Source organism: Vanellus vanellus, assembly GCF_965231255.1.
Source record: "Vanellus vanellus genome assembly, chromosome: 1".
Lineage (NCBI taxonomy): Eukaryota > Metazoa > Chordata > Aves > Charadriiformes > Charadriidae > Vanellus > Vanellus vanellus.
Window position 1 is genome coordinate 46,936,663 of NC_138905.1, and position 144,179 is coordinate 47,080,841.

General features: G+C 38.9%; 1 protein-coding gene across 1 annotated transcript; it reads right to left on the bottom strand.

Annotated features, from left to right (window-relative positions):
• Positions 1-55,011: 55,011 nt before the first annotated feature.
• SLC6A15 (solute carrier family 6 member 15) lies at positions 55,012-79,996 on the bottom strand (the record flags this gene model as incomplete). Its single annotated transcript, XM_082479794.1, has 11 exons — positions 55,012-55,383; positions 56,832-56,994; positions 59,619-59,778; positions 62,564-62,756; positions 63,741-63,933; positions 64,038-64,279; positions 67,792-67,902; positions 69,210-69,391; positions 70,058-70,184; positions 70,665-70,822; positions 79,708-79,996. The coding sequence occupies 11 exons, from the start codon at positions 79,994-79,996 to the stop codon at positions 55,012-55,014; spliced, it is 2,190 nt and encodes a 729-aa protein (XP_082335920.1).
• Positions 79,997-144,179: the final 64,183 nt, after the last annotated feature.

A 144,179-nucleotide genomic window follows, 5' to 3' on the forward strand; every position in this document is an offset into this window, starting at 1 on the left:
TTATGAGAAGCAAAAGCCTCCAGAAGCAGACCCCATGAGTAACAAGCCACCAAAAGTTACCAGAAGCTGATCACTGAACAAACTTCCAGAAGTTTCCACAATTTCCCTAAAGGAAAAGAAGTCAGGAAACTTCTGCAAAAATCACTGCATCTCTGTACACTCACTTGGATCTTTTTCCATTTGCTATCTGGTACCTCAGAACAGGACTGCAACAGGACTGCAACCTTAAGGAGTCTATTCTGCTTCTAAAAAAGATATTGTATTCAATCACAACTCCTTGCCTGAGGCCTTTGTTGCCTAGACCATTCTTCAGGGTCTCTCATTTGATCACTGGACAGATTTAGGACAGCTTTGTCCCTCTGATCAGACAAATACATCTATTGCAGCTGAGACATTTGAAAGAAGTGATGGAAAACAACAGGTAGAGATGAAAAGTTAAGGGTAAAAATGATAAATGAAGAATAATATGCTTAATATTGCAAGAACATTCACATGATGACACTGTCCCACACGATATCTTGGTCTCTAAATTGAAGAGACATGGATTCGACAAATGGACCACTTGGTGGATAAAGGACTGGCTGGACAGTCGCACTCAAAGAGTTGTGGTCAATGACTCGATGTCTTGGGAGAGCAGTGATGAGTCGCGTTCCTCAGGGGTTGGTACTGGGGCCTGTACTGTTCAACATCTTTGTCGGCAACATGGACAGTGGATTCAAGTACACTCTCAGCAAGTTTGCCGCTGAAACCAAGCTGTTTGGTGAGGTAGACACGCTGGAGGGGAGGGATGCCATCCAGAGGGACCTGGACAGGCTGGAGAGGTGGGCCCAAGCTAACCTCATACAGTTCAACAAGGCCAAGTGCAAGGTCTTACATCTGGGTCGGGGCAATCCCAGGCACAAATACAAGCTCGGCGGGGAATGGCTGGGGAGCAGCCCTGAGAAGAAGGACCTGGGGGTGTTGATTGACGAAAAGCTAAACATGAGCCAGCAGTGTGCGATCGCAGCCCAGAAGGCCAGCCATATCCTGGGCTGCATCAGAAGTGTGGCAAGCAGGTCAAAGGAGGTGATTCTGCCCCTCTACTCCACTCTCGTGAGACCCCACCTGGAGTACTGCATCCAGCTCTGGAGTCCCCAACATAAGAAGGACAAGGACCCGCTGGAGCATGTCCAGAGGAGAGCCACGAGGATGATCTGAGGGCTAGAGCACCTCTCCTATGAGGAGAAGCTGAAAGAGTTGGGGCTGTTCAGCCTGGAGAAGAGAAGGCTCCGAGGAGATCTTATTGCGGCCTTCCAGTACCTAAAGGGGGCCTACAGGAGAGCTGGGGAAGGACTTTTTACTAGGGCATGTAGCAATAGGACAAGGGGGAATGGGTTTAAAATGGAAGAGGGAAGGTTCATATTGAACATTAGGAAGAAGTTTTTCACTTTGAGGGTGGCAAGGCACTGGAACAGGTTGCCCAGAGAGGTTGTTGAGGCCCCATCCCTGGAGGTGTTCAAGGCCAGGCTGGATGTGGCCTTGGGCAACCTGGTCTAGTGAGAGGTGTCCCTGCCTATGGCAGGGGGGTTGGAACTCGATGATCTTCAAGGTCCTTTCCAACCTAAACCATTCTATGATTCTATGATTCTATGATGTCACATAACTAATCATCAAGTTTTTTTAATAGACATCACTGCTGACCTCATGTTTAAGAAGAGAGAGATGATGATTGTGAAACTCAATTTTTCACCACCTATGCCTCATGAACAATGGGATTAGACATGAAAGATTTGGGGAAAATTTGGGAACACTGGTTTTACTGATGGAGCTGCTCCTTGGTAGGATGCCCTGCTGTGCTGGGTATTAAAAATCAGGAAAAATAATTTCTGTTTCCTGAAGTGGAGAAAGAGGAGCCAAATGAAAAAGCAAAACCAGCACTTTCCAGCGATCTAGTAACAAACCAGCAGGGTGAGTCATTCACTCTCCGTGATGGTTCTCTAGCACGTATTAATCTTGCAAATAATAAAATGGATTTTCCAAAAGTGAATTTAAAGTTATTACAGTTAAAAAAAAGTAATATTTTCAGAGTGTTTTCTTCTTGTACTTTTCTTCTTGTATTGTACATTTCTTAAGACAATAAAATAGAGGTAAAACCTATCCCGGAGATAAAATTATAATTTCTTAATACTACTCAATGTATTTCTGAGTTAGCAGAGAACAGTGCAAGACAGGTTCAAAAAATACACATTGTAAGCAATTATAAAGGTGGGGGTTTTTCTCTGTTGTATTTCCTTAATCTTGCTGATGTGAGCAGCATTATTTTTTTTTTAATGTCCTACATTTTCATAATGTCTTTTATGGTCTATACCTACTATTCTTTCTTTTTTTAAGACCCTTAAATGATCATGGATAATGGATAAAATTGTCCACAGTACTATCATTTGCATTTCATTTGGGTCATAGAATCATAGAGTAATTCAGGCTGGAAAGGACCTCAGGAGGTCGTTAGTCCAACCACCTGTTCAAAGCAGGATCAGCTCTGAAGTTAAATTAAGCTGCTCAGGGGTTTATCCAATTGGATTTTGAAAATTTTCCACTAAGTTTTCAAAACTGCACAGGCTTTCTCGTACCTTGTTCCCATGGCTAACTGTTCTCATCATGGAAAAGTTTTTTCATGTATCTGGTCAAAACCTGCTCTGAGTTGCATTTTGTCATTCTGCTATGCAATATAAGATGTCTGAGGCCATGCAGGTCAGATAAGTTCCTGGGGTAGAACCTATGTGTAAGATATCATACTTTTTTAACAGAGACAAAACCAAGCCTGCCTCCACTCAGAAGAACATGCAGGACTTCTCTCCTTTTAGTAACATCAGCAGCATAAGAGCGATGTCATGAAATGTTATGTCTTTGCCTCCAGTCAGTGCACAATCTGAGCCACGAAGCTCCCCAGAGAATTGCACAACTACTTCAGAAATGCCTCTGTTTACAAAAAATTTGTATGGCCAACTAGTATTGGCACACGTCTATCTAGCAATCAAAACTTGCTTCTAGGCTTAAGCAAAAAAAGCCTTTCAAAGCAGTGATTGCTGGAAATGCACTACAGCAATGTCATTCTTCAGGATGAGATCAAGTAGTGTCATTACTTTCCTGTTTAACAAGGAATCACATTAGTAATGGGACTTTTACTTAAGAAATCATTTATCTCATATTCTTCCACCAAGAAGTTGTTGTCTTGCTAGTAAAGACCAAGGCAAAGAAGGCATTCAATACCGCAGCTTTTTTCATATCCTGTGTAGCCAGGTCCCCCATCTTGTTGAGCAATGGGTCCATATTTTCCCTAGCCTTCCTTTTGTCTCCTATGCACTTATAGAAGCCCTTTTTGCTGTCTTTGATACCCCTGTCTCAATAAAATTCCATTTCAGCTTTACCTGTCCTAGTTTGATCCCTGGATGCTTGGGAAATGCCTATTCCTCCGAGGTTACCCGTCATTGCTTCCACCCTCTGTACGCTTCCTTTTTGTGTCTGAGTTTGGCCAGGAGCTCCTTGTTCTTCCATGCAGACCTCCTAACCCTTTTGCCTGACTCCCTGTTTGTTGGAATGGAACTCTCTTGAGCTTGGAGGAGGTGATCCTTGAATGTTAACCAGCTTTGTTAGGACTGTCTTCCCTCCAAAGTTTTATCCCAGGCAACTTTTCTGAGCAGATCTTTGAAGAGGTCAAAGTCTGCTGTCCTGAAGTCCAGGGTTGTAAGTTTGCTTTTTTCCCTCTTCCGTGCCCTCAGGATCTTGAACTCCACCATCTCATGGCCACTGCAGCCAAGGCTGCCTTTGAACTTCACATCCCAACAAGCCCCTTATTGCTGGGGAGTATGAGGTCCAGCAGAACACTTGTCTTCGGTGGCTCCTCTATCACTTGGAGGAGGAAGCTATCACCAATACACTCCAGGAACCTTCTGGACTGCTTATGCCCTGCTGTGTTGCCCTTCCAGTAAATATCAGGCTGGATGAATTTCCCCATGAGGACCAGGGCCTGTGAGCATGAGGTTGCTCCTATCTGTCTGTAGAGTGCCTCATCCACTTGTTCCTCCTGGTCAGGCAATGTGTAGTAGACACCCATTATAATGGCACACCTATCTGTTCTCTCTTTAGTCCTAACCCATAAACTCTCAGTTGGCTGAGAGTGATTCAAATGCAAAAATGAGTGTATTCATATTGTTGACAGTAGGATGCAAGAGGACATTTCTATGAAAAAACAAACAAACAAACAAAACATTTAAAAGACATATCCCAAGACTTTTCCACATGATGAATGAAGGAAAAAAAATCACAACTTTACTCACTAAATTTTGGACTCTTAATTACTTAATTCCATGTTTCAATGGAAATAAAATAATTTAAGGAGAAAACCTTGAAATGCGCTTCATGAGTTTAGTGTTGCTCATAATCCAAATACTGAAGTGTTATGTCTAGCTTCATTCAAATTAAATTTTTATCTGCGTCATAAATTCTGAAACCATCAAAACAGCAAATATGCTTCAAGTTTAGTATGTACACTGGAATTTAGTGAAGGTTATATACCTGGAACTGATAGAGGAGAACCAGTTGCTGTGGCATTTAATATTTCCAATATCGTGTATTTATACAATGTACATATATTTAGTCTGTATTATTTTAGGTACAGTGAAGAAACATAAGAGTTCTATTTAAGCAGTAGGTGTTGGAGGAAGTTCATAATTTTAGATGTACACTCGTTTCAAAAATCTACTAATGACACATATCCAACATAAGATTTTTGGGGGGAACATTTAAACGTGGTGCATCTGAAACAAGTTAAAGTATTTTTGAAAGAAACCAGTCACATCCAATACAATTTCTGTACAAGGGAAAAGATGTAACTGCAAAAGAGTTGGTGTCCATGTATTTTACACATTAATACTTGTGTTTTATAGATGAGTGCATCAATTGGGTGTCTGAAATTCCCATCTCCTATTATAGTTAGCATTGAGGAGAAAATGACTTGAAAATTGACTTATCTCTTGTTAATGCCAGTAAAAGGAAGTTGTTTAGGATAACTTGCAGAAAGTAAAACTGTTAACTGTTTCATGCTTCAAATACATATCTGTCATCTTCCTGAGAGAAGATAAATGTGGAATGATATACAAAGCTAAAACATAAAAAGGCCGTGTGTCATCTCTAATATAGTATTTCCAGTAACTAGAGATATTATCCTTAACTCTCAGCCACAGTTAACCTCCTCCAAGTTCTGGGCATTTTAGGAAATAGTTGGTTCCAAAGTGACAACTGCAGCTCTAAAGGCAAGTTCTTGCAAAGTTCAAGAATAAAGATTTGAAGACCTACACTGTAGACCCACACTAAAACCATGGACTTAACCATACTTAACAAAGACCTACTAACTTTACCCTTTGTCTCTATTCATAGGACATAGTAACATAGGACGTAGTAATTTTGTCTGCAATAGTACACATTAGTAAGCATTGCTCTCAGAGTGGCAAAACAGTAGCCACTAGATGGGAATCGCTTTGCTTCTGAGTCACCCTTGAGAGGATCCTACTAGCTAGATAGTAAGAAAAGTTCAGAAATGGCTGGGATTTGTTTCCTGTGTTGTCTTTTGAATTTAGTATACAATGTTTTATTCCTATTGGAAAAGAGAAGAATAAAGTATTAGCAGTAGCATCAAGAATTGTTTTGGTTTGGATTTCTTTGTTGAAGCATTGACCTAGTTAAAAAACATTTGATATATAAATATAACAGGTTTGTCACTGTATGCACCAGTTTACATTTCCTGCTTTCTGTAAAATCAGAAGAAAATAAAAGGAAGAAAAAGAATTAGAAGTAATTTCAGAAAGGAAAAATAAGTACAATAAATTTGGCTGCAGATAAAACATTGGAAAATTCCAGCAAATAGCAACAAACGATGTATTTTCTCATAAAACTAGCTCTAATTGTGTTTAACACAAAGAAACTTACTTTATTAGCCTGTTAAACATAATGCATATTTCTTAATATTTGTGTCTGATTGTTATTACTGTTCACTTTGAGACTCATAGAATACATTGCTATGATTTCTGTGTGCCTCTGATAACGTAAAAAGGGGAAGATCATATCAAGCAAATTCTCAAGCTTAGTAGTGCGCTGGGCCTACACTTCCAGTAGGTTCAGCTAAAATGTACAGGCTCTTGGAAATTTCTGAACTGGAAATGAGCAACTGCAGACTAGCTCCTTCGAGTAATGATGCTAGTAACGGTATTCTAGTAACGATACTCTGCCTGAAAGCAAACAATCGGAACTTATTACAAGACTGAATGACTGGATTTATTCCATTCATATGTAAATAATAGTGTCTTAAACTGTAGTGTAAAACAAATAAGATAGTATGTTTCAGTAAAAGTATCAGAAAACATACATTTTAGAACTTGAAAAGCTTTCTCTAATGTTTTCTTATAAAATCTAAATACAAGTAATTAGCTCTAGGAACAAAGGCTTCTGCATCTTTACCCCATCTAGGATTAAAATAAATTAGTCAAAATATGCAAATATGTGATCATATGCACAGAAAATAATATAAAAATTCACTGTATTTCTATTTTTCACCTTGAAATTACTTGAGCAAAGTTCTTATATTTCATCCTTTTACATTTCGTACTCGTTGGTTGTGGCTTCCTTTTCTAGCAGACCTCTCCATGTGACCCTTTTGGCATCTTAAAATTTTTCTGACTTCATGCTATGGCCCTAGGGCTGCTCAGTAGGGGAAATATCTGGGGTCTCCTTACTCTCCCTGACTCATCCATGACACAACAGGCTCATCCATGAGACTGAAGAAACTGGAGCACAGAAAAAAAGTCATCTAGCTTTGGTTGCCTGGTAGCATTTTTCAGGCTGTCTTTCATCACCTCCTGTTTGTGACACGATTCAGGAAAATATTATGACTAATTATACAAGCAGTTCCTGGGCCAGTCCTCTCTCATCCCTGATTAGCCAGCTGCTGTCCTTTCTTAGTTACTGATCATGCTCCCAGCCAACTTTCTTAAATTTTCACGCTGTATTTATATTTGTTGATAGTCTATAATCCTCCTCTTAGCAGCCCCCCTAACATCTTCCTAATGCTATGCTGCTGTTTTCTAGCTTATCACCTTCCAATCACACTGTCCTTGCAAACCACCCTGTCTGTTGCCTTTCTGTTTACAAAATCTAGGATGTGAGAAGGTACGAAGGGGCCTGAAGCTCCTGCGTTATTCGGCAAATCTCCCTCCAACTTCAGAAATATTGGCTCAGGTTTCTGGCCTACATCCAGATCCTCTCAGAGGGTTTGGGCAGTGTTCGTATGTGTGAGAGAGGTGTTTTGAAATGAGACTTGTGGGGGGAAAAAAAAAAAAAAGAAAAAAAAGAGATGAAGAAGAAAGACCTGATTCCAGACCCTTCTTAAAAGTCCCTGCTTAAACATATCAAATATTTACTGGAACAGACACTGGGTTTTTGGAGAAGGTTTTGCACATAATTCCAGATATGAAATTGTGCTATACTCTGGTGCTTGTGTGCATTCCAACAGTGACACTTTTACTTTATTGAAAATTGAGCTTTGTGGGATACAACACAGTACAGAAGGTGAGCAGATGGCACAGCCAATGTACAACACACACAAACCTCAAGTGAGCCTCCTTGCTCTTGCACTATAGTACATCGTTCTGAAAAGAGCTGCATGCATCATTAAGAACACACTTCAGTGTTTCACTAGAATTTTGCTACTTCAGAATGTACTGTCTTCCTAATATTAGGGCAAGTTGCTTTGGTAAAATATTTTGCTAACCTGTTGCCTACTCATATCACTCTTCTCACTGGATACAATTACTGTCCTCACCCTCTTTATGGCCTCCAGTATATTCTGCTGGCCTCTGTAATTAAAATGAGACACAGCTTATTACTCTTGCTGTTCTCTTTTTCAGTTTCAGTAAGTCAATATCTTCCTTCAGCTGGCCATTAAACTTCACTTCCATCACTGTTGGTGGATTTTTTAAACACAGTTGTGCTGCTTGTTACACTTGGGAGTAATTTCCTGTAAACCTTCATAAAACTGTCCCAATTTCCCGTTCAAACTCCTCTTTAAAAACCCTTCTCTTTTAGGAATAGAAGATATCTGAAAATGATTAGCTTGGCATAAGTTCATGCTCCCCATACTTGGTCATTGGCCAGGCCAACCAGCACTTCCTTACTGTCTCCCTGCTTGTCTTTTGATACACTTAACATCTCTTGTCCCCTTCCAAGACCTTTCATACACACACACAAACACACATGCACTTCAATTACAATCACTAGTGCGCTAGACAACCTATTTGCTCTGTGTTTGCAGAACACCTAGTCTAGTCGTCAGCCATGGGCCATCATTCATCTCCTAGGAACTGCAATAGTCAGTTGAAAAGAATCTCAGCCCTTTTCTAGTAGAGCCTATTGTAAGAGGTATGAGAGGCAAGACTAGACTGTCCCTTAAAAGTCCCATTAAAAATGTGATTCCTTGTTAAACAGGAAAGTAATAACACTACATGATCTCATCCTGAAGAATGACATTGCTGTAGTGCATTTCCAGCAATCACTGCTTTGAAAGGCTTTTTTTGCTTAAGCCTAGAAGCAAGTTTTGATTGCTAGATAGACGTGTGCCAATACTAGTTGGCCATACAAATTTTTTGTAAACAGAGGCATTTCTGAAGTAGTTGTGCAATTCTCTGGGGAGCTTCGTGGCTCAGACTGTGCACTGACTGGAGGCAAAGACATAGCATTTCATGACATCGCTCTTATGCTGCTGATGTTACTAAAAGGAGAGAAGTCCTGCATGTTCTTCTGAGTGGAGGCAGGCTTGGTTTTGTCTCTGTTAAAAAAGTATGATATCTTACACATAGGTTCTACCCCAGGAACTTATCTGACCTGCATGGCCTCAGACATCTTATATTGCATAGCAGAATGACAAAATGCAACTCAGAGGTTCTGCGTGTGCTGTAAGTACATATGGACAGCTACATATAAAACTATATGTAAATATCTAAGGATTTTTCTTTCTGGAATACTGGAGAATTTAAAGAGGATCAATCCCTGAAAATCTAAAGCATAGCATGATAATGTGTATACATATTTCATGATAACAGGATAAGGAAGCAAGGAGTGCATAACATTTTATTAATTCCAAGATGATTCTGAACTGGCAATGACATGAGTTTCCAAGAAATTGTGGCGTGATCATTTGAGGAAGGTTTTCAGTTTAGTCACAAAAGTGACTATGATCATCTCCTTTGTGACAATAGGTCTTCCTAGACCAATGCTTTATAAACAGATATTTATCCTTATGCTTTATCTTAGATGACCTTTTGTCCCATTATATGAATTTGATGCTTTAGCACAAATTATCTAGAGAGAACTGATATGCCAACTAGCTTACAAGGGGAGAGGGTCTGTTTGTTTTTAAGACAGATAGGGCTGTCTAAGTGTATTCCTAGTGAACAGCACTCTTGATTTTTCTTTCCCAACAAAATTGAATTTCCTCATGAATGTGAGGGATTTTTGCACTCACACTAAATTGTAAAACAGGAGAATTCAAACAGCATCATTTGAATGTCTTCTTTCATCCAGATGCCACACATTAAAACTTGAAAGGATTTTCTATGCCACAATTAGAGGACACAGTGGGAATCATTTCTCAGTGTATTAAAACTATGAATTGAGTTCTAAGAGACAAACATGCAGTTTGAGCTGTTTTACTGTATTACTGAAAAGTAATGTGGTTCTTTGTAGTCATGAAGCTGTTTATAAGTAGGAATTTTGAAAATACAAAGTTGTTTCAAGTCAGTAGTATAACACATACAAATCAAACAGATATGACCTATAGTGATGGTTGAAAGAATAACAATGAAAGAATTTTGCCTTTTGTTTTTTTAATTTTGTGTTTCAGGGAAATCCCTTCTATAGTTTCTAACAAATACTTCTAGTTTTAATTATCCTCCTTTGGTGCCAAGATTGATACATTTGCCAACTTTTCAATAAAATCTTCTGAAAATTTAAAGAGACTAGGACTATCAGTTGTATCTTCTCCTTAGTACTGTGTCACTGAATATTCAAAAATTGACACAGACTTACCCAACTGGGCATAGAATGAGTCAAATACACTTATTTCAAATATTAGAGTGGTATTCTATAAACCATCTTTTACTTAGATTGAAATTAGGTGTCTAAACTTCTGCCTTAGAATGCCAGAATGCGTCTTAATGTCTCTATTTTCTAAGATGAAATATTCATCCTGGCAAGCATTTTTATTGGGCAAGATGCAGCAAAAGTATGTCTACCTTTAATATGACTCAGAACACACACTTCAGTTACAATTGGACCTCATCAATTTCAATAGGAGTCTTTGTATTGATTTTCCAGTTTTGGTTCAGAACCTGGGCATATGAAATCAGAGGATGGATTTACAAGTTTGAGTACATTTTTGGCTCAATTGTCTTCTACCAGTAGATGCCTCACAATTCAAAAAGCTATACTAGGGTTCTTGTGCTTTGATCATTAATAACTTTGCATAGCAGTGAAGCAAAAGTAGAATGTGATTCGAATCTGTTCCAAAAAGAGAAATATTTTTAAGGCTTGAATTTTGCAAGTGTAATTTTGACATAAGCTCTCATATGGAAAACCAATCAAAAGGATCTTGGAACATAGTGTGCTTTCAGGTTGGTCCCAAAGAAAAAGGATCAGATTATTCACAAAAATGTACTAGGCAACGGTACACCTGCACAGCATAGTGAAATGCTGCACATTGACAGCAAAGAGCCCTAAATGAGCCAATTTGAGTATCGGACATGTACTTTTCACCCAAGCAAATGCACAGGGCAGTGCGCGGTTGTAGCAGTGCTGCTCCCAGACACGAGCTGCCTCCAGAAGCTGAGACTTCCCAGGTGCAAGAGAAGCTGCTGCTGCATTTGGAAATGGCTGGAAACCCACTGAACCATTCTTCTGGCTGCAATGTGGTTTATCTACATTGAACATTTATAATGTGCAAGCATCTCTTTTTTGTAAAAAAAAAAAAATCTTTTATACCAGAAAAGCTAAAATTATTTTTTGTTGGTGTTGATTTACTCCTTTCCTGCATGTATTGGTCTGACTTTTTGCTGAATGAACAAAAAATATTTAATCATAAGTAGTTTATATTTTCTTGTTATATTATAGCATCTGGGGTTTGGGTTTTTATCTTTCTGATGGATTAGCTCACTTGATTGTGCAGTCCGCATAACGTAGTACAAAAGATACAGTCTGGGAAGACATTCAAGTTCACAGAAAACAGGGAATAAAACCCCAAAATTTAAATGTTATGAGTCCATAAGATTTAACATTCATTAACGTGTCTACATTTTTTTAGACAATTTCCATAAAAAGAAATGGAATATATTGACCTTTCAACATTGTTGGTTTTCATCGTATACAAAAACGTCTCTTGTCCCAATACAGGATAAGATCACATCATGAAATATTTGATATCTCCAGCAGAACAAAAATTTGAATTCCTTCTCTCTCATTTGGCATACAGGGCTAGAAACAGTTTAAATATTTCCCACTGCTTCTGTAATGCTAAATCCTATTTTCTTAAAAGTTCTAAAATGTCACAAGTTATGTCACCTTTGTATTATCTTTACTGAAAATTGCACACAAACATACCAAGGCACAGCAATTTAGCTTGCATTAAATGTTCTAATTCTGCTAGTCATGAAGGTGCATTTGTCACAGATGATGTATACAGCTCCCAGGACAATTAAATAAAGGGATTAAGAAGTATCTGGTCAACAGAGTAACTCCCTTGCTACAGTATGATGGATGTTGTTTACCCACAAAAAACAAGGATGTATGAAATCTCTGTCATAAAAAACAATCAACCTGGAATGGTTTAAACTAATAGTGTCTTTTCTGAGTATTTCCAAAATGGTCATAATCAGTTTCACAAAGCTTCTGATATTTAATTGCAAATGACATACCTTATTCTGTGGAAAATTACCCTACTTAAGGAAAACTTATTTTTAGATGTGAAGTGCACTACCGCAATTGTGGGAACTCTCTACTTCTTGAGGTACTAATATTTACTGATCCTTCCGTACTGATCATTCCGTACTGTCTTAGCTGTCTCTGTATACTTCCGTCCACACTGTAACTAACTGGCAAACAGATTGATACATATGTAGCCCTCGAATAATTGGATTTTTCCAACTGTATGCAGAGAAATACCGTTCACTTAGGACTGAGCTGCTGGGCTGCACTGGTTATGTGTTTGAGTATAATATTCTGGATTTTATATTTTCTCAACATATTTTTCTGTGTCAAGAAATCAACACTCACCACTCATTAGCTGTTTAACTTTCATGAAAACTATGTGAATGGGTAAATCAACTTAGTTCAATACTCTAAAAGTATCTGGGATTTATTAGATCTTGTAGAAATAACATTGGAATACTCATCACCAAGCAAAATTATATTATTTTACAGTAGACATTCATGAGTTTGATTTATCTTTCTCTTTAATCACTAGCAAACAGAATCACAGAATCACAGAATGGTCAGGGTTGGAAGGGACCTTCGGAGATCACCTAGTCCAACCCCCCTGCCAGAACAGGTTCACGTACAGCAGGTTGCACAGGAATGCATCCAGGCAGGTTTTTAATATCTCCAGAGGAGACTCCACAACCTCTCTGTGCAGCCTGTTCCAGCGCTCTGTCACCCTCAATATAAAAAAGTTTTTCCTTACGTTCAGATGGAATCTCCTGCATTACAGTTTGTGCCCGTTGCCCCTTGCTCTGTTACTGGACACCAGTGAAAAGAGTTTGGCCCCATCCTCTTGACACCCGTCCTTTAGATATTTATAAGAATTGATGAGATTCCCTCTCAGTCTTTTCTTCTCCAGGCTAAACAGACCCAGGTCTCTCAGCCTTTCCTCATAAGAGAGATGCTCTGTTCCCTTGATCATCTTTGTAGCCCTCCACTGGACTCTCTCCATCAGTTCCCTGTCTTTTTCGAAGTGGGGAGCCCAGAACCGGACACAGTACTCTGGATGCAGCCTCACCAGGGCAGAGTAGAGGGGAAGAATGACCTCCCTCTACCTGCTGGCCACACTCTTCTTGATGCACCCCAGGATACCATTGGCCTTCTGGGCCACAAGGGCACATTGCTGGCTCATAGTCAACTTTTTGTCCACCAGGACTCCAAAGTCTTTCTCTGCAGAGCTGCTTTCCAGCAGGTCAACCCCTAACTTGTATTGGTGCATGGGGCTATTCCTCCCTAGGTGGAGGATCCTACACTTGCCTTTGTTGAACCTCATTAGGTTCCTCTAAGCCCAACTCTCTAGCCTGTCCAGGACTTACTGAATGGCGGCACAGCCTTCTGTTGTGTCAGGCACTCCTCCCAGTTTTGTGTCATCAGCAAACTTACTGAGTGTACACTCTGTCCCCTCATCCAGGTCATTGATGAATACGTTGAATAAGACCAGACCCAGTACTGACCCCTGGGAAAAACTGCTGGTTACAGGCCTCCAAATAGACTGTGCGCTGCTGATCACAACTCTCTGAGCTCTGCCATTCAGCCAGTTCTCAACCCACCTCACTGTCCACTCATCTAACCCACACTTCCTAAACTTACCTATGAGGATGTTATGGGAGACAGTGTCAAAAGCCCTGATGAAGTTGAGGTAGGCAAAATCCACCCAACCAGCCATGCCATCACAGAAGCCTATCAGATTGGTCAAGCATGATTTCCCCTTGGTGAATCCATGTTGATCACTCCCAATAACCTTTTCCTCTGCACTTAAATCACTGCTTAAATTTTCATTTCTGAACAGTGCCACTAGTTTTATACACAATAGCTTTACAAAGGCAGTTTTTGAAACTTCACACAGTTTCTCAAATATGTGAGATTTACGTTTCTCATTGAAATAAAATGACAGACAACCAGAGAAATTATTACTATTATTTCTTCAAAGTCAATTTTCCACTTTTTATTGGTTATTTGATATAGCAGATTCCAGAGAAGACTGAAATAAATGTGGAGATTTACAACTGCTCCTCAGTGGCTCCTCAGTGATCTCCACAGAGGAAAATATGAAATAGCTTGCATTTCCAATCAATGCTCAGTACTTCTTTCCTTCTTGCCACTTCTTTTTAACTTTTCAATATCTTACAAAATTTCTGCTGCAATGATTTAATGTTTTAGGATATTTTTACTTCTCCTTAGAATCATTCAGTAATTCTGAATCTGGAATGCTTCTTTGGGAATGCGTGATAAATAGTTCATCCTCATTACGCTTAATTTTAGAACCCGTCCCCCATATGTTAAAAAACATGAAGTATAATCTGTCATGGCTTTTAGTATAGATTTAACTCTCCTATCTCTAGGGAATAATACCAATTCTTGTCCAATGAACTGTGCAAACCTGAAGAGTAGCTTTTCTAAAACAAAAGGAACAAGGACCAGTGATGGATACCATTCCAAACATCAGAAAGTTTGTAGATAAATCCCACTTAGGTCCAATTCCCAGCAGGACTGCAATCTTCAAAACTGATGCCACAGTTATTATTCATATGATTTTTCCAGTAGCTATGTTTCTTTAAGCACCTCATTTTTTTATGGCACTAAAAACTTCAGCTTCAGTGAATGCTGAGATCCCACTGTCTTGACGAAGCCGAGCAGTTGGTTATTTATCTCGCTCAAAATTCTGTCAGGTGTTTCTTCATGTTAACGACCTAATATGCGAGGTTTTCAGAATTTAAGTATGGGGTAGAAAAAAACAAAATGCAGTGGTGACTATGGCTTTTCTTCAAAACATGACTAAGGAGAAGGAACAAATTGACATACCATGTCTGAATATTGACTATTCAAACTATTGGTCAGACTATTGATCTGACTATTAAAGGAAAATACAAGAGTCAAAGAGGATTTGAAGATTGAGCTTTCACTGTCTTTGAGTACCTTAACCATGAATGTACAGCGGCCCTCTTTTTCTTGTGAAGCTGGTCTTAATCCCTTCTATTAAAGCTGTTCCACTTCAATTGGAAAAAAATCGTTATGGTTTTGTGATAGAGAAGGTGTGAGCAAAACATTAAAATAAAGATTATGACACTCCCACTGAACTAATTGGCTATTTGATATATACTACAAAGTCAGTCTTTACAGCAAGAATAGGAATTCTTTGTTTTACTTACATGACTTAGTCTTGGGAAGAGAGAGCTGTGTTTAATTTGATTTTTCCCTATGACTAATTATTTTATTATTTATTCAAAATGTAACATTTTATGCAGGAGGATTAAGAGCACCCATTCAAGACTAATCTTCAGATTAATGTGTAGAAAACTTTCTAATGATAAAAGACACTTTTCTCCCTCTATCCCATCCTGAATGATGAAGAATTTGAACCTTTTTCCAGCTCTTCATCTAACAGTTATAATAAGTAAAAAGTCTAGCAATGTTTTTTTTCACAGAATCACAGAATTTTCAGAGTTGGAAGGGACCTCTAGAGATCATCTAGTCCAACTCCCCTGCCAAAGCAGGATTGCCCAGAGCACATTACTCAGGACTGCATGCAGGCGGGTCTTGAAAATCTCCAGAGAAGGGGACTCCACCACCTCCCTGGGCAGCCTGTGCCTGTGCTCTGTCACCCTCACCGTAAAGAAGTCTTTCCGTGTATTTGAACGGAACTTCCTGTGTTCTTGTCCTGTCACTGGGAACCACAGAAAAGAGCCTGGCTCCATCCTCCTTCAACCCACCCTTTAGATACTTGTACGCCATAATAAGGTCTCCCCTCAGCCTTCTCTTCTCTTTTCATCTGTTTAAGAAGAGGTTGACCACTGCTTCACTTTTCAGAGTAGGACTCTCATTACATAACTACAGAAGACGGATGAGAATTGTAAATATGAACATCTTTTCCTTTAGTAGTACACAGCACTTTCAGACAACTGAGAGATTAGAATTAAAACACTCTCCATAGAGTTACCAGTCCTTGGCTTGGGGTTGCCTACTGGGGTTTGCAGACTTTTACATTGAATTCTTAGGTTTAACCCTCCTACAGATTGGATGGGATCTAAGTCTTTCAGAGTTAATGAATGAGTTGAAATGAAGAGTTAAATGAAGAGTTGAAATGCTCTGTGTAATGACACTAAAAACTCTTTATACACCCAATCCTGAGCTGTCAAACACAAATCTTTCTAGCATCCTTTACCAGTAGGAGATTGGCCTTTCCTTACACATGATGAAAAGTCACTCCAAGAGACAGGATATGATTCTAATATATAAGCAAAGTTTTGGATAATCAGTGACAATGTCCATATGTTTCCCTTCTTTTCTCCCTCTGTCATTAGGAAGAGAGAAATAAATGTCAGTTTACTCTTCTGCTTCCAAATGAAAGTTATCAAAGTATTCCACTGTTAGAAATTTAGTGTGGAAGTGATCCTTATGCCTTCTCGTGACTCATGAGAAATATTTATTTTATGTGAAATGTTGTGGAATTAGGAGACTTAAGCCTTAAAAAGGACAGAGAATTGATTAGCAGGAAAAAATGGCGCTTCCTTTCACACAGCTCAAGCAGCAGAGCAAGCAAAGGGGGAAACCTCATTTAAATAGCAAGTTGCATTTGAGACTTTTGAGCCTTTTTTAATGTATTTTCTCTGTAGTTAAGAAACTCCTGATCAGACATAATATTTGAAATGAGGAAGCATTAAATCCCAGTCTATCATTGTATTAAATGCTTCCTTTACAAAAACTGATTCGGATAATGCAGAGCCTTTAGCTTATATAAAGCACTAACCTATGTCTCTGTATAGTGTAATATATGCTTAAAGAAATACATATTATTTATTGGAACATTAAACGTAACAGTTCCAACCCACACAGACTGCAATTAAATTCCTTTCCAACTTGCTTTATCAGAATTCTAACTTTCTTCCCACAGATTATTTTTTTAAAGATTTGAAAAGAGTAAAAAAAGACTATGCGACTTCTGTTGGTCTTGGGAACTAAAGATTCTGTGTTGATCTGGCTCATCAAGTATTGTACTTGACTTGAAAGGCACAACACAAAGAGATCCAGATTGATATAAACAACATCTGTGTTTCATTCAACATCTTGCAATGGACAGAATGGAGTAAATTTTAAAAATGGAAGTAAGAGTTTATTTTACGATTAAGGTTTGAAAATTCTAATAGCTGATTCTAATAGTAACCATTAGTAGAGAAAAAACTAATACAGTTTTAACTGTCATACATCATATTTTCTGGGTTGTGTTTGTTTTTGAGGGCAATCTATTGGAGCAGATTGCTGATTTAGAACTGCAACGTAGAGGGCTTCGCAGAATACACTAGAAATTCTTCCTTTGCAGCTGTTCTCCCATTATGATCTAAAAAGAGCAGTTGCGAATGAAGAATTTCTAGTGTATTTCCTTTCCATCAGCCAAAGATCATTAGTTTATATTTATCTTTCTTCACCTATGTCTGCGTCATTTCTTGGTGCATTAAATAAGGTAGAGTTCCTAATAAAGACAGTTCAGTTTCTGAATAAAAGTGTTGAATTTTTAAGTTTATATGAAAGACCCTTCCAGCAAAAAGGGAGAAAAAAAGAAAAGTTATATTTTTCCTGCCAGCATCATCCAGTTCTGGAGCCAAAATTGCCCTTTTCTCCAAATGAACATACTGTGCAGTTTTTTACTGTTGCTTTCTGCTTGATATATTCTCTTCAACCCCTCAGCTGGACCTTTGTTGCACAATCCTGATTTACCTTACTAATTGAATCTACATGTTTCTATAACATCTCGAGTTCATAAGCAATTTTAAGTCCTTTATATCATCCAGAATTTGGGGATGAGGCTTTACTCCATATTTACTTCCACAATGTCTCAGAAAATTTCAGGAGCTGACATTTCTTTCCACACTGGAACAATAAAATGAGCTGTTTCCAGACATTTATAAAGAGATTTCTTCTTTGCTAACATGACTTACAGGTAGCAAATGTCATACATTCTGAAATCTACTCACAATTAATAGATTGTAACTTAATAGTGATTACCTGTGTCTCCTGTGACTTACTTTCTTTTTTATGTCATGTTAGTAGTCATAAGAATATAAAAACATCTGTAATGGCTCAGGCAATATACCTAGTGCCCTTCTGCAGAGGTCAGGCCCAAAGAAGGACAAAAAAAAGGATATACTGACACTTTCCTGATGATGTCCTAGCCTCTGGTGATTTCTAGATCATGGTTTCTTTTAGCAAGGTGTAGTAGTTTGGATTTAATAACCTTTCATGGGTTTGCCTTTCATAAATTTTGCCTCAATGGTTTTCGGACTCATATCAAGTCTTCAATTGTAGAATTGCATACAAAAGTAGTTGCCTTCAAGCTAGATGGCGACTTTTAAGGATATCCCAGCTTTTGTATTCATAATTGTTAATTTATGTATAAATCTGTACTTATGTTTATCCAGAATATTCTCTGCCCTCCACCATGGATTGCTTTCATTATCAGCCTGCCTATTAAAATACAGAATCATTTATAAGCCTGCCTGATCCCACATTTCTTTATCGCTTCCTCTCTATTGGCCCTTCTGTATGCACACAGAGAATAGAGTAATAGTACTCTGTGCCTACACAGAGCACCTTTAGTGCTTCCTCAGTCCTAGGGTGTAATTCCCTATACCACCCACAATCTCCACAGAAAATCTAATAACAACTTTAATGTCACCCATGCAAAGTCACTGTGGAGGACCATGTTACTATATTTTTTAGTCCATTCGTTCACACAGAATAGTTGTTTATTATCTGCAGAATGCTAATAAGTCCCATCTCGTTGTACAACCACCCAGTTTTGTTCTGGAAAATGTTTTTTACTACTCTTGAAGGCATTATCACCAGTTGTTTACAGAAACCAAGTGATGCATCAAGACATAGCTGGAAAAAATTGTAACGAAAACAGAACTTAACCTGCTTTCATTCCTTAGATCAGCAGCAACAGTAAAAAACAAACTAACAAATATGGACTCCTATGTTGCTAAAAACACCCTCTTCAGAAAATGTGGAAAGCAGGAACGTTAACTGCTGTAGTCTTCCCATAAAATAGTATGAAAAATACTTCAAAGATAATTTTCTTAAATCATCTCTCAGAGACACTGCAGCCTAGTTGCAGTACAGACCAGGCAAGGTTGCCTACATCTTAATTTTGAGAAAATTACAGGGTCCTAGTACAGACATGAAAAATAGAAAGCAGCATGGTTTGTCTTCATTCAGTCGTTCTTTGCTTTTTTATTGCAAGAGCAGAATTTACTGAGTCATTTAGTGAATTAACTGACTAAATTTCTACCGACAAACCTCCAGATCAACAAAGTGAAATTCAAGTTTAAAAGATACCCAAAAAGATAGTGAGATTAATAAAGGAAGCTCTTCAGGCTTTTACATCCAAACAGCTATTGCACAGCAGCAGTCAATGGGATTGGATAGATATATATGACTGGCAGTAGCTCCTAAATTGGATTTGTACCTAAGTATTACATTATGTCCCACATGCTTTTTGTAATGATTGGTTTGTCAGAAGGACTGGCTTAACTTTTGGGCATATGAGAAAAGAAAATGCACCTTTTGATAAACCTTTCTTTTCCTTCATGGTGAGCACATAGATTTTTGGTCCTCTCACGGTTGTAGTCTCTTTTCAAAAAGGTTGTATCCAAGGAAATATGATTTCTCCCTCAACTAGTAAAAGGTCAGTTGACCTGACAGGTCTCCTTGGGGTATGGGGTCTCTGAATTTGTCTGGACTTGTCTTGGCCTCAGCTAGTTTTGGCAACTGTCTAGTGATCAATTGTTATTGCTTATCTTGTTTTACCTTATCCCTGTGAATACCATGATAAAAGTCTAATAAACCTAGGCAGTAACTGAATAACAGACAATAGGTCTTTATGGTAATTGGGGTTGAGGGAGGCTATCATGCTACTTAAACTAATAACTAAAGGGTGAAGATAGTCAAACTTTACCTATGAATGAGTGCAGACAGAGCATGTAACCAGACTGTCAGGAAACATAAAAATATATCCAAGCAGATCCAAGACCAACAAAGAAGAAATCCCCACCAACATCATAGTCCTCCTAGCAAAGAACAAAAGATATGGACAACTCACTGTAACCTCCATGGTAGATACTGAGATGCTTATGGACCTCAGCCTTACCTGTATTACTAATTATAAGTGTAGCCCATTGCAAATGGACTGTAGTTACCACTGTTGTTGTTGTTGTTTTAATTTGGATTCGACTGCTACTATATTATTTTGGCAAGCAATAAATTCTTGGCTCCATATGTAAGCTGGTTTGTCTTTTGCCCATACAAGATTTCAAGTATAGCAAAGAAATATGTAGATTCTCATAAGTACAGTCCTCCTTAAAAAGTGAAAAATACAATCTAGATCAATACAGAAATAACACTACCTGAGTTATAACCAGACTTTTGGTTCATCAAAGGGGGGAAACAAAAAAGGAGTTATTGGGCTATAATTATATTCTTAAATACATAATACAGATACTTTTTCCAAAGTATTTTTCAGACTATCATAATAATTAGGTTTTATTTTTCATGAGGTGAGTAATAATTAAGGATGATTGTAATCACTAACTTCATGACACTGCTTTTGAATAAGACATTTTCCAAGAACTAACTTTTTGATGTGTTTTACCCTAATATTGCAAAGGATTACTTATACTTTTCACTACCAAGGAGACTGTGTATCTTCAGACAGTAGTTTGGCTGAATATAATTTAATTACTTTTACAACTACGTGTTTTCACTCTGAATTTACTTCGATAAACATCCTGTCCTGAGCTGGTTGTACAATCTTCTTTCTTCTTTTATTATTTCAGTACACCAGCTCACTGAAAAAAGATGTCTATGTTTTATCTTTGTTCTAAAAGAATTGAAACCAAGCAAAACAGACGTTATTCTCTACTGGGAGAATAAATGTTCAAGAACAGCAAAGTTAAGTTTCATTTAATTCAGTCTGGTGAAGAATGCGTTGTCTGTCTTTGTGGATAAGAAACACAAGGGGAGAGAAGTTTACAACACTGTAGATTCCCTGTTGTCACCCTCTGAGGCACCACACATGCTTGACAGCTCACACAACATAGCCTAGAGGCACCACTGATCACCTTTGCTATTCACATCTTCCAGACAAAGGTTAACCAAGTCAGTCATACGCATCTTCCAGACACCTGTTTTCTCTGTGAGAAACAGTGGGGGCTTTGGAAAGGAAGAGGTGCAAACTATCTAAAATGTCTTTAACTCCAACAAGCAACAAGGTATTTTATAAGCCACCCTAACCACAATCATTGTGAAAGAGTGAAGAAATAATCGATTTTTTTGATGCAATGTGCATTTAATGGTTGCCTTTAGACAAATGACTGACATATAGAAGAGGGTTTCTCTTAGTCATAACATGCAGTACTAAAAATTAGGAAAAAAGAACAGGCACGGTATTTGTAGAAAATGAGCAACAAGGCTAAAAGGGGATGGCGGTGTAGATGCATCCCAGTAAATATGATTTTGTACTTACTAATAAAAGGCCACGATTGTTTTCCAGCCTGACACTGCAGGGTCTCAGGACTTACCCAGGCTTGCCTTGGCCTGACCCGGTTTATCTTACTGTAACAACTGTCCAGCTGCCAGGTGACCACTGCCTAGCCTGTTTTAAGCATTAGGGTAAAGGTCTCTGTCCTGGTTTGAGGTAAAACAGAACTAATTTTGTTCAGTAACTTCACTTCTTAGCTGGGCCTCTCTAACTACTGAAATTAACTGCATATTGTGCAGACAGTGTTCACTCTCTCAGAGTGATAAGACCAATTGTTTATAGCTGATGCCCAGGCATGGTGTGCAGAGAGGCTCTTGCTTATACTTATTGCCATAATAAAGGCCAACCAACTTTGTTATTTGCCCCGTCGGAGGGTCGGAAGCGGAAAAGCATAGTGGGGTCCCACCTGCAGGGAGGAGCGGACAGGACAGGTGACCCAAAACTGACCAACGGGGTATTCCATCCCATCTGCCTCATGCTCAGTATAAAAGCTGAGGGATCAAAGGGTCAGCTCTCTTCCTTCAATGGCCGATGTCTGAGGAGGACTCTGTTCATCTGCCTGTGATCCCGATCTTGAATGCAGATCCAGAATCCAGTTCCCGTCCGTCACTGAGTCCAGCCTGGGACTGCCCAGTGCCAGCTGGTGACATGATTGTCATCTCAGGAGCTTGATATGGTTTTGTATATATTTTTCATTATTTCCTTTTATTTTATTATTAATATTTCATTAAAGTAGTTTAGTTCCTTCTAAACTCATAAGTCTCTTTTTCCTCCTCTGCCTCTCTCTTTGAAGAGGGGTAGAGGGGAGCATCTGTCGGTGCCATCTGTGGTCCCTCAGGTCCCCAGTAGTGGATTTTGGTCTAAACCACGACAGTCTCATAAACATTGACAGTCCCTGTGTAACACACAGTAGCCCTTTTTGTCAATGTGGCTGGGGAAGGTTATTGCGCACCTTTCAAACTTTATCTGTAAACCAATGAGAAAGCATCAAACTGTTTTTAAAAACATACATTAAAAAAAAACAAAACAAAACCAAAAAAAAAAAAAAAAAAAAAAAAACATATCCTACTCCTCCTAAGCAAAGGGCTCAGGATGCAGATACATCACCACTGCATTGTCCCCTCCATTTCTGTTACGGGAGGAGAGAATTCTGGCTTAGGATCCAGAGCAGCATTGGACAGGTAAGCAAAGCACCAGAGAAAAGGGGTAGAAAATAGAAAGGGCCTTTTTTTTGTACAATAGTTCTAACCCTGCTATTACTGCTATTACCCTCCCTCCATTTCTGTTACGGGAGGAGAGAATTCTGGCTTAGGATCCAGAGCAGCATTGGACAGGTAAGCAAAGCACCAGAGAAAAGGGGTAGAAAATAGAAAGGGCCTTTTTTTTGTACAATAGTTCTAACCCTGCTATTACTGCTATTACCCTCCCTCCATTTCTGTTACGGGAGGAGAGAATTCTGGCTTAGGATCCAGAGCAGCATTGGACAGGTAAGCAAAGCACCAGAGAAAAGGGGTAGAAAATAGAAAGGGCCTTTTTTTTTGTACAATAGTTCTAACCCTGCTATTACTGAAGACTGTTTGCATTTATTTATTCATTCTATTAAATTACTAAAATGTAAAAAAAAAGAAATCATTATCTCCAAATACCCGGCGCATTCCTTGTTCCTCATAACAAGATTGTTTAAACATAACAGGGAATTGGAATAAAAAACTTTAAATCCTGTAAAGTAAATAAATAAATAAATAAATGAAAACAGAAGTCTTTAAGGTAAGTAAGATGCTGACAGTTAGATTGCCAAGCAGACGGTATTAAGGAATAAATTTCTGCTTTTATAGGTCCAGAAACATTTCTTTTCAGGTATAGCAAATAGCCTGTTTTCTTGAAGCTCCTAGTCATCAGGTTTAAATGGCATTCAAAGTCGGATTCTCAAAGACAAGCAGGCAGCTAAATATGTGCCAAATCAGACCTCTTATAGGCTCCTTTTGTGCACATCTGCCAGACACAGTTTAAGCCTGAGAGCAGGTGGAGTGATACTCAATTTTTCATACTTATTTCCTGAAAACCAACATTACAGACCTTAGTCTGTCTCTGAATTAAGTCTACTGTCTCCGTGCTACTTTGCAGTCGTAGTGAACACGGACTTAACATCCATAAGCCACATCTGTCTGTTGCTGCTCTGTCCAGAGATCTCTTGCAGGCTGTCTTATTGGTACTTAGCACTGATCCTATCTTTCTTCTATCCCAGTCATTAACTGAGAAGTCAATGACAAAGGAAAGAAAAATGGGAACAAAGGCCCAAGCTGGAGTCCTTTTTGGTTGGGACTAGACTCTCATACTGTAAGGAAACCCAGTCTCTGGACAACTATAGACTGTCTTTTTTATGACTATGAGGCTCTCGCTCTGACAACGCTGCCTGGTGTCCATCCTTTCTTCACCCTTTCATCACCCTTTCCTCTGCATGGTCCAGCCCTTGAAGCCCCTATAATGACAGAAAGGGGCAAGGTTTTGCCAGAACCTAATCTTCACTCTGAAGTTGCTCTCTTCTGCCATAAAGCTATTTTGTAAATAATGTAAGTGGATATGACGGCAAAATATGAAGATGCTCCACAAAGAATTATGGATTTTCCCATGGCTCCATGTATAAGAAAGTCTAGAAGGCTCTAAGTTCCCATTGTCCTTCCAGTGTCCTAGGAGGTGGACAAACAGACTACGGTAAATAAACTGAAGATATTTATTTCCTTGCAGCCTGATTCATTAGAATCATAGCTTCAAGGGACATGTGGAAGCCTGGGTATTGACAAAACACAAGGCAAAAAACATACACATGATACCAGCAATGTCTGTACCTACTGCACAGTACTGGAACTCATCTTTCAGAAGGAAAAGGATTGCAGATATACTTATTCCTATCTTCTGTGATGTCTACAGAAAAAAATCTGTCCACGCGTATCTGAAGTCCCACACTGGACCTGTTTTAGACCATGTAGGCCAAAAGAGGACATTTTCATTCCGTTAATGGAAGTGCCTTAATCAGCATATCCCCTTTTAGGCAAGCCTATGTCTGTCTGTCCTGAAGCTTCTGAAATATCTAGACCCCTCCTACAACTCTATCAAGGGAGAAATAAGCAGTAGCAAATACAACACAACTGTGGCTGGAATACTGCATAACCCTTACAGCTCGGGCCAATAGCCTCTGAGTGTCTACCTGCTGATAAACAGACTATTTTATTAGGAGCCATGAGAATGGGGGACTGAAACAGTAGAGTAGAAACGAGACACACTTATTGTCACTAGTAAGCTGTGGTGATTTTGCCTTAGTGAGTCTGGCAAAGCACATCCTGTAGAAATTTGTAGAAAAACAAGCTGTGGTGAGTATTTGTAACTGACTGTCAGCTCCACTGATAGTGAGACTGCTACCAGTCCCTTATGGGATGGTGAAAATCTCCAAAAGACTCCTCCAGACTTTGTGCCTGCTCACTCCTGTTTTGGGAGCAAACTTTTCATGTGTTTGAAACAACCATGGAGGCAAATGTGGCAAATAGAATCACAGAACGATTTAGTTTGGAAGGGACCTTTAAAGGCCATCTAGTCCAACCCCTCTGCCATGAGCAGGGACATCTTTCCCTAGATCAGGTTGCTCAAAGACCCATCCCACCTGACCTTGAACACTTCTGGGGATGGGGCATCCACAACTTCTCTGGGAAACCTGTTCCAGGGTCTGTCCACCCTCATCATAAAGAATGTCTTCTTTATATCTAATTTAAATCTACCCTCTTTCAGTTTAAAAAAGTTATCTCTTGTCCTGTCACTACAGGCCTTGGTAAAAAGTCTTTCTCCATCTTTCTTATAAGCCCTCTATATATTGTAAGGCTACAATAAGGTTTCCCCAGAGTCTTCCCTTCTCCAGGCTGAACAACTTCAACCCTCTCACCCTTTCTTCATAGAAGAGGTGTTCCAGCCCTCTGACCACATTTGTGGCACTCCTCTGGACCCATTCTAACAGGTCCATGTCTTTCTTGTACGAAGGGCCTCAGAACTGCATGCGGTATTCCCGGTGGGGTGTCACAAGAGAGGAGTAGAGGGGCAGAATCATCTCCCTCAGTCTGCTGTCCACACTTTTTCTTATGCAATCCAGGATACAATTGGCTTCCTGGGCTGCAATCACACATTGCCAGCCCATGACCAATTTTTCATCCACCAGTATCCCCATGTCCTTCTCTGCAGGGCTTCTCTCAATCAGTTCATTCCCCAGACCCTAACGATACTGGGGATCGCCTCAAGCCATGCACAAAACCTTGCACTTGGCCTTGTTGAACATCATGAGGTTAAACAGAAAGAGAGTCCTGGAGATGTCAGTTCAGTAAGGTAGCCCGAACAAAGTGTTTGGTTACCACATCTGTTAATAACATTAAAAGCCTCTGTAGTAAAGATTTTACAGAAGAAAGTCAAAAAACAGATATCATAACTTTGGCTAAATGCTCGTGTATTTAAATGATTTACATAAAATATTTAATATATGTTAATAGCAGCTCTAACAGGGCTTAGAGGTATAATTAAACTACTCAGGCTTGGCAGGAAGTAGTCAGCCAGCAGTTCAAACAAAAAATGATAACCCTCTCTTGGGGAAAAAAAAAAATACCTGCAGTTATATAGAGACTACAGCTGATTAAAAAATATCCATTTTTCACCAGAGCCGAGTTATCAAAGGGATCTGAATTTCTATCCAAAACCTAAAATGTAGAAGGTAACCAAGAGATAAAGACGTAAATCTTCAAGCATGCAACTATTAGACATGCAACCAGGTTAAAGGTGGAAAAGGAGATTATGGAGAAGTCAGAAGAGGATGCCCAGTCATCAGTCCATAACACTGCAGCTCGTAGCAAGTTTTACCTTTAAAATTGATGGAGATCTTAAGGCAGGTGGGGTTTACTGAAGTGTCTCAGGGAGGTTAGCTCAAAAATATGGAAGAGGCATCTGGTTGTTACATTTAACCAAGACCTGCATTTCGTGTATTTTTTACTTGTCATCTTCTGCCTCTGATGTTGTACCTAAAGACTTCTCTTCCGAAATAAATCTTTTCTTTGTTTTACTGTTAAGCTTGACGTGATGAATCACTCAGAGTCAGCACCAGATGATTCAGAGACTGTACCTTGCACAGCTGCTGGAAACTGTAATCAAAGAAGCCAGCTTGATAGGTTCTTGCAGGGATGCTCCCATGTATCTATAAAGACAGATGACTATTAATTAGGTAGTGTAGCTCAATTAAATTTGTGGTTATTTTTAATTTTCCCTTTTCTGTCAAGGTTTTCAGCTTTGGCTCCTTGCTGAGGTGGGGGTTTTTATTAACTTGAGAGGGAGGGCAGCCCAGGATGAATCAGAATAATGCAAACTTCAGTGCTCTATATGAATGTGTTTGGCAGATCTATATGAAGTGACGTATGCAAGTATTTTCAATTATGACTAGGTAACCAAGTAGGAAGAGCAGGTAGGTGAAGCTGAGAGTAAGGAGTATGGGGATATAAAATGTCAACTGGGAATACAAATCTTCCTCTTGTAGGCCCAGAGCGAGGGCCCTTCTTGCAAGAAGCAGTTAACTACAAGGTACGTTAATACTCTGGTCTGCTTTTAACATTCATACGAGATATGGGGAATTATGCCAACACGTAGTATACTTAGAAAGTGGAAAAGAGAATCTATATTTGTTTTGATTTAAATTTCCCTCAGCTGAAGGCCCAAGCAGCTTAAACTCAAGGCTGGGCAAACTCCATTGATCTTCGAAGAAACAATGTGAGATTCTGATGGAGCTAACTTGAACGTAGCATTTGAAATAGGAGGTGTCCCTGCCTATGGCAGGGGGGTTGGAACGACAAGATCTTCAAGGTCCCTTCCAACCTAAATCATCCTATGACTCTATGAGGTTGCTCTGCATAAAGGCTAAGCACAAAGCTGTTTGTATGTGGCTGAAGAAACCGTTAATGGTAATGTTTACTTAAATCAAGGACTTAAATCAACTTGTTTCAAATGCTGGAAACTGGCTGAGAAGGGGCAAGACTAAGGGTCGAAGGCAGACACAGGGACTATTGTAGACCTGTTTGCTATGACTGGTACTGATGATACTGTCTGGCTCTGTCAGCTGAACTCCTACCAGGGCTGAAGTCCAGCTGTGACTCTCCTGTGTTCACTCTCCACTGAGCTTCCAACAGATTATTACTCATAAATAACAGTCTTCTAGGCTGATTTTGGAGGGATCCCAAGGTAGTCCCACAGATAGTTCCCACAGATGTTTTCCTGGATATGCTGTACCTAGGCCTCGGAGGGAAAAGGGTATAAGAATACCCTACAACTGATTGACTCAGCAGAACCAACACCTTTCTATTTTTATTTCTTTTTGTTGACACTACAAGAAAGTCATGGATAGATGCTGTGTAAGTTGTTTCATCTGCTTGGATTCAAGGAGTTCACTGTAAAAAGCCAGTCCACAAAGTGTTTATTATAGCACGCGCTTGCACCCTCAGCAACAGCATTCATGTCTCTCACTTTTGTAATCCATGCGTGGTATTATTCCTATGTGTAAATGTTTCTTATCAAATCCAGATGCTACATAATCTCCTTTCATAAAATTGCCAAGACATCTGATGCTAGAGCTGTGATGGCATCCCTCTGCTATCCACAAACACATTAATGCCTTGCTTTCCTAATCATATGCCTAACCACCTTTTCAACTTGCATTCATACTACACCAACTTCTATAAAGTCATATATTTCAGAGCCCCTTTTTCCTTTGTTGTTGATCTTCTTGTAGCATCAAGCATAGGTTACCTGATATTGGGGAATGGCTTGCCTAGCTAGAAATTAGGCTGGTAAGGGTGACCTGTTTTGTAATCTTGATGCAAGCTTACAACCACTGTAAAGACTGGGATGTCCTGTGTACCCTGGTAGCATGTCCTCCATACGCTGTGTGGGGCATGGTCATGTATGGTGATTTAAAGACATCTTTTAGACAGCTGATCAAAGACAATGTTCTCACAGCACTGGTGCTTTACCCCCTTGAAATCAGTGGAGTTAGAGCACTGCTGAATTCCTTCATGGTGACTTACTTGCATCTTGAAGTGTTTAAGAATCTGACTCTTTGAATTAGGAAATTCATTTAATAAATAACACAAACAAACCAGCTGTGCCTTCCTCAGAACAGAGCAGATATTTATGCCCTCTTTAATAAATGTTACACCACCAGTGAGCAGCAAAAAAGAAAAGTTCCTCTGAGAAACAAAAATACTATCTTTCCTTTTTTATACGAAATTGTAATATTGCATTTCTGGCACAATGGGATGCTGTTCAAAGAAGAAAATTAACAGTACTTCCTGTATCACTTTGTACCTCTGGAATCTGCCCTTGAGCAAAAACTGATTTTTTCCAAATTTATAGTGTAGATGAAATCCAGAGCACCGAGCAAAACGAACAAGCAATACTGTCCTGCAGAAATGTATTATAGTTTCCCATCTCTGCTGGAAATCTTTACTAAACTTCAAACTCAAGTTTTCATGTTATCCAGCTTATTTTTTTCTTCAATATTTTTATGCCTTTTTCCATTGAGCTCTCTCTTGCTGTGATGGCAGATTACTCCCTCACTGAATGTCTCTAGCTTACGTTTCTGTTTATCTTTCTGTCCATCTAGCTGTACATGTGTGGGTATGTAATATATAGGAACATAAACAAAGGAGTTTGCATCGACAGTTCTTGAGTAATATTTTGAATTTATACATTTTGTTATGGGGATTTTATTACCTTAAGCTAACATGAAGGCAATAAGTAGTTACAGGTAGACTTTTTAGTCTGATCAACTATAGACATTTCGTTTTCTAACTATTATTTTTTCTGCAGTGTCTTTTGTGCCTTCTTCATCTTGAAGAAATTTTTGGGTTGCCTTTATATTTGAAGGTGTTGACAGTGAGGACAGCTGTTTACATATATGTTATGATTTTTTTCTGTTTAGTACACAACTACTTCTGAAAAATACATGAATGAGAATTGAGCAGAGCCACAGAAAAGTGAGCTTAGTACTATTTCACACCCTAACGTCCCATAGATGCCCTCAGGAGTAAAAATATAATTTCTCTGTGTTATCCAAGTAATTGCACATGTTATGTCAGAAGAAATATGGGGGCAAATTGATTAACTGTTTGGGTTTTTTTATATTGCATGTTTTACAAGAAATGGAAATTAAATAACTTTCTGAACTATATTTCTTAGTCTGAAAGCAAATACTGATTTATTTATTTAGCATCTATGTTAGCATATGAGCTCAGACCTGTGCAAGTCCTCATTCTTGAAGTAGACTTGGCCTTCTGAAATTGCTCCGTTTGACAGTATTAAAGGAAAGGAGTTGCCTGAGTAATGATTTATTCTCATAATACAGAACTCACGTATATCAGCAGAATAATGTACATTTTTCATAATTTTTAATAACAGTATAGGAACCAAATTTAGGCAGGTCAATAAAATTTAAATGTTTATTAATCCTAATAATGTGAATTGACAATAAAAATGTGCAAGTTTTCAGTTAAACCAACTCAGAAAGTGAACAAGTTCAAACAACAAAGGCTACAGGGTATAATTTCATTACGTGCAGACTTTTATAAACTCAACCTCTTGCAAAGTACTCAAGTTAAATGGAAAGTAACAATGGTGAAGGTTCCCCATAAGCATATTTTCCCCTTTCCTCTACATTTTTTAATGGGAAATCTACATTTTTTGTCAAACCTAAAACCCTAAACACTGATGATTTTTCTACTTTAGGAAACTGAAACCTGGACATTTTTGTCCATAAACTTCAAAAATGTGTGTATGTATTGGCTAAAGAGTCAGCATTCTTGCCAAACTCGGGTGTTGGTCAAAAGAGTGTTTGAGGAAACCATGCACTCTTTTCATTTAATTGAAAACTAATTTTGTTATTGAAAAAGATGTTGATGATGATAGAAAATATTTCTTAGCATCAATAATTTAGGTGATTTAGTTTGTCCACCCAAAGGAACAACCACTTATTAATTTCTCTGCCATCAAACATATTTTTGAAAGTATTTAATGACAGTGGTGGCCAGGATAATAATTTTTCATGTTCTGCAATTCTATTCTGAATTATTAAAAAGCCTTGGAACCTTTCTCCTTATTTCCCTGCAGCTGAAACACTTCAGGGAAAATCTGGCTTCAAAAAGAAGGAAAAAAGAAAAAGCAAGCCATTATAATGAAATTTTTGATTGCACACAAACACCGCTTTGATGTTTCATTTTGTTTTAAAGTAAATACTATAACCTTAGAAAGCAAAGGGATTTCTGAATTTTTAGGTTACATAGTTATCTGAAGTCTGTGCAAGACCGTGACTTAAGCCTGCATTTTGCTGCTGTAAAAGAAGTCATAATTTAATTTAGCTTTTTCTTAAATAAACATTTAAAAAGCAAGTTTCTCAGTTTATAGAAATACAAATATTGGATCCCACAATACAAAAAAAAAAAAAAATCTTTCCAGTTTTGACCTTGAGAAACTTTTCACTGTGTGGTCTAGACCGGTTCTTCTGATCAAATTGTAATAATGTGAGTTAGGTTTCATCTCTGCGTTGTGGTATGAATAGGGAAGGCGATTAAAGTGAAATCAAATTGAGAGTCATCCTGTATAAAGCAATGCACTGTATTACAGGAGGCTGCAAAAGATATGAATTAATGTAATGAATTGTTAATGAGACATATTCACCCATTCTGCTTCATGGCACAAGAGATGGATAAACCATGTTGCATTACCCAACCAATATAACTCTAATTCATGCTGTATCTTTGGCAACACCTGTGCACCAACCTCGTCATGCCAATAGAGATTAAAGATCAAAATGCTAAATAATTCACTTGTTTTTCACCAGAGAGAGAAAAATTCTGACACTACAAAACCAGCTAAAATAAACAGAATACAGGGGACAACAGGAATTTCCTGTGAAAGTCACCGAATACTCCAGATGTCATTGTGTAATTATAACCTAACAAAAGCAGGGATCAGTTTAATGCTCTATAAAATAAATGGGAATCTTTCCTTTGAACATTTCCCTCTGTCCCATGCTGCACAATGTGTATACACCACTGCATTGCCAGGTTCAGTTTTAAAAGCCATTCCCTTTTGAAATGGTGTGAAACTGAAATCTAAAAGGAAATACAGTATTGTAGTATGTGTAGAAGAAAAGCTTATTAGACTTTAGAAATGGTTAATAAAATGCAGTCTTGAAACAGAAAATAGATTTAGAAAACAAAAATATGAGATAAGACTTTTGTCTCAGTCAAGAGGACTTTTCCAAAAAGTGTGAAATGTAACAGAGAACAAGGTTATTTCTTTGTCTCATTTTTAACAGCTTGAAAAAAAAAAAGTACTAGAGCCAAAATGTTGCCTTTAATGTTTTTTTCAATATTCCATCATGATTTTTATCAGTCCTCTCCCTTCGTAACAAGGCCTTTTTTCTCTTTCCATGTTGAGGCCAATCTTAATACAGAGCAAAACAGATCCTCATTTCCTCTTTCATTTTTAACACAGTCAAATGGTGAGAAGAAACATGCCAGACTGAGACTGATATGTTCCCACCCTCTCTTTTTTCTTTTTTAAAATGAGATTTCAATAAAATCCTAAACGATTTCAAAGTGTTACAGAAAAGCTAGCTATCTTAGATGCTAAACATAAGGGGAAAATCACAAGCCGTGTTTTAAAGACCATCAGTTTTCGACTGTTGTCAAAAGCAGTAGGCAAAGAAGCTGAAAATAAAATAAAGCATGTTCAAAAATAAGAAATATTATTTGAAGGAAGACTTCTTCCAGTATGGGGTGAGGAATAATACAATAAAAACAAGGTTTTTTTAATAGGTGGGGGGGAGGTAGTTCCAAGCGGTCGAAGAGAATTGGAAAATGAGAAATCACAGGGTGAAAAAAGTTTAAAAGGTGAAAATAATGAAATGTAAATAAATGAAACATAAATCAGAACCAGACTGGCTAGAATAAATTGAGCAGAATTTACAAGGGAAGGAGGAAATAAAAAGAGGCAGATTTGCTTCAGAACTAAAGCCTTCAAAGCAATCCGAAATGTAAAAGAAAGTTGACCTAAGTGAAATGATGTGTAGTTAAAACTGGAAACATAATTAAAAGTAAAGTGGTTGGAAATACTATTAGCAAAAAAAATCTGAAGACTTAAAATTGAAAAGAACTAAAGAATAAAAATTAATACCGGTGACTGAAATATAAAACCCAAGTAAATAAAATTAAAATTTGATTACGAGTGCAAAAATAATATTGCATAAAAAACTGCAAGAGACTTGATTTTGTTCATTTCTAAAACTTGCCCCAGTGGAAGAGTTCTGACCTTCATTATAACTATACAAATCAAAATGGGAAACCATTCTTTTTCCTCGGGAAAAAGTAAAGCTGTCATTTTTTCATTTGCAGTACAGTTAAGATATTTTTTTTCTTAAATTTCTCAACGTAGCTACAAACATAGGTTTCTTTTTTAATTGTTACTAGCATCACCTTAGCAGATACCTACCCTGAAACAGACCAAGATAACACTCTTTCAAAGCTAATTTAGGATAAAATAGTATCTTCTTCCTTAGTATCTTGTAATATCATGCCCTATGTCTTTAATTTTCCGCTTTTCAGGGCAGCCACCTGCACAGAGCCCTCTTGACTGTCAGGCGGCTACACCTGGGCACGGGAAGGGGTTCATATAGGAGCTGATGTTTCCCTTGCATGCATTTTTATACCAAAGGAGAAAATTATTATTCTGCTTATTAAGTGGAAGATTAAGTGAGAAAAATCAAAGTTTTAGCAACTTTCCTGAAGACCCATGAAAGCGGCTATTTAAATTAGACCGTTCCTTACCTGACCAAGTGGGCAGGATCAAGTTCATCTTTATTTTATGTACTGTTGTAGGCTACCTGATGTTGGAGCCTGTTCTTTTTCTGTACTCGGTAATTCACGGAGAGCTCTGAAGATCGTGTATCTTTCTAAAGGTTCCCGTGGAGGAAGATTAAACTTTAACTCATCATCAAAGACTTAGAGGTACGCATCTGGGCTGAAATGCACTTTCTTTTCATTTACACTGTCTGTTAACCTCAGTTTGAAATCAGTAAAAAGTAAGGAACTGCAGAGTGAGTCTGGTGAAATGAGGCTGCCAGAGTGTTTCAGATATTTTTACTTATTGTGTTTCTAAAGCTTTAAATTTACCAGTGACTTTTTTTTATTCATAGTATTGCCTTGAACCTACTGCCTATATTAAGTATGTCTACAATGAATAGCTTTGCTTCTTGTTCCAGTGTGATTTTCAGGTTATAATATACAGATCAGAACTAAGGAAAAGCAACACTTCCCAAATTAAAATACCATGCCGCATTCATTTTCTTAAAATACGTTTAAGAATACAGCATGAAGTTGTTCTGATCCACATTTACAGTAAGTATGCATGTGAGAAAAAGACTTTCAAGACATAAAATCTTATTAATAAGTATTGTATTTCCTACTATTGGAATAATAGTATACCATTCTCTTTTTAAATAGAGTATTTTATTTCAAAGAGTATTAACTTTGGTTATGATTATAGAAGCAACCCCAAAGGTTTTAAAGATCCTTTTAAAACTCATTTTGATGACAATAACAGTGAACATGTGTTTCCTTTGAAAACTCTGAAATGTATGGAACAAGCAGTTACTTGAGTAGATATCCTTAAATAGGAAAGATTACCTAATCCGACATGGAACAGTTGATAGCTACTCTCCATACTACGGAAACATTTTCAAACTTTTATATAAACAAAATGGAAAGGACACTGTTCTTTATGATTGTTTCCTTAGATGTACAGTGCCATATTCTAGGCTGCTACTAAGCAACAGAATTAGAGAAATGAATGTTGCCTGATGATTTGGCTAACGTTTTCATACTAAGAGACAACTTCTTTCCTATTCTCTGCAACTCAGCTGGCACAAAGACTCATGATGGAGAAAAATGGTACTCTCTCATTTTGCTGAAAAGCATAAACTTCAAGGAGACCCTCCACAGGGATTGCAAATCCTTCATGAATCGTAGGGCTGACGTACAGGGTCATAGGGTTGTCAGAGCAATAAAAGCATTGGCGTAGTAACAGGCTAAGTGAAGATTCTTACAGTGAGGGAAAGGAAGGACGGACATCTGTTAGTGCAAAGGCTGTATTGTTGCAGATTCCTGGACAAAATCCTATAGACTGTATTCCACAAGGTATCAGACTGAGTGTCAGGAACATTCTGCTTTTTCTTGGTATCCTTTTGCCATACACTTATTATTTTAACAGTGCCAATGCTGCTGGGCTTCGACCTGTTCAGACAAGGATTCTGTGTCCCTAACGTAGATCCTTCATTGTAGAATGGAGGGAATATTTGCTATGGACACTACACAGCCTTCACTGGCTCACAGTTTCTGAAAAGCCTTGGTGAAAATAAACTTTTCCTAAGCAGAAACGGGGCGGGGGGGGGGGGGGGGGGGGTGGGGGGGTGGGAGCAAACAGTCTTTGCTCTTCTGCCCGTACTTACTGGGCCAGAGAGGGTTTTTACATGCGGTTTCAAATTGTTAATAAGTCTGCCAGTTAAAATACTGCCCTATGCTTTAGAATAATTTTCTTGGTACTGTGTTTTCTTGTCCACAGTGAGTTGAATCATCTGTATCAAATGTTATTATATCAGACAAAAACTGTCTGAGCAAACACTATCAAAGGTTTATGAAAAAAGGTATTGAATTTCTGGAAAGATGATTAACTGCTGCTTGCCACAAAACTGGTGTATGATTTGGAAGCTTTAAATAAATGTATTAGTTATCTAGGGAAAATAAGCAGATATGAATGCAACGTATTAACTGTCATTAAGCTGAAAGGACAGTTAAAAATAAAGAATGAGAATAAAGGATACAAAGGAGTCACAGAATTTTCAGAGTTGGAAGGGACCTCTAGAGATCATCTAGTCCAGCTCCCCTGCCAAAGCAGGATTGCCCAGAGCACATTACTCAGGACTGCATCCAGGCGGGTCTTGAAAATCTCCAGGGAAGGGGACTCCACAACCTCCCTGGGCAGCCTGTGCCAGTGCTCTGTCACCCTCACCGTAAAGAAGTGTTTCCGTGTACTTGAACGGAACTTCCTATGTTCCAACTTGTGCCCATTGCCCCTCGTCCTGTCACTGGGAACCACAGAAAAGAGACTGGTTCCATCCTCCTCCAACCCACCCTTTAGACAAGGTCTCCCCTCAGCCTTCTCTTCTCCAGGCTAAAGAGTCCCAACTCTCTCAGCCATTCTTCATAAGGGCGATCCCTCAATCATCTTAGTTGCCTTACACTGGACTCTCTCCAGCATTCTATCTCTCTTGAACTGGGGAGCCCAAAACTGGACACAGTATTCCAGTTGTGGCCTCACTAGTGCAGAGTAGAGGGGGAGAATGACCTCCCTCGACCTACTGGCCACACTCTTCCCTATGCAGCCCAGGATTCCATCAGCCTTTTTGGCAACAAGAGCAGATTGCTGGCTCATGGATAATTTACTATCTACCAGGACCCCCAGATCCTTCTCCTCAGAACTACTTCCCATCAGGTCCGCCCCTAACCTATACTGGTGCTTTGCATTCTTCCTCCCCAGGTGCAGGACCTTGCACTTGCTCTTGTTGAACCTCATTAGGTTCTTCTCTGCCCAGCTCTCCAGCCTGTCCAGGTCATGCTGGATGGCAGCACGGCCCTCTGGTGTGTTAGCCACATCTCCCAGTTTGGTATCATCAGTGAACTTGCTGAGGATACACTCTGTCCTCTCATCCAGGTCATTGATGAATATATTAAACAAGATTGGACCAAGTATTGACCCCTGGGGGACACCACTGGTCACAGGCCTCCAACTTAACACTGCTCCATTAATCACAACCGTCTGAGTTCTGTCACACAGCCAGCTCTCAATTCACCTTGCTGTCACCTCATCTAGCCCATACTTCCTCAGCTTCCTAATGAGGATGTTATGGGAGACAGTGTAATGGGGCAAACCTTGGACTGGACATTGCCAGAAAGTGGAATATTTGTGGGGAATTCTTTGTTGTTGTAATGTGGTGAAGGGACTGAGGGGCGGAGTGTGTGTATATTGTCCACCTTTGTTGGTGCAGTGATGACGTGTTTGACTTTGGTGTGAGGAACTTGTTTTACTGGTGTAAGTGAAGCTTGTGCAGATTGTGGGATGTATATTTTAACCATAGTTCTTGAATATGAGTTTCACAGAGGTGAGGGGTGGATGCACAGGGTGAAGGTGCCCCAGCGCTGGCAATGAGGGGCTGCAGGGGCCTCTGTGGGGAGCAGCCAGGGCTGCCCTGTGCCGGACATAGCTGGTTCCAGATGACTGCAACCCACCCACCCCAGGGCAGAACTGAACCCCTCGGCCACTGTGGTGGTGCCTCTGGGAAAGTGTGTTTGGGAAAGTGTATTTAAGAAATTGTAAAAGATGCTATGTGGCAGCTCAGAGAGAGGAGTGAGAAAAATGTGAAACAGCCGTGCAGGCACCAGGGTCAGAGAAGGAGGAGGAGGAGGTGCTCCAGGTGCTGGAGCAGAGATTCGCCTGCAGCTCATGGAGGAGACCATGGTGGGGCAGGCTGTCCCCCTGCAGCCCGTAAAAGACAACATCGGAGCAGATATCCATTCTGCAGCCTGTGGAAGACCCAGTGCTGCAGCAGGTGGATGTGATGTGAAGGAAGTTGCAGCCTGTGGACAGCCCATGCAGGAGCAGGCTCCTGGCAGGAGCTGCAGCCTGTGGAAGACCCACAACTGGAGCAGTTCTGGAAAAACTGCACCCAGTGGGAAGGACCCATGTTGAAGAAATTCATGAAGGACTCTATCCCATGGGAGGGACCTCACAATGGAGCAGGGAAAAAGCATGAGGAGGAAGGAGCAGCAGACCTGGAATGTTATGAACTGACCACAACCCCATTCCCCATCACCCTGCGCTGCTCAGCGGGGAGGAGGTAAAGGAATCGGAAGAGAAGTTGGAAAGGAGGGGTGGTGGTGGGAAGGTGTGTTTAGTTTTGGGTTTGTTTCTCACTATCTTATTCTATTTTTAATTGGCAATAAACTAAATTAATCTTCCTCAAGTTGAGTCCCCTTTGCCTGCAATGGTAATTGGTGAGAGATCTCCCTCACTCAACCCACGAGCCTTTTAATCTTGTATTGTCCCCTTGTCCTGCTGAGGAGCAGGAGGGAGAGAGTAGCTAGGTGGGCACCCGGCAGCCAGCCAAGGTCAACTCCCTGCAGTACTGAATAATGAAAGATTAGTTTTTATCAATATACACATTGATACATATCTATGCAAAGTCTGTACTGATAAAAACAAAGAGAATAAACTACACAATCTGGAGGGCGATTTTTTAAAAGCAGTGACTAAGAAAAAGATACTGAGATAAGCAGCTGAAGGATAGTTGGTTGACATTTCCTTCTCACAAATGCAATTTTTGGGAATGTCACAGTGAATCTCTTATGTGTAAGCAGAACATAAGGATTGGAAGGTGCAAGTGTAGATACTGTAATTTCCTACTGCCTTTCTCTCCATGGCATTTGCAAAATCATTATTTGACGATGATATCCACATTTGATGTTTATTCAAGAGAAAAGTGAAGATGATTTTATTACATTCTGTAGGTAAGTGTGGAATACATTTCTTAAAGTATGAGCATCTTTAATCTAACAGGCAGAAACTTCACAGTATACAATGGCTGGAGGTCAACGTAAGAAAAATTCAGAGAAATATTGAGGAATACATTTTTTAACACAGAGTAGCTAACCATTGAAATAGATTTCCTAGTGGGGCAATGAATTCTATATCATCTGCAATCTTTAAATAAAGGTTAGACCATTTTTTAAAAAATTCTCTAGATAAGAAGTTGTAGACTGGGTACATCACTTACCGGTTTGAAGTCTACAGCTTCTGCAAGCGGGTCAAGCTATGATGATTCCTTGTAGACTTGAAATCTGTGCTAATTCTTAAGAGGGATATTAAATGTGAGTGATAGCTTGGAAAAGCTAAAAGAAGACAGAGGAAAGTTAGGCACAAATTTACAGTGAGGGTCTTGCAGAGGTCAAAAAGGCAAAACCAGATTTGTTTTATAAACACATACATCTGCATCCAAACAAAATGTGTGGATTCTGTGCATGACTACTGATTTCCTTTTAATGCATCTTATTCTGGACATTATCTTGTAAGACAAACTGGAAAGATTTTGGAGAAAATCAACAATTCCATAGGATAAAGATTCTTTTTTATTGAGGTATTTGAATTTAATTATGTACATTGCATGTCTGAATGGTAATTATGAAGTAAAGGAACATTTTAGTAAATGGGTATAAATGGCAAGGAGAGTAACGATAAGATGGTTCAGGATACTCATCAACCCATTCTTTCTGTATAATTACCCACACACAAAACTGCTTTAAAAGTAGGATTACTGTCATTTAGACATGTCCAGATTTCTGGTATCTTCAATTTTCGAAATTCAAGTGAGATTTATTGGGGAAAACAGCTCTGGAGAAAGGTGAAGCCACATGCTTATCATCACCAACCATATTGCATATATAGTCCCAGATTTCTTGTTACGACTATGGACAGCCAGGTACTTTCATTCAGGCTGAAACTTTCACTGATTTTTGGAGATGTTTACAGAACACTTTGAGTAGCTACAGAAGAAATTGCTCATAAATGTGTCCAGCACGGTATTTCCCCCTGACCTTTCAGACAACAAGAAGCTGACTTTTATGCAGTTGCTGACAGCAGCAGCAGAAACCAGCAAAAATAAGGCGTCTACCAGTATAACTGCAGCAAATTTACAATTAAGCAAATAACCCTAATAGACTGTTATGGCTGGCACCATGCAAATGGTTTTTTTGCTTTCCAGTCTACATCTTCTGTCAGAGTAACCAAATGCTATTATAATAGCAATAAGGCTCTGCTCCAGAAAATAAGAGTGATTAATGATCGATTAGCCATTGTTCCATCTGCTACCATGCAGTTCTTGCTATGCTTCAATTTAAATGCAGGCTTTATTGCCAACAGCTTTGTTCCACTTCCCTCAAAGCTTACTTTTGCACAGTAGGAATAGCGAAGAAAGCTGCCAGAGGAAGGCCAAACTTTTCATATAGCACCTGTGCACACCAAAACTGCACACCGCTGGTCTGTCACAGGGCCGACCAAGTTGATCAGTACGGTTCCCTTTCTTTTAAGGACACCGTGTCTTGTGGAAATGTGCCTGAAGTTCTACCGAACCTTTCTTTCGACCTCGTGCTATGCAGTTCCTAGTCTGACAAATAGAAATGAGAGTTTTTCCCAGTTCGTATGAGAGTTGTTCAGATTTGTGAGTCACGTATAGTGCAAGTTAGTCGGTATCAAGTCCATTTTCAAATAGTTCTGGTTCAGTTCTTCCCCCAGGCGTCAGCAGCCTACCTGGTCTAGCCAACTGTGATCTCTCCTTTTCCGGATGGCATTTACAAGCAGCTCATTTTCCACCTCCACGCTGGAACAGAGGTTTCCTGGAACTGTTCTCCTTTCTCAGAATTAAGGATGGCAGCTCCTAGAGCCTTTGTTAAATGGATTTTGGATGTTCTCTTAAGAATAGGCAGAGCTGGATACTGATCAGGATGTCCTGCTCTACTAAACTAAGATGCATGGGTGCAGCAACCTTAACCCTTTTTTTCATTTTCTCTTTGGCTGCAGGGAAAAGCCATTGTGTTAAACCACATCAGTGTCGATTCAAATATAGGCAGAGTTCGGTGTAATTTTATGGTAAGTATCACTTGATTCTCCCTCTTCTTGTGGGGTCCGCTAGTTCTGTCTCTTAACTAACCTGGCACCAAACCCCAACCCCTCCATCCCTTAGAACACAGGGATTACTCTGGACAAGTGGAGCTGATGTTTTCCTTGTGCAATAGGTGGAGCAGCAGTTGCTGACATATTCCAATATTATATCCCACATCTAGACAATGTTTACCCTGTAAAGCACATCTGCTAAACCGAATCCTACATCATCATGAAATCTTTTAGCATTCATATTATATCTCAGCTGATTTCCAATATCTTTTCCCCATCCAAAAAAAATAAGATATCTCTTACATATGCATTTACCCTGATTGCTGGGTGTTGACTATGTGGGAGTCACTGGGGGAAAGTACATCACTACGTGTGAAATCTAAAAAGATGCACTAGGGTTCTCACTGGGTGGTTTTATGAAAATACGAAGCAGTGAATTGGTTTGGTTCAAATTATTTATTATTCGGTTCCTGTTGCATCGGAGGATAAAAAGTACTTTCCAAGTACAAAAGCAGAGCAGACCATTTTTATATCAAAACATTCATCTCCCTCCACAAAAGAAAAAAAAAGAAAAGCTATTTCCTTAGAAAAGTTGCAAAACAGACTGTACAGTTGATTTAGGAAAATTGAGTTTTGCTCATAGCAAAATGTGACTAGCTGGTAAGTATGCATTTCTTTGCAGCAGCAGAGTGAATGAAATCTCTTTCCGCTTTACGTTTGTGGATTGAAACAAATAGCTGCAAAGTTCTCAAGGTGAGGGTGTTGTTCACCTTTAGAATTTGTCTCCTTTCATATCTGAAAATTAAATTCATTTTCTGTATATGGAGAAAACTAATTAAAGATCTATTGATAACTGGCTTTTTCTGCATTTTGAGGGGTTTCTCTAGTCCCTTGGTACTAGACAGAATGACACACCACAGCGCTACGACTAATTTTTTTTCTGCTTAACTTATTTGGCTAGCGATACTGTACATTTTCAGCAGCTACATAACTATGCTGTGCTATGTCTTTTTGTGTCCATGAGTTGGATCTTTCCAAAGCTCAGAAGTCTGATTCAAAGAAACTATTAAAATGCACAGGCAGCAGAAATGGCAACCTGCAATATCTTCTGTGTTTCACGATGAATTTGAGCCACAACTTCTGACTCCCACTGCTCTTGTGTGGGTGGTCATTTGACAAGTTATCTGCAGGGATATTACTAATACACTGATACTTTTATTTGAAGTCCAAGCCTATCAGTTAGAATGAAATAATTCTGAAGAACAAATACATTTTACGAGGACAGGGAAAACTTACTTTCAAATGAAATTTAGCCTCATGAAATCCACAGCTCTGGCAAATGTCTCCGATTGGCTGACCTACCCATCACCGGCAGTTTCTGTAGCGGGTTGAGGAAAACTATCAACAAAACACCTCATTCCCACGAGAATCAAAACATCCCAGCTGCCAAAAATAGCCTCATTTTTATGGCTGTATAACCTGCCAGAGTCTAAATACGACGATTAGCCACAACACTGTGGAGAAAACAACTGCTTTGATTTTGTGAGGAGCTGAGTATTCACAGTTCCCCGTGATATAGCAGTCCTAATAAGAAAATCAGGCCTGATATGGCCTGTAGTTGTCTAAGAAGAGCTACTCCAACTGAGGTCTCAACATCTGCATGTACATTAACTGTAGGGGTAATATTTCACTGAATACAAAAGCCACGAAAACTGCTTGCATCAGTCTACAAATGGTAGAGTTTTTTCTAAAAAAAAGGAGAAATATATCCTCCCATTAAGAGTAAAATCAGGCCTTAGCACAAGGTTGCAAAATGTGATGTTCTCACCCTGTTTCTTGAATGGCTTTTACTAGAAATATCTGGGAAAAAAATGAGATATTTTCCAGCACATTTCAGTACCAAATGAGAATCTTTCTTCCACAAAGAATTTTCAAGTAACAACCAACTTCAGCTTGTCATCTTTGCAAAAGGATTACAAAATCCCGAACCCTCCTCTAAATCTGCACATGAACCTTTCTTTTTGTTCAGTAGTCATCTGAAGGAAAGCAGCCTTGCCTGCATTCCACTCGCTCTATGTGATGTTGACTGAATCAAACCTGGAGTAAGAGTGCCAAATTATGGTGCTAAACCGCTTGAGAAGAGCTCCAGCTAACGTCCCTGATGGATGCTTTTTCAAGTTCCCATTCTGTATGGGGCGGCATTATGCATCATTCTGTCTAACCCACTTTATACTTGATTACCTCAAACCTGTTTCCATAAAACTGAAATATTATGCACCACACTGTATTGAATGGGCTGGATGCCCACTTACGACCACACTTGAGAGAATGAAATGGGTAGACACTCTGCCCTGAATACAGTGCTCTGTACTACCATAATGGAGAAAACAGATCAGTGTCATAGACACCTCTGAGGCATTTCTGTCGTCGAGAGAAATGGTTTTCATGGGGGTTGACCGATCTATCTGTCTCTGTACCTATCCATATTTCTGTCTCCATTAATCTGTTTCCCAAGAGCTATGCAGTGTTTCGCCAGATGTGTTGCACAGATTGGAATCAGTGCTCTTATCAGCAAATCTTTGCACCAGAAGCACTTTAACAGTATACAATGAAGGACTCACAAGAAACGCAGACGTACTCCTATTAACAGATCTGTTAATCTCAGCTGTATTTTACTACTTTATTTTGAATGTATGAGCAAACTTTTAACTGCAATCCTAAGATTTACCTGAATTTCCTTCTGCCTATGAAAGGACATAATTTTATTATTCTGCAGATCAGGCCATTATTATCATTATTACAGTGATCGGATTCATGGCTGTACTATTCCACTCTGAGTGTAGTATTGGTAGAAAATTGGAACAGTACATAAATTACTCCTGCCCTTACAAAGAGGATTTCTGTCCTGACCAGCCACAGCCTAATTAAAAAGGAAAGTGAAATGCATGGTACACTTAATTACTAAAGTACAAAGCCAGTTTCCTTCAGAGAAACAATATTCTGGGCTGCATCAGAAGTGTGGCCAGCAGATTGAGGGATGTGATTCTGTCCCTCTACTCCTCTCTCGTGAGACCCCACCTGGAATATTGTGTCCAGCTCTGAAGGCCCCAGCATAAGAAGGACATGGACCTCTTTAAGTGGGTCCAGAGGAGGGCCACGAAGATGATCAGAGGGTTGGAGCACCTTTGCTCCCAAAGAGGTGCTATACATAAGTATACGCCATCAGCAAATGTCAACACGCGTTTGAATTTTCTACTTTTAAAGCAAAAAGCCCCGATTTCTTTTTTTCCACCTTAAAAGCAAAAGCAATGGGAAAAGGGTAGTTAAAATCCTCAATTAAACTAGATAACTGCCTGTTCTTGCTGTTAGTTCAAAAAAACTGTAAAACGAGCACAGAAGAAAACCTAAGGTAAACACATTGGCCAAGGGCCAGCTCTGCACTAGCCATGTGAAATTGCACCAGGATCCAGTGTCTCCTAATCCCAGCAAAATAAGTTTTAAAGTAAGTACACATTTCTTTCTTTGGCTTAGGAAGCCAAAGTGCTGGAAAGTGTTGGCTCCTTCCTCTCCTTTTCAATGAGTGTGATCCAATCTTTGTATCTATGTCTGTCACAAACTTTATTTGTGATCGTTCTAGTCTTTGTCTTTCCTGCAAAAAGGAGATCAGTCATCCTATTTCCATGGCAGCTTTGTGCAAGAACAGATTTAATGTAAATAATAAGGAGAAAAAAAAAAAAAAAACAAACAAAAACCACCAACAAAATAAGCCTGACAGGCCCCACAGTTCTGGGAAAGGGCTGAAATGATGTAAACTACTTTTGCAGTCTCCCAGGCTTAAAATGTTTGGAGATTCAGTGTTGTCATAACTCCAGCAAAGAGGGAAGTCCTATGTAGGTTGTGCAACCCCCTTTGCGCTGCACTGTTGTTTCCAGCAGCTCTCACAACCCTTATTCCTTCATTCCCAATTGCTGACAGTGCCCTGCCTCCTCTGGGCTGGTACCTGAGCCTTTCCAGGGCTAGCTGGGAAGGAGGTTTATCTCATGGAAATCGGACAACTCTATCTGCACCAGAAGAATCTTCGTCCATGCTGGTTTGGGGGTTTTTACAACATTACCAAGCATTACTCATAACAAAGATGACAATCTCACAGCTTTGGTAACAAATCTGGCCTCACTGAAATCAATTCCCAAACCTGTTTTTATTCCTATCTTTTTTTAAAAAAGATAGAGATGAAAAGTTAAAAGTGGAGAAATACCACACATAAAGCCACCTACAAGTCATGCTCTTCTTCCCTCCCACATAACACATAGTCTTGGCAAAAGTTTTTTGTTTTTTTTTTTTTTTCACAAGTGAAATAATATAGTCTTAATAGGACCTACCAATGAGTAGAATGGACTCCTTCATGCGGAAAGGCAGCACTTGCCAGCACAGATGAATTCTTTCTAATGCTGTTGATGATGCAGCTCTATTAGTTCAAGACTAGACTGTCAACCTAAATTAGGGGCCAGAGCATTGAAAATGAAAAAGATACTGGCACATACTGCACAGTTTGGCTCAACTATGTGACATGCGAGCCAGCATGTGTAGTACATGAAAGATTCAAAAATGAAAATCTTCATCTTAATGGTTGCACAGGGACACGTTTTCACAGGGTTAAGCTGCATGACACTCATTAAAGTAAACAGAAGTTTAAAGCTTAAATCTTCTGTCCCGCTTTCAAGACTTTCCTCATCGTAGCGTATACAGAGCATGAAATATGACATTTTCCCCTTAAGACCTGCAGTTAACAAAATGAGGGGTTAATTTGTTTGGTTTATTATGCACCACCTGACTCACCTTCTTAACTTCATACAAGCAATAAAAAAAACTGAATAAAGGACTTATTATTTTATCAATTTTGGAGGGGTTTACTCCTGTACTTTGTTAAAAAGAGAAAGGGGAGAGGAATATAATCGAGCATCCCATTTTGTTGCTGTTGCATTTCTCTCCCTTTTTCAACAATTGTCATAAATCGTCTGGGTTTAGGGAGATGCAGGCCGGGGCGACAGAGTGGTGCTGCCCCACAAGTTACTTCTGTCATAAAAAGCAATTGTAAGAGTGTTCAAAAATCTCTGAGACCGGGTGAGGTTGGCTTTTGTTCCATTCACATTAAAGAACTACATCCAAGCCTGAAAGTTGAGTATTCATTTCTCCTTGCTCTGTAAAACACTATCTTGAGGGAACAGTAGGTATCTCCCACTGAATCTTTTTACCTATACCACTGTCTGCTCGGCCGGATTGTGAACTGTAAGCTATGAGTAGGTTGTTTGAGAGAAGGGACTGATCTCTTTGGGCGTGTGTGTGGTGGGGGGGGTATTTCTGGCTTTACACTGCTTTCCACAGTGGAGTTTACACCCTCGCCAGGCTCCTGGGACATGCTAGCGGAATGTCTGGACCTCTCTGTCCCCTACGAGGCTGCATTTTGGTGAAGGGGGGTTCAGAAGCACGCACTGTGCATCATGCATGTAGTTTATGTAAGGATGTACAAAGGCAGAGCACAAAGACATTTTTTGCCCTCTCTGTTGCTAAACTATTTTCTTTTTCCAAGCAAGCAAAGCTTATGAAATACCCTTCATTCCTGACGCTCACAAAAGCTAGAAACATTGGAAATTTTTTGTCTTCATTAATCAAATTAAAGCAAATTATTTTCAGGTCAATGACATTGAGTGATTGATGTTTGCACACCATTTTTCCTCAGCATTTTCTTTTCCATAACTTTACTCCATAGCTCCTCTTTTATTAGTTGACATTGTCCAGTCACCTGAATGTTTACCTAAGTACTTTTTAACTTTTTAGCTTTTTAACTAGCGTAGGATGTCTTGTTGTCTAAAATGATCACCATATTGTGATCTCGGTGAGTTTCTGACTATTTGCATACTTTCTGCAGATAACATATTCCGGAGGAGCTGATTCATTCTCTGATGATTCTGCGCAATACCTGTTCCTGAAGCTGCTGAGACGGGGCGATACGCTTATGCCTCTGAGAACAATGTGATACTTGTTGCCGTTTTTCTTCAAATCTTCCATCTGAAGAAACTCAACTGTCTAACATAGCTGCAAACCCTTCTGTTTTTATTCCCGATGATGTATCTCCAAGTGATATCTTCTATATATTGTATAGCGTATAAGTAATTATGCTTAGAGCCAGAAAGGACACTGAAGTGTTAAGTTTTCTTTATGTATTTTTCTTCATTTCCAGACACACTGTTAAAGTCTGTTACACCACATGCTAAGTTTCTCAAGTACTTTGCCCGGGCAGCACTCAAAACTTCATATGTGCCTGTAATTGTGCTAGGACTCAAATCTAAGATCTAAATTAGACATATTTGCATTGTCTCTGAATATGATGGGTTCCCATAGCTAAATAATGATATTCTGTAAAATAAAATTAGCCATTCAGTACAATGACTGTGATGATGAGAGGTCAGCAGCACACCCAAGCATGTGTCAAGACAGGGAAAGCTTACTGAGTCAATGCAGCAGCAGCCAGCAAGCAGAGTTAAAAACTAAAGGAGTGCCAAATTACTATATTCACATGAAAGACATGATAAGGCACTAACATTTCCCTCGCAATTCTTCTAGAAGATTATTAACCTGTTTTAAAAAGAACGCACAATATGAATTCAACTAGTAATATATACTATGAAAGTTCCTGTACAGATAATATAAGTTTCTTAATGATATAATGGATCTGGGAATTGTTCCTAATAGGCCAAAATTCAGATTATCCAGTCATACATCTCCATGTAATGTTACATGATTAAGCAGATATAATCATTTCATTACTACCAAAAGAGAGAGGTCCACCCCCTATCCCATTCCTTTTCTGACTGTAGTCATCTCCTCCCTCCTGCATCTGCATGTCCACTCATTTCATCCCGTGACCACTCAGTTTAATTCCCCACCTAACAAAAAATGAACTGGAATAAAAATTGAAGTCTTTTGCTGGGCTAATGAATGGATCTGTTCTGTGCAGGTCTGATGAATGCCCAAGTGGGCAGGAGTGAGATTAGGAAGGTAAAAACATCGCCACCCTCCTCCTCACCAAATTGCTAGATTTGGTCAGTTGCTTTTTGATATCACAAAATCCCACCACAGGTGCTTCACCTAAGACTGGTTTGAAGGGTTTCAGAGAACGAGAATTAGATTCCCCTGTCCTTTACACAGTCAATACAGAAAGATGCCGCCTGTGTACACAGCCGGAGCGCGATCAGGACCAGACTCCTTCTGAGCGGTGCAGTATTGGCGTGTGTTTTCTGTCCAGCATAGCAATACAGACTCAGCTTCTCTGCATTCAAACTGCAAAGGCAATTAAGAAATCCAATGCAGACAGTTAGCATGTAATTCGTATGCGTGTGATAAACGCTGTTAGGCTGCTACTGCAAATTCCGGGTACTTTACCAAACTGTTAAGCGAGTCCTGAAGGTTCGTGATTGTGTAAAGGAGAAAAGACAGATCTGGAAGGCTAGAACAAGTTATCCCCAATAACAGAAGGAAAAGGCTGTGGAAAGAAGTTTAAGAATTGTATTCAGTCCGTTTGGTTGTTTTTTAATGACTGTGACAAACTCATGATTTAGTGTCACCAGCCCCTTTATACAGATATACGGCCCTATACGTGTACACCACGTGTTGGCTAATTTTCAGCTCCCTGCCAACAGTAAATTATGTAAAGCCCTTAAGAGACTGTGGACACTGTTTAGTTGTTCATACCGCAGTTTTCATAGAGAGAACTGAGCATTTGTAAGGCTGAAAGCGAAATTCCATGTTTCTTTCTTCAGTGGCGGTGCAGGTTTAAGCGATTTCCGCCCTCAGCCCTTCCTTCCTGTCTCCACACCACCACCTCCATCGTGCCAGCACAGCTGTTTGCGCAGCCCGTGGTGAAAATGGGAACCATCTGAGGAATCCTGGGGCGGCAGAGAGGAATCAAAATCAAAAGGAAGCTTATAACAACGTGTGAATTAAGATGTATGAGAGACTTATCTTGCACTGGGACATCTACGAGGTACACGGAGGCGTTGTTGAGCTCACCCTAGGGGATCCCAGGTCTGGGGAAGATTTTACAGTTTCTTATGAAATTTCAAAACGTGTCTCAAGAACTCTCTTACTTCTCTAATTCAAAAGTTCTTTCTTTATCTAGTGACCTTACTTTTAGCCATTTGCTACATTTGTAAGACTCTTTATGGAATAATCATAAACTTACTTGAAAATATAATTTCTTGAGGAGTAAAGACAGACCCTTAAGTGCCAACTGTTCCATACCTTTTCCTGCTCTTCTCTCAGGAAGCCACTTGAGTTGTAGCTAGATATATGCTTACATGTATGTACACTTACATGCATAGGTATAGGGAATGTGTAGTATATGGCTTACAACACTTTTGCAAACCACTCTACTTTTTAGGTCAGGCAAGCAGTTTGTATTTTATGTTTTTGCTGCCTAGGGAAGAGCAGAACATTCACGATACCTTCATTAAATACAATATCCACCTTATTTAACACTTTTTTATTCAAAATACTTTATACTTGAACAGAGCTGAACGCAATTTCTGTGAAGACCCACAGACATTACCATCTCACCTATCTGATTTGGCAGTTTCTCCAGAGTGCCTCAGTTTGTCCGCTTTTGAGAACAAGGGGTTCTGTCACACTTAAGTCCCACACCAAATGTTGCCCGTTTATAGATCTATAATTTTGGAACACTTCACTGTCCAGATGCATTGCATATGGGAGCCTGGGTATCTGGTTTCCATTCCAGGGACCAGGCGGTAAAACGCGTATCATTTAGGTGCTTTGAGTTTTTGGCTAATTTCAAGTCTGTGAGTAATGGCTGGGACTGTTCATATCCTTGACACTAGGCAAATGCTCAGGAGATTTACTACAATGTTAAATCACAGTAACACAATGGTCTTTGACTCAGAGCTTTTAGTCACAAACTCTCATTTTTCTTCACCTCATATCCTCATACATTGCATTTTCTGTGCTTTTAAGTAATTATTTTTCTCCGTAAACCTTAAATTCATGGCACAATTTACCTGTTATTTTACTCTGATAGTTTTGCCTTCAAACCAGACAGCTAAAATAAAATAGTTTTGGAAGGCTGAATTTCTTTAACATCTTTCCCAAGACCATCTCAAAATGTTTTATGAAAAATAACCAAGCTTTTCAGTATGTCAAAGGCACTTGAATACTTAAAGGGAAATTGATTCTGACACAGCCCAAGTCTTTTTTCCCAGCCCAGCATTCTCTTGTCCTGAGTCATTCCTCCTCTCTCCCTCTCCTCCTACGCTAACAGAACATCAACCACCTGATTCATACCTCTCTTTAACAGCTATATCTAACTCTAGACTATTTCTTCTAAAGGCTTGATTACACCATACTCCACATAGCCATCAAAACCTATTTTCTTTCTGAAGTCCTTTTTTTTTTTTTTCCCCCCGTACCTCTTTATCTTTCTGGTCACCTACTACCTATTCAATTTACACATTGTTTTTCATTGAGCGAGTCTCATTTCCGCAGTATCTTTTTCCTTCTTCCTTCTTTTAATGAGCTCTATTTCAGTTCCACCCCCTTTCACCACTCTTTTATCATTTCTCTTAGTTCCTTGTTCTTTAGATTGCAAACCTGACTCTTCCTTTGCACGTATTTCCTTTTTGCTTGAATCAAAAATCTGAAAATCAATGAGACTTGCTTTGAAGCAAATTTCTTTCTTTTTTCCATACCGTTTTTCTTTTCCCTAATCAGTTCTACTTCTTTTAGTTAAGACAATATCTCTTATCCTTCAACTTCTATTGGTGGAAAACACATTCTTTTTTTTGCTCCTGTTGAGTTTGGATTGGACATAAGACATCCAGAGGGCATCTCAAAAGCAGAAAAAGATATGGGACTGAATAAAAAGGAAGAATGTCTACATCTATCTGTTTTTTCACTGAACAAATTCTTTATCTTAACACCATAATTTAAAGACTATGGCATAGGAGCTCTCATTGCCATTCTGTGTACTTTGTTGGGAAAAAATCAACGACAAAGACATGTATGGATGCTGGTTTGAGACAAGAGTGGCTTGGTTAATATTTTCACTCATTTAGTGCTAAGCAATGTTGAATACAGTACAGATGAAAGACACGGTTGTTCTGTCAGACTGAGTGAGCAACATTTTACACTCTTTTTATCAAAAGGGTTAAACAGCTGCCCAAGGCATGTTTTAGTAGCCGTACTACTTTTAAAACACTACTAGAAATCACAGTAGTTGCTTTCTTCAGAAGCACAGTTGCAGTCGTGAGTCACTCCTCCAGCTGCTGTCCCTTCTCGATGCTCCTTGCTGTCCCCTCGGCTCTCATCTACTTCAGTGCAACTTTTGGCATTTAATGATGATGACAGTGAGAAGCATTGAAGCCATTAATATTATTACTAGTGTTAATAATAACATTATAGCCTGAGATTCTCTTATTCCACTTATTAATCTGCCAAGTAATTAATTTGCTAATTTCAGAAATAAAAATGGCGAGTAACAGGACATTTGAAAAGACGTGTTAGAAAATTACTGAATTCAAAATATTGAATCAAGAAGCTGCTGCCCAAAATTGTACTACTTGGCCCTGGGATACTGACAGGGTGGTGTTGCTTTTTCCAGCGTTAAAGATTTGTTGCATCTTTCTTTCTTGGATATAAAAACTCAAATATCTATGACAGCAGCTGAAGGTACCGAATATTATTGACGTTTCGAGTTTTAGCAAGACCATGATGGTTCTGAAGGGTTCTCTGTCTTGGTAGAGAAGAAAAATACACTGTTCTCCCGTTTTAAAAACTCCTGAACGCGCCGTTTAACCAACACAGACGAAATATGAGCACCATCCAGTGGCAACGATAGCAAATTACAACTTATAGTTCCGATTTGCTCCTCTCTTCCCTGAAACCGCAGAGTCTAACTAAGCATTTAAGTGTTTATATTAAATTTCCTGCATTTTTTTAAAACTGGCATAACTACATTTCTGCTAATTTCTCAAAGATGCTGTAGCGGTAGGAAGCACGCTGCATCTCAGCTGAACAGTGCGCATTAGTCTTCCATGGTGGGCAACAACAGTTAAGAGTATTTTTAGAGTATCTAAAGCCCTTTTGCAAACACATCCTTCTTTCCTCTGCTACTGCTGCCACAAACACAACTGATTCCTCCCTGGTGTGAAAAGATCACTGTTCCCCTTACAGCACCACCAGGATTCATCTGCTGCTCCCTTAGAATAGGATTACGATTTTTCAACTTTATTTTTGTTCTTGTTTCTTCTTGGTTTTTGTTTGTTTTTTTTTTTTCTTTTTTGTTCTTATCTCTTTTCCTCTCTGTTCTCTCTTTTTTCTTCTCTGCACGATACTCTGCCAGGTATCAATAAAATCTTGATGCATCAGAAAAGACTAAAAACAGGCAACAAGACTATAGTCTCTGTCCTGCACTTCACCGAATTTGAGAACCTTTACTGAAGAGTATGGAGATAACGACACGGCCTTTGTTTGTGCCATACCGATGCTGACTGATTCCGTTATCTTTCTTTGGGGTAATCAGATCTCACAAAGCATATTGCTTTCAGAAACCTCAGGCCTTCTGCAACAAATTATATTGGAAATGTATTTTCACTTTCCACATGGATGATTTTGTTCTTAGGGTATTTCTGATAGTGTAAGACACAAATAGGATTTTCTTTAATTTTAAGCATGACTGCCTTTTCCAATGATCTTTTCCCTTTTAAAAAAAAAGGCAAATTAATTGTGGTTATGACTGACACGACACACAGACATTCTGACTTTTAAGTAGATGAACATCTCTGTCCTGCCCTCTACTCTTCTTTTACTTCTTTTTATCTATAAGAACAGCAAGTAGCAACTTGCTCCCGAAGTTGAAGTGTGAAAGCGGTGTGAATTCCCTTGGTTTTAACAGCAACTGTACATACAATTTCAGGCTTTGCTTCAGCAGTTCTTTCATCGATATCCAAGGACTTGAATGTGACACTTTATAGCTACTATTTTTAACGTTTTTAAACCTCCACACCTAGTTATTTTTTTGGACCAGTCCTGCTTCTTTAGGCAGAACAGACAGTGCCTTCACTTTTAGCCCATCAGACTAACCCAGATTAAAGGAACTTCTGCACTTTAGAACGTTGTCATAGCTGAGATCAGACTACGCACCAAACATCCAGCAGTAGACAGGACATACATTCTGGGCTTTCTCAAGCCTGAAAAATCCATGAAGCTGAGGTGAGATGTGCTAATTGGAGCTATTCGTTAGCAACTGACTGAGCAGCAGTGGTTTAGTGAGTGGAAAAATCTAAATACTAGTTAAAGGAGACAGGCAAAAGGAAGACATATATTCCCCAGCAGAATAATCTTCAGCAGTCTGCTCGAGTGGCATTAGTCCCCTTCGTGATGCTTTAAACCGAAGTAGCTATTGCACTTCGATAGTAAGATCTTGCTCATGTTCCTTTTTAACAGGTCTGGGGTAGCAGCAGACCCTTGGCCACCACTTCACATTTAAAACTGGGCTCCATATAACTAAAAGCGCGCGTTACTACAGGCAAGAAGACGGTAACAGACTTCTGCACTCTGTGGACTGGGCGCAGAGGGGATGCATGACAACTACTCTGAGGAGCCACTGACTTCCGAAGCCTGATGCGACGCGACGGTGAAAATCTGCCGCTGCTCTGCCACGGCAGGAATATTTTGTTCGTGCTTCCTCTGTGCCTCTAACGCCAACCCATGATACACCTAGTAATATCGCCAATTGATCAATTCTGAATGCACAACCTGCTTAAATCACGCCAGCTCTCTCCCGTACGTTCCAATAGGCGCATTTGAAAGGACTACTTTAAAATCTGTTTTATGTGCGCAACTTCTAACACATGTAAGAAGGTAAGCCTGGTAATTAAACATAGCTTTTGCTCAACTAATGTCACTAGGTCAACTTTCTGATGATTGGAAATAATTTCAAAAGCTCCCAGGTTAGAAATGGAAAATTATCTGGGATTATCCTCCCAAAGACCAAAGGATTTTATCAGGTCGCCATGATATTTTAAGATTTTGCTCCTTTTCATTTGTTTGGTGTACCTTTTCCACATTGACATGCCGAAAGCCGTACTCTTGAAGCACGCAGCTACGGTATGTGTTAGAACACCGCTGTTCCCCATGTGGACAAGCAGAAGGCACTTACCTCTTGGGCCACAAGCAGCCCAAATCAGCCGTCACAATTTTTCTTCCCACATCAAAGGGCACAGGGTGGGCGATGAATGATAGTCAGAGCTATGCAAGAGATCAGTTTCAGTTTTTGGCCTCTGATACAGGGTTAAACTGGAGTGACGGAGAGTAGGATAGCAAGACGTCCGTATCTGGTTGAGATTCTGAGACTTGCACTTCCCTCTGATGAATTTGAGGTGGGACGGGGGAGAGAATTGGAAAAGTGAGAAAACTCAGTTTATAGTAAGTCGTAAGTGCACAGTTATAATAAGCGTATTAGGAAATCACACAAAACCACCTTGTCAATCTCTTTATTCATAGGTTAAAATGTAATGCCATACAGTTCTTAACAATTACTGACTGAAAAAAATTATCTGCATAAAACAGAAGCAAAACTGAAGAGAGACTAATTAAAAAAGCCATCTTGCTTCAACTTTTGATACGATTACATACAGAATAATATACATATTTACATTACAAGTATATTATATAAATATAATATATATGTAATCTTGTAACCACAATAAATATCAAGAAGGTCTTTTTTTAGGCACACAGCATAGAAAAAAATGCAGAATCTGCACAATCCTTAAGATTCTCGGAGTGACTCACTCTTACATTGTTTTCACACTGAAAAAGCAAATATTTTACACAAAATATACAGCCACAGTTTATGCAGTCCCCAATGAACAGGGAATCTTTCCTCACCTTCCTGTAAGTCTACTCCTTGATTTTCTAATACTATTGCTCTATACAGCTATTACATAAGAAAATAGTTTGCAGGTTCGTTTTTTACTCAGCTAATAGCCTAAGTAATTACCAGTGCTAATAAAATTAGGTACAGCATATCTACATAAGGTATATACAAGTGTTTGCACAAACACGGGTTTGGTGAGCTACTTCTGAGCTCACTTTTAATACTGGGGAGTTAACCTGAAAGCAGAGGAAAAAACAAAAAAAAAAAAAAAAAAAAAAGGATTTTCAGTGATATTACCTCAGAAATATTTTATCATTTGAGTGAGACCTGGGCTTCAGAGATAGAAAGCTTTAAATTTAGAAATTAATTCGAAAAAAATCAAATTCTTGGCTATGCTGGCAGATGCAGGCTGCCATCAATTTTGAATGTGCTCCCTTCAGTGCAAATGAAAACCCAGAGAATTAATCCAAAGGGAGTTTTCTCAACCTGTGTGTACAGTCATGACATTTTAAAGACTGTCACTATGGAGTACCTGAGATCGCACCCTAGGAAGTGAAGCTGACCACTTCTCGCAGGAGAGCCATGATCAGTAAGAAAGGAGAAACAAACAGCAATTTTTTTTTTCCTGCAGTTACAAATCAGACTCCGGCATATCGGGCATATCTGCCATCAGGTAACCAATACCATAACGTCCATTTGGAGCGGTGTCCAGAGTTGGTGATCCAGTCTGTTTTCGATATATGTTTTTGCCAAAATTTGGAGACGGCACTTCACTTGGGCTCTTCCCATGAATCAGACTTGTATTATCTCCCTCCAGGTTAACAGGTTCCTTTATTATCCGGCCTCTTTTGTAGGACACAGATGCCAAACTACCAGAGCTGTCGTCGATAAGGTTGCAACGACGTACCATGAAGACTATTGGGACTGGCAGTATGGCCAACACCATCAGAGATATACAGACTATCATTCCCCACGTCGGATAGCTGTGGAACTCTTCCGTAGCCTGAGCAATTCAAGAGAAAAACTATTAATACATCTTTACTCAAAACGAGCAAACCTGCAGTCCTCACCAAGGCCCGCAGTTTTCAAACACATGCTCATCTTTTCGTCACCTTGCACCCACCCTGTGGGCACCACTACACAGCTCAAATCTGAACAGTCATCAAGATGTAGGATTGCCATCTCGCTGCCGGTGGGTAGGACCGAAACAGCATCACACAGTTTCTGAGATGCTCTGAGCACTCTAGCAGAACCCAAACCAAGATTTTCACATTAGGCTTTCTGCTCCATTTGGCTGTAGTTGTTCCCTGATCCTTTAAAGGATGTTCAGAACATACAAGTGTGCAGTGGTACCTCTAACTGTGCCTGCAAAACGAGTCCTTGTTCTGTAAGCGAATAGCTGGTCTACACAGGGACTGTCTCAGATCACCCTGCGGAATTGTTCCTCTCTGCATAAACTTCATGTAAAGGATAACACACTTCCTGGGGCAGTGACTGCAACCCCACACCTCTACTGCATCCAGGAATCACTGGCCAACAGACTCAATTGGCCTGGTAGCTCAATTAACATTTAATTTTATACACGAAAAGGAATGGCACGTCTGGCATTCTAAGGTATTTCTCATTCTAATTTTTGAGGGCAAGAATCAAACGTAACAAGAGAGTTTTTCTGCGAATCCCAAGAAAGCAGTAATGGTTGCCTGTAGTAAAGCCAATCACTTTACCTGTCTTTGCTGTTAATTTTTTCCATTGGCTAATTTGGACAATCGTCCATTCAGAAATGTCCCCAAGATTAATTTCTCCGACATTTTACTCTCCCTATATTTCGTACGACAAGCCTGTAGAAACAGCTGAGGACTGACGAGCCTACAAGCTAGCAGAGCTCTCAGGAGTTACCTTGACTGGACCTCTTTTTGGAGCCAACGCACGGCACTGACTCTGCTGTTTACACAGACAAGTTTGTTTTTTTTACAAATCAAACATTCTTATTAGAGACAGGTTTTGATGCAACTGTTACCTACGATGTGATATGTGTTCCCAAAGGGGAAAATGTATGACATGGCTAATCTCAATATTAAATTCCACATAAAAATTGATGTGATATCTGAAATGATTTATTCAGTGTTATCACCCAACTATTTTCTGCAGTAAAATAAAATTTAATGAAAGTGGACTTCTCCCAGCCTTAAGAATTTCTTCAACATACATCAACAAACTAAAAGTCCCAAAAAGCACGAAAGTTCATGTCAAGCAGTTATATTTTAAAGCAGAACTACTCTAAAATTAAAAAAATGGTTGGGTTCACGTTAATGTTACTTGAGATAAAAACAACTATGTCATTATTTATACTGATTTTGAATTTCTAATTGCAATTTTTTTGTCTTTTCGTGTACTTCTGAAATACTTCAGATGGGATAATTATGATGGTGATGGCATCTGTCATATACATACCATATCTTCAATCCAGGCATTGTAGCCAGGAGGACTTAATCCCATTTGGACAATGCTAGCTACCAGCAAACACAACAATACTAAAGGCGAAACATACTTCCACATGTAGTAATAATACTGGCTTGGAGAGAACCCAAGCATATCCTTCAGATCCTCCATAAATCTGTGAAGGGAATAAAAGGTTATTCTTAGTGCGTACACTGAGATTTCAAGCACTATAATTAACAGGTAGCACCTAATTTGAGGGAACAGACACACTGCGTGCAGAGAAATGGCTGCAGTTTAGATTACCTGATGGGCTGGAAAATAGAGCTTGTATTACTACTTCAGAGCAGATGAACAGAAGGAATCGCTACACAGTGCGGTGACACAGTAAACTGCTTGCTGGGCTGTGCTGGAAAGATATTTAAGCTCACCTTTCTTTTATAAGATTCTTTTTTACATCTTCTTATATCGTCTACTGGGTATGTGTCATTACTGAGGCATGTGTCATTACTTTTGAGGACATAAAAACCAGCACATCTTAGAGATTCTGCAAAATTAATTTCAAACCCACATGTGTGCTGCAGTGTAAAAAAAATAATTTCATGCATAAGCTATGGTTTGCATCATATAAGTTGCTGAAATAAAACTTTGTGAAGTTTTAAATCTGCCTCCTTGCGCCTCAAAATTGCAAGTTATGATATGAACAAAACTCTTATTTTTGTATTCTTAACGGAGGAGCATGCAGTTCCAGAGCCAGTAGAAAAAGAGAATATTTTTAGAGTTAATTCTTTTGGAGTGCGCACAAGCACCAATTCTGTTTTAACTCCCTTGTGGTCCCACTTCCTTTTGAAATGAGTGTCTCAAAAAAGCTCTTATAGCAATAAATACGTTTTCAAAGCTGTTACACATGTGAAGCTACTGTCATATGAACTCTCAAAATTTTTTGGAACTCTACAGTTTGGGGTGTTCTATCCTTTGTTTACACTGCAATCAAACACATTGCTAAAAAGAAGCTGAATTTACAAACAGTTTGTGCCCTCTATAGATGGCCTTTTCTTTCTGGGATCTCCAATTCTTCATCCAGTTAAAAATAAATCTATTCTTTTCACTTTAAAGTCTTTTATCATCTCCATCCTGCTTATGCTCTTTTAAAAGCTACCAAGCTCCTTTAGCACAGATTCCAGCATAGCCGGTTTTCCTTCTTGACTCCAGGGATTCACTTGTTGTCTTTTTTCCTGCCCTCTGGCTGTAATCCCTTTGGATGCAATGGTTTGGGGTTTTTCCTGTCTGATCAAAGACAATGTGTCTACTAAGACGTACACATGGATCTTCATCTATGATTATGACCTCTTGGTGCTATCGCAGCCAATGACAACCTGTGGTTGTTGATTCTGGCCTGTTGCTGCTATGTTCCTGAAGAAGGATATTCTGGAGAAATATACATCAGAAGAAACATTAGGAATACTCCAGAGGGAGGTTCAGGGGGCCGTTATGAATGAGAAATTTGGCTGTTAACTTTTCACTACATCCTGTCAGAACCCTTTCTGAAAACATGAATCAACTGCACTCCGATTCAGAAGCAAAGTATTACCATATTTTAGCTATTCCTAAACACCAACTTCCTCACAGGCAACTTGCTGACTTTTGGCACGTCTACCTCCCTTCACAGTGGAACTCTACCTGACTGGACATTACAAACGTGGTACCCAGGTCATCTGCTTCATCTTTTATTTGCATGTGTAAAAACATCTACATGGTGTTTTCGTGTCTATGTGATCAATTATAGAATTATACGTGTGGCCCAAGTGGGAATTCTTCCTTGATGAGTAAGTATACCAGGCACTACTTGCGCAGACCAGAAACAATGTCTGGAAACCATAAAATTAAATTTTCTTATTATAGTTTTATTTCATTATGGCGAGGCCCTGGCTGATTACTCAGATTGAACAAGTGAAAACTCAAATGAAAAACCACCCATTCTGTGCCACCCTTTGTACATTCAAAGGAAACGCAGATGTTTAAATTACTTCAACGTGCTAGTATAGCATACGCTGTTTTATCTGTGGATGGCATGAGTTATTTTTATTACGAGCTCTTCTATTCCTTAAAACACATTCTGGTGATTTCTGTCGTAAGACATAAAAAAAACACAGAGGGAGTTGATGGTCTTTTCAACCATCACTGATAGAAGATCACTTAACTTCATTGTCAACTGTGCTGTTTTCAAGTAAGTTTTGACCCTGTTCTTTGCTATCGTTTCCTTTGTTTCCTCTCTCACAACTAATGCAAAGGACAATTAATTGCTACAATTCCCCAAACTAAAACTAGCTCATAAACTGAAACTATCTTATTGTTACTGTCATTAGAGTTTGCTTTGGTCCTCTCTCAGGCTGCCTGCAATACTGCAGATCTCTTCAGAATACTCATCCTCATCTGCTGCTTAGACAATGGTTATTATTTCTTGAAGCCTTTCTCTTTTTGTCTTATTTCTATATAATTTCATCATACTTGCATATCCAGGCTCCTTTCCATCTCTCTAATTCTACCTCTTTTACTGCATTCTCCTCTCTTTGTTTCTGTTGCAATTGCTTTTTGGGTTTCATCAGGACAGTGTAGTGCAGCATCCCTTGCTCCAAACCTGTTCTTAAAAACAAACTAGATTCATGTCCAGATTGACCCACTTTCTACTTACCTGTATTTATGTGTGCATCACAAACACTTTGTGCAATATAATTAAGACAGTAATAACTATTGTGATGAACACTGTTGATATGGACAGTGAAACGCATTTCCTTCACTTACTTGTCTATTCCATAAATTCGGGTGACTGCAATGTTCTCCAAAATGACCACAATAAGCAGGGGCAGAGTAGCTGAGTAGTCATCAAACATCGTCACAAAATAATTTCCAGAGCGCTGCACAAAGATCAGTCCAATAAAAAATGCTACCAAGCAGCAAATCACTGGAATAAAGGACAGAAACGTGAACTGTAATTATAACAAAGTTCCATAGACAAAAAAAAAAATGAAATAAAGAGTTTGAAATAGCAAAGATACACTTTAGCGCGGTATTTCACATAATCAAAGTTGATAACTTTTTTTTTGGGGGGGGGGGGGGGGGGAAAATATGTGTCTCAATTTCAAGAAGGTTAGGAGTCCTACCTGCTCACTACAGAAAAGTTATGAGATTAGAAGTAATTACTGTAATTGCCGTATTACAGCAGTCCTGATTAATCAAGTGACTATTTCTCATTAATCTTTTAATTTTTAATTCAAGGCTAAAATAAACGGAACTGCTAAGCTAAACATCATTCATCATGTTACTTGGTCACTAGATCACTTTTTGGAATTTGGAAGTGAAAAGGACCAAAGTTTCAGACCATGATTCTAAAAAATAAACAGGCCTTCCCTAGATAATTCACAGCATGAACTTCTATTAGGATCTATCTAAACATACCTATGCACTAAGCAACAACATTTCTGCCCTTTCTTCTGTTTAGGAACAACCCGAAATATATTTCTTGAATGCCTGATCCCGTGTAATGAATCTTGATGTGACTTTTTCCTACTAAATTCATCGAGAATAGGACTGAATGCTTAAGTAGTCATAAAATAAGTGAAATTTCAATAAACTGTGAAATCTATTGTCAGCTGAGCACCAGTAAGACCCATTCGCCCATTTGAAGTGCCCTTCCCACCCACCCCCCAACTGAGGACTTACACTGAGGATACACCTAAGCATTCTAAAATCAGGTAAAAATTAATCTGAGTCAAAGTCTAAAATATCCTTACAGAATATACCCATTGCATAAATCCCAGATAATAAATTAGTATTGATTAAATTAGCAAAAGGAAGACAATGACACTTTTTTTAAAATCTATGGTATAAGACCAATTACTTTTTCCAACTTCGTAGTAACCGTTGTGATAATGGCTTTCAGAGAATAGAAAATTAGAATTAAAGAGATCATTTCAAATTGATGTGAACTCCTAACGCAAGACAACAAAACCAAAAGAACACAGATTAAGTCTCCTCAACCCGAGTCTCGTTTTTCACATTGAGTTTTGTTACTGACCCTGAGAACAGTATTAGACCACCAGAACAGTGTGTATATGAATTAAGAAATCCTTGTTATTCGTATGTTCTCCCATTGTGTCTTACCATTACTCTCCAAAAATAGACATCTTTAGTTGTAAACTAAGGCTCTGGGAGGTATAGTCACCATAACTTGGCACAATACTTGAACACAAAATAACTTTAAGCATACGAGTTGGTTTCCCTGAACTCAAGAGGGACTGAATTGGAACCATAGTCCAAAAAGTTGCAAATGTGTTCACAGTTCTGTAAAAACTGAAGATTTGTGTTTTTTAAGCAGGCATAATGCTTGTTAAATCCCACGTATAACGCATGAAGTATAACCCAGGCATTTCAATTTTGTAAGTTAATTATAAAAACACCACATCAACATGTAATTCTTTGAGTACAACTGAGTTTAGCAAAAATCACGCATGTGTACCACTCAAAATTACCAGAGAAAGGCAGTTCTTGAATATTCCTTCATCGTAGTAGCTGGTTGTTGTTTTGTTTTCTTTTTTCAAATGCAATAACAAGGAGTTACTGTAAAATGCTCCATTACTTCAGAGTAATGACTATATATCACAGTATTTGCATATATACTAGGAAGAAAAGCTAATTTCCAAATGTCTCACTGGTTATTCAAGTAAGAATTTAAGAGCTGATTAAAATAAAAACAAAACAAAAAAAAAACATACAAGTGCTCAATAGGTTAGGACTTCTGAAAAATCAGTTGGATTTATCTTTATGAAGAATATTATTCTTAGGTCTAGCAAAGCAAAAAAAAAAAAAAAAGTTTTCTGTTAAATACTACTTATTACCAAAGTAAGGTAAGGTGAGCAGCCAGGAAAGAGCAGTGCTCTGCTATATCAGGGGTTAACTCTTACAAAATATATTATTATTTCCTTCCTAGAGTTAGATAATGTGAAAGCAGCACATATATTTTTCAATTTCTATCCCTTCTGTCACAGGTATTGAAACGAAATCCAAATTTGTGTGTAACACATCAAGTCCCTTGTAGCTGTCCTGAAGATTTTCAGAAACCAAACTTCCACATTTCATGCTGATGTTCTGTCTCAAAAAGAGAAATAGCTACAAGACCATCAGAGCTATATGAACAGGCTACACCTCAAATAGCTTCGGGCATTTAAATAAATAAATAAATAGAAGACTAGACATCTTTAAGGCCCTTTCCACATTCAACAGGGAAAAACATATTCCTCTAGAGAGTAACTGTACTGATTTTTAAAATAAAAAACATTTTGTCATAAATCAAGACTTCATTAGGCCCACTTAGGAATAATTTGACATAATTTGCCATGTATTTCCATTCTTTCCTTTTCCTTTGTTTTCCTGGCATGTGACCCAGGCTGGAATAGAAAGTATTCTGGAAGAGCTCAGAAGGACTGACCATACAGAAACTTGTAATAGAAATCCTCCATAAAAATTTAAGTTCTAGGATATTCCTGCTCTTGCAGCATTCAGGAAAAGATTTTAGTCGCAGATATTAATGCGCTTACGCGTGGAAGTACAGCCCATAATACAGTGATTTACTGCTCTGTAAAATGCCAGCACTGAAAACTTTCACATCAAAAAAAAAAAAAAAGACTTCGTACTCTCAAAAAAATTTTTAACTTAGTGATTTAGTGAGAAAGAAAGTTTGTGCAACTCACCAGTAAGAATTTCTTTCCTGACTTTGAAGGTATCGACGATGGGTGTGATGATGCCTTCAATGGTTCCAAACATACTTCCAAGTCCCAAATTTACCAACATGAGAAAGAACATGACTGACCAGAAGGGAGAAGCAGGGAAGTGGGTCATTGCTTCTGTAAAGGCAATAAAAGCTAAACCAGTTCCTTGAACTGCCTGTCAGCGAGAAAAAATCCACATGTTATTATTCGTGGACAGTTTTGGGTTTGTTTTTCCCCCCCCCTAGCATGACAGTCTGACTCCGTGTTCATGCAATGTCATTGATTAAATCTTGAAGTCTGAGTGGGAAGCTGCTATCTAATATGCGATTCTTCAAAACCTGCGAACTTAATGCTATTTACTGAAATACTGGATTTGGATGAGAATCTTTAAGTTGATGTGGTATTAACAACACAGTTCTTCCTTTCTTTCACCGATAAATTTTCAGGAGAGATATTATATAGGACTGCTACAAAATACACTCCATTAAGTACATAAAGGACTTAATTTCTGTATCTATTTGTTTCAAATTTACATGACAGGAATAGTACAGGAACTTTTAATGTCTAGGTCACTAATTTGACATTTTAGCTTCAGATACTGGTGCAACTACATAGAGGTCATTGTTTAAAACTGGAAGTCCCTCTGAAAAAGCTAGAAAAATATCTCTTCTTTTAAGAAGCTGGCTTACTGTAAAGGGTTCAAAACAGGATGGTATTCATTAAGCCATTATATAATAAGTAAAGGATAACTTTTTTACTTTCTAGTGAAGTGGTATTTATACTTAATAATTGTATCTTAACATCAGAAGACTTCAGTTTGAGATGTTGAATCGGTACACCTCTGTTTAGTCTTTGGAAAAATCCTCATGCTCAACTCTTCTAAAAAACAACTTCAAAACCTCCTGAGGAGAGCGATATAGCGATCAAAATATATTATAAATCATGAAGACTATATTGAGACATCAGACCCAAAAGTCCTCAGGTGAGCTGGAACGTGACCCTACACAGAACCATGTTTTCATATGGGTCTCTACAGGCGCACTGCGCACAGGTACACTGTGCTGATACCCTGTGTGAGTATACGTCACACTTTATTTCAGGCTTACAAATACTCATCCGTTCAAAGTCTCTGTATTTAAGACTTACTTATCACTCTCACCTTGTTAAGTTCATCTTCAATTTGACAAGATTTCAGACCAAGAGAATCAAACTCTTCTTCTTTAACTTTCTGAATAATGTCATAAACTAAATTGTAATCTTCTGCTGTAATGCTCGAGAAATTGATATGATGTGGGATCATATCCTGGCTCAGATTGCCTATTTTCAAAAGTTTTAAAATCTTCTCTGAATTTCTGTAAAACACAATGAAACAGAGAAATCAAACTCAATGATCTGTATTAATTCATAAATTAAATATACCATAAAAATAATAAAAAAAAGAAATGGATATTCATACTGGATAACACATTTTTCATTTATGATATTGGCCTTGAAGCCCAGAACTGCAAACACCACCAAAGTTGCCAGCACAGAAGTGAAAAAATTGATGAAGGACACCAGTACAGCATCAAAATGGCAGTTGTTGTCTCTCTTGTTGTAGCTTGAAAAGGCAATGACTCCACCAAATCCAAGCCCTAAGGCAAAGAACACCTGAGTAGCAGCTTCTCTCCAGACCTTGGGCTCCAGCATTATTTCAAGCTGTTTGAAATTAGATATAATATATGTCAGCTATAAAATGCATTTCTATTATATGAAAAGACAACAGAAAAAAAAAAAAAAAGGAAACAACCTACATCATAAAATTATAATACTCCACTACAAATCTATTTTCTTTATGATAAAATGAAAGCTGAATGTGACACCTGAAGTTGACTGAACTTATGGGCCAGAATTTCTATTTATTTTACATTATATAATCCATATGAGAAACATGCTATACAGTATGTTCTTAACAATGAGACACTACTGGAGCTATATGATAATTTAAATAGTAGCTAGTTAAACTGAGAAATAAGAGAGAACATCCATCTTTTACTCTTTTTTTTTAAACAGTATTTACTGGCTTTTTTTTTTTTTTTTTTTTTTTTTTTTTTTTACAGTGTATGTATTGACAGTTGTTAGAATTAAGATGTATTTTGGTACGATCAATTCTCTTATAAATGCAGTAAATATGCTGAAAATTGCTTTGTTGCTACTTTTGGGGGAAAAAAGTAACCGAGATACACATGCTTATATGGAATCCTATTACATGCAAACATGTAAAGCAAAATGCAACGTATGAAATAACGGCTGGCCGCTACAATCTGTATAGTCCATGAGTACAATCTCCCTTAAGCCAGATGCCTTGAATTTACCCTAAGTTAAATGGGTCATGTATGAGGGACAACTAAGCCTTTTATCAAAAAATTGAAATGTATTGCTCAGATGACCATACTTCAAGAAATATCTTTCTTACAAAGTTATGAGTCATCATCTCTATCTCAGATTCTTCTAGGTACTGAACCATGAAAAAGAAGTACATGTGAGATTTAAACATTAGACTTTCTCAGGTTGATTCAGGGCGTCCATTAATTTAACAGTGAAAGACCTTACATCTCTGCATGTGATTATTTTTTTAAACCCTAGGCTTATCAAAACCACTAAAACTAAAAAGCATCAGCATAGATGTCAGCATCATTAGAATGACTGCCTTACTCTGAGGAAAAAAAAAAAAATCTGCTACTGCTATGAAAACATTTTGAAACATTTTCCAGTTTCCCATAAAAGTATAATATTTATAATAAATAGGTAGGAGATATCTTCTTTATTCATTCATATACAGCTAAAATACAATATATTTGAAAATAAAAATGTTTATGACAATAAACTTGTCCCTGACTTACAATTTTTGTTACAAATACAATGCACAAGTAGCTACTGCACGTAGTTCAACCTGCCTGCGGCACGGAGTGATGCCAGAGCTCTTCCACTAGAGGGAGCTCGAGGAATAATCTGGATTTTACCAAATCTGTAAATGGTTTAAGTGTCAAACCACTTCTCTCTTTCTACAGTATACCATTCGGTTATCATCAAAGGTAGTACGTTCTCAGATACCCCACAGTTTAATTTCAGCTGACTTCAGTGGGCTTTTCCTATACCCTTCTTTAGGTTTTTCATTAAGGTTATTATTTAGAATTCCTGCTTTGTTCATCAACCACGCCAAACACAGCAATTCTCCCGTTCTTCATTAGCCCTGGGCTCTCACGCCTGCACCAACGTGTGCCAGTCCTCCGCTGTGCTGACACAACCCTTCAGTGGGAATGCGTTGTGATCGTCTGTGGTCAAAATCCGGTCGTTTGCTGAACTAATTGACACTAAAAAGATGTATCCCCCTCCCCTTTCGTGTCTGTCTACCCGGGTTATTTTCAACCTAGATTGGTTTAGCGGTTCTTTTTACAGCTTTCTTGTCCAAAAAAACTGTTGGCACAATGGAGCAAATGGAAACAACAGCTGTGGGGGGCTCTGAATTCCTTCAGGTAGTTTCATACAAACCTACAGTCCAAATTAGTGCTCAAATACAGAAACAATCAGAGATTGTGATGAAAATACTTTTGAAGGTTTATTTTCACATATGCTGTATGTGACATATGTCACATATGTGACACGAAGGCCTCCCAACCTCAAATTTAAACCGCAACTTAAATTTTGAGATGTAGAACTGGAAACCAGTAGAAGAAATTGAAAACAATTTTTCTTTCGAGATCGTTTATCTGAACACTTCAAACGACTGTATAATTAAGTTACAACGTAACTATAAAGTAAACATCAGCTGCAACTTGTTTTAGGTCTCAGTCATGAAAGATGAACTAGTGAAGAGCGAAGATGTGTTGGCATTCAAGGGGAGTTTCAGCGTTTATTTTCCCTCCGTCTCTAGTGGTACTTCTCTCTTTAAAGAAAGTATTAACACTGTGGCTGAGAAACCAAATTATGACTCCAAGAGGTCTGCATTCCATTTCTGCTATAGACCGCCTCTTCACCAACAAGCATTACGTTTCTCTGCTCCTCAGATTCCCCAAATTTGCCTGAGCAGCCTGCAAGTTCCCGCAGAACCACAACTCTCTAAAGCAGTGACAGGGCGCGAAGCAGAGCACAACTGCGTGTCACAGTGCCAGAAACAACAATGCCATAGCTAACAAAGGTCATTCCTATAGGATGACAGCTCTCCACAGACTCAAAACACCTGCAATCAAAACAACTGACAACACCCTGTCACCTGGCATTAGCCACTATGTGCATTGATTTTGATCATCGTCTTATTCGGCTTTCATTTTTGAAAGATGGGTCCTGTTCTGCTCAAGCGTATTGTGAAATGGACTTGTTGGAGAGTCCATCTCATAACACAACACGAAGCCCAGCACCACGCACTCCCGAGCACGGCTCTGACTACTCAAACATGCTGTTCCTGTAGTACAGATACCGTCACAAGCATTTGAGGTGGGTGGGGGTAGAATTTAGATCTTCAGGCTAAACAACGATTCGTAACACCCCTCCCCACCTCTGCAGTTATAAAATCTGAAGTTCTGTCAGGCACATTCCTGGTAAAAATGTTGACAGTAAAAAACGTATGCTTAGACGTGCTGCTATCTGGGCATGACAACCGTAAGAAACATGGGAAGGGAAGTTTGAGTGGTGACTACTTGCACTACTTTAATACTAAAGATAGGTCTCCTCTACTTTGGGTTACTATGCAAACAGCATTAATTTATTTCTAAAAAGGAACAAATTTGTCCTCTGTCAAAAGGGACAAGTTAATTATGCAAAGCCATGACAGCGTTCAAGGTAAGGCATTTCACTGTGACATCCCAGAACTAGGCATTTCAGTCCTAGAGAATGGCATGATTTAAGATTGACTTCTCTTCTCAGTATTTGTAGCTTTCTCAACATCCTGAATCCTGTAAATAGCACTTTTAGTTGCTTCACTTTGTAAAGGCATCAAACCCTGGGACCACTTCACCTAAGGGAGGTAACTCTACACAGACCCTTGGAACACTTAGAGACTTTGGACCTTAGGGCTTCACATTGTGCCTGAGGTCAACAACAATTTTGCAATTTAAACAAATGGAAATAGGGCCAAATGTTCTATGAAGGCAATAAGCTTAAATGAGAGCACTCATAAACGGTCAAACTGCTACTGAAAACTCATATCTTGCAAACAGAAATTAAGCACATACCTTAGGTGTGAACATGTGACGAATTCCATCCACTGACCCATTAAGGAGCAGTCCTCTGATCAGAAAGCATAAAAGTACCACATAAGGAAAAAGGGAACTGAAATACATGATCTGAAAAACATTAAGAAGAAATTTAACACGACATCTATGGACTTTACTTTCAATAGGTTCATTCACTACTCAGTATCTGTTGGGATATATGACCGAATAGATAATCATATGCTCTAAGAAATCTGCAGAACGCTTTCCCCACTGCCCATTCCCCCGGCTCTGAAGAAGAAAGCAAAATCACATGACTGTAAAATAAATTCTGTACTGTACTAAATCAATACAGTTGCTATTGTGTTGAGTAACAATCTGCTGGGCTTCCAGGGAAATTCAGTACGAATTCAGTGAGATGACGTCAAGAAGGAAAGAAGTAGGTTGTTTTAGAAATGCTTCACTTTACAAATGCACTTTGATTCAAGTACATAGTGTGGTAAAGATATGCAGCATGAATAGAAACTCATTCTGTCTTCAGAAAGAGAGAAGACAAGAGTCAATGGAAAGCAGACAACCAACTGATTCAAATCACTAAGAAATACCTACTGCCAAAACAAACAAAAAAAAATCTGTAATCAAATACAATCTTTTATTCTCCATCATTGAAAAGCAAACCTATTCTGTACTTTAAAGTTTAGTAAAATGATTCTCTTGCTAAACTTGCTAGTCATTTCTTTAACTGAAATACACTAAAAGATGTCACAGAAATTTCCACCTCAGTGCCAAACTTTTTAGGAAGACAGAATTTTGCTATTAGAACAGATTATTTTTCATCTGAAAATCCCCCTGAGATCAACAGAGCTCACATATCATTCACCAGCCAGTCCCGCTGGCTGCAGGGAAAGGGAAGAAGACGAGGTGGCACGCTCAGGTGCAAAGGGATGGTTGGTCATTAGTCAAAAGAAACAATCCAGAATCCTGACAAGCAGCTGTGTTAATGACAGAAGCACGGATACCAATCACAGTAACAATAAAAAGAAAAATGGCAAGGCATCTTGAGGACCTGGGTGCACTGCAATCATACTGTAAGCATACGCGGAAACCTAATTCCTTCGACACTCACAAACACACAGACTTATGCTGCACAATAAAGCTGTGTTAGTTACATGCAACAGTTATGTGGGTGAGAACAGAAATGATTCTTCTTCAGATCTCAAATCCCACTAAATTACTATAATTCCCACTAAAACTATACCAATTTTAACGCTTAACTGCTAACGCTCCTCTGCTCGAGGTTACACAAATACTGGGGTGAGTCACAGCTTCTAACCTGCTCTACAGATTTCAGGAGAGAGTAAACAGAGTGTGTGATGAAGAAAAATGTCGTGAAACGTTTCAAAGTCAAACACTGTCATTCAGGTGATCAGCATACTCACTTTGCCTGAAGACTGAATGCCTTTGATCATGGCTAGGCATACCATGACCCAGGCAGCCAGCAAGCAGATAGTCATCTTCCAATTTAAACCCCCGCTCTCTGACAGAGAGCTGGAAATGTTCAGCGCTTCTCTGTACCAGTAGTAAGTGGTTGCAGAACTTTTTTCACACTCGGGCTCCACAACTGTCAAGAGATGTTAGCAAGTTAAAGAACGGGTTCGGCACAGAAGTATTTTCCCAACATTTCATAACAATGTTCTACCAATTCTCAATATTCCTAATTGTGCCGTCATGATTTACTGAGAAAATAAACTCACAAAAAGTCGTAAGACATTCTCTAAAAGAAAAAGTGACCACTATAAGTCAAAGGTTCTAGGTCTATCTTTTCAAAACACCCTTTTGGGATAATATATTCCTCCGCACACAGTCAATCCAAGTCCTAGGCAGAATTTATTTTTCAGTGAAGTACTACATAGTAGGCAGGCCTACATGAAGGCATACATTCCATTTATCACACATAAGATTAGATTACCCACAGCTGATATTGTGACATATATTACGAAAAGTATCTCTCTGAAATTGAACGCAATTTTGAAAATATATGGAAAACAAATTATCGGTTGTGTCTGCTTTGATAAAAAACTCAAATCAGCAGGCACTTAAATACTACTATAAACAATAAAATAATAACATAATGATACCAAAGCGACGAGAAAAAGAAAGAAACAGCTCCTACACAGCTATGTTAAATGAAATCTGCTATACGTATTCAAGAAGTGATTTTTTGATTACGATGTAACTCTGCTTTATTCACATTACCAAACAGTTTAAGAAATTAATATAGACTTACAGGTATGAGATGCATTTTTAACTAAAGGACACTGGTCCCATGGTAATGGATGCTGAAAAGACTGGGAAAAGTAAAACAGACTCCATCCAATAATAACATTGTAGTACAGGGCCACAAAGAAACATACCTATTAAAAAAAAAAGAGACGTATCAAAAAAGTCATTTATTAATTACATTTTAAGAAGCAAAAAAAATCCCTACTGAACTTCTGCATATTTCTGCACATCAGCCACAGAACCTAGCGTAAACTGTAATAAGCCAGAATAAGAACCAAATGGCTGACCCTATAAAGTACCTGACAATTTCTAAATTTTCACTTTTCTCTGTATTGATCATGTAATGCCTATATTTTTACAGGCTTTTTTATTCCAGAAGACTACTCTGTTGCCTAGTTCCTAATTTCAAAGGAATTACAAAATACAAGTTGACTGGTTTTACAGACACATCTGTATTAATATTTTTTCATGTACTAAGTTAAGACCTTCCAAAACATTGTCAACTGACCTTAAAGCCCAGCTACAAATCAGTGGCCTTTTCCTGCAGCAAAACGGAAAGTCTAAATCATACAGACTGAAAGCAAACCACACCATTAACGTTAAGAACTTACTACGCAGCTTGCAAATCCAATTCCTCCAAGTTTGGGGCTGATGTAATTCCACACACCAATACTGCCTCGGCGGATCCTCTGCCCCACAGCAAGCTCCAAGAAAAAGAGTGGAATCCCTATTATCAGTAGCAAGATTAAGTATGGAACAAGATAGGCACCTACAAAAGGAACAAAGTATAAATCAGAGCGAGAGGGAGAAAAGTCGGAACTTGACACAACAAATGTGAAAGCTTCTAATAGCTTTGAGTTTGAATTAGTGTCATTCACTGCAAAGCTTTTTCGATCACGTGCAAGGACTAATTTTACCTGAATCTTGGCCATACATCTCGTAGGATACGAAAAGACCAGAGACATCGAATTTCTTAAGCACTGTAACGTTTTGAGGCAAATTTTACTGAAACTGATCATTATCTAAACTAATCGTTTGCTTGTGTGAAATTTTGGGCATTTGATCAAACTTTTTAGAGATACAGTGATGCAAGCAGGAGCTGAATCAACATTTCTTAAAAATCTCTACACCTTTACTTGTACCAAAACAGCAAGACTGAATTTATAAAGGAAACACAGAACATACTGTGCATACAACATTCCGAATTTCATCCAATCTTAGACAGTTTCAGAAGACCATCCTGTTGATTTCTCCATGTGCACCTCAGATGCTCACAAAGGGGATTTCTCAATGTACAGAATAATGATTCTATCCAGCTAAGCAAGAAAACTTTAGCAGCCCATTTCTACCAGGCTCCCGACAGAGACTAGAGACACGAGGTAGAAATGAAATGGAATATCGTAGATCCAGATCTTGCAGTACTCACGGCTCTCCTTAAAGACATATTTGAAAACGTAACTGTTACTTCACTTGGACACGTATACGTAAAACAATTCCTTTTTTCAAGGTCTTATTCCCAGGACATGGTCATACACAATTTTAACTTCAGGATGTATCTCCATTTATTTCAGTAAAACTAACTGCAAGCAAATATAGCCACACACTAAGTGCACTGACAAGTTCAGAGCCTAACTTCCTCCTTGCCGTTGCAGATTATTTAGGACTGGAGCTAACAAAACATTTAGGCACCAGCCATTAGCAGCGTGGCAGCTGATTTTCAAATGGGTGGCTCTTATGCTGCAATATAGAGTACTGTGCTGGTCACCTAACTCAAAGGGTTTACGGCCTTTGATTGCAACCACTGTAAGGCTAAAGAAAAGCACATGAGAGATGCAAACCGCGGCAGGTCGGAGCAAGCTACAAAGCAAAGATCTAAAGAGCTCAGAAGCTTAGACTCCGAGCTATTAAGTCGTATAATCAGGCTATTCATCTCCGTGATGAGAGAGAAGCTGTGCGAAGTTCAGAAACCAATTTTAGGATTTATCCTCAAGTCCAGCTAAGTCCTACTTTAAGTTTCTTCCTCCAGCGTCAACTTTCTAGGGCTTTTTTAGGAGTCTATCAAATACACTCTCATTTGCCTATCCTTGGTAGATAGCTTATCTCATATGGTTTATTCTAGAAAAGTTAAACTTTCCTAAGCTGTGCAGGAGGCCTCAGATTTTCTGGTACCATCCGCTCCTACTGAGGTCCCCTTGTTATTTTGCTCTTCGCGAAATACACACAAATTGGACATCACCTTCCACTATAAACATCTTATAAGGATGTTAAGCATGGAGTAACTACAGTCTTGAGTCTAAGAAAAGTAGGAAAAAAAGACAGAGGAAAATAAATCTAAGAAAAACTACCAGTGGACCAGACAAAGAATATTAATCTTATTTACCTCACAGTCTATAGGCTGTTGTTAGCAGTGAGATAGCTCCTTGTGTCTTATTTTCATGACATAGTAATATGATATGCAATGATATTGCTTGAGCAGCAGTTGGTCAAAACCTATGCCAGGCTCTGGGTTCGAGGTTACGATACTCCCTCATAGAGCCAAACATCGTGGTCCATCGGACAGGATAGACCGTCTACTTAAGTATTATTTCTACTGAGGTAGCAGCTACATTCCCATTCAGCAAAGAACTCAAAGGACTTACTTTCTACTATGAAAAGAGAGACAACGGAGACAGAAGGAAATAAACAAGGAGGAAAACCGAGGAAGAGTAACAACCACATTCCAAAATGAGGGGGACTACCTGCCTTAAGAATATGTAAGACAAACAGTATCATTAAATACTCTTGATTTATCATCAGCATTCTCTCAAAAACTCTGAGACAGAAGTATACCGTAAATTCACATTGCAAATGAGAAGCTTTGGCATCGCTGTCTTTAGAACTTTCGTCATACAATTAACTGAAACCCAACAGCACGTACTTTTTTAAATAGTATAAAACTACTGTAAACGATACCCGAGGCCTTAATTAGACAGGTGTTGCATAGCTGAGCAGAGACAAGCCTAAACAGCTCAAAAAAAATGGGGGCCTAAGTGACTTACCCTGTGTCCCACTGGATGACTGTACTAGAGCAGGAACTGAACCCAGCTCTTCAGTGTCCCAGTCCACAACCTTAACCACAAGGCTGCAAAGTTAAGCACATGTTTAAAGACTGGGCTGAGGTGGGTGTTTTATGGTGCATTATCAACGTAAGTTGCAAGATTTAGCAGTTAAGAGTCAACTAAATGAGTTAAATAAATGTGGCGTTAAAGCCACGTTACACCATACGTGACACAAGCCCAGAACTGAGCGTGGGTAGCCAGCAGAGTTCACCTCTGTACTGCAGGGCTTGTGTAGAGCACCACAAGCGCTGGTCTTCTGATCATTCCAACCCGCTGAGCTCTCTTCTGCTCTTGTGCCCCTCCCCAAAAGAAGGGCATAATGGAAAATTGTGCACACGTGAGCTTTCAGCGCAACGTAGTTTGGACATAGCTGGATTACACAACTGGGTATCACAGCTGCAAAGGGCTTCCGTGCCCTATAGTCAGCATGAAACCACAGCACCTCTGGAAAAGTATTTTGTTTCAGCCTTCCCTTGAGGCTAGAGATACTTCAACGAACTGTAAGACATCTTCACTTAATCACAGAACAGAATCGCTATGGAAACAGCACAGCATGTCCCTTATTTGCCAGTGCATGAAAACATGGGTCCTTGGAGTTACAATATTGAATAAGGATCATTCTTATTTGAGTAAGAACAATAAACTACACATGCTGGCCTTGAACGGCATCCTACAATTAGTTATATTGTCTGCTACATCTGCCAGCTAAGCAGCCTTATGAATATTACAATTCTGTGCAGTTCAGGATCCCCAGGTCTCCCTCCTACATTTTCAAAATTATTCTACTGTAAAGCCACTTTTTTTTTTTTTGCATATTTTGGCCTTAAACACTGGCTTTCATAAAAAAAAAAAATCATCTCAACTTCATAAGGAAAAAAAAAAACTTATCTAAAAAAAATACCTCGCCTTTCTTCACTAGAATGAATGACAAAGATTCACCAGTTCCTGAAATCTTTTGTACATTAATACTGTGCACAGCACTGCTTTGGATTCTTAATTTTTTTATTTAACCAAGGACCATAATGGGATAACTGGTAAATTGTCTCTCGATATTACAATATGTACTACACTTGGCAACATTATTGATAGAAATGGAATATTAACATTGGGTTTAAGTTCTTATAAATGCTCGGGGGGGAAGAAATAACATGAAATGGCATGACTCATAGCGATTAAAGAGTTGGAAAATAATTTCAGAAGCAATAATGCAAGACGACATAACTATTACCATCTTGATTCTACAGAAGAACTTTTCTTCTCCTAGACATTCTTGATGTAACCCAAAAAAATCTAATAACTTTCCTGATTTGCTTCAACTGCTGCTGTGATAGTTTTTAATTTAAGTGTCTAGTGTCTGATTTAACCCTTATTCAATGAAGGTGAGCTTTACCACTGTCTTGAGGAGACATCCCAGTCCTTATAGCTTACTGGACACTTACTAATAGAAAGCTAGCGAGCAGCTGATATTCAGATGAAGATCAACTTATTTTGAATGTTGAATGTTAAAATTTTCAAAGTTATGACAAGTGGGCAACAAAACACTATGGGTTTACAGTCTACTACACTCCTATAAGTGAAATTATTTTACAAACTGTTTTTATCAGGAAAACTCTGAGACAAGGTTTTATGTTTTATCAGTAGGTTTGCGGTGTATCCAACCAACGGGATAGTCTTCCTGCCGTTTGTCTTTCACAGTTTAAATATGTTCAGGTGTGCCTATTTACAAAACTGTGCTTAAAGGATGACAATCCCCTTAGCCAATAAGCTTTAATGAAGAATTACACTTGCAAAATAAAAATAAGACATTTTCAGCACACTGAAGTACAAGTAAATTTCAAGTCTGATAGTACAGTTTAAATCATAAATCACAGAATAATACTGAAGTCGTCACCAAATTCAAGGCACTGACTATAAATTATTGATCAAAAGCTAAACAATGAAGCCACTGAATCCATACTCAGTGTTGGAATACAAGGGAATACCTGCTTTGCTCCCATTCTGCTTCTATTAGACAATCAGCCTGTAGCTTCTAATGACTACTCAGTCTTTAACAGTTTACATATTATTTGCTCAGCAGTTCTCAGCAATAGCTGCTGTGCTTTATATAATACCACAGAACTTACTGTTCAATCTGCTGATACTTCAGAATAAAATCCACACTACTTAACTGTAAAAACTCACGATGTGACTCTACCCGTGTCAATCTTTTCAAAACAGAATGGCAAGATAATCTGCTAGAGATTTCCCTACGCTGCTCACAGCTTTTATCTGTTTATCGGTTTACTAGCTCTTTTGATTTTTTATGTCACAGAGTTATTAAAAAGACTGACCTTAAAAAAAGAGAAAAAAAATTATCACAAAAATGAAGGTAATGCTCATGAAAACGCAACACAAAATCTTTGGCTGTGGAGTACTTTGTAGACTCCCAGTAACACCTGCAACACTAGAAGCACCTCTTAGATAACTACGTTCGCTTGTCTTCATAATAACACTCACTCAAATATCACTTATTCTAGCAGAACAGCTAATTTAGTTTGCTTTTGTTACTTCTAATACGTGAAAGTACCATTTCACTTCTGCTAATCCTAAAGGAAAATGACAACCAAACAGAAAAAAAAACTTTCAATATTTCCTTTGTTTGAAAAAATTGAAAGGTGTGCAACTACTCACCAGATGATAGCAATGAGCAGCAGGAAAATATAGGTCTAGTTTGTCGCTATTTATTAGCCTCACGGCAAGACTGGGTAGACCCGAGTGGTTTATTATTAAGGCTCGCCATCAATCATCGGAAGCTGAGGCAGCTCCGAACCTACTACATGCTAACATAGGTTACGAAATAGTTATAAAGGAACCGTGCCTAGCTAAACAAACACACATATTTGTCTTTATATAGTAAAAGAGTAATATATAAACTGTGTAGTGTAAAAATGATAAATATAAAATAAATATAAAAACCACGAAAGCTAAGTTAGAGCATACCCAGCTCCAATGCAAACCGCCTTTGTGAGGCAGCAAGGAAGAAACAGCTATTTTTAGCTGTTAGGCTGCAAAGAGTGGAAGAGGTACTTTAAGTGCCAGACGGGGACTGGGCACTGCCCACCAGGGGTAAGGAGGACCTGTGGTGAGGACAGAGGTGAAGGAGGCAGAGATATCTACAGCCAGTTCCTCAAAACTCTACTGAACACCTTCAGCCCCCCATTTGCAGAGCCTAAAACTTCTTTGGGCCCTCCCTCATGTCCCAAGTCAAAGAAATGAGCACCTTTGAGTACTCTGAGTCTCCTCCCAGCCTCTTTTACTTCTCTCGATACTTCCTGCATTACAGCTACATCCCCAATGTGGATCAAAGTTTGTCTCAGTTTGTGTACTAGCCACTTCTTCCAACTCTCACAACACACTTTTTTCTGGGAAAGAGACAAGTGTGAAAGCCAGCAAAGAGCTACCCACTCTAGCTGTAACTTAGCTGAGCATAAAAAAAAAAATACCAGCTATTACTCTAAATATTTAGGCGTTTATATGAACTAAAGCAACAGGAAAAACTGTGAAAGGATCACAAGAAATAAAGTGAAGGAAGTTGTTTTGGTGTTACAGACCAGACCCAGAAACAGAGATTGGAAAGATACCTATGGATGTCCCAGTATCAGTGCAGCGCAGTGATACCCAAGTTACCTTTAAAGATGGTATCACAGATACCTCACTGCAGCAGTACAGAGCTCTGAAGTCAGGAGTGTTGGTGTACCACAGGCCATAGCCATAACCAAACCAAATCTCTCTAGAAAACAGGGCGGTAAACACCCAAGTTTTTCTCCACAAAATCCTCTAATAACATACATGTATTTGGGCTAACTTGTCTGTGTCTCTTCTACATTTATTTTGTTGGGTTTGTCGCTCTTGTCACAGAAGTTTAAAAAAAAAAGACAAAATTAAGATTACTACACAGTTAGGATTTGCCTTCTCTTTTACTGGTGGCTTTGGACCACTCAATGTTGGAAGAAACCTGTGAAGGAAACTAATGAGTAACTATGTTTTTTATTTCTTTTTGGTTTAAATTTGAAGTATATTTATTGGTTTACCACTTTTCAATATACTCCCCTCGCCTGATGGTATTTGCCAGACATAAGTTCTTTAAATATAGGGAAGAAAATGGAAAGCGTTTGGACAAAACTCAAGGTGGAGACCTAGCCATATGCTTCACTGAAACACTTCTAATGAAAACCCACAGGAAGGCTGTTTACCCTATACTCAGAGACTTCAACAGGTAGTTGTAGTAAAGCTTTCTCAGCAAAAGACTACAGAACAGTTCTGATACCGATATTTAGAATAGGTTGCATAAAACCACTCTAATTTTACCTAGAATGAAACATATATGAAATAACATATGTAGTAGAAAACTGGAACCCCATATAAAATATGTGCAGGTTTTTTTTACCGTGCGTTTTGAACTTTTCACTCCCTCCCCCTATTTTTTCACCCACTTGTGAGAATTATCTGTCCATCTGCACACACATATACAGGCACCAATGTACTTTACACATTTCAGTGTTTTGTTTCACCTTCTCCGTCTTGCATTATGGTTAACCCGAAAACCAAGAAAGCTTTAGCTCTAATGAGCACTTGTTTTTCTCTGTTGTTCTGAAGGTTGCACTTTGCTAAAATGGTGCAAAATTATTGTTAAAAGCCAAATACATTCTTGTCTCAGCCATGTGCAGAAAACATTATGTCTCCACAGACTATGTTACACATCCAAGTTCCTGCAATCACAGCACAGGGGAAAACATTTAATTTCAACCTGAAATTCCTCCATATATATTTTTTTTTCAAGTTTGATTAATGAAGTTTCATAATCCCTGAAGGCTGGTCTAAAATGTTAAATTATTCATTAATCTAATACATTTACATTTGAACTGAATTAAATTTACACTCACTCGCACAGTAACTTTAACAGCGCCTGATGGTATGAAACCAACAGCCTAAGGAGCATACCAACAGATCTTTTCTGTTGGTTCGAAGGAAAATCCAACGGGCTTGCAAAATTAGTAACTAACTACATTAAACACAGACTTTCAACAGGGGCACAACTACACATAACAAACCTCTGTCATGCATTATCCTTGAGACTACATATTGACACCATACTTTGTATGAAATGATACAGAATATAAACATTTTAATAGCTACGCCTTTAACTATGAATTAGTTTGTTTTAAAAATAGTTAATTAGCAAATGTATTCATTTTTTCAACTAGAAGTGATACGTGTCAATTCTATACTATGTCTGGTAGACTAGATGAGATTTCCATCCACTGAAAAGCTATGTTTTTTGAGAAACTGCAATCAACGTGTTTTCTACAGTTACAGATGAGGAAAATTTTAGATTCCACACAAATCACTAAATCAACCATTTAATGGCTTTCTCTCCATAATAAAGGAGAAAAAAAAAGGAAGTTAAATGAGAGTGAAAACAATCTTACAATAACTAGATGTAAAAAATTTAGACTTTATCCTGGAGATGAAGTATTTGAAAGCATTACCTCCTTTTTTACTGCTTGAAGTTACCGCGGGAAAACAAATAAAGTACAGAATTATACTCTGATTACATTCTAGGCTCATGTCTAAGCTCCTCAGTTATAACAGTTTTGTCTTTCAACTTTTAAAATCCAGCATGAATAAAAAGTTGTTCTTTATTTTCTATTCTGTAGTACAGATTCACTTTTTGTATCCTAAAAGGTGACGGGTTTGTTTTGAATTCAGCTAAGTAATTAGCTACAACAGGACGTGCATTAATGTAGTACAGTAGGGGACAGTATAGCATAGGATAAAACACTAATCCTGCATTCACAGAGGAAGGAAGGTGTCCAGCCTCATACTTCATACTACACTCAAGACCATAGACGGACAGCTAAACAGCTCAATGTTATCGTTTTAAGGGAAAGGTAACTCATATAGTTAACCATTTGCCTAAATAACAACAGCACAAAACAGGTGCATTCCCTTTATCAGTAAAAAAAAAAAAAAAAACCAACCAAAAAATCCTTTTCACTCCTACAGTGTTTTGTTGTTCTTGCAGAAAGTAAATCGTCATCAAATGGCCTAAGAGCTAAAAGCAATTAACAAGTGAAGGCGTGAGGCTTAGTACTGCCAAATACTAAAGATCGAATACCGCTTTGGTCTTTAAAGTGGATGCAGATTTAATGCCTTGATTTATTGTCTGAGAACTAAAAAGAACACTTTAGCACAACAACAGCCAGGTCCTAAATAATGCAAGCCCTCCATAAATAGGCGTTTTGCTTAGCCACTAGTTTGAGGACTAGTTGAGGTCATATCAAGAACTCTCTCCCCTAAAATGATAAAATGGAATCTTAGAAGAATCTGCTACTTACTTTAACATATGTGTGCCTCTAAATAAAGAGAATATGGAGCTTTCCTCATAGGCTCTGGCAGAAATTAAAAGGAAAATCTGACATGCTGGAGCAGGTTTTACTGTGGATATCTCTGCTAACGTTGAAATCTGAAAGGTTAGTTGCATCATTTAGCTACAACTAGCTATCACAAGACTTACCTCCACCATTTTTCTGACACAGATACGGGAATCGCCACACGTTCCCCAATCCCACAGAAAATCCAACTTGTGCCAGAATATATTGGAGTTTGCTGTTCCAAGCGGGTCTTTCGTCTTCTACATCTGAGCCTTCTTCAACATCCACATCTTTTTCTTCCTGATCATCAACCATAAGTTCACTCTTCTTAAAGGCATCATCTGAAGAGTCTTCGTTAGAGAGAAGGTCCTTAACTGACTCAATGACCTCATCATCTAGTTCTCTTTTCACTACCTTGCTGTTCTTAGGCATTTGTAATATCAGAAAAACCAGTAGAGAAGTCAAGTTCAGCTGAGACGGATGGACAAGTGCTGAAGAAAGCTCTCCCTCTGCTTGGCTAAAAATACTGAAGAAACAGACTGAAGATGGTGCCTGATGAGTCCTTGATACCAGGGAATCAAGAGTAAGGACTTCAGTTTCTGAACGTCTGTTCTACTGAAAGTATCTGTGGGGGAAAAAAAAAAAAAAAAAAAAAGGATATTATAGGATATTATACTACTATGCCGAAGAAACTTAATTACTTAATTTAGAAATCATATGCTTTGGTTTACCCATTTCTGCTTATCTCAGAGATTTGACAAGAGGAGAAAAAGAGACGAAAGGGATGTTAAACCACATCTAAATTGTAGGAATCAAGTCCACTGTTTGGTCTTAAACATTTATGTAGAATACATTTCATTCACTTGCTGAGGGTTGTGGTTTGGGTTTTTTTTTTTGTTGTTGTTGTTTTGGGTTTGGTTTTTTTTTTTATTTTATTTTATTTCCTAAAGACTAGCAGGCTAATTGCTCATATTTTGACAGCATAACAAGATTCTTCTTATCAGGCATAATGGGGTATGCACTTCACATAAAATTTAGGAGCCCAATTCCATTAATTCCTGACTTAAGAACTGTACTTGAATTCATTAAAAATATAATTTAAACAAAGTAGATTAAGTTTTTCAGACAATTTCAGAAAGTCATGCAGCAATTAAAATTTTTATATACACGATGCACATAGTGCTTCAAAAGCAAGGGTGACTTATTTTCCTGTATCCTTCATCAAGGAATATATAATCACAATCATGTTTTCCAAGGAGAGGCTCATCTCTTACAAGCTTTGAGGCTTTAGATAGTTTCTTAAAAATAGGAAATAATTAAGCGTATCTGAAACACCTGAAAAGCTCTAACCAAATCCATTTTAAAAGCCTGCTCTTTCAAACGTGTGTGTACAGACACAAAAACACCTGCATCTGAATATGTCTTTTCCTTTAACAGAATGAATCATTTAAAAAGACAGACAGGCTTGCTTGCAGCTGCCACGCTGAAGGTAGCCATAAGATTTTGGGGAGGAATGTTTTTCGAGAAATTCTTCACTAATCACATGGGATAAAACTAGTATGTGCAAAGCCATCTGCACAATTAAGAGTCTTAAAAGGGATTTAGATTATGTGTTAAGCTTCATGAAAACCCTAAAGAGCAAATACAGGAGTCTAATCAAGAACTGCTAACTGACGAGAATCAGAAATTACTCCGCGATACAAGAGAACTTTAAGCCTTTGCTTATGGACTTGCTGCAGCATCTGGTCCACAGGACGAAGGCTGCATCATCATGCTCCGATGAACTCGCAGGTAGCGGAGAACTGCAAGATATTACTGGACCATTAGCACAGTAATCGAGAGATCAACCACCTCATGTCTGCTTCAGCAACGGACCAGAAGGGAAGACGTTAAGCCACTGGAACCCAGCCCACAGCTCATCAAGATGAGACTTCACAACAGAACTAAAACCACTTGCACCACAAGTACTATCGCCAGCCTTGTGGCCGTCGGGACAATTACCTTTTCCGATAGTTTTCGGGGATTTGGGAGTTGAACTTCACTCCAGTTGCCTACTAAACTCTATTGTAACCTCTTCTCATTCATTCCCAGCACTCCTGTCGCTGCCTTCTCACTTTCCCTCTCCCTCCTGTTACTGCCTCTTCTCAGCAACTCCGGCTCTGGCAGTCAGCCCAAATTTTTTTAAGCACTAAGTAGATTTTAGTGATCTGCTTCGTGCTCACCACTGTCGCTGGAAGGGTTCAGGGACCTATAAACCTTCCTTCTGACATGCGGTAGAACTAGTATCAGGCTTTGTTTCGACTGATATCAGCTCTTACAAAAAAAAAAAAAAAAAAAGTGTATGAGCTAGAACAGTATAGTGGGGAAAGAGAGTCATTAAGACAACAGAGAAATCCTAATACTGTGTCCTGTATATCTGCGCTTAATGAACATCTGCTCAGGCGTCTTTTTATACGTTTTGTCTTTTAGGTTGTAAACTCTTCAAAGGACTACATCCTCTTTGCTCCACGTATGGTTCAGTAGCTCTCAGTTGTGACTAAGATATTTAGGTAGAAGCAGAATGCAAACACCAATAATAGATTAAGTTGAAGCATTTAAGCGGTGCTAATGGAGCTTTGGGACTATAAGCCACAGCATCCGGTACTTCAAACACTACTTTTAGTCATATCTCAAACTTTTCTTTTCCTTTTGTTCCACTGATGTAAATTAGAGCAGCTTCTCAGTTCCAGTAATTAGTAAGAACTTCAGGAAGTATGTTAAAATGAAACATTTTTCTCTCTATTTACTACAACAGCTGCACAAGTGAAACTACATAAGTATTTGTCTGTAGGTCTGAAATCCTTCTCTGACTGTAATAAGCAAAAGATATTTCTAGTTAAAAAGGCACAAGCCATCTATCGGTATTTATTAAAATGTTTAAAAAGGTCATATCTGCATTAATTATTTTAGATATAGTAACTTGCAGGGCAGCAACATGATTTATCCAGAGCTCTCACAGATGAGCCAATTCCAACAGAAATTGCATCATTCTGTCCTGTCATGCATTAAACATTGCATTACTACACTTCAGAATAAACCGGGCATGCTACTTTTATTCCCAGCACAGTATCATATTAATTTCTCTTTCATTAACCTTACATTAAGCAGGATGTTATCTATTCCGCTGTCACTGTATAGAACCTGCAATACTTGCAGGGCTTGGGAAAATGTGGGAGGCACGCTCAGCAGACTGGTGCTTGGTCTAACAGCACCGGTTTTCTAATTGCGTATCATTGGCCGGATTGCATCAAGGATGCAGGACAGTCCTTCAGGGTACATCACAAATCCACAGGTGGTCCCCAACCGTCAGATTTAACAACTTGCTCTCTGTACTAAAGGGGTCAGTACTAAATCAAGCGAGGAGTCCTGCCTCACCAGACGCTACCATCAGGTGCAAATGTTCAAAGCGCGGTCCTGGCTGGTTTGCGCAAGGAGCCTGACCTTCCGTGCTGTCAGCGCTCCCAGAACACACTCTGACACACACACAGAAGCCTCTCTCTTTGATCCAAATCACACCCGCACAGAAGGCGAACACCAAACTGCTCAGCCCAAGCTAGGTCTAGATACGAGTGCTCCCGAGTGAAGACTGAAAAGGGAGATATCTAGTGAAGTTGCTAAAAAGTACACTTTGGCTAAACACGAACCACTGAACAAGGTTTTTTTTTTTTATATCACAGTACTGAACTTCAGCACTTCTACCTATAAAACGGTATTTTAGGTTTCCACATCATTTGGACCTAGCCCAGTATTGAAGTTCTCTCCTATGAAGACAGGCTGAGAGAGTTGGGGTTGTTCAGCCTGGGGAAGAGAAGGCTCCAGGGAGACCTTACAGAGACCTTCCAGTACCTAAAGGGGGCCTACGAGAAAGATGGGGAGGGACTCTTTATCAGGAAGTGTAGTGATAGGACGAGGGGTAACGGTTTTAAACTGAAAGAGGGGAGAGTTAGATTAGATATTAGGAAGAAATTCTTTACTCTGAGGGTGGTGAGACACTGGAACAGGTTGCTCAGAGAAGCTGTGGATGCCCCATCCCTGGAGGTGTTCAAGGCCAGGTTGGATGGGGCCTTGAGCAACCTGGTCTAGTGGGAGGTTTGCCTGCCCATGGCAGGGGCATTGGAACTAGGTGATCTTTAAGGTCCCTTCCAACCCAAACCATTCTATGATTATATGATCAAATAATAATTAGGAAATATCATGCCAAATTCTGTTAAACTGCTCTTTCGGTTAGTTCCACTACCAGCTACCTTCTGCACAGCCTTGTGCACTAATACAGCATTTTGTGACAGGACTGTTTCTCCCAAGTATCATTAAGAAAATCTACATAACAAACTACTATATTTACTAATGAACTACAGCATTCAGTATTGTAGACTCAGCCGTTACTGGGATCGTTTTAAACTCCAAGTCCTAAATCTTGTCATATATTAAAATATTACTATACTACTTTATTACTGGCACACCTTGGATTAAAGTAAAATGTCTAAAATACAATTTAGCCTTATTAAAGCTCTTTATTTGAGGGTTGTGGGGGTTGGTGTTTTTTTTTTTTTTTTTCTGTCTCAGATTTAGATCATGGAATTTGATCAACTGATTTAATTCTGGTTTCCAGGCAGTTTCACTCATCCTTTTCATAAGTCAAATGATGTCACGTGTCAGCTGAAAACACTGAAGGGAAATTTTTATTATCACATTTACTGGAGAATATAATATTTCTCTGGACTTTTCCACAACTGAAATGAATAAAGATGGTATCCCTTTTCTTATGCAAAATCCCCTTTTAAAAAAGTCTGACATTAACCTTAAACTGACCTCTGTCAGTGTCTGTATTGTTTGAGGGAATTAAAAACAGTACACAGTTCAGTTAGATGAACATTTTGCAAATTATTCTGTCACTGAATTCACAGTAATCAGTAATCTGAGTTAGTGTAAACAAGTGTTTTGAAACAACTTTCTAAATCAAACAAATCAGCCAGATTTTTATGATCTCTTACTAGCATTGTCCTTGATGTGTTAAAATCTCTATTTCTTTCTCGTACTGAAAGATAAAACAGTGAGTCTTTTTTGACACATCAAGCAAACTGCAGACCAGGCTTTTCCCAGAACACAGTGGGCTATTTTCTTCTACGGAAGAAGAATCAAGCCCTAATGCATCAGCATACAGAAGTAAAGTAACCTGATTAGACTGCCACATTATTAGCAGATTAAGCAGTAGTAATCCCTCGCAACAGGGAATTCAGACCCAAATTAGCTCCCTGGGAGATCTGGGCTCGCTATAGAACTTTTACTTCAGCTTCAGGCCCGCATTCAGACACGCTGGCACTGGGAGATAAGACCTGTAAAGCCTCCACTGACCAAACCGCATGTGTTTGCGGGAAGGCTCAAAGGAACTTCATTAGTCAAAGCACCCAAAGACACATTGAAAAATTCTGCTGCATACCCTTTTCTCCCCGTCTCTCTTAGGCGTAATGCCTCGTAAGGGAGTTGTACTAATTCGGGCCAACGCTGCCTGCTCCTCTTCATCGTTACGCTGGTAATGAATCTTACGTCAGGCTCCTTTTCAACCCATCTTTATTAGACAGATCTGCATGCCAACATACAGACACTGCTAGACCATCACCGTACTTCTAGTTCTCTCGACTGTGTAGTATCAGTGAACAATTAAAAATTAGGAGGCTGGAGATTTTCACAACATGTACAGAAAAACGGGTACAAAAAAATCTCACTTGCTTACAAATTTGAAAGTATAATGAGTACAACTGCCCCATGTTCTTGCAATTACAGCACAAGCCTCTATAAAAAGCCATTTGTAAAGCAATTTCATGTTTAAAACATCCCACAATACTATTGCAACAACTGACGCAACTAAAGAACTTTTAGCAATGCTTTTCTGAACATAAATTAAAACATGAGTATTTTTACATTGTATTCCTTTTTAAAACCAGCACTCTTCACTGGAAAGGAAAGCCCAATAAACCCGCCACTCTTTTCTAACACTGTGTACTTCATTTCTTTCATTATCTTATTTTTACATCTGATGAAAACACAGCAACTCGGCAAAATAATCTACATTCAAATTTTAATGCATTACAAGTAATCCTCAAATCTTTGATCAACAATGGTTTCAATCTTCAATGTGAATTGGAAAGAAAGGAAAGAAGGGGAAAAAATTAAAACTGCGTTCATACCTTCATAAAAGACTATCGAGAAAGTCCAGACACAAAGTAACTTTCTAGAAGGCTACTGTGAATAGAAAAGGGAAAGAATGGATACCTTTTTAAGCTCAATGTTTGTCAGTAAAAGGAGAAAAAGATTAACGTTCTGTTCTTCAGAGCTCCGTGTTCTCCGATGAAGCAGCCAACATACCAACAAGCAAAATGCAATATAAAGCCGCGGCCAGTTCACACCACTACAATCTCTGCTTTCAAGGTAGATTGTGGTGGCACGATGTACCAGTCCAGTCCCACAAGCTCACGTCTTATGCTCCTGTTCACAAAATCTCCACCTCAACCCCCCGTGAAAAAAACAGTATGATTCAGCAGAGGACACAGAACCGAAAGCCAGGATTCTCACCATGGCAGATGTTCATAAAAGATCTTGACTGATATCCATGCCAAAGGTTTCAGTCTGTATGAAATCACCGGATGAGAATTATATGCAAAAGTGAAGAACGGGGACCTTTTGCACCTTGAAGGAAATCTATAAAACGCACCTCGAATACGGGTCTGCGAGCGAGGCAGAAGAACGCATGATGGGAACAATCAATATACAAAAAGGCAAATCAAAAAGTTTTAGGAGCAAATAACTAACGACCATCATATTTGAGTGAGAAAGACAGAAAGAGGACCTCAAGAGCAAACCGTGTTTCGTGGGAGTACCGTGACTGTGAAGAATGGCTATCGCAGGGGGAATCTGCGTACAGATAATTATTTCAGCAAGAGTTACACCGTGTTACAGTCCTCGTTGCACAGACTGAATTACTGCTGCAATGCAGCATTGTGTTTTTTGGCGGAAATAGGAATACGCACCATAGCCTTTTTGCCTAGTCAAGCCCATTTTTATCTCTCTACTGAAGCAGCCATTATGCTGCTCTTCAGCGTGAACTACATGATCTAGCATTTTGCCCCAGCCAGTTTAACACAGCCTGTCAGTAACACATATAGATTCAATAGGTACTTAAGCATAATGGAAGATAATTATATTCTATACAATGAAACTTATATTTCTCTGTATTCTTCAGCGATGTTATCTGAGACGCTGATGCATGTTACACACACTACATTGCATTGTAAAAAAAAAAAAAAAGAGCTCTTTGGGCTATGGGAGACTTGAAAGCACTAGAAAATGTGAATGTTTTTGATTCTGGAGTTTCTATACTAAATCATTTAGACTATAGCAAAACTATTTAAAGAAATAAAACTAAATTCACACCTGCTGCAAGTACGGGTAGTTATACAGACTTCAGTGAAACTGCATCCGTTTAATACTGCTGGGAAATTTGTTCTGTTTCTACAAAATGTTCTTCCTGACTTTATCTTAAATCAAGAAGCTGTGCAGTCTCAAACACAGGCAATTTCTCTCCCAGATTAAGTCTCCTTACATTTTAGTTACTGGAGAATACTTTCTACTATTATAAGACAAGCACAATGATTTGACAAGAATAGTAAGATTTCTGTCTTGGAGTTGTTCATTGTCAATGGATTTGATCTTAACAACTTGTATGACTTCTTCAAAATCACTGGCCAAACAGAAATATCCGAGACGGAATGCTACAATCTAGAGCTCTCGAATGTCAATTTTTTCTATCCACTGGATGTCATCTCTAAAGACTTTATTGGCCTTACTGTAGTTTCTCACTTGCTTTCACAGATTTCTCTGTATTTCTTCTCACAGATCAACTTCGCTGAAATACTTCACAGACTTACATGATGTGATAACTGTAATTTCCTATTCAGATGGAGAAAAGGTGTGACTTATTCTGCAGTCCTTTCCTATATGTACTCTATAAAAGCGTCAAATTCAGTAGTTACCACTCCTCCAGTTGAAGTGAAGTGAGGTGATCTCAGCAGTTCTGACAGTACTCAACCATTGAATGGTCAAGTTCAAAAGGCATAACTGCTGGCAACTTGAAACAAAAGCTCCATTTTCTAAGATCACCGCATAAGCTAAAACAGGACCACAACTTTATTATAAAATCTGATCACACTTCCAAGATGGGAGAGGATATAAAATATTTCATTCGAGCACTGAAGTTATTTACGTTGCAAAATCGAGTACCGAAAGTTAGACATTATCAGATATATAGTTGCCCTGAGACCTTAATTCTCTGCGCTTCTGGGTGGATCAATACGTAAATCAAGTAGTCTTTTGGAAGAATTTGTGTGATTACTTCTTTGTCTGTTTTTTATACGTAAGCAAAAAACCTGAACTGTTCATGGATAGGTTGGCAGAAATCTTGCGTCTCCTCAAATCCGATTATTTAATTTCATTATATAAATCATGCTTTCAAATTATGTTACAGTAAATCCCTATGTCTTTAAAAAGAAAATTATTACTACAATCCCACTATAGATGATCCAATACGGTAAACCTTCTATTCCAATTCGCCATCTCTTCTCCATTTTGGCTTAAGAAGAGCATGCTGAATCATTAGCACTGCAGTACACATTTCTGACACTTGAAATGCAAAAATACTATCATTTGCCAGCAGCAAAAAACTATATTTTCCCCAAAGCGGGAAACAGACCACTGGCACTAAGAGTTAGATTCAAGGCCTTGTTGTACACAGCATTAGGCAACCACTTTCTTTCTCCCACACAGAAAATGAGGAACCCCTAGTCTGAACACTGAAGAATAAGAATGAAGAGTTCTATGTCAGTGTAGGCTTCTGGGAGGCTCAGCCCAGTTACTGCCATTGCCTAAAGCAACCGTTCTGGCGGTTACCATTGCTCTTTCACGCTACTTTGTATGGGCTTGTCAGGTTTTGTGCCTGCAGTTATTCAGTAAAACAGTGTCCGGTTATCATTTGTTGGTGATACTTTTTTCCCTAAATTATTCAAGAGCATTTCCTGAGTAATGGCAAGGTTACTTGAATCAAATTTCAAGGAAGAGGGAAGTTGATTGTTTTGAGATGCCAGCTGCTGATAAGTCAAAGTTATTCTGCAATTCAGAGATCTTTATAGTCACATGGAAAAGTTGCTGCTGGTGTTAATATTTTTTAACAATCCATTGCCATGCCGGTCTATAAACTTTATGAGTGAAGGACCCAAAGCTGTTCTTCCAAAATCAACAGATATTTTGTCTTTTGGAGCAAGAACATTATTCCTCAACAGAAATAAAACAGTCAGTGCAGTGGAAAGCAGCTGGGGACATATGAGCACGTCCTCGGTGTCCAAGTGCTCATGCACTTTTGGTGTCCACGCTAGACACTAGAAAATGTCAGAAAAAAAAATTATCTTCCCCAAAAGAATCCTACAGCAAATACTTCCCAAGTGATGTAATTCCATACCACCTGTGCAGCAACCACACCAATATATCTTAACAATGCCATTTATACCAAAAGGAATAGCTGTAAATAGTAGATTGTGTTTCTGAATAAGCTGTGATTTTTTTTTTCTTTTCTGGTAAATTCAACATTTTAAAACTTTTGTGCATACAGACTTTTGCAATATACAGCAGAGAAAAGACACCTGACAGAGTTGTTCAATCTGTATGGTCCTCATCTGCTCTACTACTTTTTTGCTTGCTTGCCTGTAAGAAAAAAGAAAACCTTAATAAGAATGACAAGACACTAAAGGTCAAGAGGAATCAGCTCACACTGCAAAACTAGTTTCAAGACACCTTAGTTGTTTCACTTACTCAGTTTCACTACTGGTGGCACATCTGAACAGCTATGAAATGGCTTGGTTTTTCACGCACAGATCAAAACCAACGGGATTTTTTGATCTTGAATCTGAAGTGCAGAGCTGCGCTCAAAGGGAGTGTTTGATATGCACTGAATGCAGGCTGCAATTCTATCGCTACTGTAATATGGTCTATGTGTAACCTAAAATCTTATACATTAACCATAACAAAATTAAGCAATCATTCCCGAGCATTTTTTTAACGTTTCCTTTTTAATGAGATGTTGATAACAGAAAATACACTACTAAACAGAAAAAAAAAATTAGTACGCTGTCTGCATAAAATACATCCAGTGCACAAGTACATGACATCAGATAGCAAGGTCTTTACTTCATTTATACTTTTCTTTGCAATGGGAAACCAAGACTTGGATCCCTGTCCTATATGTCACAGTGACATATTGATGGCGACACACTTTTTAAATATAATTCGGCTTCTCTTAGAAATCAATACTACGGCAGTGAGCTTGTTGTGTAGAATTGCCACACAGAAAATGGCTGATGAGGATGAGATCTTGACTACGTCTTTTCCAATTAAAACAAAGTGCAATTTCTTAAACGGAACAAATCCCCTTACGACCTCTCATGTGGCACGTCGGTGTGACTGTGCAGACATATTTCAGTCATCCCATTTACTTCCACCACAACAGCAAAGCCTTGCAAAGAAATTCCAGTTCGCTCTGATACTAGCAAAATCGTAATAAACCCAGCCAACACGAGCATTGGAAATAAGAATTAATAAGAAAAGGGAAGAGGAGGGGGGAAAAAAAAAAAAATCACTGGGAGAAAACTGTAGGTATGACTCTACCCTGTGGATGCGCCGTAGCACACAGGGGGCTGCAACCAGGAAAATCCCGACCAGAAAATAAATCCAAGAGGCGTAAAGGTTGAGAAGATCCTCATTACCATACCCACCCAAACATGGCTGACACCAGGGTGCACCAGCCCCCGGCCCTGCGCGGGGCGAGGGATGCGGGCGGCGGTGGCGGGGGGGGGGAAACCTGCGCCGGTCCCCGCCGGGCGACGCCCACGCTCGGCGACAACAATGCAGCGCCCGGGCGGCCCCGCCGCCGCCGTGGGTCTTCCCCACCTCCCTCTCTCCCTCCCTCCTTCCTCCGCCTCCCACCCAGCCCTCGAAACACGGCGACGGCGGCAGCCCTCGCCCCGCCGCCGCTCTCCCCCTCTGCCTCGCTCGCAGGCGGGGACGGAGGCCGGCGGGCGGCTGCCGGCGTGGCTGGCGATGCTCCTGCTCCCTCGCCCGCCCGCAACGGCGAGGGGGGGACGACTCAGTCCCGCTGCCGGCCAGCCCGGAGCCAGCCGCGGGAACGCGGGGCTGCTCCCGTGATGGGAGACACAGCCCTCCGCCCCTGAAACCAGGCGCTACGCGTACATGTAAGGTGCTTTACGCAACACGCGGGAGATGAATGAAATGCCCATCACTCGTGGGAGGGGAAAGGATGTAAAATCCCCGCGCCCCTTAATAATAATAATAAAAAAATTACTAAAATAGCCCCGTACATCCTTATAACCTACCGCTGAGTTAAAACACACGGGCGGCTTCCAGCGGGCTATTGTCTCCCGAGGGGCCGGCTCTCCCCCTGCGAACGAGGGGCTGGCGCCGGGGCGAAGGCAGCCTCCCCACGAGGGGAATGGGGGGGGGGGGGGACGGACTCCCCCCGCCCTGCGCCCCGCAGGAAAGCGGACACGGGGCGGAAAGGGACCCCCACCACCCCCCTCCCCGCACATCCTGCCCCTTCCCGCCCGGCGACACGATAGAAGCGGCGGACTGCCAGCCCAGCCGGGCTCCCCCCTGCATCCCCCCCCCTCCCCCCTCCCCGCCGCACGGCAGGGCCGGGAAAGCGCGGGTGGCGGCGGCGCCCACCCCGCCCGCCCTCCGCGGCCCCGCGCAGCGCTCCGCCGCCGCCGCGCCTCGCCTGGTCTGGTCTGGCCTTACCTCCGGCCGCGGGGCTCGCCGGGCTCCAGCTGCGGGAAGAGGGGGATAGGGAGGGGGATAGGGAAGGGGATCCGGGTGCCCGCGCGGGGTGCGGAGCGGTGCGGTGCGGGCGCGGGGCTCAGCGGCGGTGGGGCGGCGGCAGGCACATGTGCCCAGCCCTCGCTGCGGCGGCGTTTAAAGACAGACATAAAAGCGGCGGGGGGGAGAGGAAGGGGGAGGGCAGCGCCGGGCCGGGGGAGCCGCACCTCCTGACGCAGGGAGGAGCCCCCCCCCCCGCATCCCCCCCCGCCCTTCTCCCGCCTGCAGCAGTAGCATCTCCCCGGGCGGGGAGGAAGAGGAGGAGGAGGAGGAGGAGGAGGGGGGAGAGAGGGGAGAGGGGAGAGGCTGAGGCCCGCCGCCGCGCCGAAAGCCCTGCGGCCGCGCTCCGGCACCGCGGGTGCCCCGTCCCCTGCCGCTTCCCGCCCGGAGGCGTGACGGTCCCCGCGTCCCCTGTTGCCGCACGCCTGGGCTGCGAGCGGCCGCCGCCGCCGCCCGTGGCCTCGTGTTGGCGGGGTATGGGGGCGCGGGCGGGGTGATGGCCGCCGGGGTTTGGGGAGGGGGGAAGCACGGGTGTGAGCTCCCTCGGAGAACATGGAGGTTTTCTAAAAGAAGGGGGTGAGCGGGAGCGAGGGGCGCGGGCCTGGGGAAGGGAGAGGGGTCGGTCAGGAGCGGTGTGTAGGGGTGTGTGTGTGTGTAGACCTGGCAGGGGCCAGCCTGGAGGCTGAAGGGATGGAGGGAGGGAGGGGAGGAGGAGGAGGAGGATGGAAGGCACCAACCAGTGTCCACGGTGATGGTGCACAAGTCTTGTAGCCCGGACTGCGCAAGGGCGTGAGGATGATGTTTCACTTTACGACCCCCACGGCCACACGCAAACTTTCTGTCATTCTGTCCACTGCCCTTCTACGAGTTCTTTCCTTTCGTTTTTCTTTATTAAAAACAAGCAAAAAAAAGTCGGTTCTGGCTAGAAAGGAAGGTTTGAGGGAAAGCTGAGAAAGTCACCTGGGCAAAGGTGCGGCAGTCGGACGGGAAAGACACGTTGGCTTTGGTGAAGGTGGGCAGGATGGACTGGCGAGTGAACTGGTTTAAGTGTTCACTCTGTGAGTCATGATTGCAACCACTTAAGTGTTAACGCATGCTGAATAAAAATACCTAACTTTCTTACCTGGCGTGAGTCAAGGAGAGATTTTTCTTCGAAGAGATACGAAGTTAGTCTACCTAGCTGATTTGCGTTCCCTTCACGTTTTACTGAGGAAGCTGTGATGCAAGCTAATTTTCATATTTCTACTTGATTATCAAAAGCACTTTGTCATAGTATTGCGCATTTCTCATTATTATTGCTAGTACACTTAACTAATAATTTCCACAATGTATTTCAATTATGTGTAAAAATGGTCCTGTAAACAATCGATTTTGTACCCAGTGAATGAATATTATTTGTAACTCAGTAAAAATGAACTTACCTCGAGTAAGTTTCTAATTGTGGACTAAACTTCTTTTATACTAAGTACTGATGAGAGGAAGGATTTACGCTTTCTATTGCCAGATCATGAGCGATGCCTTTATTTAGTAAATTAACTAATAATGTTATCACATGACTGCATACTTCATTGAAACAGGAAAAGGTCATTTCTGGATCCCTTTGACTTCTGTGTGCAGTTAATGATGAGCTTAGATCTGTAATCATGTTCTCTATTATTTGATGACTCTAATTTTACCACAGGAAAGGTATCCTTCAACTTTTGATGTCCACCAAGCATATCATCAGATATTTACAGCTTTTTGCACTTCCTTGGGGAATTTGCAATTCCTCAAATACCGTGTAAAATACCACATTGGTAACCATTCAGGAGCAATCTTTTCCTCTCCTTCAGCCTTCCTGCAAACTAGCAATCTACTTTCACGATAGATGGAGTAAGGTATATTTACTGCAGCTCTTTTAAACAGGGTATTTTTTACTCTGGTGCTTGTAATCACCTCTGTAATCTTTTTTTATTAGGTTTATTGGAACTTAAACCAACTGTCTTTAGATTCCACATTGGTATAATCTTCAAAGTGCGGATATTTGCGGCTTCAAAACTGTAGAAGCAATTCCACTTCCAGTGTAGGAGGATTTCCACTTTTGCTCCTGGGTGCAAGAAACAAAAAAATGATACAAGAAAGGCTTACTGATTTTTGCCTTTTTTTTTTTTTTTTTTTTTTTTTTTAAACACACAAGAAACCACTGGTGGACACAGGGTTTGCAATTTAGCCGTCTTAAGATTGAGCTACACTGGAGGGGAGCTTATCATTCTCGTAGCTGTTATGGGCCTACACGCGCCCAGAGAAAGCCTCCTTTGCTGGTCAGACTCCCAGTGCGTCTGTGCTTGTGGCTCCGGAGGTTTGAGGACAGAGAGAAACAATCTAAGTGGAAAGCAAGAAATGCTGGCATGAGAAAAAACATTCTCCTAAGGCAAAGCTGAGATGCTGGTGTACAAAACCTCTACCATGTCAAAACTTTGGATTAAAAAAAAAAAAATGCACAAGCGGAGAAAACGAGTGTACGCTCTTTGGAAGAAAATATTTGAGGTAGCAATTATGCCAATTTTATTTTTCTGCTAGGTTTTACCGTCATGTCACTTGTGTAGAGATTTTAAATATAAAACATTATTTTTGAGTTTTGTTGGAAGTAAACAGGTATGAAATAAGCCACTTAATAAAAAAATATGTTTACACCTCTCCCAACTGTTGAATAACTACAATCTCAATTAATAATGTATGGAGTTCTTTAAAAATCTCTTCTGCCCTAAACTATTTGTATTCCTTAGATTGATAGTGTACGGTGCAGTAATAGGTGAAACTTAGGAATAACATTCTTGTAACTAGAATGAAGTAGATAAGCACATACCGGCACAGGAATAAATATGAGTCAGTATACACCGCTAATTTTGAATGGGAACAGTGGTAAGTGATTGTTATTATTACTGATTAAAAATCATACCTCAGGTTCATCGTCCAGGGCTTGAACTTCCAGGACAGGGCCATTTAGTGCTTTGGACTTCTCCATAAAATCTGTTGCATAGTGCTTTAACAAAAGACAACAGTTTTCTTGTTAAATGGGCCTTTTGTATGCAAGTATTGTTAATATTCTCAGTGCATATCAATGACACTTTTTCACTTGTTGCCTAAATGCGAAATTAGATAATATTGCATTTTGCACCTTTTTTAATCTGTCACTGCTTTTGCTGTTAATGTTCTCTCTTTGTCTCAGCATTATCTCACCGCTCAATTTTAGCTTGAGCTATTGCAATTGAGAATCTTGTGTATTGTCAGCTGAGTTACATCAGTAATTATCAGCTATACCGGTCTGCTACAGCTGTGCCATGATGACCTAAGTCTGTGGAAGACTGCTTTACACAAATACTTTATTTTTACAGATTTTAAACTATGATTTGAGGCACAGTAAGCCTGCAGATGCTACACATAAAAACCCTCAAAAAGTCAGTTATGTTGTCAATAGCAAGTCCAGAGTTTTGTGGTTACGCAGCAAGATGGTTGTTCTATGGATCATGTTCAGCCTGAATTTTGATCCTGTGTTAGCTTCGCACTCTGTTAGAAGTTGAACAAGAAAATATGCTCGACTTTGTTAATATAATTTGTCAATGGCAACCTCAGTTTTAGACAGCATCACTTAATAGTGATGTCAGTAGACAGAAAATATTTAAGATTTTCCACCTTGGGTTGCCATTTATATTTTTCAGTTCAGCGTTTAACTTAGTGCAAATTAACCCTCAGCTTAAGTTTTAAACACCTCTCCCCACTCACTCTTCAAACCTGCTCATAATTTTATCTGTCTGTATGTGCACTTCAGGTTTCCAATTATCATCAGACAGAAATTCTTAAGTAGTTTCGAAACTCCAGTTCTGGACACTTGAATAGCTTTTCAGCTTATTAAAATATGTTCAAACGATTGTGATCCCATTTCTGAGTGCATTAATGGGAACTGCTGCATGGAAGAGAGTGAAGAATCTTGGATTTTCTTCTGACTTATCCTTCAAAAATGAGAAAATTTCAGGCAGGATGACATTTCAGTCTGACCCTACAGTGCTTCTCACTGTAGAACCCAATGACACAAGGACACTTCCTTGGGCAAGCAAACAAGCATAATAGATGTATTCCTAAGTGTTCTTACCAAATCTACAAAAAATATGGTAGACTTCAATGTGGTTCTTTCTTTGATGAATGATGAGCTACGAACAACATGTCGGCATATCTTGGATCAGGTGAGATGCCACTGTGATTTAAGAAATACCAGGCAATGGTTATGTAGCAAGTGATCTGTTGAGGTATTGCCAACTACTGTGAGCAGCTGTAATCCACAGTCGTTGCTCCTACATGTTGTGGTAATGATGGAGTCCTTAAAGTCTGGCTATACTTCTTCAGTTTTGTACATTTTCATCTCGAAATCTTTTCTAAAATATTAACGAATATAAGAGACTTGCTACTTTTTGCTGGCTTTATCAAAGGACATGTCTGTTTCCGTCTTGTCAAAAATGTGGATTGTTACTCTGTGTATAACTTCATTGCAATATTTATGAGTCTGTTGAGAAGATGACTGAAACATTTTTTTCAATTGCACACAGAAATTACTAACAACTAGGCGACATAAGATGAATAATCAGTTGAAAAATCCTCTGAGTATACCAGTGGCGCATTCAACCATAGTGGCAGGGCCAGGGGGTATCGAGGATGAGCTCCTAAACTCATATTCTCACCCTCACATTCACTGGGTTTGGACGGGAGGTGCGCGAAGGTCTCGCTGCATAGGATTTCTGCAACTCTACAAGGGCGCCGCAGGAAGAAGCGGTCGTAGCAATTGTCTATTGCTTAGAATTACAGTACGTCAATAATCTCTCAGCTGTGGTCTTGTGTGGCTTTGCCACGTGAGTATGAGAGCAAGACAGCGGCTGATGGCATTCCTGCCATCATTTCTGTGTGTATCATGCTGAGAGGAATGTCCTAAAAGGTAAATCTTGCCTTCGGGCTTTGTCTCTTAAATATATATATTTAGGCAACTCTGGCAGCTCATTTAGGAAGTTGCAGCATACTTCCTTCTAGTAGGGAAGAACATGAGAAATGAAGTCCTGGAAGCTGTGAACTATTGTAGAAATTTGGCCAGAATAAATGTGTCCTTCTGTCACCTATTGAAGAAAAAAACTATCACTGATACTGCCAAATGTGAAACAATGGCATTGTATTGAGTGATGGAACAGAACGTGTGAAGGGTGTGCAAATCACAGATGCTCAGGGCACCACATGGTTCATTACAGGAAAAACATATATTAAGTTAGCATCCAAACCAAGCAGAACACTTATATATAAAGTCATATTTTAGCAGTTAATATCTAAAATAGATAATTATACTGGTTGTGAAAATGTGGAAAATGAAGATATAATTCTGATAATGGAGCCATTTTCCTTATCTTTAACAATTTAGAAATCACCAAAATTAGGTTGATGACAGCAATGCAGAAAGCTAGCACCCACCCAGCTGCATCTTATTTTCTTGAATATAAAAAACCTGATGTAATAACTATCAGAATTCAATTCACATTTCAAGACATCAAACTTTCAAAAATAATATGGTTGAGTGGGTTGAGAGTGAGGCTAAGGCTAAGGAGCTAAGAAAGCCCCCAGCAAATGCACAGCAACTAGAAAAATAAAATAGGCTATGCAAACATTAGCCACAACTGCAATACACTGGAAGAGAGCCTGGACAAAGCTGAAATGTGAACTCTTTAGCATATCACACATTGGAGTCTCAACTACAGTTTTCAAGAAGCTACCATTCCTATTTTCCCGCCCCCCCTTTTTTTTTTTTCCAAAAAGCCATACGATCCAATAATTCTAAATCACTTACAGCCATTTTCAACTTAAAAATTTTGAATTTTTGTTTTAAATGTGGCCTGTTTGGTTAACAACTTTAGCGGTCTATTCATGGAATTAAAAATACACTTTGTCTCCAACATTAGCAGAAGGATTACCAAAAAAAAAAGACTACAAATGTTTTGTGCAAGTTGCCCGTTTTCACTGATTTTGTGATAACGAACATGGTGAGGAACTTCAGCTGAATGGCACAGATCCACTGAGAAGTCACCGTGACTTCTTATTGCAGCATTGTGCCAGCTGCTCTTAGGAGATGGTGTCTGGTCAGGATTCTGAAGGAGATTTTTCCTTATCATTTGGGACATGAATTATATGTTCCTTTGGACACAGTGAGCAGGGATTTGCTGACTGCGCACCTGGTTTTGTGTTCTGGAGACATTTCGGAAGGCACCTTATTCTCCTCAGTCTGGGGTAAATCAAAGCGCATTGCAAGACTTGGACGTGTATAGAGATTAAAATATTTGGTTTCAGGAACACTGTAAGTTGAAGGTTTGGCTAGTTAGGTTTTGAAATGTTTATTTAAAATTTAAATTTCACTAAATTGAAGGTTTAGGTATAATTAGTGGAACGATATGTTGACCATCGTTTCTTCAGCAGAATAAATTAAATAAGTACTTTATTTTATCCAGCAAAGAAAAAAATAGCATTGAAAATATTCTTCAGATATATACAAAGTATCATGCAACGTGTACGTGTATGAATTTTGTTTTTGAAAATAATACAGAACGTACTGCTTACTACGGAATGATTCGATGTGTTGCGTTCATCTATATAAGACATTATGAGAATCTTAAAAATTATATTCTTCATTTAAATTCAGAAGACCAATATGTTTGCCATAAAACAAGAAAATCATACCAATAAAATATCCAGGGGATGTACTTTCTGATTCCCCAAACTCACTGAGATGAGAAAAAAAAGGTTGTAGCAGCTCAAAACTGTGCATGAGTTAAAAATAGTTTGGTCTCAGGTTGTGTTGGATCTGAGATGACACATTTTCCAGAAAATTGTTGGGGATATATTTTTTAAAGAAACTAATGCTTTTATGAGAGAATGCAACAAGTAGGGACTATTATTTCAATTACTGCAATTCAGAATACCATGTAAATAATTGAATGTAATATTCAGACAAAAGAAGGGGGGTTATTTTCAGAAGTCCCCAAAAGACTCTTTTACAGATCAAATCAATGATAAATTAATTTTTGTGACAGCAAGGGATAAATAGCATAGGATGTTCAATTGCAAGCCATTCACAAGAGGTTTTTAAATGCATTTAGGCAAGTAAATGCACATTTGTACAGTGTTCTACCTGACCATGCAAGACATAGGGAAAAAAATCCTCTGCTCGGGCAAACAAAAGAAGAAAGATGTCACAGTCATGAGTGTCATTGCTAGGGCTGGGCAAAGACAATAACTACTTTGAAAATGAAGAGTCCAGAAGTATATGGAGTTATTTTCTTTACACCTGAAATCTGAGCAGATTTGTGTTGCAACACAGCATTCAAAAAATTAAATGTTTAAATAAAAGTCTAATGCTTTCACCTTGTCATACACTCAGCTTTAGCACATTTAAAATTAAGTTAATATAAGCCATTATTATTATCTTTTAGGCTACACACACATAAGCATCACATAATAGTCCAATATACAACTGAGCACAGTGATCTGTTTGTGGATGTACTATGTCTCGAATGAAGTGATAAAATGATAAAATAGCAGGAAATTTGTTCTTTTTTTTTTTTTAAAGTTTGCAGAATAGCCCTGTAAAGAAAATTATTTTTGCTTGTACACTATGTACCACATTTTGAGTATTTGAGGACGCAGTTCTGAATGTTATTTTTGTTCAGTTCTTGCCTGAAACTGCACATGATACTCAGAAGTGTTCCTTACGTTTGAGCTAGGTAGACTATTTTAAATATATACTTTTGCTAGGTTTTGGTGGGTTTTATCATCTCATAGTGAGATGAGCCAGAACTAAACCCTAGCCTCATCAAAATGTATTCTAAAATTCATGGATCTAGGATAACATGGGCTAAATCTATGTTAATCTGCACATTGCATAAAGAAAACTGTGGTTTAAAGAAAAGTTGCAAAATATCTGTGGCTGCGTTGGCTTGTCTCGGTGAGATTTCAAAGCAAAGCTGTTTGACAATATATTTCAACATATGACTTCAGATCACAGGTTTCTGGGCTGAGAAAATCCAAACATGTTTCTTAATCTCAGGACTGGCAAGGGCAAATTTAAGGCTCCACACGTGTCTGTAATCCTGTCGGTCATTGCTGCCCACAGAAGCTATCATTCTCTACTTGCAGCATAATAACTGGGTTGTTTCATAATAATATGAAATCCATGTTAGATTTTTCCCATGTCTTACACATGCTCTTTCATAATTAGTTATTGATGGACAAGGGTGGAAATTACTTTTTTACTCCCGCATGGAATTACTGGACCTACTGTTTGTTAACAGAGAAGGTCTTGTGGGGGATGTAAAGGTTGGAGGTCGCCTTGGGCAGAGTGATCATGAATTGACAGAATTTTCAATTCTTGATGAAGTAAGGCGGGGAGCCAGCAGAACTGCCACCTTGGATTTCCGAAGGGCAGACTTTAGCCTGTTTAGGAGCATGGTCGAGAGTGTCCCTTGGGAGGCAGTTTTGAAGAGCAAAGGTGCCCAGGAAGGCTGGGCATACTTCAAGCAGGTGCTCTTAGAAGCACAGAAGGCCATCCCCGTGTCTCAGAAGACGAGCAGACGGGGAAGACGACCAGCCTGGCTAAATAGAGAACTTTGGCTGACCTCAGAAAAAAAAGGAAAGTTTACATTCTCTGGAAAAGGGGGTTGGCAACTTATGAGGACTATCAAGATATAACAAAGCTATGTAGGGGGAAAATGAGAAGGGCCAAAGCTCAATCAGAACTCAGCTTGGCCACTGCAGTTAAAGAAAATAAGAAGAGATTCTTTGAGTATGTCAATAGAAAAAGGAAGACTAGGGAAAATGTAGGCCCACTGGTGAATGAGATGGGTGCCCTAGTGGTGGAAGACACAGAGAAGGCAGAGTTACTGAATGCCTTCTTTTCTTTGGTCTTCACTGCTAAAGTTGTCCCTCATGAATCCCATACTCGGAAGGCAAAGGGGAAGGTCTGGAGAGAGGAAGATTTTCCCTCAGTTGAGGAGGACCGTGTCAGAGACCACTTGGCCAAGCTGGACATTCATAAGTCCATGGGCCCTGACGGGATGCACCTGCGAGTGCTGAGAGACCTGGCAGATGTTATTGCTAGACCACTCTCCATGGTCTTTGATAGGTCAGGGAGAACAGGAGAGGTGCCTGAGGACCGGAGGAAGGCTGACATCACTCCCATCTTCAAAAAAGGCAAGAAGGAGGACCCAGGGAACTACAGACCGGTTAGTCTCACCTCTGTCCCTGGAAGGTAATGGAGCGACTCATTCTGGATGTCATCTCCAAACACGTTGAGGAACAGGAAGTTATTGGAAGTGGTCAACATGGATTTACCAAGGGTAAATCATGCTTGACCAATCTGATAGCTTTCTATGATGTTATAACTGGTTGGCTGGGAGAGTCGTAGATGTCATCTACCTTGACTTTAGCAAGGCTTTTGACACTGTCTCCCATGACATCCTCATTAGGAAGCTGAGGAAGTATGGGCTAGATGAGGTGACAGTGAGGTGGATTGAGAGTTGGCTGCGGGACAGAACTCAGAGGGTTGTGATCAGCAGCACAGAGTCTAGTTGGAGGCCTGTAACCAGTGGTGTCCCCCAGGGGTCAATACTCAGTCCAATTTTGTTTAATATATTCATTAATAACCTGGATGAGGGGACAGAGTGTATCCTCAGCAAGTTTGCTGATGATACCAAACTGGGTGGGGTGGCTGACACCCCAGAGGGCCGTGCTGCCATCCAGCGTGACCTGGACAGGCTGGAGAGCTGGGCAGAGAAGAACCTAATGAGGTTCAACAAAACCAAGTGCAAGGTCCTGCACCTGGGGAGGAAGAATGCTAGGCACCAGTATAGGTTAGGGGTGGACCTGCTGGGAAGTAGCTCGGAGGAGAAGGCTCTGGGGGTTGTGGTAGACAGTAAATTATCCATGGCCCAGCAATGTGCCCTTGTTGCCAAAAAGGCCAATGGAATCCTGGGCTGCATAGGGAAGAGTGTGGCCAGTAGGTTGAGGGAGGTCATTCTCCCCCTCTACTCTGCACTGGTGAGGCCACAACTGGAATACTGTGTCCAATTTTGGGCTCCCCAGTTCAAGAGGGACAGGGAACTGCTGGAGCGAGTCCAGGGAAGGGCAACTAAGATGATTAAGGGCTTGGAGCACCTCCTTTATGAGGAAAGGCTGAGAGAGCTGGGACTCTTTAGGCTGGAGAAGAGAAGGCTGAGGGGAGACCTTATTATGGCGTACAAGTACCTGCAGGGTGGGTTGAAGGAGGATGGAGCCAGGCTCTTTTCAATGGTTCACAGTGACAGGACGAGGGGCAATGGGCACAAGTTAGAACATAGGAAGTTTCGTTCAAATGCACGTAAAGACTTCTTTACGGTGAGGGTGACATAGCACTGGCACAGGCTGCCCAGGGAGGTTGTGGAGTCGCCTTCTCTGGAGATCTTCAAGACCCTCCTGGATGCAGTCCTGGGTAATGTGCTCTGGGCAATCCTGCTTTAGCAGGGGAGTTGGACTAGATGATCTCTAGATGTCCCTTCCAACTCTGAAAACTCCGTGATTCTGTGAATTTTCTCAAAAATCTGTGGTAGAAGGGACTTGTGTATTCCATATCCCTCAAGCTGAATACTTTATGGATCAACCACCAGTTGATCCTCCCCTCAAAAGACACAAGCAATTCATTTGAAATAATTTCATTTTAATAAATTACAATCATAAAGCAAATCTGAGGAAATGTAAGCTTATAGGATATTAATAGAATTGTAATTTAGTTGTTGGCCTTCAATTAAGGTCAGGGAGTGAGGACCGAGATGTGTGTTTCATTCACAGGAGTAAGAGTCTGGAGGGGACAACTTGCATTAGCAAATCCAGTTCCATGATATCCTAAGTCAACCTACCAGTATAAACTCACGCCTAAAGTTATCATGTTCAGTCTTAAAACTACTTAAATTTTGCCACAGCATCTTGTTCAAACGTTTCTCCAGACCGTCTCTCCTGTGATGGTTAGAGACCTTCTTTGAACATCCAGTCACAGCCTATTCATCACCATTTGTTCTTGTGCCAAAACGTTCTTTAACGTAGTAATTTATTACATCTTTGTGAAAGACTAAGTGTCTTCTGCACAATACAATGCAGATGTAGCCCATGTTGTTTCCAGTTATATATAGGACCAGAGCAAAGGTCCACCTGAACGGTATTCGTCACCAGCGGTGGTAAACCATAGATGTTTACAGAAGAGTGTTAAGAAGAGTGCAGCTATGATTTCCCATATTATATCAAATGCTTAATAAATTTCAGACAAAATTTCCTATAGTTAAAAGAAAGTGCTAGTTTATCGAAGAAAAATATGAAGCTAATATGCATGAAGTATCCTTAGTAAACCCATACAGAACTTACTGGGTTTTATTTCTTTCTTTGACTACCTTTTCTTTCAAATTGCATTGAAAAATCTGTGTATGATTGAAGTCAAACCAGTAGTCTCACTTTTTATCCTTAAATATATTTATTTCCAGACATATTTGCAATCCTTGACTTTAATTTAGTAATTTGTAAAAATTGCTAAGAAAATTCTTAAAAGCATGTATTAAAACATGTCAGGCATAGTACTTTTGATATTCTGGGATGGAAATAACGTGGCTTTTTCCTCCCTCAACTGTCTCCAGCTACACAGAAATGGAAGTTTTGTTGTTGAGATTTGTTCCATTTTAATCATTCTCATTAGCAAAGCTCCCTTTCCCACCAAAAGTTACACCACCAATTTTGCTGAAGACTTAAGCAAGCTCTCATAATTTTTGCATATTTTACTTAAGGATATTCTGTATTTCCTCATTGTGTAAGTCGGCAAACTTCCCTAGTAAGTTTCCTAACTTCTTCCTATTGGCTCCTCTAAAACCAAAAATCTCAGTCACAGAATTACTCAACTGTTCTGTTTATGGAGTTGAACTAGCTAGTGACCTTTCAACTCTTCCTTTTACTGATTTTTTTTTCCCTTGACTTCACTGTTCCCCAAAACATGTTAATATTAACCTATTTTTGATTCGTTAATTATTTGTAAAAAAAAGAAATTTATTTTATGCCCTGCTCAGGAATAGTTGCCGTTGACAGTAATATTTCCTCTCCAAACTGTCTATAGTTTCTATCTGTTATGACACATGCTTCAGTAGTATTTATCTTGCCAGTAATATTATATTCTTCATATTAGTGTCCTATTCTGAGGCTTTATAGTAGACCTATGCCATTATTACAAACCAAAACCAAAAAAAAAAACAAACCCTTCCACCACCACCCCAAAAATTATTTTAACCAAAATGTATTTTATTCATGCTCAATTCTGATGTGATCAAACCTTTCAGCAGCAGCTTCCAGGATACTACACATCATCTTTAACTTTGTCTCTTTTCCATATCTTACACCAGCGGTTCCAAGCACTTTATTTTACTTTCAGAGCTCTTTGCATTAGTGTAAAGATATATTAGTTATTTTCTCTTGAGTTCATCCAATTTCCTAGCTGAATTAGGCAATCTTCCTCTGTCTTATATCCCTGACTTCTGCTCGTCACTCTCATCACTGTTCATATTTTCTTTCTTCTATAATACTATTCTTCATTTTCTGTATCTTTTACCACTCCATTTATCACTTTCTTTATTCTTCTTCTTTACTAAATGTAAGTAGACTGATTATCTGATCTGAGAGTCTCAGATTTAAAAAAAATAATCTGAGGGACCAGCTTTGATCTTAGATACCTGGGCTTACTTGCGTGCTTAGAATTGACTCCATCTGTTGAGAAGAGTCTTTTTCCTGTAAATACCTCCCAGAAGTTGGACATTTCCCTTAAATCTGCTGTTCAGCCTCATTATCTAGATCTGGATTTCCAAAAAACTGCTGCCTGCGGGCTCCACTTCTGAAGGGTTTATAACCCCAAATACCAATTTAAATAATCAAAGTGAGTCTTTGCTGTCTCGCTCAAAATTCCTAAAACTCCATTTGTGGTCATATTTCTGCTATGGGAACCACTGGACCAGCAGCACTCTTGTGTTCACTGACACTTCTATGAATTTTGCCCATGTCTGCTATTTATTCATGGTTTTCAGTGGAAATCAGGAAGTTGTTTGGCCAAACGTGAAGAGCAGTCAATGGTTTCTCTGTGTTTGAATGCTTTTCAGTCCACAGTCAGTATCTTAAATCTTTACTGTGTCTGTATCTGCTCAATGGGCCGGCCTCTTTATTCCTAATTTCTAACCACAAAACCCCGACTTTTTTGATGTTGTAGTGAATATTAGACTCTCTCCCATCTGTTCCGTTCCTGTCTAAGTATCATTCTGCCTTGTAGACGTTCTCATGTTTCCTATGCCTCATCCTGTCTTTGCTTTTCGTCTGGTTCCCAATCGTCTCTCCTCTTCTTTAAATTTTACTACTGAGACGAGCTTCCCTCCTCCTGTCTATGCCACCCTCTCTTATTTTGGCAGAAATGAGGATACATCACTGCTACTGATCTGCAAAGCGACTTTGCAGGTTCCAGCAAATTCCCAGTCCTTCTAACCTCTTGGATGATACTACTTAATAGACACACCAAAAAAAGTCCTTTACCCCCCTTTTTTATTACTATTGGCTTAATCACTTTTCTCTGTATCTTTCGAACAAGCATTTTAACTTTTTTGTCTTTCAGTTTCCCTGTGTTTCATATAATGTTAATCACACTGGCTGTTGTAAAATCATATATAAACCAGTTATAAAGTACTGATTTAAATTATACTAATTAATCAAAGATTTGGGGGGCAAATCATGTCAAAACCATTTTATTTATCCAAAAGGGGGTTTTGATCATTTTGCTTTTATTTCATTATTCCCATTGGCCAACGTTGGAAATAAAGTTTTGATTGAGACAACGCTATTTTTCTCTAAACTACTGGAAAACTTCAAGTGGAGTTAAATACACAGACAAAGGATCTGGATTTTGCATTTTATCTATTTGTTTTAACTATTTTCTTAGCAAGAAGTTACTCTCTAAAGACTACGAAGTAGTACACTGATTAATTTAGAAGGTCTTTTTAGTGGGGAAAACCATAAAACTACTCAATCACTCATTTTTTTTCCATGAAGAAAGGCAGCTGATCCAGCTACACACAAGCTGAGGCTGCTTTCATGTAGTTTTAAAGGCCTATTTTATGCTTTAGTATTTTATTCCTTTATGGGATAGTACTTTATTTCTTTAACAAAAAGGTTAACACCATGCTACCGCAAGGGAAAACAGAATTGGTAACATATTGGAAAATTATGTTTCCTAGTAAATAGATGCACTTTTTCTAACTACTAACATGTGAGTACAAGTCGTAACATTGGAATAATCGATGTCTTCTTAAAAACTGCTGATTTTAGTAGTTATTTTCAGGTTTGTGAATTACAATGAACCATATCCAGTATTTTTTTCTCAAATTATGTATCTTGCTTATTGTTCATGGTAATTTGTGAATTTTAAACCAAATTCTAGTTTGCAATAGTGCCTTTAAGATCTAGTTTGGACTAGAAAAATCATTAATCCCTTCAAACATCAAACACTAGCTCACTTCTGAAAATCAGATGCTTTCTTCAGTTTTGGTTGTGTTTTGTTTTTTTTTTTTTTTGTTATAGTAAATGCATCATATATGGGTATATCACAACTACTTCAAAGGCAGGATTTGTCAAGCACAGTGTCAACCATCCCAACATTGTTGTTCCTTACATTCCTCTGGTGGGGTGGGATAAATTGCCCCGTGGATACCTGTTTTGTCCAGCAGCTGAAAATAAGACAAAAGCTTAGCTTAATCCAGACACCTAACTTTACAGCAGCTGAAAAAATTCCATCCCTCACCCACACATCCTACATAGGTACAGCTTTGAGATTCCATTTACGGCTATACTGTGTAAAAATGCTGGTTTAAAAATGGCAGGCTGTAGACAAATTGGCTGTGTAGACTAAGGATTCTACATGTTACTTTGCATTATATGTATTATATTATATAAAGACTACTATGGTCACAAAACTTCCTCAAATTACTTTTTTCTCAATATGTGTTTACAAAGGATAGAAATTATTTACTAGTATTTGCTTGAAAGTACAATAAACACCATTTTCTGTATACAGAAATCGAAATACGCAATATTTACATTAATATAGGATGATTTCTTTGTAGAGCACTTTAATTTGGTTCCCCTTTACTGCTAGACAAATGATACTATCAAGGAATTTATATTACTTCGGTGAGACTTTTCTATGAAATTATACCTCGACTTGGAAGAGTCATTCTAACAATGCAGTTTAAAGTTTCAAAACAAGAGACATTCAGCTATACAGGGCTCGTGACTCAAAAGCAAACCTTAAATGCAATTTGCAGAGGTGCAAGCGCAATGTGTGGGTGCCGGTGTGTAAGACCAGGCTTTGGAGTTCGAGGAGGTCTTGTTTGCTTGGTTCTTTTTCCTAGAGCTGCTGATTCAGCCTGGATGCTACTGTATACCCGAGAGCGGTATGGGGTGCTATACTGTGGAACTGAAATCATTAACTAATGAGCAGACTGTGAGTTTAATTCTCTGTAAATGTGCTTTTCTTATGATGTCTTACACGGTTCGGGGCTACGACAGCGGGGATTGATCCTTAGTGAAGTCAATGGCAAAATCACCGTGGTTAGTAACAATTAGAGTCTCCCCGTCCTTGCCAATATGTAAGTACACGTGAACAAAAGCTTTACTTTGCTGCAGGTATGAACTAGCAAGAAATAACTCCCCGGTGTAAGAGAAGGCGGCGCCTCGGGGCAGACGGGCACGGTGCCCGTGAGCGCTGCGCCTGGCGTGTCACGCCTGCTTTGCGCTGAAATCTCTGAGGAAGCCGGTAGACGGAATTAACATTTCAAGCCGCAGGATCCGGCAACTCAGTCGCAGGTCGAGAAAGTTTGGCAAGCTCGGTATCTTTGTTCAGGTGAAGTATACAAGTAAACAAACAGAAAGCCTCCTTACAAATACAGGTTTTGTTCACAAAAACAGTATGTCCGAAGTAATGAATCTATTGTGAATATATACAAAGAGACAATTAATGCTGGATTCGCATGAAAGCATCAATTAGGAAGCTGATTTTCCTGGTCTCTTATCTTTAAAATGCAACGGTCTTCCATGGACGTGACAAATGGGGACCACAAGGCCCTGCAAAACAAGCCCTGTCTGCTTCGTAGTGCTGATACCATTGTTTAATCAATGAAAAGGATAGATTTTGTTAAAAAAAAAAAAAGAAAATATATTCTTGATTTCCTAAGGGATCCCAGTGAAAAAGCATGCAAATAATAATATTCTCTTTTACCTGTAGAAGTAAACAGTTTACACACAATCAAACTTTAGTCTTTAGTTATGGGAAACGCTTATTCAGATGCGGGGCAGAGGGTTACAGCCATGTTTATCCAATAGAACTGAGAAACGCTACTAAATTAAACTGAGTATTTTTCCAGCTGTTTTACAGAGGATTATGTATTTCCAAAAGCTTTTCATAAATTTGTCAAAAGCTAGAAAAAAGTGAATAGAGAACAGAGCTTCTTGCTAAACCAATAAGCTCATTAATATGCTGAGGGGTGGGAGGATGGGGATTGCTCCATACTTCATGATGGCAACTTGAACGTTGTGTCGCTTTGGCGGCCAGATTCATATTTGCATAACGAGTATAGCACTCACTGGAGGATTGGCACAAATGATGGGTATGGAGAAGCAGCAGCACACAGGGCTCACTTCAGCATTCAGAGGAAGAGCCAAGAGTGGACTATGCTGAAGAAGGTGATTTAGCTGAGCAAGTCTAGTTCTTCAAATATATATGTACGCTTATTCACACTCCTGTATAAGTGTAATGTCTTGTGTTTCAGTTTTTATTCATCAGTAGAAATTAAGCGCTCATTTGGGGATTCTCACAAACTAAGAGCATCTTCCAGTCATTGGAATTTCTCTAATTATTTCTCTTATCTCCTTACTTTGATAATGATAGCACTGCTTTAGGTAACAAGATTACAGACATTTAATACATAAAAAAGAAAATGGTTGAAAACAAAAATTTAAAAACAAAGCTTTAAAAATCTTAGATAATTTGAATCTCTCTCGTTATTTTAGCCTAATTACTTTCTGTACAATATTTATGTCTTTAAGAATTCAATCTTGTATTTAGAAGAGCAAATTATCTGTTGTATAAATTCACTAGGCCAGCTCTTTAGTTCATGCAGTTTGAATTTGGCTAGAGTTACAGTACAGCACATACTTGAGGGCTTGGCTTTACAGTTAAAAATTAAAATGGGGTTAGAGGAGGGAAAAGTGATTTCATTCATTTTAGCTTTGCTTATTTAGAAAGTTTATGAAAAAAAAAACAAAAACAACCCAGATGTTCTTATTTTCTCTTTACAGTGGTTTAGCAGATTTTACATTTGGGTTCTTCTTAGAATTTTCTCTCTTGTATCTGAGCTAAACCACTGTAATCTTTTCTGTGTCATCTCCTTTGATGTGAGAAATAGAAGGATTATAAATCAGAGAATTCCTGCAAACAGAATCTATTAAGTGCCTTGGAAAAAATGTGTAAATGAATTTGGATGCACCACTGTGAAACCCAAACTAAACCAGCTTGTGTTCCAAGAAGAAAAAAGAGAGAGCTCTTACTATGTCACACCAGCCAAAGGATGATAGCTGTTACGTGCAGAATGCCTGATTTAAAAGATTTAGCTGTAGTTTTTACACAGATTAGCAAGTAAAGGAAAAAATAAAAGGAGACTTAATAGATCTGAATTCATAATGTGAGAGGCTGGTAAAAAAATCCTGAGAGTGCATACAAAAGACAGGTTATCATTCTACAAATGCAATCAGAAATGTAATATCTTTGAAAATTATGAACTGTATGTCATGAAATTAAGTCTTTGAATAAATGAATATTGTTATGAAATGCTTATGGATAAAATAAACCACCTGTGGCCCAAATTCAAGTTCATTGAAAACAAATGGGTTAGTAATCTAGCGTGTAGTGTTTTAATTTAGCAAACAGACTTTGTTTGTTTTATGATGGGTAAAAGAGAGAAGATGACTGTACGTTTGGGATACTTAAATGGATAGTGATTGTATTACTCATCATCATACTACTTGCTTCTTACTCTTAATTGCAAGTCTGGCAGTGATCAGATCTGTTATCCTACAAACGATGGACTAACATGAAAACAGCTTCAAAAGTTAACTCTTGTTGGGTGGCAAGTGTTCTTATCAGATAAAACTTATAAAATTATATCTGTTTTTATTGGAGCTCACATATATTCTCTCTATATATAATAATACGTACATAAACTGTTCATATACATGTACACCTATATATACACTTGCATATACATACATGGATATCTGTGTGTGTATATAAATATGTACGCTCACCTATAGATATATTATATACAACATACGGAGACAGAGGGACAGAGACAGATGCATATCCATCTGTCAGGTCCACCAACACTCACAACGCTTTGAATTGCTTGTCTGTGAAGACTGGGGCTGACAAGGTGCCCTCGCTAAGCACAATACGGACTTGCCGCAGGGGTCGGGTGGTGGCATTCAATGCTCGGGAGATCAGTCAGGGCTTATAGCGTGGTCAATGGAGAGAGTTAGTTCAAGGGCGGCATCGAATTTGGAACCCTGTGTCTTCCTCTGAACCAGCATCTTTCTACCTGTAACTACGGGGATCCTGGAGAGACTGTGCCTCCTAAAAAGGGCATCAGAATAAAGTAGCGCCTTGCTCTTTCTGCATGGTCGAAATGCTGCGTGCTTTCAGCGTCTGTGTGAGTGCGTTCTTGTGTGACTTAAAAACAGGTCAAAGTAGAGCGATGGTAAAACAGCATGAGGAAAATCTACTTAATTGATATATTTGCTTCTCTTATTTGCCTGGCTTAATTGAGCAGCTAATGCCAGTTTCTCGGGCATATATTGCATGACATTATATCTGAGAATGATATCCTGCCAGCTTCCCAGTTGTGAGCCATAAATGTTGTCCTCTGGCTACACAAAAATCAAATTTAAAATGTTGTCATAACTTGCAAATATGCAGAAATGATTTACTTTCTGCATCTTGTTAGACTAAGTATAAACTTTACCATTTATTGTTTTATTATTCACTTATTTCTTTTCCTGTGGAGTAGAAGAAAGTCTTCCTGAAAGCTCTTGGGGGTGACGATCAGTGCCAAATGACATCTGAAATAAAATTGTCCCAAAGAAGCAGCAAAGTTATACATTCTTCCGGCATGTTTTGGTATATAGATTATAATCATTTGCCTTAGGATATAATCCTATTCTCCTGACAATAGGTATTTGCTTCTGGCTATGATTTTCAAAAGCGTGTAAGTTACTTCAAAGAACGATTTTTATCAGTTTGAAATGGAGCCGTGCCTCTGAATTATGGAGATACTTTAAATTTGCTTTCCTTTCACTTTACTAAAGTGCACTCAGATTCTCTAATATATGAACATAGATTACTTTTTATCTTTGAACCATTTCTACATATGAGAAAATATATCTATTTATGATACTACACATTCCTTGCTTTATTATCTGAGAAGCAAATTTTTTGGCTGATATATCATGTTAGGATGATAGCATAGAGAGCACTCCTACTCTTCTCCCATAGGGGAAAATATACTTTTTGTGACATCTCAGATAAAACAGTGATGACAGTAAAATGAAAATATTACTCAACCACTTGTTTAAATGACTGAGTTGTCCAATAAGCTAAAAGCAGATGCATATATTATTTAAAACAGGCGTAGGTTTCTGACCACAGGAATTTCTGAACTTGCTTTTATTATGAAGATTAATTCAATGAAAAATTCAGCATTCAGGGTGTGGAGAGTAGGACACCTTTAATATGTCAACTTAAATATACTATATTTTCCTAATATATAATTCAGTCATTTTTTTCTTCTCTCTTATTTGTAAGATGACCGTTGAGTTATGAAGTGGAAAAACCTACTGCCACTACTGTCTATGCTGAAAAAAATGGACAATGAGGGACTGTCTCAGAGCTAAAATTCTGTGGGATGGAGCAAGGCAATCCACAACAGGATGGGCAGACTTCGGAAGCATGGACACAGGGCAAAGGAGGTTGTCTGCCTGTTACTCCCCAATGAACCAGATACTACTCAGAGCCCCGTCTTATTCTCTTTTTTGAGTGACAATATTGGAGGAGTAGAAAAGCGCCAACAAATTGGATGCATCATCCGTCGGTTGTAAGATAACCAGGAGGCAGGTCCAGAATTTCATTTTCAGCTGCCAGGTTCCGGATCCTGGACAAAGGCTCTGGCAGGGTACACCCATTCTGCAGTGCCACAATAAAAAGCACAAGGTCCTCTTCCTGATACCAAGGAAGGTAGTCAGCTTCCTCACCTGAGTCACATAACAGCGGTTCAGTGATCAGTTTAGGGTGGGCAAATTCCCAAGTGGTTTGGTCATAGCCTAGATAAGTGAGCAATTCCTGTGTTTCTGTAAAGTTCACATCTTTGGCGCCCCAAAGTCATTACCAGACTGACAGCTATTCAGGATCTTCCTTTCCTTTGCCTTCTTTTCCAAAAATAGTCTGCTACTTCTACTCTGGATGTGGCTATAAGCCCACTCAAAAGCAAAGGAGGTAAGACATATATAAAAAAATTAAAATTAGTCTTTAGTGAAAATCAACTTTCAATTTAACAAACCTTTGAATTCCATATTTCTTTTTGTAGCGGTAAATCGTAAGCCAATATATATGTGTGAATGTTGTAATATATTTAAGTATTGAGTCTAAAACTCAAAAACTCATCCCTCAATTTTTAAGACTGCAAATCGTTTGGGACAAGGGCATCTATTTGGTTACGCAATGTGGAACACAATGGACTTTCTATACTCCCAAGTCATCTAAACATGACACATTTACTTAAAATAGAACCTAGCTTTAGGCTTATTCTCTTTCATTGCAAAATATGGGACATAAATTTGAGTGCTGGAACTTTTTTCATATCAAAAGGCCAGAAAATTTCAGTTGTGCTAATGCAGAAAAAAAAAAAAGTTTGAAACCTTGAAAGTTACTGTGGAAAAGAATTTTCTCTCCTGTGCACTCCAGGAAGGAACTGATTCTTGGCTTAGGTGATTTCAAACGTGCAGCTGTATTTCCTTATGGCAAGAACACCTGCAGGCAAAAGATATGCACTAAAAAATTGGTTTGGAAATTCTAGCTATTCAGAAATCTTCACAAAGCAATGTTTCTTTAAATAATATCAATCCACAAGCAGGAAAGTGAAATCCATCAACGTCAAAGTGCATTGTAGGGTCAGGGAAGCTTACACTTCAATAGCGATTACAAATTGTTTTGTATCAGGCCTAGCAAAGCCTGAAAACAGAATAAAAAAACTTAATCAGAAAGTGTTTGTTGGCCAAAAGGTAGTTAAAATTTAAGCCAGAATATGTATATTCTTTCCCTCCGAACCCCACTGATACTCATACACATGCAGAGGCAGAGAAATGCCCCTATGTCATGGCTGTGCATGCAGATAACCATGAGAAGTGGAGATAATTGTATCCATTACCAGATGATCACTGCTATAATGGAGGTGGCAAAATACAAGATATTTTCAGATATTAATGAGCACAGAGAGAAAGAGTGTCTTCTGAAGAGGGCAAAAGATCAGCAAAAGATAAAAGCAGTAATGTGGGCTCAATATTTATTCACTGAAATTTGTCAGCTAAAACATATATTTCATTAAAGCTATAATTTAGTGAAATGCTTCACATGAAGTCCAGCAATTTTAAACTTTTGTGAAAAAAACTCAGAGTGCATCTAAATGAATATTTCGTTTAGCTTTGCATTATTATTTTTTTTTCCTGCTTGAACATCCTGTTAGGAATATTTCATTATGTTCAAAGTTCAGGGCAACATCACATGTTCCTCTGCATGTCTTAGCCTGGCTGAAAGAGCTTTTTGTCTTTACATTTTTTTCCCCCTGCCAACTGATTCATTCAGTTTAGCCATTTGCTCCTCCTTTCCATAACTGAAGGTCTGTTTATGTTTGGCTGATGCTGTGCATTTTGGTAGCTAGAGTAAACTGGTTTCTGATACAGCTCCATTAGTACTGGCAGAAAACCAGGTGGATGCCTATTGCTCCTATTTCACCCTCCTCTCTTTCATTCTCCTTTCTCTGCTTATTGGACTTTTCTTTTTTTTTTTTTTTTTCAAAGGTCTATCCTGATGTTCAACCTCCTCTCTAACTTGGTCTGAGAAATTTAGTAAAAGTTCAAATCAAAATGGTTGCTTACAGAATTTTCTGCTAACTGCAGGATACTAAATACGTCTTGAGAAACGATGTCCAAAGTGTTACTAGAATTAAATTTGCAGGTTTAAGGGCGTTAAAGAGAGAGAGAAATATGAGGCCTAGAAAAAAAAAATATGATGTAATACTGAAGTTTTGACACTGGTTTACCAGTGCAGTAGTTCTACTTTATAGCTTTCGCTTTTAAGAAATATATTAAGATACTAAAGATACGAACCAGCTATACAGTTACTACATACACACCACACAGGTATAGGGTACTACAAAGTTTTCCATTAGTTACAGAATTTCGGTCTCAAGAAATGTATTCTTTAGACATTCGCTTCAAATTATTTCAAGCACTGAAGAGCGATCGAAAGCAAATTATGAATATGCTGTCCTCCTCCTCCTTGTTATTATTGCTGCTACTCAGCAGAATTTCATGAATTGTAAAGGTCATTGGAGGGAGAAGGATATATCATGTGAAAATAGATAAAGTTAATGTTGCAGTAGAGAACTTATAACCTAAATGCTTACCCTTTACACGTACAAAGTATGCATCCTTGGATCAGAGAAGCCGCGCACTTTTCTTCCTCATGACTTTAGGCTGATTTGCATATTGCGCCACGAATCACGGCAGCGCGGCAGTCTGTGTGAACCTCAGCACGCCCACAGTTCCCGCGGCCCCATACCTGCAGGCGATCGTACCCAAAACGAGCGGAGCCATTGCTGTGACTCCCCTGCCCCCAGCAGCGACTCTGCTGTTGTGGTCTGTCTGTTTACACACGTGTTCATACACACACGCGTGCCCCCACCCCGCTTCTTACTCGGAGAGGTTTTCCTACCGAGATGATGAGAGTAAATATGCAAAACAAACATCAATATGCAACCTAATGTGTGCCGCTTCTGGCCCATTTACAGCGTGCCAGTACTCACTCTGAGGAGTTTCGCTTAGCAGCGAAGGGAAACAATTGAAGAGAAACCTCAAAGGATAATTAAGAAGTAACACAGGCTTTTTCTTTAGTTTTCCTTGACATATTTTCTTTACAAGTCTCCATTCAACTTTAATTAAGTTTTGCTTTGAGCTCCCGAACCTGGAACAGTGGATTTTTTTTTCCTCTCAATACAAACCTTACCTTGCAGATTTAAAAAAAAAAAAAAAAAAAGTCATAGAGCTATAATCAACAGATGGTAGAATGAAAGGATTATGAATTTTATACTGGCTAAAAAAAAAATCTCTGAATTTATTATCTTTTTACTAGTTTCACATATATGTGAAATATCAGATTAATAGGGCCGCCTTCTCTTCATATTTAGTGTTAGAGGAGTCTTAAGTGAGCAAATGTAACTCATGCTCAATTTAAGAGCTCTTCAACCGAGCAAGATATTGCAAAGTGATTAAGGACTAGGCCCAGAAAGCTTCACCAGCCTTAATAGCTTAAATTAATGTAAGCCATAGGTTTGGAGGGTTTAACATATACCTGAATAAGAAGAATAAAATTCTACATCAAATAAAACACCCTTTTGCACTGAAATGTATTGTCTTCAAATTAATCTATATATCTCTGACATAAGCACTGCAATTTCCAATCTTTCCTTTCAATGTAGGATTACAAAGCCGACGCTGTTGCTCATTATATGCTTCTGTGCTGGAGATGCCATAGAAACAAGTGAAGAAATCAGTCAAGGGTAGAATCAGTTATGGCTGTGAAAGATCGAAGAGCAGGTAAAATAAGTAATAAGGGACACACTTTCTTGTATATGAAACAGGCAAATCATTCCCATTTATGCTACATACGTATGCCTGTCAAGCATTTTCAAGAAAAATTGGACAACGATTAAATACATTAAGTATTTCTACAGCGTTTTATGTTTTTGAGTCACGACAATATTCAGAACTTCTTATTTCATTGTTCCCACAAAGCAAGTGTGAGTTGCCAACAATCACAGAGCAATTCAGTATAGGTATGACAACTAGAGCCAAAGGTTTCATTGTCCAAAGCATAATCTGTTCCACATACCTCTGCTGAAAATGTAAAGAAGGGAATATTTCTCTGTACATTGTCAGAAACTCAAACTGATTTTATAGTTTCTGTATTCCAGGTATTACAGATGGCTTTTCCATGTAATTTCTAGAACACTTAATGTCCCAGTAGCATCCTATTACTAAAACAAAGAAACATGAACAGATATTGAGCATGCCAAAAAGTACAAAGCCAAACTACTAAATAGTTACTTGAAGGGGCGCAGAAATGTATAAGTCAACACTGATTTCAGAGAATAGCCTGACACATTCCAAAGAATTTATTTTTCATTTCCTCAGCTGAGACTTATACCATATGCCCTAATAACTACAGTAAGAAACGCAGAGGGAAATACTAATTTGAGATCAACTCCTTTTTGGAACTGTGCTCTGAAAGGTAAAAACTGATGAGAGAAAGGAATGAACATAACCCAAACTTATGTTTATAGATGGTATTACCACTTCAATATCATTTTGATTTCATGTTGAAAAACCTAGGTCTGAGACAGCAATTTTGTCAGAAACAGTAACAATAACTTAACTTCACGCCCTTGCAGTCTGTTGCTCATGAATTTAGCTTCATCCCCCAGCACGCAAATTTCTCTTTCAGTGCAGCGGCTTGCAACAGCTTCCTGTTAAAGGTATTGCCACTCTATCTTAAAAAAACTTTTAATTTAGACCAGGGCTTGTGGAACAACTTAAGTGGTTGGAAAAAAATGGCAAGTTCACAGGAACTGAGGAAACCCTCAATAAATCAGTGTTTTGTCTGATCAGCCAGATAGGGATTTCAAAATCTTGCTGACAGGTTATTTTAATATGCATATATGACTACAGGCTATTTTTTGAACCATTAAAACTATTTTATAGTAAAATTCAGCTGAATCTTCAGCTATCACTATTTATTTTTTCCTCTGTGAAATTCAGTGAGTATGCTGGTGCTATCTCTGTTTAACAGTTAAAGTCATCCTCGTCTTCATTCATTCCTCCCATCTTGTTCAGGTTCCTTATGTGACTGTCAAAACTTGGTCTGACCTGAACATTAGAATAAGCCTGGAGTAAGCCACATTTTGAGTCAGGGAAGAGTATTGTTTTGATCAGTACAAGGCAATGACACTTTTATTTACTTTTCCTCAGTTTCTATTTTGTTATTTGAGTATTCTCCTTTTTAAAGCAAATTTAGAATCCGCAGTTTTCAGACTTTATTTGAAGATATTTGCCTTCTAATTGCAATCTGCAGACACATTAGATTGAGGGAAAAATAATCCATTCTCTGGTGATATGACTAAAACCCTAGTTAGCACATCTCTTTCTACAAACTAATTTCCTTTCCAAATAACAAAAGCCAGCAACATCTCTTGCCACGTTATGTCAACATTTAAATCCCAAATAAACATCAGGATGTAATGAATCAGCACTTTTTAATGCAAATTTCTTCGTCGTAGCCAATACCACTTGACTTTCATCTTTACTAAATCATGAGGCACCGTACACTTTGCTATATGCTGTTTCACTTGGTGAGGGGACCATGTGCACATGGGAAGCCACCAACATAGCTCCAAACACCTCCTTGCCCTCCTTCAGGATGCTACTGATCAAGTCCATCTGGCTAGCGGATCACAGGAGCGCAAAAACCAGTTGTGTTTGGAACAGGAGAAAGGCTGCGCATGAGGAGGGAATAAATTCGTTTGACTATGGAGCTTGACGCTTCAGAGGCCTAAAGTCTGGGCCAGAAAATCTTATCTTACGTAGGAGTAGCCGAATACTTTATTAGAACCTGACTCTAACTAAGCTCAGTTGTAGCTACAGGAAACATTCCTATTTGGAGATTTGGGAAGTCCTGGTGGGAAACAGACCTATACAGGTTGTCACCCAGGAGGTCTTTTCTCAGGTTGGATTTAGCATAACTTTGAGATTTCTCTGCAGTGCAGTTGCTAGTATTTCATCAAGTTTACCTTTTTATTCAGGCACGTTTACTAATATTTCCCATTATTTACGTGCTATACTGGCCATTTCTGATCTGTTCTATGACGTATGATCTTCTATGATCTTCTGGAAGATGTGAAGTAAAGGAACACTAAGCCGTTTCTGAGTCACAAGAATGTAAAAGAAACCATAAATAACGTAATTATAATGCAAATTTTATTACATGCCATCTTGTAGAAAATGCTTTGAGATACTATTGAATAGAAATAATGGAAGTTTTAAAGTAGCAACACAGCCATATATTTGAAAATTCCCTGATACACAACAGATTCCTTTTCTTTTTGGCTGCTTTGTAAGTGCAAATGCTGGAAGAAAATTTATATACCTAAGAACAGAACTTCATTTCTCGAAGGCTCAAAGCAGTTTATGTAAGTAATCTGTAACTAATCTTACAGATACCTAATTTTTAAAAGGCCACAGAAAAATTGCTACTTTGCCTATCATTGCAAATCAGCTTTCCAGCACTAGGTGTTTATTTACTTGGGGGGGGGGGGGTAAGACCCTAGATTTGGATAAAAAGAAACTTTCTTTTAAATAGCTCATAGTACACTGAGAGGAAGTGTCATTCTCTGTAAGAAGGCACTAGGTTTAAAGAGATCTGGTTCTGCTCTTGCCTCACATTCTCCTATCATATGGGCTTCAGCAAAAACCCATTTTTCACTGACTCCCTTCCCATCATTTGCAGGTTCTGATTATTTAAATTGAAAGACCTTAGAAAAAAAACAAACAACAAGTAAACAGTTTCTTATTGTTATGTTCACTATATTACAAACCAAATTTATAGTAGCTAAAATAATGCAGATAATAATGTTATATTTACATTTCTGTTCATCACATGACTGAAGTGTGGAGTATAATGCACGCATATAGAGGAACTGAGCTATGACTACATAAGAAACAAACCTTTATATAGAGGAAGCTAGAGCAAAAAGAGGGGTGTGAGAGGTATAGAAACTCTGGAAGATTCTGTGTTGATCTTTTTTTTTTTTTTTCATGTTTTCCATTTAGCAGACGTACCAGAACTGCAGGGGATAGGTCTGTTTCAGTGCTACGTTGCCACAGAGGTTTTCCAGGTTGCACAGGCATAGATGGTCTCGGCTTCTCACTAAGAGCAAAAAGAAATTTGTGCCACATTTTTTATGCAAGAATATCGCCTCCTGACCCTCCAAAATTAGATTTTAGTTAGCAGAAATCCAGTAGGAGTTCACTAGCTGCATAATCTTCAATTCTCAATTCCTGATTTATAGAATGCCCCTCTGTTTTTAACAGGAATGTGCAAATACTGTCCACAGTATCACACAGAGAGCCTGGGGAGGTACTTCTTCAGTCCACTTAGTTTTTCTCCTTCCCATCTACAGGAAAACCATGCCTGGTGCCGGTATCAGGTAACTATATCAAGTTCATTCTGAAATTCTGAGAACACCTTGATTTCTCACCTTTTATATCTGAGAAAGAAAAGGCAGAGACTGAACCTTGTATTGCTAAAGCTGTGCTGTAAGAAAAGAGGAGAGAATGGCCATATTTATTTCATGTGCATATTCTATTTACCCATCCTTACCACTTAGTTCAGTGTGTTTTTCCAGCTCCTCCCTCTCTGTCTGACTCTGTTTTCACCTGATGAGCTCCTGGGTCAAAAGCACTGAATCTCACAAATTCCAGGCCAATATCTGTGTCAGCGTCTGAGGAAGGCCAAGCTCTGTTTCCCCTTCTTCCTTTGTAGCCATCACCTCGAAGGGCAAACGACACAATCCACGCGTTTGCTCAGTAAACCTGCTATCCTTTTAGGAAAGTGCTCTTCAGTTCACAGCTTCCTCTGAAACGTGCTGCAAAGGTGGCGTGTGCGCAAAGCGAGAATGGGAATTCGGAGGCGCGTGGTGATGAAAGGACTGTGGTAAAGCAGTGTGCTCTTCCACAAAACAGCAGGAGCACAAACCGTAGGACGTTTTATAAAATGGCAGCAGATGTTTATCTCGACAGCACAGGCATAAGGGTGTTTTTTTTTTACCCCTAGCCATATAAAATTAATATTAATCATCTGAATGTGACATCAAACAGTACAAATTAATAGGACTTTCTACACAGAGATGAAGAAAAGGCACTGTCTTCTAAAATGTGCATTCAGGCAAAGAGGAGATGGCTTATTTTACTAACAGTCTCATGCAGGTTCTTGTCCTTTTAAAATATTTTTCTTATTACTAATTACTTATGTTCTATGTCAAGGGGGAAACAATGGTTTCTCTGTGCATTCTTAGACCATTTCACACTGCCAGAGTACACGTGAGCAAGCTTGTATTTCTTCAGCAGAGCAAGTGCAAGCCGCAGCCTTGATGATACTTAAGGTGCAAGACAGAGTGCAGATTTGAGCAGATCTATGTGGTTTCGAAGGTTCTGGTTCTCTCTGTAAGAAATTTGTCCTGCAACATTTGACCTCCTGTTATTTATACACTTCACATAGTCCTAGTAACAGATCAATGTTCTTTTATACGTTTCCGGGTAGGCTAATAAAGCTTGATTCAGAGGTGCTTAGATTTCTCCATAAGGACCTAAAAACTTTTGAAATCAAAGGTTTATTTGGCTAAAGTGAGGACGGAATTTCCATTCTGAAACTAGACATGCAGCGTTGAAATAGAGAAAGTTGAAACTGGGGAAGAAAAGAAAAGCTACAAGGTTTGTACACCCCTCTCCTTCTGCCAGCTGTGTTCTTGAAGGCCGGTCCTCACGCTCAGTCCCTCGGTGTCTTTCTGAGGAACGCAACCTCTGCTCTGGTCCCTAAGAAGCACTTTCTGGCAAGGCTGAGGTCTGTCTGTTCCTTGCTGCCCACTGTGGGTTCTTTAGTCTCTATGTGAGACTAAGCAGCTCTCGTAGTTGCCTTTTCCCGTAGGAAAGATGCAACCTCCCTCCAGACAGCCCACCTGATCTCGTCAAGTACAAGGAAGCCCTCTCCAAACCAAGAAAAAGCAGCAAATACTTTGCCTCAAAGCAGGTCAAGAGATTCCCTCACTTCTTTTGGAGGCAGATGAGAGTGATCTCTGGCCAAACAGGCAGGTTGTGAGCCAGATCCCCAGCTACGTGGCTTCCATGTCGGTGCAGGCTTGCACCCGACTCGCTCGGAGTCAGGCAACGCTCATTCATGTTGGTTTGCAAAAGATCATGGAGATATATTCAAAAATAAATGCCAGGCATGTCAGCAGACATATCAAAAAAACGAACACAGGGCTAATTTAGAGCTCACTCAAGTTTCACCTGTATACATGCATGCATGTTAGGACAGCCTGTAGTCACTACTGCTAAATTATTATTATTATCTGTATTTACCATTAATTTTTATTTTGTTACCACTTAAAAACAAGGCTGGGTCTCATTGTGCTAGACACCGAATGAATATAATTGATGAGAAAGTCTGTGTCCCTAAAAGCTTTTAGTCTGAAGGATAAGACATAAATGCCAGATGAAACAATCAAATCAACTGGATGAACTTGGGGGAAAATATGCTCAAAAAAAAAAAAAATCCACAGTTTAATATGTTCTGCATCACAGTCACAATTTTTCCATCTGTTTCTGACTGATAACAGCCTGAGAGGTACCACTTTCCCTGTTACTGCTGTATTTAGTAAAATATTACGTTAAAAAAAAATGTTGCCTCTCTGTGGGGCATTAGTGGAATGAATACAAGTGAATACAACTCTTTAGAGGTCTTGGCCTCCCAATTACATCCAGAGGAAGATAAATGCAGTGAGCATCAAAGTGATTGTTCGCTGTCCTATATTGTCCGTAAAACTGATAGTTCTAATAACAGGCAAGTAAAAGAAATTGAGTATGTCTCAGTCCTTCAACCTTTCTGTGTGTAATCCCACCAAAGTCAACAGTTGTACAGGATTGGATTCAGCCATAAGATGTTGCAAATTAAAGTTTCGTTTCAGGAAATGAATGTGAATAAACCAAACTGAAGTACAGAGAAGAGAAAGGTTTCTCTTTCATTTAACTTTGTCAGAGGAAGGGAAAAAATCTCCTATGCAAAGGTACTACCCAGCAAAAATAAATCTAAGCAATTTTGCTTAAAATAGCTAAATACATATTATATTCACATCCATTTTATCAATCTTTATATGTAGTCCTGTAATATTTTCATTGGTGGAAGCCAGCAACTTATGTCCATTGTAATTATGATTCATGATAATTGTGTTGTCTTCAAGAATTTTGTCAAAATTTTCAAAGGATACCAAGCTAATAGAAAAATTAAAGGCATAATTTCTGTATTTATTCACCCTAGAAAAAATTTGAATTTTAATATAGTCACTCATAAATTGTTATTAACATACATGAAAACACCCTTTAATATCTCATGTACAGAGAAGTATTCTAATTTTATTTTTTTTTTCTGGATATAATCCACTTTGGTTCAAGATGTAGACAAAGCATATTATGTCGAATATTTGTCGAGATTTGTTTTTCCTTAAAATCTATCCATCTAGCATCATTTTAGTTAATGCATTTTAAGTAAGGATAAAATTTGGTGGTCTAGACAATTTTCTTTCTAAGATAAATCTTAAATTTTAGGTTTATATCCCAGTATAAAGGGTGGGATGTGGGGACTTTACTTGTCTCTTGTTTAGCTTCATAAGCAATATTTAAAGGGTCAGCTGTATTTATCAAACTGATTCCTCATTGATTTTTGCTTCTGCCATGTAGCTTATTGATTCATTTGCCCTACTGAAAATTGTCTGTCAGCTGTTCAATTTGACCAGCTGACTTTTCAAAAACATAATCAGGGAGCAAACACTTCATCCTGCGTTACGGATGTGAGAGCTTCTGGCAGAGGCAGAGTCACACACCTCTGAGGCAACTGCCCTTTGCCAGGTGAGCCTGTGTCCACGACCACTACTGTGCCCCACGTTGCTGCAGCTCAACTTCTTCCCTTCCCTCAGCCAGGTCACGTGAAGGTAGTTTGAGCTCCTCCGTCTTAACGTTGCGATCCATAACATAATAGTTATAGTGTGTGGCACTATATTTAGGTACACATCTCAGAGGACTACGTTGCTTCTGTTGTCCTTTTTTTATAGGTAACATGAAACATGAACACAGGAAAAATGTAATCACCTCTAGTAATTAATTTAAAAGCTAACATAAGCTTTCTGGCTGCATTTTGAATTGTCTTCACTTTTTCTTTTCTTTCTTTTCTCTGATATGATCAATAGTCTATTTGCCAGTCAGGCCATCTCCTACTTAGCTGTCAATTTAGAAACTTCCTGAAATAGAGTTTTTTACCTTCAATTTTCTGTTTAGCACATTCCAAGCATGACTTCTCAGGTAACATGAAAGATAGTTTCTTTCTTATCACAAGAAAAAAGAAAATATATATCTCTCTTCAAAATCATTTCCAAGGGATGGAAGAGGGCTGCAGTATTTTGACTGGCCTTCTTTCTTTCCTTTTGTTGGTTGGTTTGGGGGTTGTTTTGGCTTTTTTTTTTTTTTTTCCTCTGGAAGCCCCAAAACTGATTAAGACACAAGCTGTTGAGACAAAGTCATTTTGAAAAATTACTTTAAAGTCTTATCTTTCCTTAGGATTCTTTAACCTAGAGACTTAGCTTACCCTACAACATACTGAATAGCATACGATACACTGACAGGAGAAATATGAAGAAATTATGCTCTTTACTTCATCTAGTAAAGTAAACGACTAGTAAAGGAATGACTGAGGGATCTGGGGTTGTTTAGCCTGGAGAAGAGGAGGCTGAGGGGAGACCTTATCACCCTCTACAACTACCTGAAAGGAGGTTTTAGAGAGATGGGAGCTGACCTCTTCTCCCTGGTGACAAGTGATAGGACAAGAGGAAACGGGTTCAAGTTATGTCAGGGCAGGTTTAGATTGGATATTAGGAAGCATTTTTTCACTGAAAGGGTTATTAAACATTGGAATAAGCTGCCCAGAGAGGTGGTGGATTCGCCATCCCTGGAGGTGTTTAAGAAAAGGGTAGATGAGGTGCTTAGGGACATGGTTTAGAAGTGGTGGTGTTTTTATCAGGGTAGGTTAATGGTTGGACTTGATGATCTTAAAGGTCCCTTCCAACCTCACTAATTCTATGATTCTATGATTCTAGTTTATTTTTGTGTTTGAATACAGGCATAGAGAAGACACAAAGATTTGTGACATTACATGCAGTTCAAAAATAATCACAATCTTTGGTACTAATTTTTTTCAAGATCTTGCTCCTACTACCAGAAAAAGTGGACAAAATTTATAGGGTACATAACTATCAGAAAATCTGATGCCTATGTTATGACAGTATGACATTATGCCTCATAAATACATTACTTCAATATTTATACAATATTTGATTTTTTAAACTAGCCCTTCCTTCCTTTTTCAGTTGTACTCAAGCGTCACAAGACCATTCTTAGACTTAAAATCTATAGAAATTCAAAGACAAAAGCTTTCTGTTTTTCTGCTAAAGTACAGCTAAAACAAGAAATGTTTGTTAGTATTTTATGCAAAAAGACATAACAACAGATGTAAAAGGAATAAAAGGAAAAGAGACATGGGAACTATAAAAGTGAGCTAAAACACTAAGAGAAGAAAATAACGATACAAGAATAGACTTGCCTGTAATTTCGCCTCACTCTTGGCTTACATTTTTGAGGCAGACAGAGACTGATTTTATATATTCTTCAATATATAATCATTTATATCATCTCAGATAACGGTCTCAACAGAAAGTAACATTATCATATACCATTTCACACATCAAAAACTCATTCCCAATTCAATATACACCTTAAAGTTTTGAGTGGTTCACTAATCTTAAAAGATCTTCAGTAGATGTTCACATTTAAGCATACATTTAAATCCCATTTCCTTTTTTCTTTTACAGATGCTACTACTCTCTCCTTACTTTTTAGTAGATTTCATTGGGTTACTAAACAGCTTTTATTTCATTGGTAAAACATGTAAGCACCCATATATTAGTTTTCCATATGTACATTTTAATAAGGAATAAAGGTAACTACATTTTAATGTACAATTTTTTGAGAAATGGTCAACATTTGCATTTATACCTCTGCTGTATCTTTTTTGTGCTATATGCTTATATGGAACTCGTTTACTGTAATAGTTCAGAAGTCATTTATGTCTATAAAACATATACTACTTTAAAGACAACAAAAGGAGAAAAGGAAGTTATACAGTTTACCCAAAATGTAAGTAAAGGGAAGTCTGATGTGTTGTTTTAACTATTTTACATTTTCTTTCAAGGCAAAAGAACGTGAATTTTTTTTTAAGTATTAAATTGTTTTATAAAACCTTAATGGACTCCTTATTCCTGCTAGTAATCATAATCCTTTTTAAATGATATGGCACTGTTGCATACAGTAAATAACGTCCTTTTCACTGCAACGTATACTAAAGCCAATAACGACAATACCTTATTGTGAAGCAAAGTTAATAGCTGTAACTGGCAGCAATATTTCAGCCTCTTGCCAGCTTATAGCTGATAAAATATTAAATCTTATGTCTGTCACAGAGAATTGCAGTTGCAGAGCTACCACACTCACCAGGCATTATCAACTGCTAAATATATCATCAAAAATGATGTAGCAAATATTATGTGTTGTTGTGGGTTTTTTTTTTAGCTGTCACATATCTGCATGTCCATGCTGCCCTTGGCTAGCAGCACACTTGCTTCTCCTAAAGAAGCCGAGAAGTTCCACGCTAGGCCATGTGCAACCCACAGCACGGTGCCAGTTACCCCTAAACCGTGGGGATGGGCAGAGTCCGTCAAGCTGCTCGGGCAGCTGCTTTTGAATTGCCTCAAAAGACAAGCTATCTAACGTATTACAGAAAACTCTATTTGATGGTGGTTTACCTTAATATGACAGGCTGCAAACTGCTGTGGTTCGTTTATTTTGGAAGCGGCTGAGCAGCCCCAGCAGCTGGCTGGGAGCCGACAGGAGCAGGCAGAGGCAGGGAGCACGGGCCTAACAGAGGTCAAGCCCAAAGCCTTCGACACAGGAGACGAAGACCAGAAGCTGGGAGGATGGCTGGGAATGCCACTCTCTCCTGGGGAAACGTGTTTCTCGGGTCCTTTCACCCTTCAGTAGATATGTGCTTTTGGCTGCTATTGGAGGGAGGTTACTGAAATACATGGCCCTTTGGTCCATATGGCTCTTCTTAAGTTTCTGTTACCTATTCTTTCAAATATGCCTAGGAATATGGTTCAGGAATGTCCAAAGTAATTTGAAAAGGTGAAGAGCGCAGTGTAATTACCCATACTAAAGGTCCAAGTTTGTTAGCAGCATCAGGCTGACACGACGAAACAGCCCGTGGATTCTCAGAAAGTCTCTCAGCTACCCTGGACTGCTTTGCATCCTGACTTAGTGTGGTATAGAAATACCTTTTTTTTTTTTTTTTTGCGGAAGACTTTTCTACCTAATGATAGTTTGTGTGTGTTTACTCTGCTCCTTTTTCTTTACTTGTTTGTTTTTATTATGATTACTTTAGGAGTGTCTTTGCATTTGAGATTTTAGGATCGTCTTTCTCTGGGACTGAATTCAAACACAGCCGCAAGGCTTGGCCGCTGCAACAATACGTATATTGCCACTAATTACTGCAGACACAGAGTTAACATTAAGCTTGATTCTTACGAACGGAAAAAGGTAGGAAGTGAATATTTTTGTGACCTGAAGACGTTGATGTTTTGATTACAGTCCTTCTAATTATTGCTGTCCTTCTGACCATAATGTGGGTCACGTGCAGCCCTGATCATTCGCTGTTTCTTTTAGATTTGATACTCAGCCACTGCTAACTCTCTCCTCTGCATGCTGTCACTTCTCCATGCTGATGTATGTGGTACCAGTGATTTTCATACACTGATTAACTGAATTAGTTATTGAATGGAGACATCATTTTGCCCTGTCATCTATCACTTTACTCAAGCCTGCAACCTGCCCAAGACAAAGAAAGGCTGCCGTGTTCAGAGCACCACGCAGATGGTGCACATGGTGGTCTCTGAAAATGTATTCAAGCACAACCGAATCTTTGAAGAACATTTAACCTTCCTGTCAATCGTGAAATATCCTTCAGATTAAGGTAGCATGTTGCTGGATTTTTTGAATGATTCTTGTGACAGCCTCATTTTCTAAAAGTGACTTTCTTCTGCAATCCTAGTATTTTTAGTAGTTTATTTTAAAGTATTCTGATTATTAAAAAGTGTTGAGCGATTTTATTGTGAAAATCAGGTCCCTTTGAAAATTTAAGTCCATCTGTATTATTTTCTTTCAATAGCTTCACATCTTGAGAAGTCATGGGGGAAAATAAAAAAAGCATTCCCTGGCAAGCACTGAGTGAAGTAACCATCCTTTTGGCAAAGAGAAGCTTAGGCATGCATAATTTATCTACTTCCTATCTGTTACATGTGCCTTTTTTCACATTAATCCCCCAATAACTGTAGAGATCGCTATGTTGCAGATAGCTGGATAGATCCTTTTAAAGGCTATACTTGTTTCTTTTACAATACACAGATTGATCCTACAGGGCTTTTTGTAGAGGTGTACCTGATATTTGGTTATTGTAAAAGCACTGATTCTGGCACAGCTACCTTTCTTTCCTAGTTCATTTCTCTGATTAATCATTAAGCGTTCAGCAGAGGATATGTCCCTTGACAACCTACCTATGATGCCAAGTGCATGTGACTTTGCTCTTAACTTGAACTAACTTAAAATATTCCACACCTATAGATTTATATCAGTTGGTACTGATATATCTCTCCTCCACAGAAACATCAACATTTAATCCATACTGAATTCTTAGTACACATATGATTTCATTTTGGAATACATCACTCACTTCATAATGAAAAACGAAGATAGGGTACTTCAAAGCAAAACGCTTTTATTGAATCAAAAGTGGTTCCCACCTGTAGAAAAATTAGCAATGTGCAAATTCAAATCTTGATTTGCTATATCTGTATTGACATGCTGCCCTTTCCTGAAGAAATGTTCTAAGCATTTCATTTCTCTTTTCTGTCAGTTCATGATCTGTCAGTCCTTTAAAAAGCAAATGCCTTCTCTGCAAAATCCAGAATAATCACATGCACAGTAAATGTGGTTTCACAATGTTTTCTAATTGTGGTAGTTCATGATATTAAAATACTGAAGTGGACATTAAGTTTTCTGTATTACATAGGAGACATAATTTGAAATTATACACAGAAAAGGATTTGAGGCCCATATTCATCACAATGCTCCAACTGCTCATTACTACAGGAAATGATGGGAAGGAGACGGCATGTAATAGTGAATATGGTCTTTGATCTCCCTTTCATTCTCTTCTTGTAGTTATTAGGTGAAGGTAAATCATATAAAGCATATCAGGGATGAACTACTTTGATATAATACAGAAATTTTTTTTGAAACAAATGAAATGTCAGAAAATGTATTTAAATATTATTTTTGTTCAAGAGCTGTGATTTGTGCACACACATGTAATTAATTGAGTAATCCAGCAAACATTTTCTTTGCATATTTTTCAAGAATTTAGATTATATTACAAATTTTAAAAATACTCTAATTTTGTGTTTGCATTATAAACATTCCTAACAATTGTGGCTGAAATCCAAGCTGTCTTTCATTAGGCTCTGTCAATATGTATGCTATAGGAACAGACAGTCCCAGGCATAAGCAGTATATATTATAACTAGATAAATTATAAAACCCCCACAATTTTTATCCCAGTTTTGCATAAAAAAGACTAGGGTTTATAGAAAATATAAGTCATGCTCAAAATTCCGTATAATTTTTCCAGCTTTTCTGCTACAGAAAAGCTTGAAAAGATGACCTGTGTGTGCTGGAAGGACCAAAAAAGCTGAAACACAGATATTAAAGTACAAAATGGAATACATACTTTAAAATTAATTGCATTTTTTTGGCTGGGTATTTGTTCATGATTTTCAAACACTTGCTGTTTGTATAATTCTTGTAATGAAAATTATTCTGTATATGGGAGTATAAACAGTCCTGGTTTGTAATTGTTTGGATTGATATACAGAAGAATTACATATATATGCAATGTATATTATGCTTGCATATGTTTTTAACATCTTTAACTTAAATTTAACATAAATACTGTGTTGTATTTAATTTCAAATTTGTTTTTAGTTTTCACACAAGTCCATTTCAAGATGTGACTTGTTTCCACCACCTTCCTGTAGTAAAAAAACTGACCCTAAAAGAGCTTTTAGGAGCATGTTCCTCCATTGTAAAACTAAGCAGACCCTTTTATGCATCCTTCAGCTAAAATAATATTATGAGCTCAAAATAGAGCTTTTACTCCTGAAAACAGATAACGATGGAGCTTGGTGACAGCTATGGACCCAAAAGGCAAACACCACTGATGGGATGCTTCACAGCTGACTTTAGTTGGCAGCAGCACAGACACTGACAGCTGATTTATTCCTTTGTAACCAAATGAGAGAAACGGTCAATTTTACAGTGCAAGTCCCTTGACCTCAGGACAAAGTGAACTGTCCCTGTGGTGCCCCAGATTCTCTCTATTGATTACAAGGAGGGGTATGGATGACTAGAGAGGTATTGTGTGCATCGGGTGAGACGATTCCTACCCTTGCTGTCTATTAATTTAGGTATTCATCGATGAGAGCTATCGCAATACACTATTTCATAGTCACTGCTCAATGAACGATGGTCACTGCATAGGTCACTTAAACAACCACCAACACAAGTGGTGTACGTTAGCAGCTGTCTTTAACTCATCCTGATTCCTCAAAGACCACTGGGTCACCTTGGGATTGCTGTGCACTGGTCATAGACCACCAGGATCAGTGTATTAATTGGAGACTTCTTCAGACATTTAACCTGGGCACCATCACTCTATGCTACACTGACATATAAGTGAGGAAAAATTGTATATATCAGTTATACTTCGACTCCAGTTCCCTTCATTTTGCTTCCAACATCCAAACTTCAATTTCCTGTACAAGATGGCTTTAGGGCACCTTCTATCACCAAAAAAGAATTACGAAATGTTAGGACTTGCATAAGTTTTTTTGTATGGCTGCCATGCCAAAAGAGGCCAAGAATGACATTCACTGAACCCCATCTAAATATAAAATACAAAATACTTAAAACAATTATATTGAAAATATTTGGGGGGGGGGAGGAAGCAGCTGAAGATATGAAATTGGTATCTTCAGGGAACAAAAACACTGTAATTTAATCTTTAAAAACTTGTAGCAGAATGTTCATTTTCAAGAAATGAAATAAGCTTAATGATCACTGTATAGAGGCTGAACAGAGAAGTGATTGGGATCTTTTGCTGATCATTTTAGCTGTCTCAGCATGATCCTTTAGACTTTTAACTTCTTCTTTGTCTGTTACAAAAATGAATTCTCTGTTCCTCATCATACTCCAGTTCTCGCAGACTTCACTGCTGTGTAAGTTCATACAAATGGTTTGCTTGTGGTCTGCATATCACACATTTGCTGCAGTTCTTCTGAGACAGAGGTGCTTATGTATCAAGACAACATTTGTTTCTAATTTAAGAGTGCCTTAGCCTGACTAGGACACATGAAATCATAATCCCAAACAGTTTTACCCATAAGATTTTAATTACCTTACACTCTTATATATATGCTAACTGTTGTCAATAGTCATACTTAGATGCCATTTTAATTTCAACTTACATAAAATAAAAGTGCATATGAGTATTCTGAATGAGAACAGAATAAACATTGTCATCATTCATCCGTGAAACGTTTATTCCTTTGTTATGTCTCCATGACTCATGGTGAATTGTATATTACCCCCCAATGTATTCTATGGCAGCCCTTTGGCAACTTGTAGAAGGAAGCAATTTAAAGACACATAAAATGTTTTGAAATATCTGCAGTTCTGATTTTCTTAAAGTTTGTAACAAAACCTATGTCATTTACAAGCTATGAAGTGGAGTGAGCTGGCAAGGAACAGGCCAGAATCCACTCTTAGTTAGCTCTGTTAATAGGTCTTGTGGTGTTTCCAGGGCTTCGTTCATGCATGTATGTATGCAAGTACATACATATAATTTTTAAAACTGCCAGGCTGTTCCGTTTTCCCTCTATATGTTTAAGGATGACCTGGGTTTTTCTGTACTCAGCAGGTTGGAATTAATTCACATGCACTTCAGTTTGGTTTGTGTTGAAGAATCCAGAAAATCTAATTAGTTTTTCAAGAGATCCTTTGAACAGGGAATCATGAGACCTCATCCAAATATTTCTTGCAGAAGTCCTTAGAACCACCAGGAAACTTTTCTTGTAGGTGGACCAAGATTCGTAACGAATGTTTGACACACACGAGCCTACTCAGTAAAACTGTCATTATGGATAACACCACTGAATCACGACAGGCATTTTATTCAGTTTTAGTTAAATCTTGGAAAAGGTATGCTGTTGGATGTTGGTTTAGTGTTTTGGGTTTTGTTTTCATTTTCCATCGCTAGTTTGTAGTCCTTTTCAATGTTGCTGGGGGGCAGTATTCATATCATGAAGTAGTTCTGAAAATGAACTATTTTCATATCTACAAGAAAATTGCATATGCAGGCACAGTTGGCTAAGTTGTACAGCAGAGGTATCTGTTTTGCTTCAAGATAAATATCTATCGTATTTCACTTTGCCATTTTTTCCTCCGTGCCAGTTTTTCAAGGATTTTTGGTTCTTACTCTTTTGTCTTTTGGTGCAAGAGTATGAACCAAGATAACAGGAATTAGTTTTTTCCAGCCCACTCAGGTACGGGAACTATGAAGTCCAGGCCAGGGCAATGCTGTCCTGGCATGGAGCAGTACTCCACAAAGTCCGCTTTCCAGAATAGTGAGGAACAGCAACACGTGGTAATGACATGCTAGACGCAGGTTGCAACAGGCAGTTTGGTGATTTCAGAATTTGGTTTAACTTAACCTGTCTGAATTCTTCCTCATAATCCTGGACTTGCTGAATTGTTTAATTACTGACTCTACAGTGAGAACAGTTGTTCGGTGCCAACATTTGTCACTGTAGCTGCATTTTCTCTGACTTTGTTACTCTTTCCTTTCAGGAAATGCCCTAAATACAATGCAATATTCGTGTGTCACTCACTTTCCATAGCAAATGTCTACTAAGTGACTTCTCCAAAACATTTACTCAGATCTGTGGCCTAAAATCTGGATTAAAGTTACAAAAGATAATTGGGATTAATTACAATACATTATTGGTGCATGAAGGTACACGTTCAGGAAAATTTGCCTGCCAAAATAATTAAATACTTCTACTGTTATGCATTTCTAATTTAATATAATTTTCAACATCTTAACATGTCTACAGCTCTTGACAAGTTGCAGCTGTACTTGTACTTATAACATAGAAAAATATTCTACTTTAAAACTAGCTCAGCATTATGGCAGAAATTTTATTCCACTGTTTGATTCCTTGAGGTCAAGATGACAAGAAGTTGAGCTTTTTCATTCGTAAATACAGTCAGTACCTTAAAAAGAAATCTTACAGATACATCTCTCTCATCAGGCTTCCTCTTAAAACAAATTAAATCTACCCAAATGTTAAAACCAATTAAATGCAGGAGATGATAACCTAATCCTCTCATTGCAAACTTAAAAAATAATATTCATTTTGTTGAGCTTGCTAAGAAGAATACCCAACTTTCAACGATAGAAAAGTTCTCTATCACACTGACAATCCATCAGCAATGCCCATTCTATCACACGCTTTCTCTCTTCCTCTGCTCAGAAACTTGATACAAATGGCTTGCATTGTCTCAAGCTGTGTTTATGACACAAGCTGTGGCAGGAAAGAAAAGTTAGTTGTTACAACTTTTTTTCAGGGAGGGGATGTCTTTTACAAAAATCTTAGAACAGGTCCATGAGCAGTTATGGTTTAAACCGGTTTGCAATTCCACGGCTTATTTTCTTTGGGGAACTGTTATAACAATAGCAGAAAAAGCATGGGGTTTTTCGCTGTAGTGTATGCAGATCTTTGTTGTTACAGTATAGCTCTCATGTCCATTCCGTACATCAGTGTATTCTAATGCGTGTGCCAGTATAGAATGATAAATTTGAGAGTAGATCTAGAATGCCGTCCCAGCTAGGTTGCTTCAGCGAAGCACTGTTTCCCTCGCAGTTTCAGCGGCTGGCCTGCTGTTGAACTAGTAGCCTGAACGACTCATGTACACTAGATGAGGAAATATAAACCCTGTGAAGTTCACTGGAGGCAGAAGTCTTCCTAAGCTGGACGCTCCTTTGTCATCCTGCAGAAACCACTGTTGGTGGTAGGAACCTTTAGCCACTTGGGATCTCATTTGCCAGCAGAGAAGCAGGATGGAAGGCATGCGGTAACTGAATCTACAAGCACCCAGGCAGTGCTCACTATAAAAGCTATCTGTCTTTTAATCCCCATTCATTTTGCCCAAATGTAATTCCTTGTGGCTCAGCAGTCAAGAAGTTAGACCACTTCCTTGGGAAGTGAGAGATCTGGCTTGTAGGCCCCACACAACCTAAGAGTGAGTCAAGCTACACCTTCCACCCGGCAGATAATTCTTCTGATTGGTAGCTCAGGAGGGGAACCTTTGGTACGGATGGTCCGGGGCACTCATCCTGAAGTCAATGCACTGCACAGCTGGGGAGTCAAAGGTGATGCTCTCCAACTGAGCAACAACAAGAGCAAGTTTCTCAGCACTGAATTGCCATCTGTCGTGGTTTAGGCCAAATCGGCTACAGGGGACTTGGGGGACCACAGATGGCACCGACAGATGCTCCCCTCTACCTCTCTTCAAAGAGAGAGGCAGAGGAGGAAAAAGAGACTTATGAGTTTAGAAGGAACTAAACCAATGAAATATTAATAATAAAATAAAAGGAAATAATGAAATATATACAAAACTGTATCAAGCTCCTGAGATGACAATCACATCACCAGCTGGCACTGGGGCAGTCTCAGGCTGGACTCAGTGATGGACGGGAACTGGATTCCAGATCTGCATTCAGGATGGGGATCACAGGCAGATGAACAGAGTCCTCCTCAGACATCGGCCATTGAAGGAAGAGGGCTGACCCTTTGATCCCTCAGCATGAGGCAGATGGGATGGAATACCCCGTTGGTCAGTTTTGGGTCACCTGTCCTGTCCGCTCCTCCCTGCAGGTGGGACCCCACTATGCTTTTCTGCTTCCGACCCTCCAACGGGGCAAATAACAAAGTTGGTTGGCCTTGGGGGTTATGGCAATAAGTATAAGCAAGAGCCTCTCTGCACACCATGCCTGGGCATCAGCCATAAACAATTGGTCTTATCACTCTGAGAGAGTGAACACTGTCTGCACAATATGCAGTTAATTTCAGTAGTTAGAGAGGCCCAGCTAAGAAGCGAAGTTACTGAACAAAATTGGTTCTGTTTTACCTCAAACCGGGACACCATCCTAATTCACAGATCTTTCAGTTATCACCTGTACAATAAAAAGAAATGGCAAGATACCTCTAATTACTCTCTCTTGTCATTCCAAGTTGTTCAGTCACTACTGAATGGCTAGCTAACTAACTGGGGAAATAAAAACCTACCACATACTGAAAATCTCCCGAGAAGCAGAATGAATATCCCACCCACACTGTGCTCAGCTGCAGCATGGTTGCGCTGCCAGCAGTGCCTCAGCCAGCTGGTTGCAACCCGAGACACGTCACACTTAGAGCGGTCCTCTATGCTGTTTTATTCAAGGTTAGATTGAAATACCTCAGCTGATGTTGCAGCCATGTAAAATTAGGCCCGTCTAGCACTTTGCAGTAGAAACTGTAGAGCTTTTGTTTTTAAGATGGCTTCCCCAAATTTGGTGGTTGTCTATGGTTTTGATTCAGTAAGTACACTTAAGGTCATTTAGAAGACTTCTGTCTTTAAGTATTAGTACTGTAATTTAACGCCAAAAGTGTGTGCATCTTCAAATAATATGATGAACTGAGCATGTATTTACATCATATGCTGTGAATTATGCTACCAAATATGTTTACAGTAACGCTGTCTTTTTACGGGACATCTGCAATTCAAAGGTGCTTATTACTTCTTTCCATCATTTGGCGTCAGAAGAAGAATATAAAATGTTTGTTCCCTTCTGAGTGTTTTGAGATTGGTATTTCTGTCATACTGGCTTCTCCTCATATTTTTTCCTTCATTTCGCCTGCCACACAATGAGTTAATCATTCTCAGACAATACGTCCTTAGAAAAATATCATTCTTTAGCAGATTTTTTAAAGTGCACTCCTAAGGTCATCTTAATAATTCTTCATCTGCAGTGTAGACATTCACATGATGTTTAACATTCCTCTGAGAGACCACAATTTAAGCTCTCTTATTTGTTCATCTGTGCCCTTTTGAAGTATTTATCTCGTATAGTCATACAGGAAGGTTGAACATATGTGATATTTTAGTGATCTCAGGAGAATGAATAACATAAAATTCATACTCTGCAGAACTGCATTTGGAAGATACAGAACTGAAACTTTTCAGTCAGTATCTTACTGCAACTATTTGTATTTAATGCAAATGTGGAAATGTTTTTATATTCTTGCTGATCTTCATAGCTGAACACCGCTCTTCTATCTAAATTCCTCTGATACACTCATCATCTAGGGACATAGCCCAGGCGGGGGACCCAACAGACCCAACAACAGGACATAATTGCTCAGTCTAGGAAAAGTCATTTGGGTTACATCCTGGCTTCACACTAAACATGGGAGACAGCCTGCTGCTGCAACTGGTGAACAGTTGCTGTATGGAAAATACGTAACGAAGACATACCCTAAACAGTAAAATAGAACTCATGATAAAAATATGCAGACAGTCTTTTTTTTTTTTTTTTTTTGTAAGCAAAATTCAGACCTTCTAGGATATTTTAAACTGCCTCGTTTAAGAAGAGATTTTCAGTTAGTGAAAATGAAATCCAATTGTATCACAAGATTTATTCTTAATACTGAGCTAATATAAACTATTTCTGTCAGGTCTCCTTGTACAGCCTGAGCGGCTCAGACATAACCACAAAAAATCTCTTTTGGAGACTAATTTATAATCTGGTCTGGTGTGTGCATATGCATCTGTCAAAGGATATTTGTCACCTGATTACCAGGTTTCAACTACAGACTATAAGTCAGATTTTCAGTTCTGCCTTGAAAGCTCCAGAGATATTTATATGTCAACATTATTTTGCTAGAAACTTTGTAAATTATGAAGTAAAAAAACCAAACAACAAAAAACAACAAGGAAGGGAAGGTCATCAAAAATCAAGTGATTACTACCTCGGCAGCAGTAACAGATCCTCTCGCTAAACAATCACATCGCAATTTATGAAACTGATTTGTCTCAAGGCTTTTCAACAGTGTGGGCAAAAAAGAATTTCATCGCTTCAGAAATGAAGGACCAGGATGAGGATGCTTATGCTATGGTAAGGAGAGGTAAAGGAAACATGGAAGGGCAGGAATGGGAGCAGGCATAGATATACTGCCCTTAGAAGCATGGGAAAGTTGGAGTGGACGGCTACAGGGAATCTCCCTTCTCAACTCCAGCAGGTTTCCTCAGCAATATCCCACCCCACCTCCTCCTTTCATATCTGAGAGAACCAGTAGAGTAAAAGTAAAGATGGTTTTGTGCCAGTTACAGTAAATGTTGCTCGTGTGAAAAAAAAAAAAAAGTCAAATCCCAAAGGTTATAAAAGAAAATAAGTCAGGAAATCTACATTCTGAAGTATTCTGAAGTATTGCGGAATATCTTTTGGTCCTGTCCCACTACCACTGGACTCAAATGACAAAATTCCAACTGCCCTCACGGGAAACAGAACCAGAGTCTATTTTATGAGATGAGTAAGTGTGTTATACTGAAATGTCATTATTTATTTTCAAATGTAACTTAAAAAATTAGTTCTGCTATTTCAGATTTTAAGGTTATATAAAAACTCAGAAAGTTTATAAGAAGGGGTTATTGAAAAGATTTGGATATGGAGAATAAGATAATTTAATGACCATATAATTTTACTCATATGCTCGGGAGAAAACAAATGCATCAGTGTTGTAATTATTAAAAGACACAGGAAGCATCAGATACATCTTGTTAGCATAGCCAGTGTATAATAAAATCTTACTCTTTCTTCTCTCAGTAACAGGATTAGTTAATATCAAACAAAGAATGCCATCAGAGAGCTCTCTAGCAATAGTGAAAGGTCATTTGGACTTTATATGATATGGAGAGACCAGAGTCTCACTAATATTTATCTTTTTTTCCAGAATCTGGTGAAAAAATCACCTTCACGTATACAGGCTCTCTATGAAACGGTTTTCTGACAAAATAGCTGCCTTAGCCATGCTACTGACCTTGGCCTTTGAATGCCAAAGGTTTTAGACAATAAATGAGAACACCAATGCTGAAGCTTACCTTATCTTACACTTCCCTACCAAAACCTGTATCTAAGTAATGGCATTCTGTTATGTGTGGTTTAGTTTTCAGAACTTATTTTGAATTTTGAGAAATTCAATTCTTTTAAAAAACAGACTGAGGGGCCCAAAAAATGGTGTTTACGTCAACCAAGCAAAGATGAAGATTCTCCGATTCAGAGGAAAGAAGAGTAGATTACATACAGGTATGCATCTTCTTATTCTGAGGGCTTTTTTGACCGTCAAGAGGGAGGAATGTAGGGGGTAAATACCTGTGTATTCCTCTTCCTCCTTCTTTCTTTTTGGAGAGGAGAGGAGAGGAGAGGAGAGGAGAGGAGAGGAGAGGAGAGGAGAGGAGAGGAGAGGAGAGGAGAGGAGAGGAGAGGAGAGGAGAGGAGAGGAGAGGAGAGGAGAGGAGAGGAGAGGAGAGGAGAGGAGAGGAGAGGAGAGGAGAGGAGAGGAGAGGAGAGGAGAGGAGAGGAGAGGAGAGGAGAGGAGACAGCTGTTTTTCTCCCCCTTCTTTTGAAGCAAGCCGTTCTCTTGTCTTCCTTGTCCCTAATGAAATGCATACCTTCTAATAAAGTGCACAGGCTTACACAAAAATAGCTCAGCATACTAATATCTGTAGGTTGCTGCTAGTTTATGCTGAAAGCAACCATCAAAGAAAACACCTATTTTCCTGTCCCAAAACTCAACTATCAAGTGAATCCACTTAACTCAACAGGGAATTTTTCCATTGGGACTATCAGGACTTGGAGCAAACAAGAAAAATGGGATGGAATCTTATGTTCACAAGGAACTTAAGTTTTACTCTAAAATTTAAACTCTCTGTGTTCAAATGAGTTAGAATTTAGGGGAAAAAAAAATTTATTTCATTCCCCGGCTATAGGATTTTCTTGAGAATCTCTTTGTCTTTCCATTAAAACATTCATAGACAAGCCTCATTTTTCTTCTATAAGTAGAAATAGCAAAAGTAATGATGAATAATAATCTGATCAGGGTCCACCAGCAAGCCTGGACTGCATGAGCCTTTCATACAGAGATTAGGAGTTTTGACTCTTCCCTTTGATCTCCACTGTTGCCCTTGGCAGTTGAAACATTGCCAAGTGGACCTTGACAACACTTCATGTCCACTCTGTGTTCATATGCTCAGGCTTCTGTGAAACTGTGCCATAATTAAATCTGTCTCTATCAGCAATTGTAAGAGATTTTCTTAGGCTGTGGGGCGGGATTAAACATTTCTGGCTTCTGGTCCATTTATATAATGATATCAGGTTGAAATTAGAAGTCACAAGGATTTACCTTTCTCTTGCTTATACAGAATTTAGATTCACCATAAAGTGAGACAGAATACAGCAGATAAGAATAAAAATTAATACAACAACAACAAATAAAAGGAATATACAGAAAATTAGGGTCAAATCTTAGTTCTGCTAGAGTTAAAAGACAAACATCTAGATATTTCACAGCTGAGCTCATTTTGATTAAGATAGTATGAGTAAAAATACACTTTGTAAATCTGTACCTTTGTAAATTAACTTTTTATTTTATTGCAGATGTTTGAGATAATTTTTCTTGAAATGAACAGCTGAACAAAAGAAAAGATTCAATTAATTCCAGTAGGTGATGATAACCTGAGCAATCAATTGCTATTTTCTGCTACAACTTTTGCTGCACGAAGTGACCATCTCAGGTAGCCGGGTATGTCACACATACCCTTTTTCATCTTTATCAAAGACCATAGTTTTCTCAGCCTTTTTTCTCTCTCTCTGTTGTTTTGTTTTGTTTGGTTTTTTTTTTTATTGTACAAAATTTTCCAAAATCTTACAAGAACAGAAAGTTATCTGAAAGAAACAAGAAATATTTGTAGTACTGATAGGGTAGGATATTAGCTTTAATTTAATTATGCCTAATGTTTTGTCTGTGTTCAGTTTCCCTGAGTGCTATCAGCCTGCTACTGTCAGTACTTTATTTTCTTGAACCTGATTTTGCAAAAAGAGTAGCACTTTTCTACTTTTACTTCATCCTTATACTGTAAGATGGTATATATGTTTATTGCTTCAACTTTGACAATAAAAACTCTTATAGCTATAGTGAACTCATTACCTGGAATAGAGTAAGTGTCCAACATAGATCTCAAAATTAGGATTTTATGTCATTTGAGTAGAAAATTCTTAATTGGCTTTTCGCGTGGACTTTTATTAAGGAGATAAGACACTCATTTGAAAATCTTCATCGCTTCCACATGCTTGTCATCTCCAGGCTGCATTACTATAAGCCATTATATCTCTGGCTCTAGCTGGGAGCAGGGCAGAGCTGCTCAGTTAGGTGAGTCACTACCTTTTCCTTTTAGTTCTAATTCATCCATCAGCTCCTAATCACTTCCCATTCCCTGTTCAAGAAGTTGCATTGCTCAGCTTCCTAATGCATTCAAGAATGTATCAACACTGTGCCTCCAGCAATAGTATTTCCAGATCTGCGGCACCTTTCAGAATTCCAGAATGGAATGAGACCTACTTTGGGGGAGGACTTTTGGGGGGGGAGGGGCTGTGTTACGATGAATAGCAGAGTCCTTTTCTTCCTCTCCATTTAATAAGCAATAGTTTTACAATTATCACACTTATCTTGCCTGTGGGGGACAGGGCTTAAAATCCTGTTCTTTCTGATTCAGATTATGAAGTTAGTTCCCCAGTTTCTTGGGCTACGTACATAGTTTTGAGAGGCACATTGATCATAGGATCCTGAGATCTAAGAAATACAGGTTTATGTCCTCGTTTGAAATCATTAAACCAAGACATAAACTTGGGCCTCCTATTTCATAGTTAAATGCCCTTACTACATGGCTATGAGCTGAAGGGTATGAGCATTTAATCAGTATTTCTCAGTCAAATCTAGACAGGATGCACCCTAGGTACATCAATGGCTGCACCTCCCCCTGTAATCCATCAAGGCAAGAGGCAAGAACAGTTAACTACAGCAGACACAAAATACTTGTCACTTGGACAAAATCTTCTGTAACTACTTATAACATGTGGAACTTCCACAGCATATTCAAATGACTAAATTCCTTGATAAGTCTTTTCTCCTATGGTTTTCTACTGTGCTTGAAATGATTAACTTCAAATGCAAATTGCGTATTCCAGCTTTTTGCAATCTTGGGGAGCCAAGATCCAGGTTGCTTCATGAAGTCCAGCTCCTAATATTTGCTGTGCTAGCTGGATTTATCTATGACTACTTACACACCATTGTGACAGGATCTACAGAAAACCCTACAAGGAAAAGATAAGTAAATTCCCTAAGAAAAACCCTAGAGATTTGATTCTGTGAAGGACATTGAACAGTGTCAGAGGGTAAGTCTCAGCTCCTATAGTGTTTTAGGTCTTTCACAGTACATCTTACTCTCCCATGAATTTTACTGCTCATTTCCCCGCAATGGATATTGGCAATATAAGTAAAATTATGTAGAATGAGAATTGAATATCCTAGTGAAATAAATACAATTTAGAACCTGCCATCTCTCCTACCTCACCTGGAGCCTAACTAATTTGTTTAACTGGGTTATAAAGTGGCATTCCAAGGGCTTTGGAAAATATTAAACTCGCTTCTTTATCAACAGAGCATCTTGATAAGGAAATGGAATAACTTCTATAAAATCAAACATGAAAGAACTCTAAAAAAAAAAGGACTTCTGATAATGCAAAGTTCATTGTGGGTGGTTAATTATGGACATTGGATTTTCTTTCTACATTGTGTTCTTTTTTATTGGAAGCTTGCTGAGTGAATTGTAAATATAATAGAGAGAAATGGCTTTCATGTGCCCCGGCATGCAGCAGGAATGATTAAAAAGACGCAAATTTAACCCACAGAGTTTCTGTGTTTTGGAGAGAGCAATGATTTTAATCGATGCTTTTTGTATGTTTGTTTGTTTGTTTTCCAAATCTGGGGTTATGGCCTAATTCAGAGACTCTGCAATTATTTAACATTTTCCCACATTTGTCTTGAAGTGAAAGAAAGAAAAGTCCTCCTTCTGCATTTCTTCCCCCTGGATAAGTACACATAGCCCGTGGAGTTCAACTACAGAAAGAATAGATGAGACATTTTTTAAATGTGTGAAATGAGATGACTGTAACATTTCAGTGTGGATAATGAGTCGTCTAGTATTCCTGCCGTGGGCATACCCGTTCTTACCTGTAGCCATCTACATTCTCAATTCCATACTGATGTTTTAACCCAGGCATTTTGAAAAAAGAGGGGTTAATAATCTAGAGTATAAGGGGCTATTTTGTGGTGATTACTAGGTGTGATGAATTGTGATGAGTGGTTCAGCTGATTTGATAAGCACTGTTTCTTGAAAAGCAGGATTTCCCATTCAGAAGATGCTTACATTTCTTGAAATCGGAGTAGAACTTAAAAAATATTCACTATTCACACACAGACACCCCTTCAAAGATGAAATACTTTTGGTTCCTGCATTGTTCTGCAGGTTTCCAGCAAATCTATATTCAGTCTCCTAATTGAAACCACACAAACCCAGTTACCAGCAGCCCCTATCATCCCCAGTGCTGGGTAGACCCAGTTCTTTTTGCCCTAGGGAAGATGGGCCAGATGTCCTGGCACCCCCAGACCAGAATTCACCTGCTGAAAACTCTTTGAGTGGCACTGGATTTGCTGAAAGTTGGTGAACATGAAGATATTTCGAATAAAGCATGTCAAGTTTTCTGGCATTAACAAAGGAAACCTGATTTTGTTAGAAAATTTTTAACCATCTCAAACAATAAAAATACTTATTATTGATATATCTGGTTGCTAGGTTTTACTTATGTACTTGTGCTTTGGTGTGGAAAGTAAGAACATAAATCTGAGAAATAGATTCTTTCCAATGATACTCACTGTAATTTTCATGGTAATGACAGAAGTTCATTTTAGAACTGGGTCTTGTATTTGTGCCAATGCACAGCATGCTCGACCTGCAATGCCCTTGCTGTTCCAGTCCTAAGCCTCCTCCGAGCAAGCTCTGACAGCCATGCAAACTGTGGCGATGTGGACCTGTGGTCCTGTTGTTAACGGGAAAGTAAAACATCAAGAAATTAATTTCCACTTGTGACCTGAAGCAATTCTCCAGATAAGATAGCTTAGAGTTGTAACACAGTGTTCCCGAACCTATAACACCGTTGCCCGACTGGTGTTCAGCTAGCTGTAATTTTGAAGTGAATACTCAAAAAGTATAATTTGCTGATAAAACCAAATGCGAGATACCTTCACAGCATGAATAAGTAGAGTCAAAATAGGACAATGAATTTTGATTAGCTGGTTACCCCTTCCTTTTAGGGGAAAAAGTCAGGCATGTGCTTTGATGCAGTTGCTACGCAAGTCAGTTACAGTAACAAAGAAAATATAATTTTATTTTTGACTGGCACTAGAGCAGTTCTTGGCAGATCATGTGATCTTAACATCAGCTTAAGCAATTCAAGGAGAGGCCGCCTAACACCATGGTATGTCGGAGCTCGCCATGTGATGTAGAGGGACCAGCTCTGGCCCGCCGCACCGTTGCCCGTAGCAACAGGGAGGCATGTGATGGCTCTGGTGTGTTACAGCCACCCAGCAACAGCGAGAGCTCGGATTTAAATGAGAGGGGTGGAAATATTGATTCGGACAGCTGGAGTTTCCAGGGTAGCGCTGTGATAACGCGGATTGGTAGTCCTGGTGGAAAAGGGGACAGGTATAAAAAAAACCACTGTGGGCAGAAGTGCCAATTAATTTTCTAGGATATATTTCCAAGAATTATTTATACCAAAAAAAAAAGAAGCAGGTGCCCTTTTCTCAGCATTAAAAACACTGGCGCTTTTTTTTTTTTTTTTTGTCTATGTCTATTGTATCATAATGTAAGAAAAAAGAATGGCCAAGGAACTATCATATATTAAGTAATGAAAATAGAGAATGAAGTAGAATGTATAAGAGGAAAAGGTAAGATTTATTCATTTTTCATTTTTCAGACTCCTTTTATCCCCAGGAATTGAAATAATGATAAAACAAAGAACAAAGCTGAGAAACAGCGCTCATAGGCTTCAAGTCAATATATCCAGCTATTAAATTTGCATTAGCCCACTATATCCATGGCATACATCTGCAGCTTGACAGAATGGCATGCTCCTGGCTTATGCCACAAACTCAAAACCATTAAGTTTGTTTTTCATTCATCTTAATTCCAATAGATATACAGAGGCATTTATGTGTATTAAAAATCTCCAAATGGAATATTATTATATCCAAAAATGCTACACAACAAATTTTGATGAGATATCATTTGCAATATAATGACTCAGGGTAGTCCCACAAGCTGGAAATTGTTCCGTGTTGCATGTTTCAGTGTTTCAATTTTTTTTTCCTCATATTGGAATATTTTCTTTCATTTTTTTAAGTTGCATTTTGGATAAAATATTACCTTAAGTGCTGGCTCAGAACACTTTTTATATGTTTAAGTAACTCAAAAATAATTTTGACATCTCATTTCATTTAATTAAGTTTTCCTTTTATTTTTCTAAACAGAAAAAAAATAAAATTGCCCAAAGTCTGCAGAAGTTCAGATCCTTTTCTGCTCATAACTTTATATTTTTTTATATTTTACTCATTAAGTTATAAAACACAATAATATGTTGTCTTTTTGCCTTACTCTTTCTGAAAATGTATATATTTGACAGAAATACCTAAACCCTACGCCTTTGCAGTTGTTATGAGTATATGTATATAGTAAGTATATATTACAATAATTTATTATAGGCTGTGTTCAAGCAGCAACAGAAGCAAAGATTAGTCAGGTGTCTGATGGATAAGACGCTTTAAGTAAAATGTCCAAAGCATTGGATTGGAGC